The sequence below is a fragment of the Medicago truncatula genome, chromosome 1 (genome assembly GCF_003473485.1).
Source record: "Medicago truncatula cultivar Jemalong A17 chromosome 1, MtrunA17r5.0-ANR, whole genome shotgun sequence".
NCBI classification, from domain to species: domain Eukaryota; kingdom Viridiplantae; phylum Streptophyta; class Magnoliopsida; order Fabales; family Fabaceae; genus Medicago; species Medicago truncatula.
This window is the reverse complement of record NC_053042.1, coordinates 50,755,933-50,871,979: the sequence shown is the minus strand read 5'-3', so window position 1 is coordinate 50,871,979 and position 116,047 is coordinate 50,755,933. Positions and strand designations below refer to the sequence as shown.

General features: G+C 33.2%; 10 protein-coding genes and 1 pseudogene across 11 annotated transcripts; 4 read left to right on the top strand and 7 right to left on the bottom strand.

Moving 5' to 3' along the window:
• Positions 1-6,646: 6,646 nt before the first annotated feature.
• On the bottom strand, positions 6,647-8,958 carry LOC11417334 (sugar transport protein 13). Its single transcript, XM_003592371.4, has 5 exons — positions 8,797-8,958; positions 8,092-8,417; positions 7,838-7,962; positions 7,451-7,742; positions 6,647-7,322 (listed from the first exon to the last, which is right to left on the bottom strand). Exons 1-5 carry the CDS (start codon positions 8,927-8,929, stop codon positions 6,696-6,698), a joined length of 1,503 nt encoding a protein of 500 aa, XP_003592419.3. The 5' UTR covers positions 8,930-8,958; the 3' UTR covers positions 6,647-6,695.
• A 10,168-nt stretch (positions 8,959-19,126) lies between these two features.
• Positions 19,127-21,988, bottom strand: LOC11417333 (sugar transport protein 13). The gene is made up of 5 exons (XM_003592370.4): positions 21,684-21,988; positions 21,128-21,450; positions 20,716-20,840; positions 20,332-20,623; positions 19,127-19,860 (listed from the first exon to the last, which is right to left on the bottom strand). The coding sequence occupies exons 1-5, from the start codon at positions 21,814-21,816 to the stop codon at positions 19,234-19,236; spliced, it is 1,500 nt and encodes a 499-aa protein (XP_003592418.1). The 5' UTR covers positions 21,817-21,988; the 3' UTR covers positions 19,127-19,233.
• An 8,773-nt stretch (positions 21,989-30,761) lies between these two features.
• LOC11415129 (protein TIME FOR COFFEE) lies at positions 30,762-37,364 on the top strand. The gene is made up of 11 exons (XM_003592367.4): positions 30,762-31,144; positions 31,224-31,646; positions 31,739-31,893; positions 31,983-32,289; positions 32,410-32,800; positions 32,934-32,994; positions 33,091-33,436; positions 33,521-33,587; positions 33,690-33,756; positions 33,874-34,254; positions 34,337-37,364. The coding sequence occupies exons 1-11, from the start codon at positions 31,051-31,053 to the stop codon at positions 36,707-36,709; spliced, it is 4,665 nt and encodes a 1,554-aa protein (XP_003592415.1). The 5' UTR covers positions 30,762-31,050; the 3' UTR covers positions 36,710-37,364.
• An 11,765-nt stretch (positions 37,365-49,129) lies between these two features.
• LOC11411674 (vacuole membrane protein KMS1) lies at positions 49,130-55,871 on the bottom strand. The gene is made up of 8 exons (XM_003592363.4): positions 55,491-55,871; positions 53,450-53,661; positions 53,071-53,149; positions 52,470-52,769; positions 51,011-51,159; positions 50,446-50,562; positions 49,726-49,905; positions 49,130-49,568 (listed from the first exon to the last, which is right to left on the bottom strand). Exons 1-8 carry the CDS (start codon positions 55,543-55,545, stop codon positions 49,404-49,406), a joined length of 1,257 nt encoding a protein of 418 aa, XP_003592411.1. The 5' UTR covers positions 55,546-55,871; the 3' UTR covers positions 49,130-49,403.
• A 4,956-nt stretch (positions 55,872-60,827) lies between these two features.
• On the bottom strand, positions 60,828-63,067 carry LOC112418666 (uncharacterized mitochondrial protein AtMg00810-like). Its single transcript, XM_024775130.1, has 3 exons — positions 62,740-63,067; positions 61,130-61,571; positions 60,828-61,023 (listed from the first exon to the last, which is right to left on the bottom strand). Exons 1-3 carry the CDS (start codon positions 63,065-63,067, stop codon positions 60,828-60,830), a joined length of 966 nt encoding a protein of 321 aa, XP_024630898.1.
• A 9,856-nt stretch (positions 63,068-72,923) lies between these two features.
• LOC11420242 (linoleate 9S-lipoxygenase 5) lies at positions 72,924-79,432 on the top strand. The gene is made up of 10 exons (XM_024770386.2): positions 72,924-73,078; positions 73,271-73,470; positions 75,008-75,303; positions 76,208-76,448; positions 76,599-76,937; positions 77,030-77,115; positions 77,303-77,410; positions 77,533-77,837; positions 77,913-78,176; positions 78,320-79,432. The coding sequence occupies exons 2-10, from the start codon at positions 73,308-73,310 to the stop codon at positions 79,086-79,088; spliced, it is 2,571 nt and encodes an 856-aa protein (XP_024626154.1). The 5' UTR covers positions 72,924-73,078; positions 73,271-73,307; the 3' UTR covers positions 79,089-79,432.
• Positions 79,433-80,987: 1,555 nt separating this feature from the next.
• LOC11420241 (photosystem I reaction center subunit II, chloroplastic-like) lies at positions 80,988-81,908 on the top strand (annotated as a pseudogene).
• Positions 81,909-83,840: 1,932 nt separating this feature from the next.
• LOC11422877 (suppressor of disruption of TFIIS) lies at positions 83,841-85,933 on the bottom strand. Its single transcript, XM_003592357.4, has 6 exons — positions 85,772-85,933; positions 85,486-85,687; positions 85,263-85,350; positions 84,957-85,166; positions 84,479-84,544; positions 83,841-84,329 (listed from the first exon to the last, which is right to left on the bottom strand). The coding sequence occupies exons 1-6, from the start codon at positions 85,815-85,817 to the stop codon at positions 84,147-84,149; spliced, it is 795 nt and encodes a 264-aa protein (XP_003592405.1). The 5' UTR covers positions 85,818-85,933; the 3' UTR covers positions 83,841-84,146.
• Positions 85,934-99,480: 13,547 nt separating this feature from the next.
• On the top strand, positions 99,481-102,333 carry LOC11413174 (primary amine oxidase 2). 2 transcript variants are annotated; one of them, XM_039829965.1, is made up of 5 exons: positions 99,481-100,400; positions 100,682-101,066; positions 101,153-101,266; positions 101,357-101,895; positions 102,025-102,333. In XM_039829965.1, the coding sequence occupies exons 1-5, from the start codon at positions 99,616-99,618 to the stop codon at positions 102,221-102,223; spliced, it is 2,022 nt and encodes a 673-aa protein (XP_039685899.1). In that variant the 5' UTR covers positions 99,481-99,615; the 3' UTR covers positions 102,224-102,333. The 2 variants fall into 2 exon arrangements, with proteins under 2 accessions (XP_039685899.1, XP_003592404.1); XM_003592356.4 differs by having other exon boundaries at positions 99,483-100,400; positions 102,019-102,333.
• Positions 102,334-108,088: 5,755 nt separating this feature from the next.
• Positions 108,089-110,414, bottom strand: LOC25485223 (G-type lectin S-receptor-like serine/threonine-protein kinase LECRK4). Its single transcript, XM_039829964.1, has one exon. It carries the CDS (start codon positions 109,731-109,733, stop codon positions 108,264-108,266), a length of 1,470 nt encoding a protein of 489 aa, XP_039685898.1. The 5' UTR covers positions 109,734-110,414; the 3' UTR covers positions 108,089-108,263.
• A 1,577-nt stretch (positions 110,415-111,991) lies between these two features.
• On the bottom strand, positions 111,992-115,414 carry LOC11422876 (primary amine oxidase 1). Its single transcript, XM_003592355.4, has 4 exons — positions 114,240-115,414; positions 113,419-113,532; positions 112,712-113,250; positions 111,992-112,290 (listed from the first exon to the last, which is right to left on the bottom strand). The coding sequence occupies exons 1-4, from the start codon at positions 115,407-115,409 to the stop codon at positions 112,137-112,139; spliced, it is 1,977 nt and encodes a 658-aa protein (XP_003592403.2). The 5' UTR covers positions 115,410-115,414; the 3' UTR covers positions 111,992-112,136.
• Between the last annotated feature and the right edge of the window lie 633 nt (positions 115,415-116,047).

The window sequence follows — 116,047 nt, the reverse complement described above, 5'->3', positions numbered from 1 at the left end:
AAACAAAATGAGACACTGATTTGAGTATGTTAGATTGGGTATCACAATTCTTTGGGCGCCCCTGTCTCTCCCTCTGACAATGCCGATTTTGTCCTTTTTCATTCATTAACTCTTCCATCGATTTTCTGTAAAAAAATAAATTTTATTTTACTATGATGATTTTCACCCAAAAAGAACATTAATGTTACTTTTATTGAATAAACCATCGATTTGATATTTAATTTATCATCTTCTCTCTACTGTTCATTTCTAAATTAAATGAAATTTATCAATTTAGTCGTTAAAGTAAATAAAAATTCATCAATTTAGATTTTAAAATCTTAATTATAAAGACTAGGGTGGCAAATTTTTTATAGTTTATGGACTAGTTAATATATTCACATAGTTTAAGGATTAAATTGGAGTCAAAGTGGTAGTTCAGAGACTAAAATGATGGTTTATTTTACTTTTATATATTGTGAGAAATTGTTATTTAATCTTGAAAACTGACTGAATATATATATATATTAAGAAGATTTTGTAGTATGCATTCATGTTACCATGTGTTTAGGGTTTGGTGGGGCGTCTTACTCATCAGAAAACGGTGAATAGCTAAATAGTAGACATTGGAATCAAATTCGAAAGAAACCATGCATGTATGTATGTATCTCTTAGATGTTTAACCCACACCGATAGCTATTAAAATGAGAAAAATTAATTATTATGACATTTTCTTAATTTTTTATAGATTATTTTTATTGCTGGTAATCTTATTTGAATTGTGTCGATATTTTTTATAAAAAAAAAGGGAAAGGGAGAATTTTAATTCTGCCACTTGAGCTTATACAGACAAGCACTAACCACTGAGCTGAAACCTCTTAGACAAATAGTCACTAAGCTAATTTCTGTTTTCGTGAGCTTAGCTTAGTTGGTAGGGACGTTCGAGGTTCAAACCTCAGCCACCGCAAAAAAAGACTCAATTCTACTGGTAATTGTTATTTTTATCAACCATGATTTTTTTTTTATTGATTATAAAAGGGCCAAAGCCTAGGTTTTCAACCATGATTTAGCATAAAACTAATAATTTTTTTTTTTTTTACAAAACGAATAACTTTTTTTTAGTAAACAAAAACTAATAACTTATTGTTACTTTGCATGAATAATTGCATATTAACTATTAAATTTTTCCCTTGAAAAAGAAACGATTAATGTTTTTATCAGTTGATATTATTTATTTTATTTTCTAAAATGAGTTGTTGATTTTGGAGGAGTCTGATTCATATATCTATCTAGCAACACAATATATACTCCCTCTTGTCTAAAATATAAAAATGTCCATTTGTTTGACTCAGATGAATAAGACACCATTAGTTACTTGTAAAGTTACTAGGGACTAAATTTAGCATGTGACAAGAGCTTATGTCCATTTCTGATTTGCAAGTGGCTAGGTGATCGAGCTTTGCTTTGGAGGATGAAAGTTCCTCCAAAAGTGAAGAACTTCAAATAGTAGAGTGACATGATCATTCCAAAGATTTAAAGTGTTTCATGAATTCATAATTAGTACCTTTATACAAACTTAAATTATTTCTCCTTGCATTTTTCGTTGTAAAATTATAATACTATTTTCATAATCAAGATTTGTTAAATAAACAAGTCTTTGGTAGTCCCGTAAACATAAATTCAATTAATAGAGACATTTATTATATATGGAGGGGTCGAAGTTCAAACATCAGCTTCTCCACTTATTCACCTTTAAATGTGAATTTTTAACCACTAAACTACTTGATAAAAAACAAAGTATTTGATAACAATCAAAGTATAACTATTTATTTGTCGAAAAAAAAAAGTATACTTTTTAATCGATCTTATAACATATAAAATAGTAGATTGTAAAAAATATTCCAATAATTTTAATTTATCTTCTAAAACAATTTATTTAGAAAAATTTATCTCAAGCGATTCGGTACTCCCTGAAATAAATAATATCATTCTATGAGGTTTGCATTTATTTAGAAAATAAATATTTTGAAAGAGCTTTTTTTTTGTGTGCGAAGAATATCTTAAAAGAATTGAATATTATTAATTTAGAAAATATGGGTTGGGACCAAAAGTGCTACAAACATTTTCTTTTTTAAAGGAAAAGTGCTATAAACATTATAATGGAGGAACTAAAAAATTTAATTTTAAAATGATGGAGGACTATTTTCGTAAGTGTAATATAACAGAGAGATAAAAAAAAATATAACTAAGTTTAAACCATAAAAGTGTCTTTAGCAGATTTAAGGTTCAATTATGTGCATTAGAGAAATTTTAAACATAGTTTTTTATTGCAACAAGCATTAAGATAAATTTTCAGCATTTTCAACTCCCAAGTTCGATGATGTATTCTATGTGTTATCATGGTTTTGGGGTGCCAAGCCATTAATTGGACTTGAACCTTTCGACCGTTGATATCTCTCTTTTTTCTTGGGAAGGGTAAAAGGAGAAAAACCCTTAAAAAGTTCTAGATTCGGGGGTCATTTTCGCTACGGGAAGGTGTTAGGCACCCGGAGCGATTATGGTATTCCATAAGAACCGCTCTCCTAAGTTTATTTCTACGCTTTAGTTTTATTGCTTATTTGTAAAAAAAGAAAGTGTGATTAGTTAAGAATGGGGGTGAGAAGAAGTAGAATTTGATTTTATTTCGGCTCGGATGAGTTTTGACTCATTGCCTACGTACCCTTTTAAGGGATCAAAACCGTTCGTAGTTCTTGCTCAAAAAAGTTTTTGTTTTTATTGGTTGATTTTAAGTTTGAAAAGAGATTTTGAAGAATAGAGATGAGAGGCCTCAAGGGCATTAGATTTAGCAAAAAAGTGAGGTTTGATTAGTGATTAAAAAGAAAGTCTAAATGATTAAGATGAATTGAATTTTTCTTAAGAAAAAAGAAAAGAGAAAAAAAATGAAGTATTGATTTCATATTTATTATGAAAATTTTTGAAGTGAAGTTCAATTGTTTTTTTTTTTGAAAAAAAGATGGATTTTCTCTAAGTGTTTAAAACCTAAACGCTTATTTAACCATACAATCCTATGCATACATCTAAGGTGAGTGTGTGCGTGTCGGTGCGTCATAGTGTCCATAGTCCATATTACAAAAATTGCCTAAATACATTCTATGGCCCCTTTGCCAAGCTACAAACCAATGATAACAAATTACATTACCAAATGAATTAAAACTTGCAAAAAAAAAATAAATGCTAGGTTAAAAAAGTGGAGGGAATGCTAAATGAGATGCATGGAACATGGAAATAAACTTGTTAGTGAAATAAAGCATAAAGAGTAGCAAGAAGCGAGAACGCATAAAATGCCATAAAGATAGTAATAAAATGGTAATAAAACCTAAAATTTTGATATGAAACCCAAGGCATTTGTAGCTTCTAATTCTCATGCTATAGCAAGTTTGAAATAGTTTCTTTTATCTCAAGCTATAAACATAGGATCATTAGAAACAAACAAGCTTAGCTTCATACCAATTTTGAGATAGAATTTTATTATTTTTTAGAATATGCATGCATTGCTCATACAATCAAGGTTTCATGAATCAATCTAAAACAGCAAAGTAAACATAGAATTGTAAGCATGAGCACCTCACATTAACATGTCAAATGGCATTTATCACATATTCACAAATCAATGATAGAATTGACAAAATAATCATAAGAAATAATCCAAGAAAAAATTAAAATGCCATGGATTAATCATACAAGAATTTTGCCAATTCCAGCGTGCAAAAACACCGTAAAACATCAAGAAAATGTCAAGGAGTAAGCATGGATTTTCTAGGAAATTTATCAAGATTTTTAATCAAGGCATTGGTTCAAATAGCAAAGAAAAGCAGTGCAAATAGCAAAAAAAGCAAAAAAACGTGAAAGAAAACTGAGCCCAACCCAAAGCCCAAAACTACAAGGTCCGGACGCACAGGAGCCACACGATTGATCCAGGATCATAAAACCCTAGATCAAACGGCCAGGAATCAAAGGGGAATGGACCGGATTGAACCGGTCCGGTTCGCTGGCTTATATAAACAGAAGAGTACCGGTTTATTTCATTTTTGCAAATCCTTTCTCTCTCTAACTCTTCTCTCTTCTCTCATCTCTCTCTAAACCCTCACCGCCGGTGAGGATGAAGCCACGGCGGAGACCTTGAAGGTCCGCCGGAAGCTTCATCTTCTCCGGCGCGCCTAAGCACCTCCGGTGACCTAAATTTCCAGAACTTCAAAACTTCTACATCAAACGATTCGTCTTCTTATTCTAAGTATGATTTTGGCACTGGTTTTTACAAACGAATCTTGAAACGACGTAGATCGGGAAAAAAACTTCGTACGGTTTTGAAACTGATTTTGATCTTTTTTGAAAGAAAACGTTTAGATCTTTACGGATCTACATCGTTTCGTCGTTTATTGCCTCTCTAGTGCTTGTTTTTGCTTTCAAAACTTAGATCCTTATGGATCTAAGTTTTGTGTTTACGGTTACGGTTTTGGCTTTGAATTCTGGAAATTTTTAGATCTGCTGCTTGCGTGATTTTTCTTCTACAGGTTTAAACCGTGATTAATACTTTCTAAGAGACGAAAATGAGTTTTACCTGAAGTTTTGGTTGAAACTTTTAATGGAGGAAAAATCTTTGGAAAAACTTGAATGTTCTTGACGGTTTTGATGATTTTGCTTGCTCTTGGACCGAAAATAAATCGGTTTACCGGTTCATCTTCATCTTCTCTGATTCTTTCTCTGCTTCTCTGTGATTACGTGCTTGAGCTTGCTTCAACGTTTTTTGAATCTGCGTGAAAAATCCCTATGATCAGTGCTTGAGCTTGCTTCAATGTGAGCTCGCACTTTGAATTGTAGGGGAATTCTTCAATCCGGTGATGAAGATTCACACGAATCTCTGAGGATTGATGTGAAAATCAATGAATTTGTGTATGAATTTTGTTCTGGAAATCTTAGGGTTCTTGTGTTCTTGGTGATTTCTCTGTGATTTTTTTGGTTTGATCTAACTGACAAGAAAGAGAAAGTTTGATTCTGTTTTTTGGTGAAGTGGCGTGTGATCATTGCTTCTGATTCTGACTCAATGCTTATATAGTTGACATGTGTACTTGAGATCCAATAAAAAGGTGACACCTGGAATTGTATGAGAGTGGCACGGCTTGGACAAAAAAAGAAATTTGGACCTTTCTGCAAAAAATAAAACTTCAAGGACCAAACTGCAAATAATCCAAAAAAGGACTGAAATGTAAAAAAAAAGAAAATTCTGGACTAAAAATGCAATTTTGGGACCTCAATTGAGGGACCAAAATGCAATTAAAAATGAAATTGAATAAAAAACGTAATTTGACCAAACGTAAAGCGAAACAAAAATAAAATTGACAAAACGGACTAAAACGAACCAATGACCTAAATGAGGTACTTCAAAGTAACCTCTCTACGCCAAAATTTCGTGTGAAATGACCAAAATGCCCCTAGGGCTAAAATTGACCTAAACAGATTCAAATTGACTCGACACTGACTCAGACGCAAGTTTGAAACGAAATTAACAAAGTTTACTGATGAAATGTAAAAAAAACAATTTGAAAAGACTCAGAGACAGTCACAAGGATGAAAAATGGGTCCCACTGCAGGAAATGACCAAAATACCCTTCTGTATGACTTTTTTGCAAATTTTGAAATAAACTGTAGAAAAAGCAATGTAATGATTCAGAGACACTTTTGAATGACTTACAAGACAAGTAAAGACATTTCGAAAGGTTTTATGCAAGAAAAACATAGGTAAAATTGTGATTGAAAATACTGCGAGGCAGAGACAAATTGAACTATGCAGTTGAAATTTGATAATTGACAAGGTTTGAAATGGAATTGGACCTTGTATTTTTAGGTCCAAAAACAGGGTATAACACTATGGCATAAGAAAAGTTTTCAAGTAAATATACCAAGTGCGAAGAGACTCCAAATGTCTAATTTATTCCACTTTATTCATCAATTTTCCTATGTACTTTTCAAAACTAACTAGGTTGAAATTTCTTTTACTTTCATTGCATCTTCATAATTCATATATATGCCAGTTGCATATATGATCATATGCGAGTTAATGAATAATCATAATCAAAATTTTCTATCCATGGCATGGTGACAACTTTATTTTTTCAAGCTATTGGAAATTAAACTCGAGCAATGCAAGGTATAATTGATATCCAGAGAAACAAATCAATATATAGAAGTCGTAGATTTTTGGAAAACTTGAAAGATTTTTAAGTTAAGCACAATCTCAAATTATGTATGACATGATAGCATTTGATCTTCTAAAAAATTGTTGGAGGAAAGTTACAGATGGAAGATTGGAAATGGGTCTGCTATTAACATTTGTCTCACGCATTGGCTTCGTGCTCATAATAATAGGAGTAGCACATGGGAGGAACACTGATTCAAGAAGTTTTTGTAGCTCAATGAAAATACCTCTCCTAAAAGTTACAAAAGTGGATCTCAAATGAAGAATTCCAAATGAAATATTTCATTTATAATAATGGAAGAAGTACAATAACTGAATGTAATGAAAATAATTATGAGCGTAAAAGATAAATGGTTAAGCTAAATGGCAAGGATCTATTATAATCTACTAAAGATCCTTTTCTAATTTAAAAGATTGCAAGTAATACTTCTTCTAACTCACTTATTTCAATGTAACTTTAAATTCAATGCATAAACCTCCTCCAGAACCAATGTTGTTTCCACACTGTCTCAGCCATATCTTCAATAGGTATATTCTTTGTCTCTGGAATCAAAAACACCGTGAAAACTCCCATGACAAAAACCCAAGCAGAGAAAAACAAAAAAATCCCAAACTTAAATAAGCACAACAGGGACAAGAAAGCTTGAGCAATAAGAAAAGTGAACAACATGTTTGTAAACACAGTCACACTTTGTCCAGCTGATCTAGTCTCCAAAGGAAATGTCTCACTAGGAATTAACCAACCAAGTGGACCCCATGACCATGCAAAAGATGCAACAAATGTGCATACCATAACCACCACCAACATTGCATAGCCTTTGCTTAAGCTATCTGAGTGATCTTGGAGTTTAGCCCCAAGCACTATGCCAATTACAACTTGGGACACAAACATTTGCACACATGCTTCCAATAAGAGCACCCTTCTCCCAGCTTTGTCCACAAAATATACAGACACTAAAGTGCATAGGACATTCACACCTCCTGTGATCACTGATGAGTAAAGTGAAGCATCATTGTGAAATCCCAGAGTGCTGAACAATACTGGAGCATAGAACATGATTGCATTGATGCCGGTGCATTGCTGGAAGACCTGTACATAATTAAACATAATAAAAATTTATGTATTTGGTTTAATATTTTAACATTGATTCGACTGCATTATGCATTAAAATGATTCATGATTAATAATTAATGCTATTATAGTTATTGAGTAGTGACCTGCATACAGATGGCAATGATCAATGGAGGACGATTGTGGGACTTAACGAGATCCTTGAAGGGACTCTTAACCTCATTAGCCACTTTACTAGCTCTGAGTATGTCTTCAAACTCGGGCTCAATATTTTCAACACCACGAATCTTTCTAAGAACGGCTTTCCCTTTCTCCTCGAAACCCCTTTCAATGAGACTGTTGGGAGTATCATCCACTATGAGAGACCCCATTGTAAGCATAACTGCTGGAATGATTGCTCCAGCCAATGATACTCTCCACCCATATCCACCTTTGATTCTGTTTTCCAATATAAACAGTTATTACATTATAGTTCAAAATATTTACTTAGTTAAAAATGTTATTACGAATATTATTAATCAAATTTAACTTACTTTGATGTAAACCAGTTGACAAGGTTTGCTATGAAAATTCCTATGGTAATATTCAGCTGAAACATAATGTTAAGTGCTCCACGAATTCTTGTTGGTGCTATTTCAGATAGAAAAACTGGCACAGCCTGTTTTGTCAAAATTGCAGTTGATTTAGAATCAGCAACATTAAACTTTTAATGTGACAATGCATGTCTAATTTTCTGATGAAAATATGGAATATATATATATATATATATTTTTGTATATATAAGGACCTGGTTGGCAAAACCAACTCCGCAACCAAGTAAGATTCTGCCAAAAATGAGGAGGATAAGTTTCCCTGCTGAGGCACTTAAGACAGTGCCAACAATGAACAAAATTCCAGCAAGCAACATAGTTTGTTTGCGTCCTAGCTTTCTGGTTACAGGGGATGCGATCATGGAAGCTACCAAGGCCGCAAGGTAAAGAGATGATGTGAACAATTGAAGCTTCTGATTGTCATATTTGCAGTAGTTGCTTTCAAGTACTGTATGCTCTTGTGTCCTTTTGTATACATCTGGAAAGAACTTTTGCAAGAAACTTGGCATTGATGTCACACCCCCTGCATTCATATTTAAATATCAGCTATGTTATTTCAACATACTATTTGACAACAATACGAGACACCTACACTGTTCGTCATATTTATACTTTTTTTTTTTTTTTTTTGTCATTTATTTTAATAGAAAGGAGGATTTTTGTAACACAAAGTTTGAATTGTGTCGTTAACCACAAAAATGTACATTGTTAACCATATTTTTAACATATATTTCATCAACCACTTTAACTACTTTATTAGCCATAAAAATGTAAAGCATTAACCACTTATCTATGTACTTCTATCATTTTTGTTAAATCATGTAAAATAAGTGGTTAATGACTTACATTTTTGTGGTTATTTGAAACTGTGTTTTCGAAAAAAAAAATGTTATATAATGTACCTGAAATACCAACATCATAACCAAACATAAGACCACCAGTAGCAGCCATGATGCAAGAGATCACAACAGCTGCTGTGATCCTAGCCTCAAAAACGACGTCACTTGAACCCGTTGTAAATCCTCCACCAGCCATGTTTATTGGCTAAGATAAACTACTTTTGATTTTCTTTCTTTCTGTATAAATTAATGTAGCTAGAATATTAGTCTTTAACTATTAAGATTTCATCCGTAATAAAAAAAATAACTATTAAGATTTCAAGCCTTCTGAAGAGAAGGAGATTGAGTGAAATTGGAAGTTAATGTAAGATCACAAAAGACTCTAATAAAGCTTTTTCTTACAACGTAGATATGTCACGTTAATTTAGCTGTATAACATTTATAGAAGGATTGCACTAATGACGGAAGAGATAAGAGAAGGATAAGAGAAACAAAACACATATCCATCCACATATTAATTAGATACTTGAGTGGATGGATAAAAAGAATCACTTGTTATATCTAATTTTAACTAGGAGATGTCTTTCACTAAGTTATATATCTAGTTATTGAGAAATAATATAAGGGGAATGAGAGTAATTGATTAGTTCAGTTGGATTATAACCTCTTAAAACTACTTTATTTTTGTGCTCTCTATTTTTAGTTCTCTTACTCTTATTTTTTTTTTTAGGAAAAATTGGTTATAGCATTTCATTCATAATCAAAGTTTCAATATATGTTGGTACTTCATTCTAAATTTTGAGGCTAACATAAAATGTGGCTACCCTTGCTAATACATGAGTGACCCCGTTGACTTATCTATGATTAAACTCAACATGAAAGTTTTGAAAATAATAAGCTAAATTGTTGGAACAAAATGTGTTTCACAATGAACCTTAATGAGTTTTGATGATAACAAGGTATTAAAAATTGTCAATTGGTTATTGCTAATAATTGTTCAAGTGTACAGGACCAAAAGCAAGTCAAGTAATTTCAATAGGTCTTGGAAGAACAATGGAGAGCAAAGGAATTCGAAGCATCTGAAGAAAACTGCGTCTGAAGCTAAAGTGCTTCTGAAGCTGAAGTGCCTCTGAAGTGATAACGTCATCAGAAGCATAAGCTCATCAGAAGCAGAAGGTCATCAGAAGCAAGGTTTTCATCAGAAGCGAAATCATCACCAGAAGCTACAATTGATCCATAAATTTAAACTGGAGATTCAAAGTAGCTGTTTAACATTTCAACCTTGTCTAAGAAGAACGAAGAATTGAAAGGGAGACATCAACGGTCATTTGGAGAAAACTAAGTACTTGTCCTTCGTTAACAGAGTTGACAAAGTACAAGTGTACAACCACTACCTCCACTACTCTGTTTTTGTCCACGCTACAAGACAAGAAAAACAGTCATGCCTGCAGAAATGTTCCTTCAAGATGGGAATGAATTTGAAGTTAATTCTTCAAAGGACTACACCCAAATCAGGCGAAGGATTACTGGTGGATGATCAAAGGAACTCAACGACTCTTTAGACGTGCTAATCATCTCAACGTCTCTTTCACGCCTCTATATAAAGGAGTGAAGACTTGAAGAATGTAGATAGAGATATACAAGTTAAAAAGCGCCAAAACTCTGTCAATTTGATTCTACAAAGCACACTGAATTTCTGCACTGATTTGATATATCTTAGAAATTCAAAAGTCTAGAGTCTTTATCGTATTGTATTGTGAACACCACTGATTGTATATCAAGTGTTCAAGTCAAACTTATTTCATTGTATTTTTGTTTGATCAGAAGACTCTTGCCTGCGTGCTTGAGCATTAGAAGACTCTTGCTTAGTGCTTGAGCATTGGAAGACTCTTGCCTATGTGCTTGATCATTGGAAGACTCTTGCCTATGTGCTTGAGCATTGGAAGACTCTTGCCTATGTGCTTGAGCATTTTGAGAAGTCTCATACTTAGAGAGTATTGAGCATTTGTAATCTTTGTGATTATAGTGAAATCTCCTTGGAAGTGCAAGGGGGACTGGACTACTTCCGTGTTGTGGAAGGAACCAGGATAACTGCTTGTGTCTTATTCTTCTTTTCTCTGCTTTGATCTTTTCCGCTGCATATCTGATTCTGATTATTACATCAGAAGCATTTCCAAACTGCTTCTGAAGTACTATCAGAAGAAATATTTTTTGAGAGAAAAAGAAAACACAATTCAACCCCCCCCCCCCCTGTGTTTTTCTCACCTTCAAAAACAACATTTACACACTAACAAAAATACCCAAATTCAGTTATGTTGTTTCCTTCCATGTTGAAATAGACCACCACTTTCTTTCAAACAAGATCAAAGTCGACGATTTCTATATGTATATCTCAGATCCATTGAATAGTGTGATAACGACCTAGCACTTACCCCAAATCAACGGTGCAAAACGGTGATAACCACGTAGTCTTAGCAAGAACGAAAAGGCCCTCTTCGTCTCGGATACACATAGGGTGTTGTCAATTCCAAAACTATCCAAATTAAAACTACAAATCAATCCAAAAAAAAAAAGATAATTTTTTTTATGACTATTTTAACTTTGACTTAAATGCACTTTTGAATTAAAAAAGGATAATTTAGTTTTGAATTTAAAAGATAATAACAGACAATCACATCACAAGAGCGCTCAGATCAAATGATTACAAAAGTCAAATTATATAAAAAAAGGCAAAATTACACTATTCACATCTTAATTTAATTTTAGGTAAAAATTTCATCATTTATCTTTTTTTGTTTCGATTTAGTCTTTTATGTTATTAAATGACAATATCTTATCTTTTTTAATGAGATTTTTTCAATGAAATCTAAGTTCTTGGTTTGTATGATGGAGATTTGGGTTTGTATGAGTTTGATGAGTTTTTGATGATTCTTTTTGGAGTTTTTGATTATTTTTTTGATAAAAAAATGATAACTTTGTTGACATTTTATAACGTAAAGGACCAGACCAGGACAAAAAAAAAAGGACGAAAGTGTTACCTAAAATTATGTTAATAGATGAATTGTGTAATTTTACCTAAAAAAATAGCCAAAGCAACAGCTCCACCAAACCAAAATAAAAATTACAATATATTTTCATGTAAAGCCGCTCCTAATCATCTCAGAGGTCGAATGTTCCATTGAAAGTAATCATAAGGAAAAAAAATTAACTTTGGATTTGATCCATGCCTATTCCAAAAGTTTAACCATGTCAATAAGAATATCACTTAAACAATCTTGATAACAAAAAATAACATGGTTGCAATGTTTTCAAATTGAGCACATGCAAGCCAACCAAATCGAATGAAGACAATCCTTCACTTTTTTCCCTTGTGACACCTAACCTTTAAATTGAACCACATGACAAAGTTTTTGTCAAGACACAACTAATTCCTAACCAAGATGATACATCTAACCATAATTTACGAGAAATAGGACATTCAAAAAACAAATAATTGGAGGTTTCATTCATATCACATCTTTCCGCGCATAAAGGTGATGCTAAATTATGTACCCCTCTATGAATCAAATTATGTTTAGTTAGACGTCGATTTTTTAACAATCTCCAATCAAACAACAATAACTTCGATGGAACCAAATTGTTCTAAGTAACTTTAAACAAAGGGGAATATGATATTACTTCAAAATTAGATATCAACATGTAAGATTCTTTGGATGAAAACATACCACCGGGATTAAGATCTCAAATTCAAATGTCATCTGCCATTATCCTTCAAAGAAGTATTAGAAAGTAACACCTTACACTCCTTTACTAACTCTTCCTCCTAAACAGACAAACGTCTTCTTCAACTTCATTCTCCTCCTACCAAACCACTACTAGACATCATATCCTTCACATAAACATTTTTATTTGCCGCTAAATTAAGCAATCAGTGATCCTTTAACCAGTGGCGGAGTCAGACAAAAAAGCTTCGGGTGGCCGCCACAACAAAAATTCACGGAAGAAACCGGAAAAAATACAAAGAGGTGCCGCCTATATACGTAACACCAATACAACGAGAAAACCCAAAACTAACGATGACATCAAACAATAAGGCCGAAGTATACTAGCATAGAGCAAGCATACCCCTGTCTCACTCCTGAACTAGCCAAAAACACAGCCAGACTGCAAACACCCAAGTGCAGCGCACCAACACCAAAGGGCCAAACTAAAGCCCCCCCCCCCCAAGAAAAACAGCTGCAAGCAGCGCTGATCTACTACACCAGCAACACCAAAAAACCAGTTAAAAACAGAAAACGGTAGAATAAACTGGCAGCAAGGCCCGGACAGGTCCAAATACTAAACCATGATCTCTCCTATGGCTCTTGCTCTATCTAGTTGTCAAACTCAAAGTTCTTTTCTAAGGTTTTACTTGATCATAAATAACTATTCTTCTCTTCTCCAGCATTAAGCTACAACCGCATGGCTATCTTCTTGCTCCAATTTATCTAACATTACATAGATTTATTCACAGTTTCAAACAACCATCTAACATCCCTACATTGGTAAAGAATGACATTCAATCAGAAATTTGGAAACAACAATCAAGTATACCTTTAATGTAAACTGATATAAAGATTTTGAACAAAAAATAAATAAACCAAGAGAAATGAAATGGAGGTCAAACAATAGGAGTCTTCTTAGGGTTGATTAAGGCACTAACCCATAATATTCATGAAGCAGTTTTTATAGATTTCTTAATGAAAACAACATTTAAAAAAGGTCAATATTAAAAAATTTATCAAGATGGGTAGTTTTCCACTAAATTTAACCCACTGTGATGACTTGAATGCTGGAAAGAAAGAAAAAAAAAAGTTTCCAAGTAAAAAACAATGAAGTTGTTTTCGAGTTTCAATTGTACTATTTCTTTGGGAGTTGCTGTAACGCCCTCTTTGTTTATTTGATTATTTTTGTGGAGTTTAGAGTCTGTTTAGATGACTTATGTGATTTAAATGATTATGTGATGTGTTGTGATTTATTAAGAGGCCTTATTTTATTATTTAATAGAATAATATTTGAAAATAAAATAAATATTGAGATGAGGGGTTGTTTTGAGAATTTAGAGAGTTTTGTGGGAAAAGATAAAATAGATGGGAAGAGATAAATAGGATAAAATAGGTTTAGAATTATTTTCACGTACAACGAGTTTTGGAGAAAAGGGAGAACAAGAGGAGAGAAGAACCAAGAGAGGTTGCTGATCGATTTTGTTAAGGTAAGGGTGGGACTAACATTCAGTTTTCTTAAGCCTATGATTCTGATGATTAGATTTAACATGTTGTAGGATTAGTTTTGGAGAATTGGAAATCAGGGTTAAGAGTGATAATTGAGGATTAGATGATGGAAACTTGTAGAATTGATGTATAAAGTGTGTACGGACCTTAGATAATCCATAGGGTGATGTTTAGAATCAGTTTTAAGCTTTGAACCATGTGGTTAGGTGGATTTTCGTAAAAATCTACATTCTGCCCGAGCTGAGATTCATCGCTCGCCCTCGCGAGTGATGAACTTCATCGCTCACCTCGCGAGCAATTCCCTTCGCCTCGCGAGTTTCACTTTGTAGCTCGCCATAGCGAGTTGACCAGAGAGAAAACCTGATTTTGTGATTTAACTCCTTTAGTCGAGCTTTAGATGGTTTTGGGTGCATGAATATGTATAAGAATGATTAGACAAGTTTTTAGATTGAAATGGAACATGGGGAAGTTTAAATATGAGATTTTTTGGTGAAAAATGTCAAATTCCTGAGAGCACCCAGTTTCTTGTTCGCCAAGGCGAGCTGCTTACTCGCCAAGGCGAATAGCCATTTCCTGAACTCGCCATAGCGAGCAATGTCCCTCGCCTCGCGAGCTCTTTAGAGACAGACTACCTTGTTTAGAGTTTATGCGATTTTTGTCGCACGTGAGGTTATAAGTTGATCCTTGGGGTAGGAATGGAGGTTGATTATAATACTGTTGATGTTTCAGAGAGTCTGATATAAATGATTTGATGTTGTTAGTAATGTGATATAGTTGTATATGCATTATGTAAATTATATAAGATGTTTAAGTTGATGTTGATTTCCTCTTTGATATTGTTATATCTGGATTGTTATTGTGCTGCCTATGTTGATGTTGTCTATTAATTAAACTACATGAGCCGGTCTAAGATGAAAGATGTTGTTCCAAAGTATTGGAGTCTTAAGTTGTTGATGTTATCTAAGATGTACAAGTTGATTGAGTCCATGCATTATCATTAAAGTTGGGGGCTTGATGACCTGGAGCCTTTGCTAAATTAAGTTGAGAGATTGATGCCCTGGGAGTATATTAATGCTCAAATAAGTTGAGGGCTTGATGCCCTGGATTGGTACCACATGCATGATTAAGAAGATAAGTTGCATAGTCAAGTCGAAGTTGCATTGTCGAGTCAAGTTGTTATGTTTTATGAAGAATTATGATGAATTGGTGATGTTTATGTTGTTAAATATAATTGATGAATTATATGCTTAATATTATTGTTTGTGAAATCTCACCCCTTCTGCTTGGAAATGTTGCCCTTTGTATGGGTAACTTGCAGGTGATCGAGAATAAGTTGTTGTTAGTTGCTGTCGTGAGTGGACTATCTCTCACGTGTGTCTTTAGGTGCTCTGATACGTAACGGGATGAGAACTTTGTTATTGCTTTTCTATTCCTTACGTATTGCTTTATGAATTTTCATGAATAAGTTGTTGATTGAATTTTATGAGATTTTTTATGATGAGGCCTTCGTGCCAAAGACTGTTTTAGATGTTGAATAAATTCCGCTGCGAAGTATTAATTATTATGTTGTTGAATTTGAAGGAAAATTAGTTAATTATTCCGTTTATGATTTTTAAGAAAAGAAGTGTGATATTCTGTTTATGTGAATACTCTGATTATTTATGTGAAATTTTTATGTTGGGAAAACGGGGTGTTACAGTTGCCAAACTTTCATATAATGTCTTCTACATTACATAAACATTTTTAATTATATATATCAAATGTTGTGAACTCCAATTGTCACTTAATGCAAAAGGGTTGATTAGGGTCATTTGGAGATTGAATGTGAAACCAAATCAATAATCAAATTATTACCCGACAATAATAATAAAAGCAACAACAACAACAAACCAACACATGGATTCAGGATTCTAAAATCGAAACGAAAAAGGAAAATCGAATGAGGAGATTGAAAAATAACTTACAATATGGGTTTGTGGCTATGCAACCGTGACGGACGGAGAGAGATTGATACAGAAAGAAGATGAGTAAGTGTGTGGTGAGCTTCGACAAAGAGATAGAGGGCGCCGCCGCGCCGGATTGGTCTAGAGAGAAGAAAGTTGAACTCGCGCAAGGCCAGACAGAAGAGAGAAGAGCGTTGTTTCAGAAAAAAGTGATAGTGTCATGGTTGTATATTTCATATTAACTCAAGGGTATTTTGGTAATTTCCCAAAAATAATGGGTAGGCCATGGCCATCCGTGGCTCCGCCACTGCCTTTAACACATCCCAACCCAACCATGGTTCATGCCAAAACAACATATTAGTACCATTCCTAGTTTTCTTAGATACATTATCAGAAAACCACCTCCCTTCACTCATTTCGTCACCCCTCTCAATAATATAGTAATTCTTCCACCAAATTAAATTTTTTCTACTCTCTAAAATACTATCCCATCTAAGAGGCCAAATTTATAAACTGAAACTTTACACCAAAGTCATCCCTTTCCCCTCGTCATCCTCCAATGTCAAATGAACAGGTCACATCATAAAAAATAAGATGAATGAGTTAAAAAAAAAAAAGTTAAATTAGACAACTAGAAAGTTTAAATTTCAAGAGTGATATTTCTTCTTGAGATTGAATATTTGGATTATAAATCACTGCTTCCGTGGCCAAATATCATAATATGTGTGACCGAAAATATAGATTAAGACTAAAAATACAATAAACGTGTAAATTGATGCACCAAAAAGTTTAATTTTAAAAAAGAAAAATTATGTTCGTGAAATTGGTAAAATGGTGGGACCCAAAATACAATTAAGTATTATTATTGTTGTTGTTTTTTAAGGCTAGTGAGTAGAGCTGTCAAAATGGGCCGGCCGTAAGAGCCGGCCTGAAAGCCCGAATAAAATGTAGGGCTTGGGCAATAATTGGAGCCTGAAATTGAAGAGGACTTTTTAGCCCGGCCCGTAAAAGCCCTTGGCCCGTTAAGGCTAGCCCGTCCGGACTCCGGGCTGCCCGGAAGCCCGCAAAAAATACAACTGTTTTTTTTTTTTTTTTTTTGTGGTCTGTGTTGTGTGTGAGAGACTCAGGCCAAGCAAAAATACTGATAAGGGCCCGGGCTGGCCCGACATATTTATGTATGTTCCGTACTTAAAAGAATGGAAAAGGGAAGAAAAAAATACGGGCCAGGGCTGGCCCGTTAGCCCGGGAACCCGTATAGGGCCGGGCTCGGGCTCATTTTTTGCAGCCCATATTCAAACCGGGCTTTTTAGCCGGGCCGGGCCGGACCGCCCGTTTTGACAGCTCTACTAGTGAGGTGCAAGGTGCAGCCTCACTCAAAAATATATAAAAGAAGATTGCTGTTGTTATTATTATTATTGTTGTTGTTGATTTTTCTTTTGAATTTGTTCTAACGTATATTTTTTTACTTACTTTTTTTTATTATTATTATTTTTTATAATTTAGTTTGATGTATGATTTCACTTTTGTGATGTGCTAATTAAGGTTGTCTCAACAATTAGGTCAGTAAAACTCTTGTTTAGCCCTAATTTTTTTATATTTTTTAACTACTTTATAGTTCTATATTATTAAGGATCTTGTCAACGAGTGTCTCCGGACACTCTTTAAGCATCCCAAATTTAGTAATTATTCATTTAAAAAATCAACTATTATAATTTCCAATGCATTCAATACATAATTTTTCATTAAAAACTTACCATTTTAAGTGTTTAAAGAGTGTCACGGGATACTCGTTAACATTTTCCTATTATTAATAGTGATGATATAGCAACAATATTTTTAACTTTTTCCCTAAAACAAAAAGAGTAATGATATTTGTACAATCACTTTGGGACAACTTTCTGTCTCATGCTTATATTATGTTTTTATTCTCTCTCCATTATTTTTGACCAATAAAAAGTGAAAAAAAAAATTATCACAAAAATTGTTTAAAATGGTTGTCCAAATATCACTGCTCAAACAAAAATATATTTTTAACTTTTGCAGTTTCGAGGAAAGTACTAATTTTCTGATTCTGACTTCTTATATACAAGTAAAAATTGATGCACCAATTTACATACTTAAGTAATAGAGTTGATTCTTTTTCTTGTACCGAAAATAATGGTTCTTACTTAGGAAATAATGTTTTTTTTGAAGAAGCTAAAATGGTATATAAACTCAAAAAGATGAGTCTTTCCTAGCACACAATTCATATAATTGTTTCTTCTGTGGAACATAGCTTTTCAAAATCAAAATTAATAAAAGGTGACAACTACGGTACCCATGAAAGAATGGTGGATAATTTACCATAACCAATACACATTAGCCACATAAGCACATTTTTAAGTGGTATCCATAAACTATCTTGACCCCACCAACAAATTGCTCATTTTCATTGGTTGGTGAGTAAATTACTCATCAATCTTCAAAGGTAATCTAGAAAAAACCTTAATAAAATCATATCTATGAATTATTATCAACGATGTCTCAACAAAGATTAAATTATCTATTGAGAAAAGAAATGATAAATATAATTGATTGTGATAATTTAATAAACATTTTTAAAATTCACTTTATGCCTCAATATTAGTTGACACGGTCATGGTCCTAACAATTATTTAAACTTATTTAGTTTGATGATGGTGTTCGATCTTTGTTTGTTTATTATTATTATTATTTGCTATCTATGACGCCTTAGAAGCCCAAAAAAAAATTACAACGAAATTAAACGAGCGGTAGTTATCCCTATAGTATCCGCAACAAACAAACTCATAATCTGAGTCCGGCATACTCATAAAACATCACAAGAATTGAACCCTCCGAGTTGTTTCTTTTGGTTTCTAAGAAAAATACTCTAGTAATTTGAAATTCGGATGAAGATAGGTAAAATTTGTCTAATAATTATTTTGTCCAAAAACTAAACTCGAATTCTTTCAAATGGATTCGAGTCAAATTACTTAATTTTGATCTTTGATTATTAATGCGTCCTAACAATTATTAAGAATAATAAAGTTTAATTGTACAATTCATTTTTTTATTAGTACTCTACTTTTTGTAGTGTGTAGATAAGAATTTGTCTTTTTAAATTTATGAGTATGCTTAAATAATTTAAATTTGGGTTTATGGCCCCACACGAAACTTTACTTCCAAGTTAAACATTGTTCGATATATATATATATGATCGGTGTAGCAAGTACATGAGATTAAATACTTAGTAAGACACTCACTTTCCCATTTACATGACTTTAAATTCAATGCATAAACCTCTTCCAGAACCAATGTTGTTTCCATACTTTCTCAGCCATATCTTCAATGGGTATATTCTTTGTCTCTGGAATAAAAAATACCGTGAAAACTCCCATGACAAAAACCCAAGCAGAGAAAAACAAGAAAATTCCAAACTTAAGGTGGCACAACATGGACAAGAAAGCTTGAGCAATAAGAAAAGTGAACAACATGTTTGTAAACACAGTCACACTTTGTCCAGCTGATCTAGTCTCCAAAGGAAATGTCTCACTAGGAATTAACCAACCAAGTGGACCCCATGACCATGCAAAAGATGCAACAAATGTGCATACCATAACCACCACCAACATTGCATAGCCTTTGCTTAAGCTATCTGAGTGATCTGTGACTTTCATCCCAAGCACTACGCCGATTACAACTTGCGACACAAACATTTGTACACATGCTTCCAATAGAAGTACCCTTCTCCCAACTTTGTCCACAAAATATACAGACACTAAGGTGCAGAGGACATTCACACCTCCTGTGATCACTGATGAGTAAAGTGAAGCATCATTGTGAAATCCCAAAGTGTTGAACAATACTGGAGCATAGAACATGATTGCATTGATGCCGGTGAATTGTTGGAAGACCTTTACCAAGAGAAAATACAAGTTTTTTCAGAACATCAATCAAACCAAATACTATAGGTGATTAAAATGTACAAATTGCCTATATAGTTTGCGTTTAGATCCTACGCATGCCCTACAATTTAAATCTCAGTCCAAATATTATTTATTGTAAAAATCAGACCGAACCTACCAGTTTGGTTGTTTGAAATTGAAATTGATTAATGTGTAGTATGTTAACGGTTGTATCGTAGTCAAATTGAACCGGTTGAAATTTGGGTTGAATAGTTTCAACCATACAGAGCTCAACATGTTTTTTTTACTTAATTTTTTTTTATTATTTATTTGACCTCTAATTCAATCGTAGTTGAACTAATTGAATAATAATTTGGAGGTTTCATCGGTTCCATTATGATCTCATTTATAAAATATCAATCTCAATGTATTATGCATTTAACTCGTTCATGATCAATAATGAATGATAATAGTAGTTACCTGCATACATATGGCAATTATCAAAGGAGGGAGATTGTGGGACTTAACAAGATCCTTGAAGGGGCTCTTGACCTCATTAGCCACTTTACTAGCTCTGAGTATGTCTTCAAACTCGGGCTCAATATTTTCAACACCACGAATCTTTCTTAGAACGGCTTTCCCTTTCTCCTCGAAACCCCTTTCAATGAGACTGTTGGGAGTATCATCCACTATGAGAGACCCCACTGTAAGCATAACTGCTGGAATGATTGCTCCGGCCAATGATATTCTCCACCCATATCCACCTTCCATTCTGTTTTTCATATAAACAATTATTATAGACTATTCAAAGTTTTCAATTAATTAAAATGTTATTATGAAGATTATTAATCAAATTTAACTTACTTTGATGTAAACCAGTTGACAAGGTTTGCTATGAAAATTCCTATGGTAATGTTCAGCTGAAACATAATGTTAAGTGCTCCACGAATTCTTGTTGGTGCTATTTCAGATAGAAAAACTGGCACAGCCTGTTTTGTCAAAATTGCAATTAGTCAAGAATCAGCAACTTTAAATTATTGTATATTTCTTTGCAATTAATCAAAAATTACAGGTATTAAGAATTCTTTTGTTTTGGGTCTGCTTTGTAGTAGATATTTCATATGTCGATAGCGCGATAGCTAGTGCATATATTGGTGTGGTATCATGCACATCTTATGCATGGTTATCTTATGATTATGATTAATTGATGGTGTAAAAACTCTTTAAACTAATAATATATTTGAATAAGCAAATCATCATTTCAATATATAATGACCTGATTGGCGAAACCAACACCACAACCAAGTATGATTCTGCCAAGAATGATGAGGCTAAGGGTGCCTGCTAAAGCACTTAAGGCAGTGCCAGCAATGAAGAAAATTCCAGCAAGCAACATAGTAAGTTTGCGTCCAAGCTTTCTAGTTACCGGGGATGCAATCATGGAGGCTACCAAGGCAGCGATGTAAAGAGAAGATGTGAACAATTGAAGCATTTGATTATCATATTTGCAGTAGTTACTTTCATTTTTAGGTGCTTGTATCCATTCGTATATTTGTGGAAAAAACTCTTTCAAGAAACTAGGCATTGATGTCACACCCCCTGCATTCGTTCATTCACTCACATTAAATATAATAATGCTTATATTTTTTATCATTACCATTCAGAATCCAAGGTAAATGGTTTTAGGTATTATGGAGTTTTGGTCATAAGATAAATAAAATTTGAACATAGATTGATCTAGTTAGAATTTGATCTCAAGTTACCAATATCATAAGAACGTATAAGTACAAAATCAGAACAAAAACCTTTAGAATAAGGCTATATAAATGTACCTGAAATACCAATATCATAACCAAACATAAGACCACCGAAAGCAGCCATAATGCAAGATACTATGACGGCTGGTGTGATCTTCGCCTCAAAAATTACATCACTTGAACCCGTTGTAAATCCTCCACCAGCCATGCTTATTGGCAAAAATGTTCACGTAAGGAATGTTGTTGCGAGTTTCTTTCTGTATTTGTATTTGTATGAATGAATGAATGTGGCCAGATTGATCTTTAAGTATCGAACAATACCTCAAGGTTGAAGGATAACCTTGCAACCAAGAGATTGAATGAAATTGGAAATAATGAATGTAAGATCAGAGAAAGATTTTGATGAAAGATTTCTGATAACTTCTCACGTTAACTTAGCAGTGTATATATATACATCTAACATCTATATATAGGAACTCCACCAATGACGGAAGAGATAAAAGGTCAAAACCAAATTAGATTTCAAATCCTTGCGTGGATAGATAAAAATAATCACTTGTTAGATCCAATGTTATCTTCTCCTATTTTTTTGGTCTATTCGATGGTATAATTTTATCTATTTAAGATATGTATTTCAACAAAGTTGTATCTAATTATAGAGAATACTACTACTACTAATAGAAGTGGAATGGGAGAACAATGTAGTATTCTTTATCAAATGCCTAAATATAAATAGATTCATCACCGTTTTTTAGTACGAGAGTATTTGTTTGTTCGTGAAACCGATGTTGAGGCTGTATCTTCCAGATTTGTGAAACCAATCCATATATTTTGATTAGTAGGGACAATATTTCATGATATGATTTTTCTTTTTTGTATAAAATTGATGTATGATTTCATAGTTATCGCTAAGAAAAATTACACTATTTTATCAATGCATTCGTGCTAAAATAATTTTATAGTTATCACTAAGAAATTGAAGAGACGTAACTATATATGGATTTTATTTTTTTATGCGTATTCATGTTTCCAAATTGATTTGTCAAAAAAAAAAATCAAAATTGATGTATGATTCTTTTTTAACACCATTAAATATAAGTTTGTATGTGCATGCATGTAAACAAGCAATCATTCAACAATTTATTTCTTGTATTGTATTGTTGTGTATTTGATTCCTCACGAATAATTTTTTTTTTTTTTGTGGGGTAATAACTTAATTTTTAAGTGACAACAATTGCATGAGGGATAGCAACTTCCATTACATTAGTTGTTAGCAAATGACCAAACCGAATTGGACAAGACTCATAACCAACCATATCAGAGCTTAAAGCGACCAAAAATAGTTAAAGCGTCTCCACGTTAATTAACTTCACGGTATGAGTGAGGACATTAGCAAATGACCGCCAAGGATCACCCAAGAGGACTACCTCTATTATTTCTAGTGAGGACCTTAGCAACCACCAATAAGTCAACATGAAATTCTAGGGCTCTAAAACCCAACCCAACCTTCTTGCGTACACTAAACCTTCAAACACACCTCAAAATTCGGCCTTATACGCGCTACACATGCCGGTATTTTTTTGCAAAACCCACTAACCATTCACCATCATTCCCTCGAATCGTACCACCACACATTACACTCCCATTTTCATACAAGAGTCATTAGCATTCTACTTAACCCAACCCTCTGGATGAGGTATCCAACAAAAATATATATGTTCACCTTGTTATCTTTTTAATAATCTTGAATGCGCTTTAAAATATCACAAGTCGGATAAATTGGCCACAAACAATGTTTCTTCGCAATTGTTCTTATTTCTCGAATACCACAAACAATGGCACAACATTGCCCAAAATTTCTTCCATTTTCCCTCCATTAGAAGAGAGGGAAAGAGAGACGAAGAAGAAGAAGAAGAAGAAGAAGAAGAAGAAGAAGAAGGAGGAGGAGGAGGAGGAGGAGGAGGAGGAGGAGGAGGAGGAGGAGGAGGAGGAGGAGGAGGAGGAGGAGGAGGAGACATCATTTTTCAAATAAGACATCTTTCATTTAGTATACTCCGATAAAAGGGAGGGAGGGAGAGGGAGAGGGAGAGGGAGAATAAAGAGGAGAAAAATAGTAACATTACTTATATACAAATTGAATTGAGTCATGTACCAATTAAAAGAGATAATTTGCATAAAAAATGATCCAAAAGAAAGTATACACATGAAAATTTATTTATTTATTGAATTGAGAGTTGAAGCAAAAAAAAAAAAACTAGACAGAAATCAATCTATAGGTGGCAACTCTCAACAAATCAGCCTAATACAAGGATTTAACTTGAGCAAGACAATGTTCATAAAAAATTAAAATAGACTCATGACTACATCTCTTATTAGCTAACAGGTATGCACACACATTAAGTTTACGGTAGAAGTGACAAACTTTGATTTCTCAATTCATAACTAACAGACTCCTTATCTTTTGAATTAATCTTCAACCATACAGACTTCCCACTCCCTCACTCCAAAGAGTGTTAACAATAATTTTAGAATCTAGATTAAGTTCAACTCTAGATTAATCTCTATCTTGAACAATCTTCAAACTTTCATACACATCCTATAGCTCGACGACATAAGCATTACAATGACCCAAATATTTAGAGAAACCACACAACCACGCCTCATGCTCATCTCAGAACAAACTGCCACAACCCACTTTAGCATCTCCTCTACTTGCACCAGAATTCAACAAAATTCATCTTATTGATAGAAATTTCCAAGATATCATAGCTTGGACTTGCACCATACTACTCTGCACCAACGTATTCAACCCACTTTTTTTCGTTACATAAAGCTGTCAAACCAATTGTTAGATGCATTAGCTTGCAAGACAATATTATGTAAAGACTCACAACACTCTCTCAACTGCTTTTCCTCTTATGCGAACAATCTCCGCCTGCACTTTCAAGTCTCACCTTCCACCCGCCCCAACCTAAAGAGTTCATATCAGCCACCATTGTCATTTTACTATCAGTAATCAGCATGATCAAACAGGTGAATAAATCTACTCTTCAAGGTCACTCCATCCAACCACACGCGTTAGGTTATCATCAAACCAACGACCAACCCTCACCCCAGCACCACCTCTAATGCTATTAAGATTATTCCACCATATCGAACCACATTTGCCTCCATTGGCAATACTCCCTCAAACTTCACCATATCCCAGAGTTTAAACTCTATACAACAAGCTCTTAAACTCTACATTTAACCTCAAACACCATTCACAAGTAATGCCAAGTTGAATTTCATTCATCTCCTAACCCCCAACCCTCCATTCTCCAAAATAAACAATTAAAGTTATATTTAATAGAAGAAATGATATATGCATAAATCTTGAAGAAGGAAACCAAATAGATGAGAAGAGAGGACACGAAAAACTTCAGAATAACCAATCAGCCACCCAAGAAAAGGTTTATACTCTTCCATTTTTTTCTTTAAATAAAGGTGGCAACTACATCACCCGTCAACAAAACGCGAGTAACTATATCCATGCTAAGTCGGTAACAATTAAAACAAACAAATTCTACTGTTCCTTTATCTTTCACTATAAATAGTGTAACACAAATAGATAATTTTGATTGCTATCGACTCAACATGGATAAAGTTACACATTTGTTATTGATTTGTAGATTAGTAGTTGCCTTAAATTAACACCATTGTATGTATTATTTTATCGCACATGTTTTAAGAGTTTAACTGTTATGATATGTCAATGTAATGTATACATCTATGTTGTGAATTCGATCAAAAATCACACCAATAACAACTTGATGTGTGGAGCAAGGGATAATTAAGCAATCAAAATCAAAGCGTATGGAATAATTAAATACAAGCCAAAAGTAGAAAACAACGGCGAGAAGAACACAAAGAAGAAGAAGAACACAAAGATATTTGTTGACCCAGTTCGGTCCAATCTGACCTAGTCTGGGGAGAGAGCAGCCCTCCAATCCACTATATGATGAGTTTCGTTACAAAGAGAAATCAATGGGTTACAAGAATAAGTCTCCCGCCTAATTCTACCCAAAGTCCCAATCTCTTCCCGTAACCAAGAGACTCCAATCCTAATAGTGTTTCCCAAGGTGAATCAACCCACAAACCCTAGTGCTTGCTCCTAAGAGACAAACTCTATACAAACCCTAGTTTTGTTGTTGCTTTTCTAAACCCTTGTTTCAGCCCCCTCTATCTCTCTCAAAGTTTGCTTTGATACAAGGTCTATATTTATAGTAAAAGTCCTGCTTAAAATCTGTAACAAATCTACTTAAAATCTGTAACAAATCTGCTCCCAAAAATACGTTTTATTTTTATCCGCAAGCGCACCATCGTGCCACGATGAGACCCCATCGTGCCACGATTTTTTCAGTGCCTTGCCCAAAAAACTAAAACCTCCATCGTGCCACGTTGCCCAGCCGTCGTGCCACGATTCTGCAGAAACCTGATTTTAAGTTAACTCTCACAATTCTCCACCTTGACTTCAAATCAGTGATGATGCCGATCATCAACCTCCTTGCTGCTCAAACCCTTGCTTCCCACTACTCCAAGTAGCTCCACAAGTTTACACCCTCAACTTCTTCAGCCATCGGAATGTCTTCCGCCTTCTCGAAGATGCTTGTAGTCCAACTACGCTAGGAATTTCAGGTAGTTCTACAAGACTATACCATAACCTTTTCAATACGAGATATCTTCCGCTTTCCTTGAAGATCTACTTGTACCCAATCACCCTTGGCTTTTAGAGTAATCCACAAGTATACACCTCAACCACTTCAGCCATCGGAATATCTTCCGCCTTCTCGAAGGTCCTTGCAGTCCAACTACACTAGGAGTTTTAGGTAGTCCCACAAGCTTTCACCATAACATCTTCAACACAGAACATCTCCTGCTTCCTTGAAGATCACCTTGCATCCAATCACCCTTGGCATTCTTTTAGAGTTATCTCGCAAGCCGTGCTATACATTCTCCAACTTCATGAAGAAATCCCTTGCTCACCATAGAGCATAGCACCCAAGGTCCTTCATAGTCGTACCATTACCGGTGTGTTCAACTCCACCTCACGCTGAGCGTACTCTACCTCAACTAGCAAATGCGTACATCCCACTATGTCTTCAACCTTGAAACTCCACCTCAACAGGTAGATCATGAGTATTCTTACCACCGCCTCTCTAGGTTGATGTTGAGTGTTTAACGTCTCTCCAGACGACCACCGCTCCACTAGGCATCAATCCCAAGGTGAGACACATCACCTTCTTCATCCTCCAAACAACACCACACCATCAGAGCACCTGCATCCTCATAACCCTCAGAGATAATTTGTGCGGAGTTACCATTAATCTCCGGACAATCCTTCTTGAAGTGACCCATCTTGTGACAGTTAAAGCATTCAAGCCTTGACTTGTTACCACTCTTTCTCCGGTTACCTCTACCTCCACCATTCCCTCTTGTGACACTTAGGCCCTCACCGTGTTCATGAGTCAAGTCCTTGGACTTGGTCAACTCCTTGGTTCTCAAAGCCGCTTGAACTTCTTCCAATGTAACAGTGCCTTCCTTGCCATAGAGCATGGTATCTTTGAACGATTCAAAAGATTTCGGTAGAGCACACAACAAGAGTATAGCTTTATCCTCGTCCTCAAGTTGCACCTCAATATTCTCCAAGTCATCTAGGATTTTGTTGAACTCCGTAAGTTGCTCCATGATGGCCTTTGACTCTTCCATCCTGAATGAGTAGAGTCGTTGTTTTAGGAATTGCCGATGAGCCAATGACTTTGTCATATACAAAGATTCCAACTTTGCCCACATCGATGCCGCGATTGCTTCCTTTGCTACTTCTCTTAAAACTTTATCCCCGAGGCACAAGACAACGGCACTCCTGGCCTTGTCCACCATCTCGGTCTTCTCCGCTCGTGACATGGTGATCGGTAACGAACCTTCACCCTTCAAAGCTTTCTCACACTTCTGTTGTATTAACACCGCTTCCATCTTTACCTTCCATAACCCGAAATTGTTATCTCCGGTAAACTTCTCAATATCCCACTTTGAACCCATGGTACTTAATTATCCTTTGACCCTTGCCCCACGGTGGGCGGCAATTGTTGTGAATTCGATCAAAAATCACACCAATAACAACTTGATGTGTGGAGCAAGGGATAATTAAGCAACCAAAATCAAAGCGTATGGAATAATTAAATACAAGCCAAAAGTAGAAAACAACGGCGAGAAGAACACAAAGAAGAAGAAGAACACAAAGATATTTGTTGACCCAGTTCGATCCAATCTGACCTAGTCTGGGGAGAGAGCAGCCCTCCAATCCACTATATGATGAGTTTCGTTACAAAGAGAAATCAATGGGTTACAAGAATAAGTCTCCTGCCTAATTCTACCCAAAGTCCCAATCTCTTCCCGTAACCAAGAGACTCCCATCCTAATAGTGTTTCCCAAGGTGAATCAACCCACAAACCCTAGTGCTTGCTCCTAAGAGACAAACTCTATACAAACCCTAGTTTTGTTGTTGCTTTTCTAAACCCTTGTTTCAGCCCCCTCTATCTCTCTCAAAGTTTGCTTTGATACAAGGTCTATATTTATAGTAAAAGTCCTGCTTAAAATCTGTAACAAATCTACTTAAAATCTGTAACAAATCTGCTCCCAAAAATAGGTTTTATTTTTATCCGCCAGCGCACCATCGTGCCACGATGAGACCCCATCGTGCCACGATTTTTCCAGTGTCTTGCCCAAAAACTAAAACCTCCATCGTGCCACGTTGCCCAGTCGTCGTGCCACGATTCTGCAGAAACCTGATTTTAAGTTAACTCTCACAATCTAATGATGTGTTTTCACGTCAATTAATAAATATAACAATCAATGTGTCAAAACATCGTATTAAATATAGGGATAATATAAGACGATTCTAGCAACATAGGTACCATATTTAATTGTCTCTTAATAATAGACATTACATTTTCGGAGTTATGGTTATTGGATAAGAGACTCTTACATTCAGATCTTAAATCACCACATTCATAAAAATAAGGAAAATGTTAACTTGTGCCCTAAGAGCACAAGATAAGGATCTAAAAATAGAATTTAAAAAATAAATATTGCATTGAAAATATGAGTTTTTATACTTTAAAGATTATGAATGCACAATTTTTAAAATTAAATTACTACGTTTAATTTCGTATCTTGTACCCTTAGAACTGAAGTTAACAAAACCTTAAAAATAATTATAAACACTAAATTCTCACTCTAATTTGTCAAATTAAAACCGAGGCTGGAGTAAAAACGGAAGAGAAAAGGGTGACAATGTAAATTGTTCTTTTTTACTTAAAAAAAGCTTACGGTTATAGACCAAGCCACGCAGCCTATCCGACGTGGCAGTTAGTGTGAACACGTGGCATAAGTTAGGATTTCACGACAGCGAGTGAGCAGCACAAGAGAATGAAAGCACCTCACTATACGACAAGTTATCATATGGGGTCCTCATTCACAAAGGGGACCCATTATGACGTGGCACACTTACTTCAAAATTAAATACAATATTTTATCAAAAGTTATGATAACTCCACTCGCCTGTGCCTTATCAAAATTCAACTTTGTTACTTACTACTTCCCTTGTTCAAATAAATGCTTCAAAACAAAACAATTTTCTTTTCTTTTTTAAAAACACCTTCTCCGCATTCCCCGCTGATATTGTATATAATTATTTTTTTTTATTTCATTTAATTTAAGCCGTGAAAAAATATAACATTACCTTTTCGAGTTAACAGCAGGCCCCTTTCCCAGTGACGCTATCTTTTTCACTCACCCTTTAATTAATTATTATATTCACAAAGGATATTTATTTATTTGTCTGATTCAAAAGTGGAGAGAAGAGTAACCAACCAATGGTAAGTTCCGAAGCTGCCAACATGTCATGCTCTTTTTCCGCCACGTCTCACTGACAACGTTGCCACGCTGTACAACCAAGTTAATGCTGCCGGCGCGTGGAGTAATAGTTAGACCGGTTTGGTTTTGTTGCCTCTATCATTAATTAATTGAAGTTTTTTAATTGTTTAATGTTTTTAACTGTGGTGTGAATTTTGACCATAGCTAGTCTAGTAGATACGTTTTTAATTACCGGAAATGTATTAATAGTGGGACCCATGTTCTTATGTCATGAATCTACCACATCTCACGAACGTGACAATTAGGCCAAAGAGAAGAAAATAATTTCTAGATCGGCAGCTATAGCGGGGTCCACACTCCTTGGAAGTTCCGTGACCGTGACTCCGAGTCACTCTTGCTTCGGCGATTATCTTAGCCGTTGAATCAGAAAGCATTGACGGTGAGATTAGGTTTGGATGATGGACGCTCCCCGAAGCTGTTGGTTTAGGTGCCATGTCGGACTCTCTCGTCCATTGGAATCTGTTTGTTTTTTTAATGAATGTCACTGCCACGTCTGACCCATCCAACGATTAATAAAACTTGCATTACCGATAACGCGAGGATCTCATCCGTAGAATTGAAAATGTTTGTTTAGGTTGAGTTTATTTATTCCAGAAATGGGGTCCACTAGTCTAGTCCATTCCATTCTCAAATTAAGAATTAAGAAATAATAAAATATTAAAAAAGATTAAAGAAAGAGAGAAAGGGGCAAACGTGGAACTGAAATTAATTGTATTTGACCGGTGGGAACGATATTTTGTGATGGTGGTGTTTCATGCTTTCACCAAGTTTCATAAGCAACCGGATATAGCCGGTGACCGTTCCATTTAAATTTCCTAGATTAAATAAATAAATGCAAAGTATTCAAAGGATTAACAAATTTGTACGCATTGATTGAATATAAAAATATTTAGATATTAATTAAATAGAAAAGATACTGTACCAAATTGGCAGATGAAGGTGTAAGACAACGAGAAAGGTGGGACACGTGGAAATGACGCGCTGAAAAAGGTTAAAAGGCGTGAGTGGTGGAAGGAACGGTTAAGATATTGCCATGTTGGCAAAAGCCAATGAGATCCATTGGATGTGGAGGAAAAATGAAGGGTGGATATAGTAATAGGTGATGCGGTGGTGAATCGTAACCGTTGAAGAGTAATTGGAGTGGGAGTGAAATAGAGGAAAGGTGATGAGATTGGAGCACAAAAAGAGGGCGAGAAGAAAGGGGAAGAGAGAGAGAGAGAGAGAGAGAGAGAGAGAGAGAACATAAGAGAGAGAAGTGGTGTAGCAGCATCAGCGTGAGAAGAGAAAATATTAAGAAGATAAGCATAGCAGCATCCCCTAAGATCTCTCTGATAATAATTCTTTGAAATACAGAATCAATTTTTGTTTGTTTGTGTTTTGTGGTGGTGAATGATTCTGTTTCCTTTGATTATGGTTCACGAAAGATAAAATAATTGAATCGGTTGAAAAAATCTTGGGTGTGTGTGGAATGGATAGAATCAGAGAAGCTAGAAGAAGTACCATGGCAGCGAATGGTTTAACAAGAAGAAGACATAGAACTAACAGTCTCAGAGACTCACCAGGTTTTTTTCTCTTCTCTTTCAGATCTTGTAAACTCTTTCACAAACTCTGATTCTTACGTTTTTTCATTTCTTATTGCAGATGATGATGGAGGTATGGAGATGCAAGAGCCAACGAGGCTAAGAGATCGAGGGAGTGGGAAGAAGGAACGAGATCGTGAAAGGGAAAGAGAAAGAGAAAGAGATCGATTGGGAAGAAATAAAAGGAGGAGAAATGATAGGTTGATGCACGGTGTAAGAGAAGATGGTGGAGAAGATACTTCAGAAGAGAGTATTAACGATGAAGAAGATGATGATGATGAAGACGGAGGTGGTGGTGGTGGTGGTGGTTCAGTTAGAATGCTTCCGTTGAATCCTTCAACACTTTCTTCTTCTTCATCTCTAACAAATCATCATCATCGAAAAAGTTTCCCTCCGGCGAAAGTTTTTAGACCAACACCGCCGACGACGTGGAAAGCCGCTGATGAAATGATCGGAGTTTCCGTTCCTAGAAAAGCACGTTCAGGTTAAAATAATTAAAATAACCGAATCCACAATTTACGGAACATTATTTAACTCGTTTTTATTGTTTCTAACGTTTTTTTCTTGTGTTGTCAGCTTCAACGAAAAGGTCGCATGAATGTTGGGCTTCAAGTGGTGGTGGAATTGTACCGGAGCAAAATCACCACCGTCAGCCTTCATCTTCACCGGTGAGAGCTTCAGCAGCTCCACCTTCACCTTCATCTTCAAACGCTTCAATCAGAAAAAAGATAGTGAGTTTCGTTATTGGTGTCACATCACTGTGTCAGTGTTGTTGTTGATGGGTTATTGTAACAATGATTGACTTGTTTTGGTGGTGCAGAAAGCGAATGGAGGTGGTGGAGGAGGAGGACCAAAGTTTCGGCCACCGAAATCATCATCGGTGACGACGAAAGCATCTTCATCAGTTCAAGATGAGATCGAGATAGAGATTGCTGAAGTATTATACGGAATGATGAGACAGCCACAAAGTCAAGTTGCACCTTCAAAGCAAGAAATGAACGATTCAATTAAGATGGATTCCCGAGAAATTAATAATAATAAATCTTCTGCTAGTGATTCAAAGTCAAGAATTTCTTCACCGCCTCAAAATTCAAGTTCTTCTGCAACTCCAGTTTCAGCTGTTGTTGGTTTGTTCTTAATCTTTATCTAAATTCTTTATTTAATCCATTTATCAATATCTTAATAACCACTTTTTCTCACTAATTATTGAATTTGATTTGGGTGTTTTTATCTTTATGATTTAACAGCACCAAAGAGGAAAAGACCGAGACCAGTGAAGCATGAGGATGAAAATCCAGCTATATTCGGTGTTCGTAGCAGTCCTGTTTCGTCGATTTCAAAGGCTGAGAGTGATCACCCTTCAAAAATGGAAGCTTGTTCATCAAATTCAGATAAGAATAATCAAGGATCTGTACCTGAAATTCCAGCTAATTTGGCTCCGGTGCAGCCATCGCCGCCGGAGCCAGTAAAACCAGAGAGCAACACTTCATCAGATGCTAAGGTTTTGACGGAGGAATCAGAGAAGCAAAAAGATGTTGGATTGAGTAAAGAGGTGGTACCTCCTGTGTCACCAAAGAAAGAATCTTCTGTGTTACAAGCAGTTGATGATGTTCGTGAAGATGTGAAAGCGACTAAAGCGTGAGTAGCATCAACTTTTTCTACTGTTTCTTTTTCTTTCCTTTTTTAATTTATCGTTTAGCTTTTTGGTGAGTTCTGCTGTAATTAATCAAATCTGAATCTTGATCTAACTTTTAATGATTTTTAATTTCAGGAATCTAACAATATCTGAGAGTGAAAACCAGCTGAAAGAGAAGTTTCAGATAGATCTGATGGTGATTATTGTTTTCTTCATCTATGACACTTTGATCATGTGTTATGTTTTTTTTTTTTTACTTAAAAAAATGTTTTTTTGTGTGTTGGATTTTCAGGCGCCACCTCCATCTTTGAGATCTTCACCTGAAAGAGTTGTTGAGAATAATTCGGTGGTTGAGGTTGAAAAGGTGAAGCATGTTATGAAGGAGGATCAGAAATCACATAAAATGGATGAGGTGATGGTTGTGGAAATAGAGAAAGTGAAAGCAAAAGCTGAAGAAAATGAATTCCAAAGAGCTCCTATTGTGCAAAAAGAAAGAGGCATTGACTTGCAGCTTGAGTTAGAGAAAACGGATAGAGTGGATTCTAACGGCAATGGAAATCATCTTAACAAGAAGCAACATCAAAATGTTCAGAGACATCACCATCAATTGCAGCAGCAAACAAATTTAGAGAAAAATGGTAAGTTCAATTTTTGAAGTTATGAATACTTGTTATTTTTCTACTATTTTGGTGTCTGATGAGGTTTTTCTCTTCTCCTTTCAGTTCAATCCAATTCTTTGCCTATTCCAATGAATGTTCCAAGCTGGCCTGGTGGCCTTCCTTCCATGGGGTAAGGCCATAGTAATTACTGTTTTCATCCTTGTTTTGTTTATTTGTAGTAATTTAGTGAAATGTGTTGATGTTGACTCTCTTCTCACTTTCTCATTATCAGATATATGACACCTCTACAAGGAGTTGTATCAATGGATGGGACTACTATGCCTTCTGCAGCTATACCGGTATATATTCACGTCTCACTGATTTTTTTTTAATTTTTTTTTTTATGGTTTTAAAACAATTTTAACTATTGACTTTCTTGTTAATTAATTAGATTTTTTATTAATTAATTTTTGCAGCCGCCTCATCTTCTTTTCAATCAACCCCGTCCCAAAAGGTGTGCAACCCATTGCCACATTGCTCAAAAGATATTGTATAACCAGCAAATTGCCAGGATGAATCCATTCTGGCCAGCAGCAGCAGGTTCTGCATCTTTGTATGGTGCTAAGCCCGGCAGCAATCTTAGTGTTGTACCCGTACCCTCTACAGAATTGCATAGTGGTAATATTCATGGCAGGGCAACAAACTCTACTCAAGACAAAGGGCCTAGCCTTGCCATGTTTCCTGGTCATATTGGGAAGGACAAGAGTTCTCAGCCTTCCAATGTGGATAATTCCTCAAGGAAACCAATTTTGCTTCAGCAAACTTTACCCTCAGGAGCAGCACCTAGTAATATATTGGTATGTTTTAATTTTGATTTTTCTTTCTCAATAACACTTTTGTACTTTATCTTTTGAAACTAATGATCTGTTAAAATTTCAGCATGGACCGACTTTCATCTTCCCCTTGAATCAGCAGCAAGCAGCTGCAGCTGCTGCGGCGGCATCTGTTCGACCTGGGTCTGTGAAGTCTTTGCCAGTTACAAGCAATGGACCACCATCCTCTACAACCAATTCAGCTCCACCAAATACGTCGGGTGCTGGGGCTGCTGCTCCTGCTCCCCCAACCATGAGTTTCACCTATCCAAATATGTCTGGCAATGAAACTCAATACATGGCCATCTTGCAGAATAATGCTTACCCATTTCCAATACCAGCGCATGTTGGTGGTCCACCTGGATATCGTGGAAATCCTGCTCAAGCTTTTCCCTTCTTCAATGGTTCTTTTTATCCTTCTCAAATGATACATCCTTCACAGATTCAATCACAGCAACCTCCTGCTCAGTCACAGCAGAGCCAACAGGGTCATCCAAATACCACTATCTCCACTGGATCCTCTTCTTCCCAAAAGCATGCTCAAAATCAGCAACAAAAGGCTAATAATGCTAGTGGATCCAATGGTGGTGGTAGTGGAAGCCTACAAGGTTTTCCTGTCACAAAAAACCCGCAATCGCAGATTCTACAGTTGCAACAACAACAGCACAGGCAGCAGTTGCACAATCACCACACTTCAAACGCAGCCCGTCAAGTTGAGTCTGAGATGGGATGTGAAGATAGTCCATCTACTGCTGACAGTCGTCATAATCGTGCCACAATGAATATTTATGGCCAGAATTTTGCAATGCCAATGCAGACACCAAACTTTGCCTTGATGACAACTGCAATGAGTGGTGCAGGTTCTAATGGTAATCACAGTGAAAAGAAGCAACAGCAACAGCACCCTGGTTCAAAGGCTGGAGGTGAAACTTCTCCGGCATTTGCCATGCCATTTCCATCTATCACTGGAGCAACTGCACTTGACCTCTCATCAATTGCACAGAATCATTCAATTATGCAGAGCAGTCATAACTTTCAGCTAATGGCAACTGCACAAGCTGCGAGTGCTCAGCTTAAGAAGAGTTACCATGCAGCTGAAGAAGGAAAACATGTAGTTAATTCATCTAATCTTGAAGAAGACAGAAAAGCCATATCCGGAAAAATTCCAACAACAGGGGGACAAAACATTGCTTTTGCCAGGTCAGATGTGGCTGATCCCTCAATGACGTCAATTGCTTGCAACAATGTCATTGATAGCTCAGGTCGAAGTCTCAACCTTGGTTCTGCTTCTTCCCGGGCTTCTGCTTCTGGTATGCCTTCCGCCATCAACTCCAATGCAGCTGGTTCTCAGCAACAGATGCAGCGAAATCAGCAAATTCTACAACTTCAAAAGCAGAATCAATTTGCAGCTGCAGCTGTGGCCGCGGCTCGAAATAAGACACCATCGACAAGTAATGGCAGTATCTACTCTGATAATCTTCCTTCTACATCTTCAATATCCACCAAGTTTCCCAATGCTGTATCTGCATTTCCTCAAAGCCTAGTACAGAGCAGCAACACAGTTGTTACTCAGTCATCTCAGTGGAAGAATTCAGCAAGGGTAACCAACACTTCTCTGTCACCTCAGACTATGGCTTCACCACCGTCATCGTCAGTTAAAAATCCCCCACAGCAGCAAGCTCGTTCCCAACAGGGCCACACACAAATATCTTTTGCAGCAAATCCAAAATCATCCACACCACAAGTGCAGACCGCAAGCTCCACCCAGTCACCATCTCCTCCAGTTATGGTTGGCTCACCAACAAATTCATCCATGTCCAAAAACACTGGCAGCCCAAGGACAACAAATTCAACATCAACAAATAACAAAACTAGCCAAACTAGTTCCCTCTCCTCTCAGCAACCCAAAAACTCTCCTACTATGCCAACCCGTAAATCCTCACCTGTTGGTGGGAGGAATGTGCCTTCAATCCTCAGTGGCCCTCAGATAACTTCTTCCAACACTGGGAGTAAATCTCAATTGTCACAACAGCAACAAAAACAACAGCAGCAACAACATCAACAAATATCAAAGCAGAACTTACAACAGGCCCAAATGTTCTTCTCAAATCCTTACATGCACTCCCAAGTCACACAATCCAATAGCCCCACCTCCACCACCTCAGCTACAACTGGACCGTATTATCTTCAACGGCGTGGCCCTGAGCAGCAAATGCAACGGCAGGGCTCTGGTGGCACATCCTCAAATGGTGCAGCTGCAAACAATTCAAAAGGCAGCACCTTGAACACACAGGGTCTTCTGCATCCTTCCCAGTTCGGTGCGATGCCTCCTTCTGGGAACCACCATCAATTTGTTCAAGCTGGCTTCTATAATGTTCAACCAGTGCCTACAGCAGTTCAAGTGAAGCCAGCAGAGCAGAAACAACCAGCGGGTGAGTAGAACAATATCATCCCTTGGCTGCACCCCATGTGCTTGTGGTGAGCAAAGAAGAAAAGTGACTGAATGAGCTATACATTTTGAAGTTGGTAAAGAAAAGATGGTATCTTCTGTAGTGGGGCCGAGATGTTGATGCCGCTTTTTGGCTTGCTTCCCTGCGGCTTGAGAAGAAGATATGGAAGAAGCGAGCAAGCTCGAGTTGACCGTGGCCAACACAAGATGATTTGGATTCCACAATTTTGGATGGGAAATCGACCAGAACTTTGATGTGCATGAGTTGTGTTTAGTAATTCATTTGTACACTTTTGTTTATAATCTGACAAGGTTGATCATTAAGTCTAATCAAAATTCGATTGGTTTTTTAGATGTGGTTAAGGGTCCCCCCTAACTTTTTAAATTTTAAATAAACTTAATAGAATGCATGAGGTACCAGCAGGAGCCAGGAGGTATGGTTGAAGTTCAAAATCTTCCACCTATAAAACTGTTACTATATTCTCTCTTTTGATATATTGTGGACCTGTGTGTTGAGTATTATTGCTCAAAATGCAATGTACCTGTCACTTTTGCTATTATTTGCAATTATTTTCTTTGTTGTATTGTAATTGATGGCAATTTGCTTTCGTAGTAGATAAATAATTTCATGAGGCATTGTGCGGAAGAGCAAGAATTGTTTAAGTGCCTTTTACTTCCACCTTTGAAGTTTTCCTCCACTTCCCTGATGTTATAGGTGGGAAGGAAGGGAGGGATAGAACAACATTTTCCTCTTTTGGGGATGAAGTGGAGTTTACCTTTTATGTTCTTTATCCTCTTTTTCTTTTGTCATTTTTTTTTTGTCTTCTAGTCTGCAAGAGCAGTAAGCATCTTTTTGACAATTTCATGTGGAGAAGGTTGAATATGTACGTGTCTGGTTGATATACTACTACATAGATTAGTGATATCCTCAAATATATTTTGAAGATAAAATATGATTTCCTTCATGCTTTGCTGGCGTGGGGGATATTTCCATTGATTTTCTTTTCTCCAAGTTACAGTGACGTGTGGGATGCAAATTGCAATATGTGAATCAATTAAAATAAGTTATGGTAATTCCAATGAAGATGAAGATGCTTTTTTGAGAGATGTGGACGTGGCTAGTTGTTTATTTTGACTTGAGTGAATAAAACTAGAGAAGCTACATACATAATAAATACATAATTGGAAGCTCAAGTGTACTCAAAATGTTCCAAGGGTGGTTTTGTCTTTTGATTATTTTGTCGTAAAATTTTAAAAAAATGCATTTCTAAAGCACCATCACGTTATACTATTTCTTTTTCTGTGAAGTGTGCTTATCTCTACTGTCAGCATCCCACGTTTGGCTTATGTGTGTACTATGACTATTTTCTGAATGATCGATCATATTGATTATTATTACTAAGATGTAATAAGTATATATACTATACATGAATGAGGTTAAATTATGTCTATGTTGGTGCTTGGTAATTGGTATGGTAGTTTCTTTCCTTTTCCATCTATAAAATCTAATAGGAGAAATTTGGTTTCCGTGTTTGTCCTTGATGGAAGGTCCCCACCTTGAGACAGGACAATGGCCCACATAAGTAATCACACCGTTTATGCCTTTCAGAACCAAACTTAAAGCAGCAACACATTGCGGGTCCTGACATCACACCTGTGATGATGTGAAAAGGTTCACTCTTGTTAATACATTACACGTGTGACTAATGTCTTTTAGATTTCTCAAAGTATTAAGATGCTCCAATTCTTCTCTTTGCTTTGGAATAGAGCTCGAAATACTCTATCTATCTAACATAACATTTCCTTTGTTTTATTCAGCCAATTCAATTTAAAGACTTGCATTAGAAGCTACTGTTTTGATTTGTAGATTTTCTTTTTCACTTTATGGGAGGGAATTGCCTTTATCAAAAGCTTTTCGGTTCTTTTATGTTTTTTGAAAAACAAAATGAATTATGCAATATAATTTTAACTTTGGTACGTTGAACCAGTTCAATTGCAAAAGATGAAAAGATGAGCAATGAAGATGACACAGATTTTCATTTTTTAACTATCACTTTTTCCATCAGCATAAAGTGAATATTGGATCTACTTCCTTGCTGTACAGAAATTGCAGGATAGTTTAAAAAAAGAAGAAGGGGAATATGAGATTGCAAGCTTTTATTCAGTTTCATACATTCACTTATCTATTTCTTTTATGAGGGTCCAAAGATAAAGCATAGAGATCTTCACTTGGTTCCCTATTGATAAACCGAAAAAGACAATATTGTGTCCTTTTTCTTATTGGGAGGGACCCCCAAATTAATGGAATAAGCAAAGTCACCACACCCCCCATTACCAACTTGTGAATGGTGAAAGATAAGACTAAGACTCAAGGTCGCCACACCTTAATCCAAAAAAAAAAGAAAGTTCACCATACCTAAAATCAACTATGACTTCTAGCACCTCACTAACCCCACCACCCCATATCTCCTAAAAGTATGTTTTATTTATTAGTGTCAAAAAAATTAATATTTTTAGTTGGGAAGCATAAGCAGTGTAGCTTACCCTTTGATCAGTGATAGCAAATAGTCAAGCTACTTGGACTTTTTTTCCTTCTTTTCTGAACACATTTTGAAAACTCACAACTTATTTGTATTGCCTTTTTTTTTGGTCTCACACTGTTAGATAATCTATATTAGTAATACTGTTTTTTTTTTTTTAAGAGTGTAGCAGCAAAATTGATTAACAATAAGGCTCTGTTTGAAAGTTTAGAGGTGAGGGGTAAGGATGACTTGAAAATAAAAGAAGAAAGAATGAATAGTTTTGAGAGAGGCAGGCTTTCATAATACAAAATCCCCTCAATTTAGAAGAATTAAAAAAATGAATTAGAAGAAAGTTTTGGGGAGTTTGAGAAAAAATTCAAATCAAACATATATTGCAAGTTTAAATTCGCGCTTCAACATATTAGTGTCTTTGATTTTTTTTTTACCATCCAAGTTGTAGTTGTGAGAAACTGAAAATGTAATTATTTGGAAAAACTGAGATAACTTCATGAAGAAGAATTTATTCAACCCAATTGCGTGGCAGAATTTAGAATAGGTTCAGTTTAAACAATAAACAAGATTAATATTCAATTTTTGGATGAAGAGATGGAAAAGGGAGGAAAGTATCAATGACGCTATTGTTGTTTGGTTCTCAAAGTATTTTTAAGGAATTTTAATGAAGCAAAAAATGTTAGTTTGCATTTTTTTTGAGGAGGTTAGTTTACATTTTGTTACGTATTACATACTACATATAATAATTAAACCAAAAATTATCACACTATTTAAAAATTAAGCTTAATAGTTGTTTATAAATAAATACCCATATTGTTGTTTTTGCTGATGTACATGTACACATTTTTGTTTTTGCTTGACCAAAAAAAAAAGACAAAACAATTATGATCTACTCAAGACTCAAAGCTAACAATACCTCAAGAGTATGGTGGATCGGATTTGAGGTCAACATATTAACGCTATTTGTGGAAATTACGAGTGGTTGACATACCTTTAGAGTGTGTTTGGATGGAGAAATGTTTTGAGGAAATGTAATGTTTTGAGGGAATTCAAATACTTTAAGGTGAATTCCATTGTTTGGATATGGGGATGTAATGTAATATTAAGGAAATATAATGTTATGAAGGAATTCAAATACTTTGAGGTAAATTACCTAAAATTTTAAATTCTTTAAAATTTTCAAATTACCTCATCCAAACACACTGTTAGTCCTTTAGCCTTGAAATATAGGCTATTGTTGTGGTACACTGATAAATCCTACTGATACAAGTTGAACGTAACTCCAAATCAAAACTATGGCACAATGGGGTGGATCGTCCAATCAAATATAAGCCCTGACAGTTCATTATTTATAGGGTGAATTCTTCCTGTTCATGAATTTGATATCAATTAACATTGATTGAAACTAACTCCACCTCAAAAACCATGACTCAAAAGGGAAGGATTGTCCTATCCTATGTAATCCCCTCACGACATCCTAAAGTTGAAATCATGAAGCACTATTAGCGCATGGAAACTGGTAACAAATCTTACCTTTTTTTAATAGGGTTCACTCTCCTCATTCAGTCTTGACACTCAGTGATCAAACCAAACTAACCTAACTCCACTATAAAACTATATGACTCAATGGGAAGGATTCTTTAATCATATGGAAGACCTTATTACACCAGGTTCTTGACGTCTGATGTGAGACTCTAAGTTGGATTCATGAAACCCTCCTTGCACGGTAAAATACGAAGTAAATTGCTCAGTGATTAGAATTATGTTATTTCAAATCTACTTTTGAGAAAGAGTTCACTAGACCAGCGGACCACTCTACTTAGGTTATCTAAATGTAATCATGATCGCACCCAACATCGACCTCATCATATTCGATGATGCATCTGCGAGGTTGAATACCTAAGAATGTTAGTTTTTTTTTTTTTGACTTTGCCTTCTATTGTACCAAAAAAATTGTTTATAATGTTATGCGGAAGGAAGTAAAACTTTATAAATCATAGTTAATGACTTTACTATGTATGGCAAGTCATAATTTGGTTGGTCAAGAACCATATTTTCAGGTATTGTTCTTATCTTTCTTTCTTGTAAAAATAGTAGTGCTCCATAAAAACACAAAAACTATACGAAACAGCCAGATAGCACATGTGAAACGATTAAGAATGATCGTGCATGTATGTGGGTAACACCTCACGGCAGTAATGAGGCCTAATGGGTGTAGGGCCATGCATTTACAAACTGCAAGGTAAACCGTAAATCCACGTAGCAGCCATTGTTTCCATAAGACACTAGTGTAGCTTCAAAAGTTATTTATTTATTTAATTATTATTATTATTAATTAAAAGGATAAGTTATATAAAAAATAATGGACTAAAAGCTTTGCCAACTATGTTTGAAAAGGAAAAGATTTTTTGAAAAGATTTGAAAGGGAGATGAATTCATATACGTTATACCGATAAATAAATATACAATAGTATTTGTTTTTTGATTACTTGAGAAAGTGGAACAAGCAGGCTCTTTAGTCACTATGTGAGTGAGACACAGAAAAATCTATCTCACCCATGAAGGAAATAAAAAAAGTATCTCAATTACTAATCATGTGAGTTGGACTTTTGATATTCATTGTATAACAAATTGAGGAAAGAAAAAGGAATGGGTAGAAAATGGTGGTGGGCTCTTCCCTTAATAAATCAATTAATATTTGGGACCATATTGGCTTTTATTAATAGAAAGATAATAATGACTGTAACTGAGAACAATATCTAGCAACCTCTCTCGTTAAGATTTCATATAGTAGTGCAATAAATTGTTTTGAATTTAATAATGTCTAAATTGTGGTTGACCACAAGGAAAGGGAGAGAGAGCCATAGAGTAAAAAATAAAAATGAACGATCTTTTATTCAATTCAAGCAACTAGAGATTATTATTATAGTATTAGTTTGTTTCATCATAAATTATTTTGATAGTTTCTTGACTCAAACTAATAATAAAAAATATATAGTATATAACCTTACAAATTTAAAAAATAACATAAAAATGATATTTAATAAAATAAGAATAAAAAAACAAATGTGATGTAAATTATTTTCTTTTTTCTACTTTGTTTTCAAGTCATTTTCGATATTGTTCGTTCTCTCTCTCAAATCATAGTAACATACAACTTTGCGTGTTATAAAAAAAGAAAGACAGTACACTCCCTTTAGAGAAAAAAAGTGAGAGTACACTGAGTTGGGCCAAACAATCAAAGAAGAACGGTAATCAACTCATCACAAAAGAAGACTAGTACTAAAGAATTGAGGGCCCCTTCCCTTATTGGAAGAACCAGTGGTTAATTTTCAATTTTGAAATTGAAAAATTCAACCAATGAACTATGGACAACTTGGATGAAATTTTCTGCACTGCCAAAAAAAAAAAAAAAAGGTGAAAATTTATTGTAGTTTTTCTTTCTTCAATTTCTTTTTCCCCTACCTCCGATGAATCCTCAATGTAACCAAAAAGAAAACAAAAGAGACTTAAACTTGAATTTGAGCTTAAAATAGGCATAAAAGGAAAGGGGAACGAAAACAGTTTTTCTTGAAGAGTCATGGGAGAAGAACAAAAGACATAGAGATATCTGAAAGTTGAGATCACAAATCAATTATAGTAATATTACTTACTATTCTGGGAGTAAAACCTTTAGATGAAATGAAACTAGTACTCTCCTAAGTTTGGTTTCTGTAACAAATCGTACCAAGAAACTGGTCTTGTCTGGTTGGAAACATAATAACTTGAATAAACTGTTTGAAATCTAGAGTCTCCCTTCATTCATCATCATGTTCCCAATTTGAAGTGTTTGCCAGTGGTTACTGGTTACTCTCTCATTTAGCACCAAAAATACAGAAACCATTAAATAGGTAGAAATTACTGAGATAATACTGTAGTTTATATCTGTAGTACTGTGCATCAGCAGAAGAAGAAGCAGGAAACACGGTGTTTCCACTGCACTGCATTACAATCACAGGTAGAGGAGAAAAATATAGCAGATTTGTTTCTTTCTTTCTCATCATCACTTCACTTCCATCAAAGCTCACTTGTACATTATCATTTTTATGCAACATCTCTCTCTCTCTCTCTCTCTCCTATTTATATTTATGTGGAGGGGGTAAAAGAAAAAAATAAACTATCATTACAATAACACAGTAGATTTAATAAGAATTATGTTATTTTTACTTATCATTATTTTAATATATTTATTTTAACTTTTCAATTAATCGTAGTATTTCATTAATATACTAAGTAAAGAATATTTTAACTCGTATCCATTGAAAGTGATTTGTGAATCTTATTCTCAATCTCAAATGGCCTTGTTGATGGTGAAAGATGGTATTCTTCACACTCAACTTTATAATGTTCCAATAATTGATCACATTTGAGTTATCTGTAACCGCATTTGGGACCTAGTCTTAATAATTCTACATTGGTGAATTAATTTGTAAAGTCCATGAATTGGTGAGAGTCCATTAATTGAACGTGTTAATGTTTTGAGTCAAAATGTGACGTGTTCACTTAAGTGATTGTTCAAAGTCCAATGCGATGATTCTCTATGATCCAACTTTGGTATCAGATCCCTATGGAGGGAAAGCACATTCGTAAGAATGAATGAACTCACGTTGGGGGAGAAGATTATTAATATTAATACTTATCAATAATGTTAATAATCTCATATATCAAATAAAAAATTGATGTTGAACATTATATGTTAAGAGTCTATCATTTGATGAGAGATGACCGAGATATATGTTTGTAAAATTTGCTAAGAATATATCCAATATAAAACTTAATATTGTATATCAGAGCAAAATGATAATTTCACCAGTTTTTCTTGCAAATTCTTTTCCGTTTTCTTGTATTCCTCAGTGATAAATTCGAGACATCTACTATAGCATGAGTAGACTTTATCTTTATAATGCAAAAAATATGAGTGATTTGCAAGAGTGGTTCCTTCGTAACAATGGCCCTTAATTATTTTTATTATGCAAGGACTTCATGAAATGCACTCAAGGATCTCTCTCTCTCTGTTAGTTCTTATTACGTACTCAAGATCAAGGGAATTTGGAAGGAATTGGCCATGTTCTGTTTGATTAATCATCGTGAATGTGATGAAGTTAATACTCTATAGTTGATCATATTAATCGAGAGCATAAACTTACTTATTTAGCTCGGCCTAAATGAGGATTTTAGTCAAATTTGTAGCCAGATACTACTACTTATGGATTACTTTCCTTCCATTAGCCACATTTTTCTTTTGTGATCCAAGAATAAAAACAACGAGCCATCGAAATCGATATTGTTACTGTTGCATGTCAAGAATTTGCTAGTTCCAATCCAAAAGCTAGAAAGAAAGATAGTCCTCTTTGCACTCAATGTGGTATTTTTGGATACATCAAGGACAAATGCTTGAAGTTTCATGGATATCTTTTTGGTTCAAGAAGGGAAAATCAGGTCCACCGAGTTATGTGAATGTTGTATATACTCAACTATCTTTTCCTTATATGTCTCAATAAAAATTTGTGGTTAAGAGAAAACATCAACATCTCCTGATTAATGTACCAATTCAAGTGCTTTGCTTTTTCACTCCAAAATTCCCTTACAATTTTCGGTTGACCTCTTGTTTTCTTGTTTCTCTTGAGGGGTTTTGGTTTTTGATGGAAACTTTTACAAAGAAATACTACAAATGATAAATAAAGAGGTTATTGGGCGCCAAATGGGAAAAATAATTAACTTTTCTACACACTACACTTATAATACAAAAAAATAAAATAAAAATGGGCTTACTTTTGATTTTTTTTTTTATTCTGTTTTTTAAAATATCATTTGAAGGTGCAATAAAATTGATTCAATTTTATCCTTAAAAGCTTTCTTATGTAGAGTTTACTAGGCTTGACAAACAACTTAAAAATCATATCATTGATGTTCATTCTAGTGATCAGTTTTCTAAAGAATGTCCATGGTTGAAATGAAGTTTATAGACCTATGAATTTGTGAATAATCAACAACGCAACCATATGAAAGGTGAATATTTAATTATGATTGTCTCGTCACATACATAAAAAGTGATATACTTGATGGTGTTCAATATAAATATATCTTACAACTTCAATACAAAGACACATGAAGAATCAAATTAGAGTTCATAGATTTTATTTTTTTTTGAAGGGGTATTTCATAGATGTTAAGGTGTCTACAATTTTTTTTTTTGGATAAACAATTCAATAAATTTATATTCTTCAAATTATTTTGCTTAATTATGACAATGTCGTCGTTTTATCATTAATGATTCATGTATGTTTTTGCATAAATATTTATGATAAATAGCCTGGACCCCATAAGCTAAAATTTCTAGATTGTCACTCTTGTGTCGATATTTTGTTTCCACTGTAAAACAGAAAAATAAATACAATGTTTGGTGAACTACACGAGCCTAGGTTATGTCCATTAATATTTTGTAATGGTTTCATCCTATGAGTGCATGTTAGGGACACCCTACGTCGATGCTAATTAACTACTAGTTGCAAAATTTTAAGCCTTAACCCCACTTGGCTAATTATCGGGCTAATATAGTATAGTAACCACATATATTAAGATAAAACCTACACGGTATAGTAGTAGTATAATATTTGCCTTTAATTAAACAAACATTAACATTCTGCATAGGTCCTGCGGATAGACAATAGATCTTGGATCTTGCCACTAATAACTCCACTTATTCATAATGATGTTACTTACAATAGTGTTTGTGTTGCACGTGGAAACTTGGCACCCACAAACCCTCTCTTATTTTCAAAAGTTTGGAATTGCATTAGTGATATATTAGTGGTTGGAAATCAAATGTGAGTGATTATGTCCTACATCAGTTAAAAATGGTGGAAACGTTGGATATATAAGAAAGTAGATCTATAAACTCGATTTTGGGTAAGAGTGTGGTGTCTCTCTTAACAGATCCTAAACATTTAGCTCATTGCCGCTCACAACGATTCTCAGACTTCCCAACAAATTGGTATCAGAGTCCTGGTTAGGCTCGATGAGAGAGTGTGAGTGGGATCCTAGTGTGGATCATCCTAGTGATGTGGATGAGTCACACTTAAAAGGAAGATTGTTGGAAATTAATCGTAAGTGATTATATCTCACATCGACTGGAAATTGAAGAAACGTTTGATACATAAAAGAGGAGAATATTGGAAATGTATGGGTAAGAATGTGACGCCTCTCTTTTAATAAATCCTAAACACTTAGCTTGTTACCGCTCGGAGCGCTCCCGACACTCCTCAACACCAGTACTAGTATTTTGCTCTAGTAAAAAGCCTCCTTAGAATTGCAAAATATATTCCAACCGACTCAAATCAATAAATCAAAAGCAAAATTGGTGGTGCCATGTGTATTTTTAAGTAACAGGGGGTAGTTGTGATTTAATTAATGGAAAGCGTTAAGTTTGTTGCTTTAATAATTGGACATCGTCCCAATTGAACACGAACACAGTCATGAAGAAGTACGTGATGTTTCAAAATCTTTCAACTGACTCAAGATAATATTTTTATTTTGCCTCTAAAAGAAGCTAGTAGTATAATATTTTTCCGGGTTCTTGTTATCTCCACCAGCTTATTTTAAAAAATTCTATAAGGACCCCAGCATTACATGTAAAAACAAAGTTTAGGACATTAATTAAAATACGGTTTCTAAGATTTTGTATTTTTTGCATAAAAAAAAAAATAGATTTTTTTATGGTTTCTAGTATTATATGTAGTTCTAATCAGACTATTATCCGAATCACATGGGCAAGGGTTTGGTATGCTTAGCTGACTTGGACTACATCCAATTATTTAATTTTATATAAAGAGTACTCCGATTATTTAATTGTGGAGATCAATAATTATATTATGAAATATTTAATTTATACTTTTTCTTTAGAGGATTTAAATTATACCTATAAGGCAGTTGTGTTTGCAATGTTATGACTATTATAATAATGGAACATTATTATAATGTTTGTCGGTAAAATATTATACAAAAAAAATGCTTTTTCGGTAAAGTGGAGCCAATGTTCTGATAGTCTAACAATAGTATTAAAGGGATGACTTTGGACTTCATAATCCCTTCATCATACAATATTACTCTTTTTTTTTCTTCGATATTACTCTTGTTATGAACAAATAAATATCCCAAAATTCATGGGAGACACAACGCCGGAGGAAAGTTGAAAAACTTATATGATATGCACAGGAAATCTTGTGAGCTGCCTAACATTTACACTATAGAAAAAGAAATTTCAAACTATGTAGTATAAGTCAAAGAAGACATGTACAGCTATTAAAAATGAAAAAGATAGAAAATAAAATTCTAATCAAACTTAGGATTTAAGTAACATATGATGTTGTCATTGTAAAAATATGTTGTTGTCTTATTATTGAACACGATTATAAAATATGAGTTAGAATCAATTCAAATTAAATACCAAACTTTAATTTAACATCAGATCGCAGTCATATATTAAAAATACTCGATGAGCCTTCCTTCATGCATCCCTAATGAAGGGAACTCATTGTTTTTCTCCTCAATTTATGTTAGTGGCATCTTCGAAAATGAAGATAAACAAAGAGAATTTTCTGCCATGAACTTAAAAATTTATACATTAGACATGGTTTTTTATTTGTCCAAAGTAAGGGTAGTTGTTTACCTCATACTCTCTTCAATTAGCTCCCGCTTTTGACTTAGAATGCAAATTGATATTGAAAGGGGGGAAAGAGACGATCATAGTTCCTATAAGATTTTGTTGGGATAGAAGTTAAATTTGATCGGCCGCCAAAGAGGGACGTAAACCGACGTAATCACTAGCGATGATAAAAGAAAACCTACAAGGGAAAATCTACTCAAGTTATTGTGTATATGAATGTTATCCGCTTGATTAAAAATTTAGATGTATATGATTTGTGTTAATGGATCTAACTTAAATATTGTACGCTAACCATTTGTAGAAATTAAATTCCCAAACTAAATCTATAAGGTTATGAAATAAGAAGGACTAGAACTTTCAGAAAGTGTTCCGAAAAGTTGGTAAAATTATTTTGTAATTGATTTAATATTTGAGATCAGTTCTTGCAAAAAAGAGATAATATTATGTCTTCAATCATTTTTCATTTGGTTTAATTGTACTTTTGACCCTCAAAAGTTAAAATGAGCAATTTTGATCCATCAACTTTGCCCTTTTTTGCATTTATTAATCCCCATGTATGTTTGGTTATCTCACATGAGAATAAGAGGTTTAACCGAAAAATAAAACCACATGTGCGACCATTTACAAAAGCATTTGAGTAAAGATGAGTGTGAAAATGAGAAAAAAGATGAGTGTGAAAATGAGAAAGAATGAAGGTTTGATGTATGATAGAAGGAGGAAGAAGGTTTGGGTGAGTGGTAAAGCGATTTCCTCTTCTTTCTTTTTAAATATGTTAATTTTCACGTTGGCAAACACATGAAAATGACATTACAATTAGCCACGTCATCTTTTTTTTGGCCAAATGTGCATGGAAGACTAGTAAATGCTAAAATGGAGTAAAGTAGAGGGATCACAATAGCCCATTTTAAATATAGGGGCCAAAATCACAATGACAATTATGAAAAAGTAAAAACCGAAATATAAAAAGTTACACTTTTCTTCAAAAAAAAAAAAAGTTACACTTGTACATTATCTAAGGCTAAAATAGTGAAAATGAATCGCATGATTCTCTCAGATTTTGCTAGAAAAATACTAAGTTCATTGAAATTGAAAATTACATTATTGGATACTGTGATTAACATAAAAACTATAATTTTCAATAAATTCTTGATGTATTAAATATTAACCATAGTATTTGCTATTCCAAAAAGAATAGTAGCGAATAAATGGTTAAAATCTGAAAGCCATCCCAAACAATAGTTACTTAAAATGAATGTCACAACTTATGCTACCTATTGTGTTTGTATATTAATGCCTATAGAAGCTTTTATGAGACCTCTGATTCTACTTACCAATTTGAAAGGGACCTTCAGAAATATTTATAACAATACCAATAAATATTTCTGCTTGCAAGAGCAGCTAAAAAAGAGAGCAATACAAGCAGAACATGAACATTTTATTGGGACATCTAATCAGTTGAGGTAGAAATGTTTGATGCAGCTAGTTCTATCTCCTGTTGTTTCTTCAAATAACTCTGAGCAGTTGAATTCACTATCTTCACAAAGAAATTCATAAGCATAAGCCACACCACAGTGTTCCAGATTGAAGCAATTGAGAAATCCCATCTTGTCCCCTGATAATGGATGATAGATGAAATGAAATAATTTTAGGAGAAATGTGCTAAATATTAGAATAAGACTATGAGGGCCATACTCAATTATACAAGCAATTCAACATTCAAATTAGATTAGAAACATTGATAAACATGTTATGTTGTAGTTGATGGTTACCTTTATTTTTGGGGAAACTTGATGAGGTGCTTTCAGATACTTATCTTTAACTGCATGGAGATTAGCAATCACACTAGGCAAAATAGAAGCAAAAGCAGGTATATGACCAAGAACCCAGATAAATTCATTCTCTATCCAATTAAGAAGCTGATTATTGCAAACTGAGATGATAAATACCGTCTGCACCAAGAATATTACATTCAGGGTTAATCAAAAGACAAAAGCATATTTCATATATCGATTATAAACATGCTGAGTTGAACATTTTTTTGGTCCCAAGACTACGAGATACTTTTTTAAAAAAAGTAGTAACTATACCTATTTAAATATTACTCTACTCAGTATACCTATTTAAAAAAAGTGGTCTTATATTTAACAAAAATGGTATTTTTTAAGTCCTCGCCAGTTACAAAGGGCTATAAACACATATTTTACAGACATTTTGTATACTATTACGCTTTTCAAATCTTCATCTAAATTTCCTACTTGACACATTATTTATAGAAATATTAACAGGAGATCCATTTCAGAGTTTGTTCCCTTTATTGCTCCCTCTTCTTTCCACGAGATAATGTAAAGATGACAATGAGTAATACAACATTTTATTGTTGTTGTAATCATTTAGCAACCTCAGCATTACAAAGCAAATCAAAGCAAGTGATCCAGAAAACTAAATTAGTTGGTAGGGGAGGAATAAGATGAGTTTAAACTTATACAAACCTGTATGTGAGTTTTAATAAGAGCCTTCCCAATGAAAGTCGCAAGAAAGAACTTCCAAAATGGAACGCCAAATTGTCCACACATGATACCAGCAAGGTCAAACAGAGGATTTGGTACCTGAAGTGCAAATTTCAGTTAATGGCAGTTTGAATGTTCATGAAGCATATAAAAATGCAGTGGTTTTGGTTAACAATAAAAGCTGTTTTAGTAAATTCAAGTAAAGATGTGCCTTGAACAAAGGAATCACCACTTTGTTTTCTTAATCACAAATTTTATACTGTATAGAGAATAGTATTGAGTCCGGTCACATTAATAAGCAAAAAACAACTTTTTAGGTTCATTTAATAAATAATGTATCTGGCCTATATATAGACTGGATACAGTGGTTATTCAATGAATCATAAAAGTTATTTTTTCTTATAAATTTGCCAGGAGGGAGTACAAGCTTAAATTTAAATGGCACTGTAGTAATATTTCAAGAAATTTTGGCTACAAAAGAAACTGTTATCTATGAATTCAATGAAGAAAAGTTATCATATTACTAAAGAAGAAAGGTACTACTAACCGAAGCAAGCGCCAAAATGGTAAGGAAATTCAAATGATGACAATGTGATAAGAACCAACGCTTGATGCGATTTAAGTAGGTTGTGATGATTCCTTCATTTTCAGTATCCAACTCTTCCATTGCATCCAATTTGCTCCCAGACAAGCGTGCTACACAAATGATTTTATTAGAATCATGTATGAACCAGATCCTAAAGTAATTAACCAAATTATTGAAAAATAAATTATCTAATCACCCGGTACACCGGACGAAATGGACCTCAAAAAAAATAAAAAAGAAGTAGAATGATAAACTTCACAAAGCACATCATCAAAGAAATTTGCCCGTCTTAAGTGATAAGTGCCATTCAGAGGAAAGAATGCAGGTTTTAACAGTTGATTTAAAAACTAGCGGTTGAGATTTTAACACATCGATAGAATGTGATACGTGTGAATGTACTTAATTAGGACCTCAACCATTGATGTTTCGACTAACGGCTATAACCCTACATTTTACCGTGCAGCCCTTGTTTTAGAAGAGACAAACCCTTTATCAAAAGGGAAGTATTGAAATTTGAAAACTAAAAATAAGTGCATAAAATTTGACCATGACTTAACTTGCAGCCAAACATTTTGGTTGCAAAGAAGGTGAACAAGAACATATTCGGTCGAAATATTTATATGCCATAATAATCAGACACGGTTAGCCAAGAAGGATACAAAGATGGATTTCAAATGCAAGATGAATCACATATAGCATATATGCATACTAAAGGAGATATCATTGTAGTTGTGTAAGCCACTGTTTGGAACCATGGCGGGTGGGTGATGGTTGAGAACATGTTGGTTCTGAAACTCCAAACTGTAGCTTCCAGCAAAACCATGGTGACTAGGTATACAGCAACTTTCAAACATTAGGATGCAATTATAATATCATTCCACCTAGTTCTTCACATTTAACATAGGTCAATCATTTACCAATAAAGCTTAAATACTTAAAAATTTCATATCAAAGTCTCAAGACCAGCGGTTTGATTCATTTAAAAGTAATATACAACATGATGCATTAATTTGAGATGACATAAAAATAAGTAAAATGGCACAGGCTTCGAAAAATAAGATGAAAACTTTAAGTTTACATCAAATATTTACTTGGATTAGGCATATATTATAAGCTGGGTTGAGCTTTGGTAAAATTTCAATAGCGGCTATTCTATAATCCTGAAATTTCTTTGTTGCCTAAAACACTAGAGACCTTTCTTTTCTGCCTAAAAAGCATTCAACAAAATGACACAAGTTACGATGCTTCAACACAATCTTAGTAACATGAAATGGAAGTATAAAAACCAGCTAGAACAAATAGAAAATTCACACGGTAAGCATATTTTTCTCAATCGTAATAAAGCCAGATTTTTATATCAATTTGACAACGACTTGGTTAAATTTAGATAAATACATGTCATGCAATATGCTCATTATACCTGCCCTGGATATAAAGTAAGGAGGAAGCTCCCCAATAGCTGTCCCCATACCCCATAAAACAGCTTCCAACTGAACTTGAATCAAAATGATGCTTAGTGGAATCTGTGAACCATGATCTGACTGAAACATCGGTGGCCCGAATTGCGAGCAATCCATATCAAGCCAAGTGGGACCTCTATCTAACTGTATTGTATCATACGGAGCACTCTTCAAATCAACTCGGCCACACTGCATGGCTTTTATCGTAAAGAATGCTATGTGGGGACCCAGGTATAGAACAAAAGTATGCAAACCAGACCCTAAGCCAAAGAAAAAGGAAAAATTTAACAAAAAGAAAACGGAAAAAGATAATAGATAAAAGCACAAAATCAGAACTCATTCAGCTATATAATAAAGATGTTGGAGGGTATAATAAGTATAGTTAATTGGTTACTGCTCATAAGCATGAAAGCGCTGTACTGTAAGCAAGTTTTTTTCTGTAAATCCAAATGACACAAGCAGCCTAAAGACCAACTGTTTTACTAAGTACTGACAAACAAGGAATAACACAATCAAGACAGGAACCCTAAGTCATTTCCGTACATGTCTATTTTTACTTACCAAGACCGATTGAAGATGCAATCCCAAGGGTTATCCACCATAGTCCAAAACGGAAATATTTAAGTAGCTCCTCAAAATGCTGCAGAAAGAACACATATTTTGAGTGTCCTGGTAGTATCTAATCAAAACAAACAAAAGCACTACCTGAAACCCAATATATGAAGATAGTAACTTAAAAGCACAATCATAGGAGTGCTTGTGGGGCTTAAGCTTGTGACAAGTTTTCTACAGTCAATTTCAAATTTGACTAGGTCACATTTGACATTTTTTAGGGTACTCGTGTATGATAGCCAAAAGGAGCCGGAAGTAAATTGTTTACTATGGAACTCTGTGATTCAGGACTATCATACTAAGTTGCTGGTAGAATAAATAAGAATACCTTTTCATGAGGACCTTCAACCGTAATCAGCATTATGCCAAGGGCCCCTACCACAACACTGAGAAGCATAAGCAATCCACCTTTGGCCAACAAATATGTTGCTGTTTTCTTCAAGTATTGAATAATAGCTAATGTGAAGAATTTTAGTGTTTTGAAGGGTTGTGTGGTTAGTGTCAAATTGTCTAGCTCCAATTGGTGCTTTTCAATAAGCCCTGCAAAACAGAGAACTTCTAATCAGCATATATGGGATGCAATAAAAGCTTAATGTAAGTTTTTCCAATCATTAGTCAAAAGGGCACACAGGTCTCTTTTCCCCTTTTTCAAAGGTGAAAGGCTTTAAGAGCCTCGCTTTTATTTAAAACATTCTCTTGAACACTCTTCTCTGATTATCATGGTTCATAAATTTTCGGAAACCGGATTTGATTAGCCAGAACCACTTTTTCTACCCTCTGAATCCCACCCAAATCTAATCTAAAAGAATTCTCTTGTATACCATCATGAAGTCAATTAATATATTCCTGTGATCGTTTCATTTGCCAGGACCATATCAACCATGAACTCCTGCGAGCTCCCTCTCCTGTGTTTTCTATTGTGACCATGGACCACCTACACACTTAGCAGGACAAATATAAACCCCAAGGTTTACCCAAGCAGCAAGCTTAATAATGAGGTTGTGCCATTTCCTAGCAGCAATTTCGCAGATGTTTGGATGCTTAGTTTTGCAATTACCAACAGTTTAAGCAATAAAAAATTGAAAACCTTACCTAGGTTATAAGGCCTTAACATTTTCTACCAAAAACAGAGTCTTAGGAACCAAAATTTCCCTAGAAAGACATCTATCATCCCAACCCAACCACCTCAACTTTGTGACAAAACAGATCAAAAAAATTGATAACACTAATTGTAGAAATCATTCATGAAGGAGGTGATTATGGTGGAGGCTCTAGCAATAGTGGATCTTCATCTACCTCGCAATTACCAACAATTTAAGCAATAAAAGAATAAAATCTAACCTAGTCTATAAGTAATTTCGACCAAAATCATGCAGTCTTCGGACACCAAAAGCTCCCTAGAAAGAATAACCCCTCATCCTAACCCAACCACCTCAACTTTTTGTGACAAAACAGATTAACAATTTTGTTAACCCTAGTTGTCGAATGCATTCGTAAAAGAGATAATTATGGTGAAGGCTCTAGCAATATTGGATCTTCTATTATTTAGGGGGAAACACACAGACCATTTATTTTGCTTTGAATCAATGCAATCATCAATAGGGGCTAAACTCCAGTCTTCCTCCAAGAAAATTTTAAAATTTAATCTCAAAAAATTAAAAAAAAACTTCTCATCAAACATTAGTAAAACATTATATGGCCATTTGTAACCTATAGATTTCTAAATTCATTTTAACTCAAAAATTCTTGTTCTTCAAATGCTCAAATACGAGTACCGGTGAACATGGATGCCTATATGCCAGACAAAAAACCCTCCCCCATTTCAAACCCAAGAGGAAAGAACAGAGTAAGCTGATACATATATGACTTTATGGTTCAAAACAGCGAGTTGTCAAGATTAACTACCCTTCTTCAATTGACACTCCCCAATTTCAAAACAACGACACTTTAAAAATCATTTTCCACAACAGGACAAATACCCTCATATTACACAAACCATGATCACATACTTGCCCCAACAGTACCCTCCAAAACAAAACCATGCTTTCAAATCACTCCAGAAAACTGGAATATGGAAAACCCTCTTCAAGGAAACGGTAAAAACACATAATTTCACAAATTCTAAAAAACAAGTCCATATATTTTCATCAAAATACACAAACCTAGATAATATTCTAACATGAAAATCCATCCCCCAACAGACAACAACTCATATTAACCAAAACATAACATTGTAATACGACATCATGCGACAGAAAGAAAAACTAGATTCAAAGTAGAAAATCAAAATCTATATGAAAATAAAATTAATATTAAAAATATAATCAAAAAATGAACTGAAATGAATCAAATCAAAGAAAATAACATACCTGAGCTAGAAACGTTAGTGTTTCCAGATGAAGAAGCTATTTCTCCAGAACCCATTGTTGTTAATGCACTAAAAATTGAATCTTTACTATTGGATAAGCAATATCTTCGATTTTTCGCTCACTAATTCATCTGGGTTGTTGTTGATTCTACCATTTTTGAAATTCGGCTACAACGCAAGTGAGTCAAAAATGGGGGTGGATAATTTCACCTCAAATTTAACTGACCAATAATAAATTAAAAATGGAGTTTCGTATTGAATTTTTTTTTTTTTTTTTTTGAGATAAGTTTCGTATTGAATTGAATTTAGAGATGAAATGAAACAGAGCTAAATCGGAAAATTTGTTAAGCTATCTCCGACGAGTATATAAACTTTTATTAATATACGTAGATTTAAAAGAAGAAAAAGAAAAGAAAAAGGTGATATTTTGAAAAGATTATTATAGATAAATATTCATTTGATATCAGTCAAAGAAAAATATTGGTATTATTATTAAATGATAGGAAATATTTTAAAGATTTTTTTTTAAGAATTTTAAAGACTTATAGATAACTAGAATAAATAGGCATTTGTTAAAAAAAAAACTAAAATAAATAGAAATACTTGGTCAAAAAAATAAATAGAAAATATAAGAAATAATAAATAGCACTAAATTTTCAACTAATAAAGAATAAATTTTAGATTAAATTCAAATAAAATAAAATAATTTAATACATAACTTAGAGTATACATTTTGCATAAGAAAATAAATAAAAAAGAGGAAAATGGGCCCTAGCTAAGGAGAATACAATAGTAAAAAATTCTTGAAACTTGTATAGTAAAACCTTTAAGAATACTATTTTTAATGCAAAGTTTATATTTTTGTTTTCCTTAATCAGTGATACGGGATAATTGTTAACGTGACCTAAAAAAATATGTGTAATATAATAATATAGAATAAACCGTCAGTTTAGTTTACAAAATATCATTCTTCCACCAATTTGGTTCTTAAACTATTCAAAACAATTGAAAGGTCTCTAAATAATATTATCTTCTATCACTTTGGTTTCCACTAAGGGACTAAATTGATGATAGAAGTATAGTTTAAGGATCTTTTATGATTTTAATAGTTTAAGAACAAAATTAATAAGAGAGTGGTAATTTAGAGACTACATCCAATGTTTATTCAAATAATATATATGAATAAAGTTTATAGTTATTTTGGAGTAAAAGATCAATCACCCTTGAAAATGTAACTTCATGCAATTATCCCTCTAAAATCTATAAAACCTTAAAAAAAAACATGTTTTTATTAAATGTCTATCAAATCGGTCCCTCGATTCATTTTCGTCGTTTGACCTTGTGGCGTGGGCGTTGACTGCATACATGTCACCTCCGCGTGGATTGAAGGTTATGTCACGTCACACAGTGTAAATGATTGACTAATATCTGAAGAAAAAAAAAATGCAAGTTCAACATGAAAGTTGTAGCTTTGTCTTTTATTCATGTGTAACCGATCATTGATTTATATGGAAGTTGTGGTTCTACCTTTAGTTTTCCAAGGCATGTTCGTACGCTTCAATCCGATAAGCTTGTCTCATGTTATGGTATGTAGATTTGGATTCTCTCCATTAAAATTTCTCTCAAGTTTTCTCCGTTCTTAATTTCTACCATTAAAATATATCAGCCACTTTTCTTTATAATTTAATTTTCATTTTATCTCTCATGTTTGATGGTTGAGATGCGCTTTAGAAAAATTGATAGGAATTTAATTGGAGAGAATTTTAATTCATGGTATTCACAATGAGCAACGGTTAATATTCCAATATTTTTAACTTCTTCAAAAAAATAATATTCCAATAATTTTAAAGTATAATCAAAGAAATACATAATAACTCAATTATAACCCAAAATTTTAAGAACATGCTAATAAAATTAAGACCTTTGATCTACAAGCTCTTTGTGTTTGCTCAAAAGCCCCTCAATATAATGGAATGTTTCCAATGACACAAATCTATCGAAATGTATCTTCCTATCAATTTTTTTACTAAAAAATCATCAAAAAATACCTTCCAACCGACCTTTATTGAGGATTGAGCAGCTGGGAGGTCTACAAAGCAACCTTCAAAATCTGGACTTTTTGACCCGGTTGATAATATAAAGACTATAACTCAGGTAGGAAAAGTTTAATTTGTACCCACACATTTGTATTTTCACCCCAAATTACTAAAAATGCTAGTTTTGCCATTTTTGCTATTTAACTTTTTTTACACCTTCAATTTGAATCCTCACTTTCAACCTTTCCGAATTCAACATGTGTTCATCCCAATTGACATTGTTGATATGCAAAAAAAAAAAAAAAAAAAATCTAATTTGTCAAATTTCCTGAAAAACTATAACTAACATTTCCAGAATGCGAATTATCTTCGGAAAAGAATATGAATCCTTCTCGGGGAGGAGATCCTCTCCTGTGACATTCTCATCCACTCCTTTTTTTTTTCCCACAAGGAGTTTCAATTATTTTTTTTAAATAATGAAAGGTGGAGATGTGCACTGGACACCCTCATGTTAAAATCTCAAAGGAGATGATCCTTTCGCATCCTTCATGGTTTGTCTATGCATTTTTCGAACAAATCGTCATTAGATATTTTTTAAATAAAACCGAAAAACATGTGTTATGCGAAAAAACCATTGTAGTTTTTTTTTGAAAGAAAAAAAAAACCATTGTAGTTAAGCTACTTATTTAGTAAAATCTTTTAATTCAATTTCATCTCGGATGAACAATGAAATCAAAGATGTAATCATAGATGCGTGCTGAACCACTAAGATCAGACCAGAACAATGGTAGAAAAACTCCAACAATTCACCTGTGAACCTACGAGAAAAAAAAAATAAGGCATGAGTTTTCCGATGTCTTTTAATAATCGAAAACTTTTCATGATTTTTCTTTAAAGAGTTTTGTGTAAAACATTCAATAGAGGAAATATTATATGACTTTTTAAAAAAAATAAAATTGAATTAGAGCTGTTTGTTTGAGATTTCCGGTTTTCAAAGTCACACCAAAAAAGTTTGATAGTGGATTCCAGTACAAATTTGCATACCGAAAACCTTCAAAAAAAATTGAGAGACAAATGGAAAAAAAATGATGTGTTTAAGTTCATATACAAGGATCCTCCTCCCAAAAAATTATGTGAGGATCCTCTCAACAAGAAAAAAAGTTTATATACAAGAAAAAAATAGGTAATTATTTGGAAATGGGGTGAGAGTATGAATATAAAAGTGTATCCGTAAAGTATAATTTCCATGAGGTAGACTACAGTCCAGACACAAAAAAAAAAATAGAGACTTTCTAAAAGAACACTTATAAACCATACAAATTTTTAAGGATGTATTTCAAATTGGTAATGTTGGAAATTATCTTTTATCGTTTAGTTTTTTTTTTTTTTTTGAGAAAATTGTTATTCTTTAGTTGATTTGCTATTAAATATTTTTAACGAACAAATACACGTTTAATTTTTTTGAGATAAATATACGTTTAATATAAGCTGGTCAGACCTAAATAAAACTCTTAGTAATTTCTTATCCTCCAACACCTCTCCACCGTTTGTGAGGAAAAATGATTGTTCGTTCATTGAAGGTTAATAGGTCTTTACCCCCTTGTAATATAGGTCACTTTTGGTTTTGCTCCCTGTAAAAAAAAATATTAGGATTCCGTCCTTGTAAAACCCCCTAGACCAGCTGACTGTGCATTTTTGCTGATGTGACATGTTGCGTCATCTTTTTCGGATGATGTGGCGCGCTGACTGTATAATTATTTTTACTTTTTATGGGGTACACGTGGCATTTATGATTTTTTTTTTTAAATTTAAAAATTTAAAAAAAAGAAAAAATATTATAAAAAATAAAATAAATTCTGGAAAAATAAAAATATTAATAAAAAAACGAAAATAATTATGGAAAAATAAATAAAAATGAAAAAAATTAATATATATCGAAATTTTCAAAAAAAATTATTAAAAAAAACTGAATTAAATTAAAATTATAAAAAAAATCGAAATTCTATAAAAAAAATTAATATATATCGAAATTCTATTCTTCATGATCTAATGTTATATTTTTTTAATTATGAATATACTTTCCAATATTTTAATTTTCTGTATAAAAAATAAAAAAAAACAAACTTTTTAAATTCGAAAGAAAAAAAAAATTGTAACCAAAAAAAATTCGAAAGAAAAATCTGAACTTTCATTTTTAATTCTATTCTTATTAGATTCATAAATTTTGAAATATTTTAAGTTGCTGAATTTTTTATTTTTTTATAAAATAAAACTTCTTAATTTCGAAAAAAAAAATATGAATTTTTTTTGTTTTTCCAGAATTTTCAATTTTTCCTCTATTGAAAATAATATGGAAATATGAATTTTTTGAAATATATTAATTTTTCCAGATTTTATTTTATAAAATTTTCTTTATTTTTTTCATTTTACCAGAATTTTTTTTACTAAATTTTTTCATTATTTTTCATTTACCAGATTTTTATTAATTTTTTCATAATTATTTTTCGTTTTTTTAATCATTTTTATTAATGTTTTTATTTTTCTAGAATTTATTTCATTTTTTATAATATTTTTTCGTTTTTTTTTAAATTTTTTAAGAATTTTTTTAATTTTTTTTTTAAAAATCATTAATGCCATGTGTACCCAATAAAAAATATATATATATACAGTCAACGTGCCACGTCATCCAAAAAAGGTGACGCAACATGCCACATCAGCAAAAATGCACAGTCAGCTGGTCTAGCGGGGTTTTCCAAAACAAAAAAAAATTTAAAAGGACCGAAACCAAAAAAAATAAAATTACAGGGGTGCAAAATCAAAAGTGACCTATATTACAGGGGGGTAAAGGTCTATTAACCCTTCATTGAATTGTGAAATACAAAGAATGATACTTATTTATAGTAAAGTATATAAGTAATTAGAGCTGTCTTGCATTGCAAGTAGCCTCTACTAAGCAAGCCCTAATTACACTAAAACATTATTGAAACTTAAGCATAAAGTATAAACCTTCTAACATTCCCTCCCCTAAACTGAACATTCTCATAAATCAGTTTACAAGCAATCTATCTTGAATCAAATGAGTCTTCCACTATACCAAGCTCAGTTCTTAACTTGCATAAAGCTTCAAGTTTCAGTGGCTTTGTCATAATGTCAGCCAATTGATCTTGTGAGTTGCAGTGCTTCAGTTCCATAATTCCATCTTTAACTAAGTCTCTTAAGAAATGAAACCTCACATCTATATGCTTGCATCTCCCATGCATAACTGGATTCTTAGATAGCTTTATTGATGAGCTATTGTCACACTAGATGATCGTTGCTCTCTTCTGTTCTTCATTAAGATGATGCAAGATTCTTCTAATCCAGATTCCTTGACATGAGCATGAAGCTGCTGCTAAATACTCTGCTTCAGTAGTAGAAAGAGTAACTATAGGCTGCTTTTTAGATGACCAGGCTATTGCTCCATCACCAACCATAAACACATAACTTGATGTGTTTTTCCTATCATCAACATCTCATGCATAATCTGAATCTGACCATCCAGTCAACATTACTTCCTCTCATTTCTTATACAATATTCCATAGCTTGCAGTTCCTTTCAAGGTACCTTAGGATTCTTTTAATAGCAGACAAATGCATTTCAGTGGGTCTTTCCATGTATCTAGCAACTAGACACACTGAATATGCAAGATCTGGTTTGGTGGCAAGCAAGTACATTAAGCATCCAACTATTTGTTTATACTTGCTGGCATCTGTTGCTTTAGCATTCTCATCTTTTACCAGTTTGCTTCTAGTCACTATGGGATTGCACACCATGTTGCATTTTTCCATGCCAAATCTCTCTAAAATTTCAGTAGAGTATTTATGTTGATTGATGAAGATCCCTTCATTACATTGTTTAACTTCTACTCCAAGAAAGTATCTCCTTTTTCCTAAATCAGTCATGGCAAAGTTTCTTTGCATTGAGTGTTTAAATGAATTAAACATCTCAGAATCATCTCCAGTGTAGATAAGTTCATCAACATATAAACTAACTATAAGCATTGTACCTTCAGTTATTCTTCACAAATAGAGTGTGTTCATGAGAGCATTTCTCAAAGTTTTCCTGAACAAAGTAAGCTTATATCCTGCTATACCATGCTCTAGGTGCCTGTCTTAATCCATACAGAGCCTTCTTGAGTTTATACACCTTGCTTGCATCCCTTTTCTGATAGCCTAGTGGTTGTTCAACATATACATCTTCAATCAATTCTCTATGTAGAAATGCACTTTTTACATCCAGTTATAATTATGCCTAATATCATATATCAATATTGGAGGATGCCATGACATCTAGGGATCTCTACATAGATCCGCCCCTGTGCACCAACATGATATGATAAATTTAACTTATTACTAATCATATTTTATAATTCTAATCGTTAGTTTTTGATGGCTTAGCAACCTGATAATATAAAGCATCACAAGGGACTGATTTTTATTTCTCAAAGGAAGCTCTTCTACTCCCACCCTCAGCACTTTTGAAACGATTTTATTCCAATTTTTTTTTGAAGGATTTTTTATTCCAAATATTATTATGTTTGAAACAATTCTCTTTGGAACAGATCTATTCCACATATACGATATACTTTTTCGGCATTTCTTGTGCTTCTTCAATTTTTCAAACCATTCAATTTCTTTGTTTTTATTTTTTTTTTATTTTTTTATGAATCAGAGAATTTCTTTGTTTTTTTATGAACGAGAATTTCTTTCTATTCTTTCTATAATTTTTGTGTTTCGATTATGTTCTTAATCTCTACTTACAATCCTAATTTTTCTGCTTTGATTTTCCTAATTTTACAAGGCTTTTCCTAATTTCTTTTTTGAAGGACCTAATTTCTTCGATTTCTTCGATTTTAATATATGTATTTGTTTATATGATAATTTTGTCATTTACAATATAATATATATTTTATCATGATACTCTCAGAGAATTTACCAAACATATGATAAGATAAAATAATGATATCATGATTTTTATCATGTGTGCACCAAATATATGATAGAATAAGTGACTAAGTGGCTATCATGTTAACATTATTCTATACTTATCCAATAATTTATCATATCATATCTCCATCATATCTGGTCTATCAACCGACCCTAATTAATTATCAATTACTTTTTTTTAAGAGGAATAAACTTATAACATTTCATTAATCAAAATGTGTTCAATACATTCTGGTATATTAACCAGAATCTGGAAACTAGCTGATGATGAGGCCGACTTAGCTAATTCATGGGCAACCTTATTCGTTTGTCTTCGAATAAACTCCACACTAGAGTTTTCATAAAATAAATTGAAAAGAGTTTTACATCTGTGTATAATGCTACCAAACTCTGTAGCATCATGTTGTGCAGATAAGAAGCTGTCAACAACTCTTTTCGCATCAAGCTCAAAATCAATAGGTCCAAGTTGAAGAAGACGAACCCATTCTAAAGCAGATAGTAAACCAAGAGCTTCTCCCACATGAACATCACAAAAAGGACTAATCCATTCCGACATTGGTAGGATTTGTACATTGGGGCAAGGGTGACCCATTTGTGGTCCCCCCGCTTTTCCACTCTACGCCAAATAGACATTGGTGTTACATATCAAGTGGCCAAATTTATAGATTTGATATCTATATTATTGCATATTTGATTCCCTAAAAAAAAAATTATTGCATATTTGATATTATCAATACAAAATTTGGAGTTAACATTTTTCGTAATTTTATTTTTAGGAGAATATTTTTTGTTCCTATAAATATATCAATTTTTGTTTTAATTCTTCTAAAAAAAATCGCTTTTGATTTAAAAAAAAAAAATTCCATCACCATTTTCTCAATTTTTTTTAAAAAACCTTAGAATATAATAATATCCTCTCCAAACAAATTAGATTGATTTTAATAAACCATAAATTAAATATGAATTTGTAATGCCAAAAAATAGAAAATTTATTCTAAACATTTCATAAAAAAAAAAAAAAAAATCATTAAAAAACATGCCAACAATTCACGGTGACGGCATCCAAAGACTTTTTATTCAAATTTGCACATATAGAAGAAAACCTTAATAAGTCTCTGTAAGCATAACTCAGTTGACAGGGACATGCATTGTTATATGCAGGGGTCGGAGTTCGAACCCCGGATAACCACTTAGGATCCGTTTGTATTGGATTTTTTAAAAAAGAATCTATTTTTTTCCTTAAAAAAATCAATTTTTTCAATTTTTAAGTGTTTCTTTAAGATTTTTAGAGAAATCATTTTATCAAAAAAAATCTATTTTGACCATAAAATGAAAAGTCATTAGAATTAGTTTTTCTCAAAATCTATTTTTTTAAAACTACAATAAACACATTCTTATTCACTTTAAAAAAAGGTGAATTCTATCATCGGATATGTTAAATAATTCCATGTGCACCGCATGGTCAAGCATCGTTGGCATTGGCCATGAATGTCAATAATGATTGAGGTGTTTTTAAACTCTGCATCTTACGTATTGTTGTTACTTAAGTTTCTACTTTGTACTTGTCTTTTTGAAGGGTTCAACCTTGCATTGTCATAAAAGTTAGGACGGGCGATTAAAAACAGCATTTTATTCTTGCTTTCAATTTTATTTTATTTTTCCTGACATAATGTTTAGATTATGTTAAAATATACATTTCCCCCCTCTTATTTAAAATATATTAGAAAATATTTCACTCCACTTTCTTGAGAGAAACTTGAATTACATTCCTAAGTAGGGATGACAAAAAAATCCGCGGATAAAATCCGCCACGGACACGGAGCGGATACCTTAATGGATATCCATGGATAAAATAAGCGGATTTTTTTACTACCCGTTAATTAATGGATAGGAATACATATTTAATGGTATCAGCACCCGCGGATATCCATACCCGCTATTAAATCGAGTAAATTAAATAAATAATCTTAATACCATTCAACTTCCTAAGAAAAAACCCTCGTATTGTGAGTGTTATTAGTTATTACGCTCTTTTAATAGGAAGTGAAAATAGTTGGGATTGTTGACCCAAGAACTTTGTTTTTGTTGAATATGATGGAGTTTTACTTATGCTTTTGTTAAATCAAAGAACTTTATTTTTATTAAATGTAAGAGACTTTATTTATGTTTTTGTTGAGTCAATGATTTTTGTTGTTGTTGTAATGTATGTATATTATGTTTTGCTAAAATGAAAAGAAAATGCATGTGAAGAACCTTTGTTTCTAAATTTTAGCTAAAAAAAAATTTAAAAAAATTATTTTATTTTTATAAATGTTATCCATGGATATCTGTACAAACCCGCGGATACCTCAAAATCCGCGGATTACCCGCTAAACGAATATCCGCGCGGATATAGATAAGATATGGATTTCATATTTATCCAACGGAGCGGACACGAATATCACACTATCCGCATCCATGGATATCTATTTACATCCTTAATTTCCAACCTCTCTTATGTTAAAATCTACGCTTTAGTCCCTCAATATTTTTTATTTATTTCTAATAATCTAACAAAAAATAATCTAACACACTTTAAAGAAAAATAGTGTTGCTGGTTCATTTTAATATAATCAAATTTTAAATACATATCTTTCTTTATTTTTTATTCACAATTTCATTAAATTATAGTTTTAAACTCACACACACGCGCGCACACATATATACATTGATGCATAAAAAACATATTCATGTTTCCTGAAGTGAGGATGTGACATTAGCATTCAAAGAAACAATAACTCGTTATAAACACGAATTGAGAAGACATGAACGTCGATTACGTCAACGTGTTGATCTCATTCTCGCTTTGCTCTCTCTTTCACACACACATTCTCGCTATCAGAGAGTGGAAACACACTCTCTCATAGGTTCTCTCGCACAAACAAGAAGAATTGAGAGTCACACACACATGATCAGTCGTTGAGTTAGAAAATATGACACGAGGTTAGAATTTTCTAGTTGATCCATTTATTTAAACATGTCGGCTCAAAACTATTTTTAAACAATTTTTTTTAAAATATTATTAATAGTCGGGCCTAAGTCCAGTGGGTCAAGCCGACACATGTAAAATACAAGCTAAGTGGAATAGTCCAAACAATATGATCACTTTGTGTCGTTTTTAGAGTCTAGTTTATGATAAAACATAGGCACAATGAGCTGACCCACTTTAATAGCTATGCTCGTAGATTTCATGCAATGAAGCTAGTTTTATAGATGTGTCAACAAACACATCTATTTGAGACGTATCAGACACTAAATATGAGTATTTGTCTATGTTGGCGGCGTTTAGGGTAGGAGATGTGAATAAGTCTCCTACTGTAGGAGACTTAACTTCTTTTTTTTTTTTTTTTTTTTGCAAAATTGATGTCAACCATTGGATGTACTTGAAATTTTTTGAAGACCATGGTATTATCATACTCTTTCAACACTACATTCTTTTTACATTCCATCATCATTCTCTCTCCCCCTCCATGTTTCTTTTTGATTACCCGCCCACCAGGGCCACCAACAGCAGCCTTTCATGGTTTTTTAATTCATCCTTTCTCTGTCAAACACGCTGATCTTCAACAGATTTCTCTGTCAACTGTTGACACCGATCTTCTTCTTCCATGTATTTGGACCCAAAATGAAAAAAAAAATAACAATCAATTGTTAGATCTGTTTTCTGCAAAGCATTCACATTCTTCTCTTTCTCTGTCATTATAATTGCTGAAAGCTTAAAATCGTTGAGAGGAACAAAGGGGTGAACTGAACAATATTTGGATATAATAATAATAATAATAATCAATATTCATTCTAAGATCTAAAGAACTATGAGTTCCTTCATCACCTTATGACCATACTGTTCTTCCTTCTCAAATTCACCCTCTTGAATTGTAGGAAGATATCCCATTAGAGTATAAGCATGTGTTTGTTTTTGTTGTCTTTAGAAATTATTTTGAGTAATAAGCATCCAAATCTAGTGATGTTTGTTACTGTGATGAAACACTGTTACAATGCGGTGGTACCACGGTAGAGAGAGATAAAGAAAACGCAGAGAGAGAAAAACAAAGGGGTGAACTGAACAACAAATTTAAAAAAATATGGTGTAAAACATCCATGATAGTTAAGATGAACCTTCATAATCTAATGGTTGCCATTCATTTTACAAAAAAAAATAAAAAAAAAAATCAAGTCTCCTACCGTAGCCTTTGCCCTATGTTAGAATTAGAACATTGATTTGTCATGTTGCGATAGTTTAATCCATTAGAGAGAAATATGTGAATGAGATAATAAAACATTATAAAAAGTTATAGGAAAAAGACAAATTATTCTATTAAAAATAACAAATTTATATATTTTATTGATATTTAATTGCCAATAATCTTAAAGCAACATAAAAAGAAATAGAGTAGCGTTTTCTTTTGTTAGTTAAATAGATTAATGATTGGAACTCACACATTTTAATATAAAGAAGTGGAAAATTTAAAGTTTGAACCCCGTATAATATTGTCATTGTAGTTTTTACAAACTGAAATGCACATATTTTCCATCAAAGATATATTTATGACTTTAGTCAGATTATATATATAGACTGTATATTTTTTTTTTTGGAAAGAATATAGACTGTATATTTAGAGAGACTAATCCCTCAAAAAAAATAATTTAGAGAGACTAATCGATGACTGATTTTTTTTTCTTTGGTACAAAGAGGATTTTTGAGAAAATGGTACAAAGAGGATTGATGACCGATTTATTAGCTGAATATGGTTTGATTCTTGAGCCTAATTCCATTTTTTTTAGTTCGTCCTTCCCTTTTTTTTTTGAGGGAAGTTTGTCCTTCCTTTTGTTTCTACTACTTTGTTGATAGAATCTACATATATTTTTATATATTTTCATGAGAAATATTTTTATACAACTATTTTATTATAACTTTTGAACAACTTTTTATCTCATATTCACATTATATTTTTTATTCTTTCTTTTTCTCTATTGTTTTTGACGAATAAAAAAGAGATAAATAAAATTATATAAAAAATTATCACAAAATAGTTTTACACATATCATCCTCTATTTCCATATACTTCTTTTTGTTCATAACTAGTTACAAACCCGTGCTTCGCACGGGTTGAATAACGTAACTTTTTAAAAATTTCGCTTCGAAGGAGAAATATTATAAATTACGGAAAAATGTTGTCCTTTATAAATGTAAAAATCAAAGCTGCATAAACCAAAATTTTGCAACACAGAGCCTAAAGCACTACATAAAAAATAACATAATAACTATTGTAATCTCTTATTCCTTAAAGTTAACCCGAACGCAAAATTTTGCCCTAGATTTAACCTAACTTCTTTGCCTAATTTTACTGTATTAACCCTATTTAATTTAATCAAAATGTTAACGTTAATTGTTAGGGAAATCAAAATAAACAAATAGCTCCTAATTTTTCTCCTTAATTTTACTAAAAAAATTATATTAACCCTAGATTTAATTTATGCAAAATGTCATCTCTTATTTATAAACGTTAACCCGTGACGCAATATTAACCCTAGATTTAACCTAATTTTTTTGTGTGACTTTACTATATTAACCCTAGATTTAATTTATGCAAAATGTCATCTCTTATTTTTAAATGTTAACCCGTGACGCAATATTAACCCTAGATTTAACCTAATTTTTTCGTGTGACTTTACTATATTAACCCTAGATTTAATTTATGCAAAATGTCATCTCTTATTTCTAAATGTTAATCTGTGACGCAATATTAACCCTAGAGTTAACCTATTTTTTCGTGTGACTTTACTATATTAACCCTAGATTTAATTTATGCAAAATGTCATCTCTAATTTTAAACTGATTTTTCCCTCCACACTTTTGCATTTAATGTTTATCTAAAGTAAAATAAAATGATGTTCCCAATTATGTGCTGTTTTTTTGAAAGGAATAACCGTTAACCTGTCTCGCTATACTTAATATAATCTCTTACTTATAAATGTTAACCCGTCTTACTATACTTAACCTATTTTATTTCTTAAAGTTAACCCGAACGCAAAATTTTGCCCTAGATTTAACATAACTTCTTTGCTTAATTTTACTGTATTAACCCTATTTAATTTAATCAAAATGTTAACGTTAATTGTTAGGGAAATCAATATAAACAAATCGCTCCTAATTTTTCTCTTTAATTTTAGGCTTAATACATCATTTGATCCATTAACTTATTTTTGGTTTTCAATTAGGTCCCCTAACTATAAAGTGTCTCAATTTGGTGTCATAAATCTTATGCCGTTTACTATTTTGGTCCTCTCCGTTAGTATTTTGAAAAATCTGTTAACTTCTTTCCATGTGTCACTTAAGATTGATGATGAACGGTTGGATTTATAAAGCACACATGGCATACCGTGGACTCACAACATATGATAACTTTTATTGTCATCTTCTTCCCTCTTAATCTTCATATAACCTTAAAAAAAAAATCCAATTTTTTTCCTTTACAAAATTCATCATTAACAATCCCGACGCATAATCCAATTTTCTTATCGTATTTAATTTTTTCTCTCTTCATTTTTCATTATTCAAAGTTTGCGATTTTTTTTCATTGGATCTGAAAATTCCGATCACTGGTAACTCGATCTGCCACCACGAAAAACGGATTTTGTTGTAACATTATCGAAAATTAAAAATTTGTAACCTTAACTTATTAATTTATTAACCTAATTTTTTTGTTCAATTTTGAATCCAAAACCTATTTTTTTTTTTTGTAAAATAATAACCTTAGATAATCACGGCATAAAAAAAATTATTCGAAAGAAAAGATGTTAAAACGACGGAACATTGTGATTCATCATAAAATATGTATGGGCTGATTTAGAGATCATATAATCAGTTTATGAGATTAGGAATTGACATAATATTTAGGATGAAAACAATTGGAACCAAAAAGGAACCAATGATGTGTGAATTATGATTACATATTATCCAAAATTATAAAAAAGAGTGTTGTTGTTGTAGAGTTACCAAATTTTTATTTGGGAACGACTTGAACGTGCATATTTTTAGGTGGCTTCTCTAGATAAAAAATTAGCTTATCACCTACCTCTAACATATGTTCTCGGCAAAAGTTGAACCATTGACCGCCTAAGTATTTTTCGTAACTTGCTATCTTTGCCGTTATCAAGCGACACTTATACCTTTTTTGAGTTTGTTTGTCGATGAGTTTGATTTTTTTCCCTATTCCTTTTAGAAATGTCCTTGATATCTCATTTGGGAAGTGCTAGGTACAAAACAAATTGTTGTGTTAATTAGATGTTATATATATATATAAGTACATTTCTAAAACATTTACCAAAACATTATAAAGATTTGTTGTAGGAAAAGAACATGTTCTATTTTGTTCAAGAGATTAGGAAAACAATAATTAACTTGATACTAATTGGAATCAATGAAGGAACCAACAATGTGTAGATTAACGTTACATAATAGTTAGGTTTATAAAAAAGACTGCAAGTGTCATAGACTAACCTAAACATGATTTTTGCCAATATTTACATCAGACAAAATGAAAAGAATAAATGGCATCCCAAAGTCAAGATAGTTTACGATTACGGTCCAAAGCGATGCGTCAAAATAGTACAAGTGATAAAAAGATAATACAATTTCTTAAAAACAAAGATAATACAATTTCTTTAAAAAAAAGATAAAATTAAATGGAACCTCCTTAAAAAATTAAATGGAACGGTTGAAAAAAATAAAGTTAAATGGAAGAAAAAAACATATTGAAATATAATATTAAATAATAAAGAAAAGGTTCCCAGCGTGAGTTGAAAAGAGGTGTTTGTGAAATAAATTTTCGAGAAGTAGTTTTTTAAAGTAATATTCAACAGCTTCTGGTCAAAGCTCATTCAATTCAATTTTATGCGTTCAAAAAATGTTTTTTTTTAGTAAGTACTTAATCGATATTGTGTTTGACCTAACTTCTCCTTAAAAATGTAGAGAAGTTTGAAAAAAATCGGGTCAAACGATACCATAATCTCCCACAACGGAAATGTAGAAGCAACTGAATTTGGGAGAAAAAATTGAAAAATAGTTAAAAATATAAAAATTGGAAAATAATTAAAAGTTATTAAAAATAAAAAAATTAGAAAATAATTAAAAAAATTAGTTAGGGGCAAAAATGGAAATTCATAGGTCAACCTTAAAAAAAAACCTCAACCAATTAGTAATTTACCAAATTGCCCCTTATAGGGGCAAAATGGTAAATTCAATGGACATTACCTTTTATATAAGTATATAGATAGATAAAGGGTCTGTTTGGTTAACCCAAAAAAGAGCTTTTAGCTTTTACCTTATAGCTTATAAGCTCGTTTGACAAAAAAAGCTCTGTTTGGTAACACTTTTTCACCATGAGCTTATAGCTTATTTCATGAGCTTATAAGCTATTTTTCAGAAGCTATTCTAAGTAGCGTTTGAGCTTATAGCTTATCACTTTTTCTTCTAATTTTACCCTTATTATTTCATTTAAATTGTATTTTTATCCATTATAATTTTTATAATAAGCTACGTAATAAAGACTACTATCTCTTTATTCCAATTTTTGTATATATATCAGCTGGCCTTTTTTTTTTTTTTTTTTTTATTTTTTTAAATATATACCTTCGTTTTTTTTACGAAACAAAATACTATTATTCTATTAGTGTTATTTTTTTTTTGAGGTAAATGTTATTTTCTTTATTCTCTGTTATTAGTGCTACCTTTTTTTTTTTTTTTTTTTTTTATAAAGTGGAAACACTTAAATGATAATAAATATAAGATAAAATTTTAGTGAATAAAATTTAATTTAATTTATAATACATAGGATATATTAAATTAATAAATTTAAAGTATTTTTTTAAAGAAAAATTAGTTTACAAAATTACAAATACTTAAATTAATGATATAATTTTTATTATGAATTAAGAATATCCTTTATGTCATTTTACATTTATCAGTTAGTTGAACCGCTATTTTTACCAAACACTTCAGTTAGTGTATCAGCTAAAAGCTATCAGTTAGCTTATCAGCTATAAGCTATCAGCTAGCTTATCAGCTATCCGCTGTTTTTACCAAGTAGAGTCAAAAATGGGGCAAAGATGTGGGCAACGTGTTACATGTGTGTTTCACCAAAATAAAAATAAGAATGTTACAGGTGTATTTAATTTAAATAAATTTGTTAATATAAAACAATGTAAATAATTCTGCAATTTGCAATCTAACAACTGCTGTCATGTGATAAATGGGCCATGTTGGAATCAGATTCTTTGATTGTTCAAAAGATAAAGATATCATTGTCATCTACGTGAGTCTCGCCTCCCATGTCCCAAGTATATTTTTATTTTTCTATTAAAAAAACGTATATTTTTAATTTCTCTTTCAAAGAAGAAAAAAATATTTCCTGTTCCTCTCACCGCATTTTTCACATTTCTTAAAAAAAAATTGTTAATGTAATTAATGTGTTTATTTTGTGTGTTAATATTATTAAATTGTCATTTGTTTGTTCATATTACAAGACAAATTAGTAATATGAGTATGTTTAATAAATGCATCTAGTAATTTAAAAAGATATTTATATTTAGATAAATTTTTAGTCAAATATGTGCTTATATTATGCATTGTCCTTAGCAACTGAGCTAATCATACGGGAACAAATATGTGCTTGCATACAAGATCGGAGAAAATATGTTTTTAGTTTCAGAAACGCTAGCAACACTTTTTTTAATAATAATTTTTACTCTCTTATTAATTTAAATCTTTTTTGACAAAAACAAAACGATATTCATTCATTCAAATTGATAGAATACATCAGAATCAACATCGCTAAAAACGTAAAGGATAAATCTGCGAACAAACTCACAACATCCAAGTTAATAGCATATAACGGCAAAATGCCTACAAAAAATATGATGAAATCTAAATCACCAGAATACTCATGCTTCCGGATCTGCAATGTTGACGTCCAAATCATCGATTGAATCTGTGATTGACTGAAGCTGATCTTTCAATATGAAGCAAACGAACACCGCAACAAGACGCGAAATTAAACAACGCCGCACAAAACGACGAACAACACAACGCCCCACTCAGACGACGAAATCACGAAAAAGCACAAAAGAAAACACTTGATATATGTAGAAATCACTTATTTAGATTGAAAGAAAAGGGAAAAAGGATGCAGAGGGAAAAATGACCTAAAATCACCCCTCCTCAACGAGTGAAAGAAAACGAAAACTTAAAAGAAGTTGGAGTTTCTCTCACTAAAAAACTAGGGTCCGCTTAACTTAAATTAAGGTGAATCACATTCTTTAAAAATAAATCGCATTTAAAATGGTCGAATTTATTATCCGATAAAAGAGAGTCTGCACATTTCTCTTTTTATTTTTCCACTTTTGTCCTTGTTCCCAAACCTAACCACCAATAAAAAGAAACCATGTGTAGCTTATATAATAACCGGACTTCTTTAGCATGTATGTATAGGCAAATGACCCTCCACTGCAGAGTTCAATTGTAAATAAGGTTTGTCTCTCCAAATTTTCCAATTGCTATTAGTAGTACGTACATGTAACTGATTTTTTCAATATCGTTTTTTTTTTGGTAAAAATAAACCTTTGATATCTCTTATTCTTACTTTATAAATTTATTTTTTAGATTAGTAAATATTTGAGAATCTCACTTCCTATTTGTACTGATGCACTTGTTTTGAAGTAGTGTTTGGGTATTGGCTTGGTACGTTACAAGAAGAATCATGGAGATGAATTACAAAAATAGTGTTAAAGGGAAAGTGGTTTTAATGAAGAAAAGCTTGTTGGATTTCCATGACATCAAATCAAACGTTCTTGATAGAATTCATGAGTTTTTGGGCAAGGGTGTTTCACTTCAGCTCATTAGTGCTACTGCTCCTGATCCAGGTTTTTCCACTCTCATAACTTAATTTCACCATAAGCTAGTACTACTATAAGATATAAAATGCTTGTACATAATAATTTTAACTTGTTGATCATAAGAAGAAGAAGAGTGAAGAAGAAGCAAAGGATCTGAAAATATTGAATAATGACGTCACTTCCTGTTGCAAGCTGTAAATCTGCAATGAACAGGAGTCAAGTCAACTCCATTATGATCTTTTTTATAGTCTTCTGTGTGTAATAAAAATCTGATTGAGAGAGAAATATTTGCATTATAGTACTTCTTTTGTTGTAAAGAAAAATGATACTAATAAATAAAAAAATAATTTTCATAAATTAAACTTAAGGTTAAATATGTTTTTGGTTCTACAAATATATCAAATTTTTATTTTAATCCTTTAAAATTTTCCTTAGATATTTAGTTCTATAAAATTTTTAATCACCACTTTTCGATTATATTTTTAAGTCAACTGATGTATTTTTTTTTAATAAAATTGTGCAGAAATATATTGTAAAAATCTCTAAATTTTTTAACAATAAATGAATTAAATACAAATTTTTAACCACTGAAAATATAAAAATTCTTGTTTTGTTAAAACATTCTTTTTTTTGAGAGATTCTTATAACATTGTAATTTTCAGCAAAAAAATTCAAAAATATGAATTATACATATGAGTTTATTTAAAAGGAAAAACCAAAAAGTGAAAATGGAAAACTTTTGGAGAACTAATAGTCGAAGAAATTTTTTAAAGGGAATAAAACGAAAAGTTGATATATTTATAAAGACTAAAAACATATTTAACCTTAAACTTATTAAGTATTTGAGTATATCATAAATGTTTTTTGGCACTGATAAGTATTTGACACTGATATATTATCAATTACTAGATGTTATATATATATATATAGGATTTGTTAGAACACACCCACTAGTTTTTATGTGGGAGTGTTTTAGCAAGTTATAACTAAAAAGTTAATAAATACACCTTAAGGTGTATGTTGCTATAACACACCTTCTAAAAAAATAAGTGGGTGTGTTCTAGCAAATCCTATAGGCATTTGCTAGAATACACCCACTTATTTTTTTAGAAGGAGTATTTTAGCAAATCAATAACTAAAAAGTGGTTAAATACACCCTAAGGTGTAGCTTTGCTAGTGTTTTAGCAAAGCTACACCTTAGGGTGTATTTAACTACTTTTTAGTTATAACCTGCTAAAACGCACATTTTAAAAAATAAGTGGGTGTATCCTAGCAAATGCCCATAGTTGCCAACTTTATATATATATATATATATATATATATATATATATATATATATAACCACTAATATTACGTTTAAAGTAACTCTCAAGTCTCAATTGAGGCTGATTTTTCTTCTTCAAATATGACACTCTTAGTAGAATAGATAAAATATATCCAATAATTAGTTGTCATCCTATCTCATACTACTTTTTAAGATTTTGTTTGTGATATGAAGTATTTTTGTTGTGAATTATGTTAGCTTACGAGAAGCGATAATAATTAAACTTTTTGGGTATATTAGCAAAGGGACTGAAAGGGAAACATGGAAAAGTGGCATGCTTGGAGAGGTGGATGTCAAGCATATCATCATTGACAACAGCTACAGACACAGAATTCTCAGTTACATTTGATTGGGACCATGAGAAGATGGGAGTTCCTGGAGCTTTCTTAATCAGAAATAATCACCATAGCCAATTTTACCTCAAGACAGTTACCCTAGATGACATTCCAGGACATGGTCCTATAACTTTTGTTTGCAACTCTTGGGTTTACCCTACTCATCGTTACACACATGATCGTGTTTTCTTTGCAAACAAGGTAATTTTTTAATTTCTGATGGAATAAAGGTGTCAAATTATTATTTATTGTTTTTTTACTCATAAATCTTCACTTTGCTAAAGTAAAGCCTGTTGTGACAACTAAGCTTGGTTTACTTACTCTACTTGGAATGTATAGAAAAGGTGGTATATGGCTAATAAAGTAATAGCAGAGAATTACTTACATAGAGTAAATTAATAGTAAATAATACGAACAAAATAAATATAAATATAGGAGGATGTCTGTCTGTGTCAAATGTCAAGTTGAATTCAATGGCTTTGGAGGATTGTTAGACTTCATTCAAGATGTATGGTTGGACTCCAATAAATAAATAGAACATTTACTTTTGACAGAGAAATAAATACAGATATATTTGGTCGTTGGTTGCACTTGTTTATCAATTCAACTTTAAATTTATACTCAACATAATTTATTATGAACAAGGATGAGTTTGAACTTGAAAGTAAACGTAAATTCTTCTGTTCGTAAATATTTATTGAATCATAATGTTTTCCTTTTTTTTTTTTAATATTAATCATAATAATATTTTCCTTGATTGTAGTATCCCCACAAGAAAAAAAACTTTGATTGTACTGTCTTTTATTTCAAAACTCGTAGATAGATCAATATAAAAAACAAGATATATGACAAAAAAAAAAAAAAAAATTTCATTCGTTTCTGAAATGCGGAACAACTTTTTATTTGGACCACACTTATTTTCAAACAAAATTAACTAAAAACGAATCTAATAATTTCATTTCATTTTTGATATATGATAAGTGCAAAATAAGAAAATAACATAATTTCTTTATTACAAAATGAAATTCCAAAAAAATAGGAAACATTTTGACTTGTTTTGTAAATGAAGTTTTTGATTTGAAGAAGTATATGTTTTGTGATACAGGCTTATCTTCCATGTGATACACCGGAGGCACTGCGGAAGTTGAGAGAAGAAGAACTTGGTACCCTCCGTGGTAAAGGGATTGGGAAACTTAATGAGTGGGATAGAGTGTATGACTATGCATGCTACAATGACTTGGGAACTCCAGATAATGGTCCAGATTATGCACGTCCTGTTATTGGTGGATCACAAAAGTTTCCTTATCCACGTAGAGGAAGAACTAGTCGTCCACATACCAAAACAGGTACACACATTAGAGATTGAACTAGCAATTGTGTTTGTGGATAACCCTAGATGGAATTATGGATAAAAAACTTCGACCAATGAATATCATGTTGAAAATATTTTTGATAATGAAAATGGGTTAACCTGATAAATTGTTTCATTGTTGCAGATCCTAAAACTGAGTCAAGATTGCATCTCCTGAATCTTAACATTTATGTTCCAAGAGATGAACAGTTTGGTCATGTAAAGTTTTCAGACTTTCTAGCTTATTCACTCAAATCCGTCACTCAGGTTTTGCTTCCAGAGCTTAGATCTCTGTGTGACAAAACTATTAATGAGTTTGATACTTTTCAAGATGTACTTGATATTTATGAAGGAAGTTTTAACCTCCCAAGTGGACCTTTGCATAGTAAAATTAGAGACCTTATTCCTTATGAGATTTTTAGAGAACTTGTTAGGAATGATGGTGAGAAATTCCTCAGATTCCCTGTGCCTGACGTGATCAAAGGTATATATAGCATTTTAACCTTCCTTTAATAAAATGGAATCATTGATATGATTTTTGTTTCATTAATTAATTAGTATTGGAAATAATTGTAGCTAGTAAGACTGCATGGAGGACTGATGAGGAGTTTGGAAGAGAAATGCTTGCTGGGGTTAACCCTGTTATCATTCGCCGTCTCCAAGTACCACTACATAATACTCCCTCTGGACTTAAATATACGTAAAAAAGTTTATATGTACTTGTCCGAATTTCGACCAAGTACATCTACATTTTCTGCTTATATTTTAGTTCAGAGTTTACAATTTTAATTAAAAAACTTATCCTTGTTATAAAAAAATAATATGTTTCAATGTTTCTTGTACATGTAGGAATTTCCTCCTGCCAGCAAGCTGGACCCAAGTGTTTATGGAGACCAAAACAGTTCCATCCAAGCAAAGCACATAGAAAATAGTTTAGATGGGCTTACAATAGATGAGGTACTAATAGAGATCAAAATTCACTTATTCATTGACTAAAAGTTGTATGAAAATGAAGTCAAATTCATGTTGAATGTTATAATCAATATCGCTAACAAGAATCAAACTTCTTTATGTTGCAGGCTCTTGAAAGTGATAAGCTCTATATATTAGATCATCATGATGCTTTGATGCCATACCTAAGTAGAATAAACTCTACCAACACCAAGACTTATGCCACCAGAACACTCCTATTTCTACAAGATGATGGCACATTGAAGCCACTGGCTATTGAATTAAGCTTACCTCATCCACAAGGTGAACAACATGGAGCTGTCAGTAAAGTTTTCACTCCATCACATGAAGGAGTAGCAGCCACTGTATGGCAGTTGGCTAAAGCATATGCTGCTGTGAATGATTCAGGATATCATCAACTAGTTAGCCATTGGTATGTCATTCAAAAAATCACAAAGCTCAATAATACCAGTGTTTGAAACTTTAATAAACTATGATTCCTGTGCAGGCTGTTTACTCATGCAGTGATTGAACCATTTATAATAGCTACAAACAGACAACTGAGTCTTCTTCATCCAATTCATAAGCTCTTGAAGCCACATTTCAAGGATACAATGCATATAAATGCCTTAGCTAGGCATACACTTATCAACGCTGGAGGGGTACTAGAGAAAACAGTTTTCCCTGGTAAATTTGCATTGGAAATGTCAGCTGTTGTATATAAAAATTGGGTATTCACTGAACAAGCACTACCTGCTAATCTGCTCAAGAGGTAAGTTCAAAATCCGAAACTTCTAACAGTGCGAATAGGATTTCCTCATGTAGGGGGAAACCATGAAAAAAAAAAAACGCTCTTATTGATTTAGTCCAATTTATCTAAACAAATGGTAATTATATTTCATTTGAAACTTTCAGAGGCATAGCAGTTCCTGATTCAAATAGCCCTCATGGACTAAAACTTCTGATAGAAGACTACCCTTTTGCTGTTGATGGATTGGAAATATGGGATGCAATTGAAACCTGGGTGAGTGAATATTGTAGTTTCTACTACACATCTGATGACATGATTGAGAATGACTATGAACTCCAATTCTGGTGGAAAGAAGTCCGCACTGAGGGTCATGGCGACTTAAAGGATAGGTCATGGTGGCCAGTAATGAAGACAAGAATCGATCTCATACAATCTTGCACCATTATTATATGGGTGGCTTCTGCTTTTCATGCAGCTGTGAACTTTGGACAATACCCTTATGCAGGTTACCTACCAAATCGTCCAACGGTTAGTCGTAGGTTTATGCCTGAGCAAGGTACACCAGAGTATGAAGAGCTTGAGTCAGATCCTGAATTAGCATTCTTAAAAACAATCACAGCTCAGTTCCAAACTCTTCTTGGTGTGTCATTGATAGAAGTTCTGTCTAGGCATTCGACTGAAGAGGTTTATCTTGGACAGACAGTAGACCCTGATTGGACTGCAGACGCTGAACCATTGGCAGCATTTAGGCGATTTTCACAGAAGCTACTGGAGATTGAGAATAATATCATGAAAAGGAACAAGGACCCAAGTTTGAAGAACAGAAATGGGCCAGTGAAATTGCCTTATACCCTTCTGTTTCCCAATACCTCTGATTATTCTAGGGAGGGTGGACTCACTGGTAAGGGAATTCCCAACAGCATATCCATCTGAAACCATTCTCTTTGAATTTTTGCTATTTATCTAACCAAAGACTTAGCTTTGGTGTCGAATAAACTATGTATCACCGACACTTTAGATTGAAGGTGTGTTTGGTGTTCGACACGATCCAAACATATGTGGGTACATTCAATTATTTCATTTTCTTAAATTATTATTGGTGTCATCATGTAAGTGTCGTGTCAAGTGTCTGTGTCCGTGCTTCATAGTGAATAAATTATGTGTATGCCTACCATATTCTTGTATTTTTATCTTCTTGTTATGCCAAGACTAGAGTGTACGAATGAAATATGTAATATCATTAGTCTTCAAATTATCATATGTTGGTGCTCCTTTAATTAGTCCAAGCTCATTCGTAATACTTTCCGAACTGGTTTTTGTGCTACTGTGTGAATGAAAGAGCAAAGGATGAAATGACACAACACTAGAAAATCCTTAGAATATGCAAAGGTAATACAAGAAAAAAGGAAAAGATGATAAAAGGTCATCCATTTCTTGCAAATTAGACATTGAATCCTCATTCCCTCTAAACTCGGACAATTGAAACTTTATTTCAATGGAAATCAGATTCAGAACTTGAGTTACACTCAAGATATATATATACCAATAATAGTTACATTATTTTTTTAAACTTATACAAGTCCAATTTTATAAATTGTTATGATAAAATGTGCTCCATAGTTAGGAGCAAAACAGGTAAAGAATGAGAGATGGTGGGACACATTTTCCTGGTCCCCATAAGGACAACATTGAGTATGAAGCATGCTCTTGTTACACGGCAAAGGCTATGGTAGGCGACCTCTTTGGGTCTTCTACCGTAGGATACTTGACTTTTTTTTTTTGTCAAAATAGATGTTAACCATTGGATAATGAAGTTTCATGATTCTTAACTTACACCATCAACACTGAATATTTTTTTCGTCTTATTTTCACTTTCCCATTCTCTCTCCTCTCTATCAGAATCATTCTTTCTCTTACCCAACAACAGCGCAGCAACCACAAGAACACCCAAATCTTCATCTCCTTCCCCGTCACAATATAAATCCAATTGCTCCTTTTGTGCTTGCATGTTGCTTGCTCCTCATGATTATATTTCACTTAAATAACTTGAGATTGCTTCTCAAACTTCATGAACACAGATCTGCTGCTATATTTAATTTCAATTTGCAGGAAAAATGCTTCAATTTCAACTTCGGATGTCCCCAAAGGGAATTATTGAACGATCAAAACAAAACAAAGCCAAATCGGTATTATTGAAAGATGAATTTGAATTCCAATTTGATTAGCATTTTAAAAGGAATTGTCAAAAAATTGATTAAATATGCAGTTTTTTATTTTTTTTTATTTTTATCTTTGATGAATATGAAAGTTTTAACATTTTATTTATTGGGCTTGTTTGAAATATTAAGAGTAGAACAATGAAGGAAAATTGATTAGCATTTGAGTACCATTCTTTTCCAAATTTATTCCATATCTGAGTATTACTTTTTTGAACAATTAAGAGTAGAACAATGAAGGAAAAAAATGGATATTTAGATGGTTGGAAAATCTAGATCAAACTCGGTGTTCGTATTATAAGGAACAAAGAAATAGTGTAATTGGCAAAGAGAAAATAAACAGAGAGGGATATTAGAGAAAGGTAAAAGCTCATGAGAGTTGAGAGGGAAGAAGACAAATGAAAAGATAATCAGGTGTATTTGATCTATGGTGTGTTCAACCAATCTAACGGTTAGGAAAGGTCTGAAGATCAAAAAAAAAAAAAAAGAGGTCATGCACAGTAGAAGATCTATAAAGGTCTCCCACCCTAAACGCCGCCCTTGTTACACACCCTTATCATGGTAAAGGACTCTTTTCATTTTTTTTTTAAGCAAAGGACTCTTTTCATGAATCCAATCTTTTTGTAAGACATCGAATCAAAATCACACAATCTAATTGGTCCAAGTCATCATATAATCTCATCCACATCAACAACACTCTTCCAAAATCATTAACTTACAAACTAGTACTAGTGTGATATTGATCTTTCACAAGCCCAACACACTTTCCTCGCAATACTACAAGCAACATTTGTATCCAACTCACAATGGCCATGGCAACTCAAACCACCCTCTTCACCCCACCTTTCTTTAGTGCCAAACCCAATGAACATGTCTCAGTACCATGGAAACAATCACCCACATTGTCCTTCACCAATCCAAACCTTTTCAAGCTTACAATTTCAAGTAACATCAAAACAGCAGCTGTTACTGAGGAAGCAACAGAAGCACCAGTTGGCTTCACCCCACCTGAGTTAGACCCAAACACTCCCTCCCCAATTTTCAGTGGTAACACTGGACTGGAGGCCTTTTACGCAAGGCCCAAGTTGAAGAATTTCATGTGATCACATGGGATTCACCAAAAGAACAAATTTTTGAAATAGCAAATGGTGGTGCAGCCATCATGAGGGAAGGTCCCAATCTTCTCAAATTAGCAAGGAAAGAACAATGTTTGGCTCTTGGAACTAGGTTGAGGTCAAAGTACAAGATCAAGTACCAATTCTATAGAGTGTTTCCCAATGGGGAAGTTCAATACTTGCATCCCAAGGATGGTGTGTACCCAGAGAAAGTGAACCTGGGTCGCCAAGGGGTTGGTCAGAACTTTGGGTCTATTGGTAAGAATGTTAGTCCTATAGAGGTTAAGTTCAGTGGCAAGCAAGTGTATGAATTGTGAATGTGAGCTCAACATTCTCATATAATTCTGATTTGATGTACTAATTTATGATCAAATTTAAGTGAGACATGTTGAAATTGTAGTTTTTAAACCTTTGTTTTAATAGTTTTTTTTATTCTTGATTTTATGACTATCGTATCAACAACATGTTTTGAAATGCTAATTTGTTTTAGTGTGTGTTTGGTATGGCGGTGGCAAAAATTGATTTTGATAGAATTGAGTTTGAGAGAATTGATTTTGATTAAAAGTGAGTTAGATGTGAATTGATTTTTGTTTGGATACACTTCGTTAAAAGTGATTCTTATAAGTTGGTGTTGTTTGGATACATTAAATCAAAATTGCTTTTAGATGTATAATTATCAAAATGGGTTTTTCAATTTTGTTAATATTCTTTTTTGTTTCAAATAATTAATTAGAATACATCGATAACAATATTTTTTTTTTAGAGGATCCATGATAATAACTTCTTTTTTTAAGGACCATATAATAACTTTTCCTTTGTTTTGTTGAAGAACCGTAATAAATATTAATAATAACTTAAAAACTATTTTTTTCCTAAAAAAAAGTAAAAACTAATAAAAACATATAGTAATTAATTAATGATTATAATATATAACAAAGCGAAGGAATAAAACGCATCCCAAAACAAACAGAAAAGAAAATATACAAATTTTCTGGAAGCTGCTTGATGTGAAGAAAACAAAAAACAGAGATCCTGGAAGTTGCTTGATGCAAAGAAAACAAGAAAAAAAATGTTTAACAAATTCAGAAATGTTGAGACAGAGAATAGAAACTGAAATGGGTTGTTCAAGAGGGAGAGAAGGAAGAAAACGATATAGATCTGAGGGCAAAGAAGGAAGGAAATGAGTTTTTTAACTGCCAATGTACAGTAAACAAAAATTGATTTTGGGATTCACCGCAGAAGCTAGGAATGTGAGCTTCAGCGGAACTGGCGTTTTGGGCATAAAATCACGTTTCCTAGAATCGCTTCTTCTTTATCCAAACAAGATAAAAATTGGGGAAACGGAGTCTGGCAAAAGAAAAGCACTTTTGGCTTGTGGAAAAGTGATGCCAAACACACACTTAGCTTGGTCAAGCCTATAATTTGGATCCGTGTTCGAGGTGTTGTTCGGTTTTGAAGTGTATGACTCGATAAAATAATTCAATAGGATTTAATTTAATTTAAATTGGATTTTAGATCTTTTCACTGAATTTGTCACCTTATTTTAAAAGACATAATGTTTTGAATTTGAGTCATGCTATTGTCTTTAATTTGTTTTGGTATAATAATAATAAATTAAATCCTTAAAAAAATTAATGCAGGATGATGCTTCCATCTAAGACACGAAAAATTTCTTATCGCCAAAAAAGTGGATCACCTTAATGATGGGTGGAACTTTTTTTAAAGGAGATGGGTGGAACTTATGGTCTCCCGTCAAATATACATAATTTTTTTTTTTGACATAAACTTGATTACTTAAAAGCAGTAGAATATATATAAAATTGATGAAAAAAAGTCACTTTCTTTTTCTAGACGCAAAAACGTCACATTTTGGTTAGTAAGCAATAAGTCATCTAACATCTCTTTTCACATTAGCAAGATAACGATCGATGACTTTTTTTTATCTTTAAAAAACGACTGATGATTTTAAATTTGCCATCTTACTCCCCCGAAAACATAAAATACATTTTCGTAGCTATCATAAATTCATAGTGCATTTGATGTGGAAAGGTTATTTGGTATATTATTATATAAAGCTAATAAAATTAGTAAAAATTGTAATAAAAAATAGTAATAATTTGACTTTATGTGTTATCAAGCGTTCACAATTTTATCCGCACAAGATATTTGGATATCATGTTTAGACATGTATTTTGTCAGAAAAAGAAGTTTAGACACGTATATTGCAAATTGTAAAAGTAAGACGTAGATTTGCATAAAAAAAAGTTTAGATGTCTATGATACACTCATTAGCCTAAGTTTTCTTTCTCATTCTCACGAATAACCAATATTAGCTTGGAGAAAAACATTATATCTTCAAAGCCGAGAGATTCATGATCGGACATTTCTCATATGGATTTTTTTACAGTAAACATGAATAACTCGAATTTTTATTAATTTAGAAGTTTTACAAGTTTGAAAGTCAATTCGAACACAGAGGAGGTTAGTAATATCTACCATACAATTTATTTATTTATTTATTTCTCTTGAGACACTTGTTAAGTTGTTAACACTATTCACATGAGATTCCCCACATTATTTGTTCATTGTCTTTTTGTGCTTATTGGTGGAGTGTTATTGGGTAGTTGGGTTTGTACAAACACATCCAACAAGGTCAGTTTTCAAGCTCCAACAGCAGTATATGCGCTTAGCAAAGCATCCAATTCGCTGTTTGTGCGCGATAGCTTTTGATCATAATCATCCACTCTACTTCCCCATATTTCAGGAATCACTTCTGCAAGTGTAACACTATTCACACATTCCACTACATAGTCCCCTACATTGTTTTTCACTGTCTCCCCAACCTAAATAATAAATAAACAAATCTCAGTTAAATAAATTAGTTCTGTTTGGTATGTATAATTACAATTTGTTTGTTAGAATCATGGTCTACAAAATCACATGTGATTCTGACAACTTGCAAGTAAATATTAACTTTGGTTAGTAAAATTACCAAAACGGTGTGGAGACCCATTTCTTTACCCGCAATGATGTTTCGAACACTGTCATCCAGAAACAACTGCAAAACAAGAGATACATTTTCATCGATGAGATTTAATTGTCATATATGGAACAACCTCTCATTCATAAAGATTGTGACTATAACTTCGTAAAAGGTATTGTAGTACTAGTAGGAAACATTAATTTTTTTAATAATATTTAATGCAACTCCAAAGTTAACTAAGCATTAACTATTTTTTAGAACAAATTTATCCTCAACAACTCAATTCTTTTTCAAACTCAAATCCAAATCAACACCATAATTATAAAGAATTTGACAACGAATTATTTATTTTAGTTAAACTTTTTTAATTACAAATCTTTTCATTCAAAATCTAAACATTTAAATTGAATAAATATATACAATAAAAAAGAACGTTAGTGTCCGTCATTCGACAAGTTGTTACAACTACTATAATTAGTTGACTCACCGTATGACGAGGATCGACGTTGGCAGCTTGGATCGCAATCTTGAAGGCATCCGGTGAAGGTTTCAATAGGACAGGAAATTCATCGGGGCGGGTTGAATTAGGTAGATTCGGGTTTAAAGTCTCAAAACATATAATCTGTTCAAAACAGTCTGTTATCCCAAGCCTGTCCAACGCTCTAAGTGCATGAATCCTGTCCGAATTCGTAAATATCTAACAATAACAGAAATAATCCCAAAAATTAAAAATATATACCAAAAATAATAATAATTTCAAGTTAACTAAATTAAGATTAGAAAATGGACATACAATCTTCCTTTGGTTGATGGAACGTAAGAGGTTCCGTAACTGAATGTCTGGTTTGATTAATTCGTAAGGTAGCCTTCCGTGCACGAAACTAAGAAGAACGAAAACTTAATTAGCATCATGCTACTTTGGAGTAAAATACAAAGTAGTTATGTTATGTTTAAATTAAATTAAGTGTATGTCAAAATCACAATGATCCACTGTGATTATGCATAAGCTAAGTTACCCGTGGTATTCTTCGGCGGTGATATCATAGCCTAGTGCGCGTAAACCGGCGAGGGTGCTACCGTGGGATTTAAAGAGTTCAACCCTCAGGGTGGAGGCTTTGGATTGTGAGAAACCACATTTTTCCATTAGAAAGAGATCGATATTTTTCTTAACGGCAGCTCCGATTCCGGTGTTGGATGGGTACAAGGTATCATCCAAATCTGTTTGATAAACAATTGAATTAGAGAAAATGATATTGAATGAGTTTGTAAATTGGAGAAAGTAAGAGAAGATGATGTACTTACCGAAGATAATGCAGTCGAAGGGAGAAGGTTTGTTACGAAAAGCCATTGTTTCAAATCTGTTTTGTTGATGAATGAAATGAGAGCGAGTGAAAGAAAGTTTCAATTGAAGGAATATATAGAGAGAAATGAAATGAAGGTAACATGGACAAATGAGATTGGATAGACACAACTATCGCTGAGTCAGCTTTTCACATTGTTGTAATAAGCCGAGTTTGAGGTGGGGTCCACAAAATGGGCGCGTTTCCTAACTACCGTACCCGCGGAAATTATCTGCATGGACGATTATGTCCTTGTGAAGTCATCGTTCGTTGGTACATACAGGTCAATTCACGACAAAGGTTATCTCATCAGCATATTCCTTCCTATGTCATGATTTTTTAAACGTGTTATTTTATATAAATGAGTTGTTTACTTTTTTGTAAAAATCGATTAATTTTTAAAATATATATAAGAAAAACATAATTTGATATTCATTCGCTGTGAAAATTTTAAGCTATCAAATAGGGGAACTTCTGTTAATGCATCATCAATATTAGTAGTAGTTCCTTCTATTAATGCATTGATATTAAAACTTAGGAAACAGATGTAAGAAGGGGACAAAATAGGGTATTGGCTTTCTGTTACCAATCATGTCATAGCTTTGTGTTACAACTCAGATATGCATATAATTTGTTTATTATCTGGCAATTATTCAATGAAAACAAAACTAAGCTGGCAATTAGTAAATGATATTTATAATTGTTGACAGTTACTTAGTAACTATATAGTTTGTTAGCAAGCTATTTTTGAGTTATCCAAACCAATGGTGTTATTTATAGTCAACAAATTTTCTATAGATTGAAAAACTTGAATCAAGGAGGATGTTGAACTTTAATTCAAGTTAGTTAATATAGTTTCACTAAAAAAAAAAAGTTAGTATAGTTAGAATTAGTTGTTGATAGATAGTTAGTACCTACAGTTTGTTAATGCTTTGTTAGCAAGCTATCCAATGTGGGACCATAAGTACTCTCTAACGGACCTTAAAATGAATTAGGATCCTTAAACAGTTTTATTGAATTGATGAAATAAAATAAGTTTCATAACTTGAATGATTACAATAAAGAAGGAAGAATTAGAGAGAAGAGAGTTCAGATAAAAAAGAAGATTTTGACATCACAATTTCTATGCCTTTTTCTCTTGTCCTTTCCTTATTTATACAAATCTACATGCCTATTTCCTATATTATTCCTTTTAACTCTTTGACTCATTACATACTCGTAACTCGTGACTCATTACACATGATTCAATTCTTCCCTAACTCTTTGTTAAAAAAAAAAAAGAAATTCTTCTCTAACTCTGCTTCCACATATTTTTAAACAATGTACTATTATTCAAAGCTGCACTACATAATTTTGTTGAAACAATACATTGTTAACATAATTCAAAAGACATTGGTGACTAAAAAAATTAGTGACCGTTATGATTAAGATTAAGTTCTGTCCTGATCACAAACAACAATTTAGGAAGCATTTATTTTGTTAAGAAAAGCAACTACTTAATAAAAAAAATTCAGGAACTCGTTTACAAAGTCTAGGATACATTCCTTGCTAGGTAACATGTTTCATATCCTTCTTCTAAATAAGAAAATAATTCTGTATTCCGCGTATTCTCATTCGATTTCTTTTTCACCAAATAAAGATATTTTCATGTTACTGGTCAAGAAACCTAACCCGTATAACAAAGGACCACCACACATTCTTTTAATAAGAGAAGTTATAGTTAATATAATTAATGACATGTGAAAAGTGTGACTTGGATGGACATACATTATACATTAGCGGACCCACTTTCCATCCTGCTTCATAACGAAAAAGAGAGATATTTATCAATATTTTTTATAATTATTATGACAACTTCTCTTTTCTCTTTTTCTATTGGTCAAAAACAATGGAGAGTGAAAAAGGAAGAGAGAGAATAAAAACATAATGTGGATATGAAAGATAGAGTCGTCACAAAATGATTGTACAAATATCATTTTTCTAACTCAAATTATCAAACACCAACCATATTTCAAGCTTTAAAATAGACTTATATTTAAAGTTGTAGGCTAAGAACAACTGATCGATTCTCGGTTATGCAGTGCCAATTCGTCTCTGGACATGTTTATGTGTGATGAATAAATAAATAAATTAAAATCCAACACTTGGCTCTTAGGGTGTGTTTGGTTCCAAAGAAAGTTTGAGGATTGATTGTGGTAGGAAAGAAAGCTCACAAATCAAGATCCCTTCCATAGTTTGGTTATCTCAAAAATTGGAAGGACGAATTACTTTTTGTTGGGTCCCACAGAAAAAAACTTTCCTCACCAGATTGAGAAGAAAGTTTGAGGAAAGCATCAAAACTGTTTGAAAGTACAAATGTACCATTGTCTTAATTTGAAAATCTCAATTTAACCTATCTTAAAAGCCTATGCTACTTTGTTGTGCTATATATACTATTCATCTTTCAGCTATTATTGCTATCATCAACGCACAAGTAATGAAATGCAACCCAGCTTTTATTTTTATTTATTTACACGATTTATTTTATAGATTAAATTATAGTGTCTATTTTTTTCTATTCTTTTTATCACATTAAATTTGTGTATAAGGATATTTTTGTCCTTTTAAAAACACACATTTCTATTATTATTCATTTTTTTATGAACTTTTATCTTTCTTTCCTTCTACTATCTCTCATACCAAACCATTAAAACAATCCTCTCACTTTCCACTCTCAATCTTTCTTTTTACAATCTTTCCTCTTACATTCTTTCCTTAAACTTTCTTTGACCAGTCAAACAAAGCCTTAGTGTCAATTTATGTCAGGAATTTTACTTTAGCTATCAAAACAAGCTGTACAATCAAGAATATCATTATTTAAATATACTTTTTCATCATCTTGTCGAATTGAAGGGGCATTTAGTTGATAACTCTTCACTCTACAGGATAGGATCGAAATGTTCACAATGGGCAGCCAATCTTATCTATACAGCAAAGAAGACAGCACATTCCAATATTCAAGCTAATCTCAACTATGGATCGAGCACTTCACATTTTCCTGTTATCTGAACTTCAACTTCTTTTACAAAAAAAACTTCAACTTTTTTTAACTAAACATGTACTAGTGAGTGTTGGCATCAAATTCTATCCAATCCTTATAACAAATAAACTCGATCATGAAACTAAGATTCAAAATAAAGACATTTAATGGGGTTTTAGTTGACATATTACAAGTTTTAATAATCCAATTGGATTGTCCTGCTGATGTAAATTATATTTGATTATTTTCGATATCAATTTTGATTAACTAGTTTGCTTTCTTAATTTTTTTTTACCTATTTTAGTTTATAGTGCAAGAAACGTGTAATGGTGAATAAACAAGAAAAATAATATAAAAAGGCAAGAATAAAATGTGAATGAAAATGATAGTATAGAAAATAAAGTTGAGTTATATGCATTGTTCGATCAACATATAAAAATGTTCTATTCTATGTAGATAAATGTGTAATCTAGTAGGCTAATTTAGAGAATGCAAATAAACTCATTTGCATAAAGTTTGATTATGCTGTTTATAGAGAAAGAAATAAATTAACTTTTAAGTTTGGTTTGCTTTGGCATATGTTTACTTATTTGACAGGTGGTGTTAATTCTAGACGTTCTTTTATGCAATTTATATGACTTTTTTGTGCCTGAGTTGTGTGGAATGAACAAAATAATCGTCTGTTTAATAATGTAATAACTCTCATTCCCTGTTTGTCAGACAAGGTAAAGATGTTGTCCTTAGAATGGTTGAAAGCTAAAAAAGCTATTTTTGCTTTTGGTACCCAGCAGTGGTGGTCATGCCCTCTTGTGTGTTTGGGTATAGGCTAATGTAGCTTTGTTGGGTTGGTTGTATTTGTTGTAACTCTTGGTTTCTGTTGTAGTCTCTAAGACACACCTTGTGCTCTAAGAACTTCATTATTATATAATTTCATTTTAGCTTTTTAAAAAAAAAAAAAAAAAAAATACATGGATGTCAAGTGTCTATAACAAAAAAAATGGATGTTAAGTTTCTTCTACCTTCTCTCTCTGTTATGTGTGTGTGGAGGGAGAGAGAGGATCAATTGGCTTGTGTAATGAATTATCCTAAATCATGGTCCTTCTTTTTAATAGTGATTAATGGATGTCATGTGAATAAATGATAATTATTGTGAATTCATTCTCAAATTTCAAAACTCACATCAATAAAATTTAGATTCGTGGAGCAAGTATCAATGACAATCAACAATCAAATGTAAATAATCACAAGCAATAACAACAATCTAGATCTAATCTAGAAAACAAGTGCATAACAAAACCACAATCTAACAAAAGGATAAACAAGATAAAAAGAGCAGAGAAAAGATAACAACATCAAGAAATGTTCACCCAGTTCGGTCCAACAATGACCTACTCTGGAGCAGAGATTGATCTCTCCAATCCACTATCAATGGGTTTTTACAAAGAGATACAAAATGGGTTACAAGAAATTAGCTTAAACAAGCTCACAAAGAACAACCCTAATTTCTACCAATTTTCCCAATCTCACCAATGAACAAGACACTCATGATTTTCACTCTCCCAAGATGTTTACAATTGTTTCCCAACTCTAGAATCTAACCCCCAAAAGAGAACCAACCCTTAGCCTTTGATTTCATTAAGGATCTTCTCTTTTGGTTTCACAAGACTCACCCAAGTTGCTCACAAAAGACTCTCCATTCATGTGTTTCCCAACCCCATGAATCTTCCCAAAAGGTACCAACCCTGTTCCCAAGAGCCCCCTCTTTTGGTTCTCCAAGATTCACAGCTTGAAGCTTTGAACCTCACCCAAAGACCCTCAATCTTTAATATCTAAAGCCTTAAAAGTTCCCTCCTTTGGTTTCCATGAGATTCACCAAACTTTTTAACAAATGGATCATAGAGTGCTTAAATAGTGTGACAGATCTGTCAAAATCGCGCCGCGCTAGCCAAAATCGCGCCACGGTTCATTGTGTACGACCCAAGGTACAACAGCCTTATCCAAAAATCGTGTCACGCTGCACAAAATCGCGCCATGATTTGCTTCAGCAGAAACCATCCATTCTACCAGCAAAATCGCACCACGCCTCTGAAAATCGCGCCACGATTTTCAGCTTTCACAACATCACAATTTTTGAGTCATTTCTCAATAATAATAATTGCTATGTTGATGGTTTTGTATTCTTTCTCACTCTCTTTCAACCTTCGACAACCTTCATTCTTCAATTTTAATCTTTCATTTTTATTTTTTTTAAAGATTGAGTGTTGTTTCACAATTCTCAATTCACAAGATAATCATCCTCTTGTTGCTTTCAAGTAATTGGAAACAATATGTGGGTTACCTCGTTTTTCATTTCAGTTTTCATATTCTTTTTATTATCTTACCTTTATTTTCAATTGATTAATGCAAGCAACCTTGTTAATGGCGGATAACACAATATACAAGTACGAAAACAAATTTGTGTGTATCGCTGTTGATAAAATGATGGAGATATATATATAACAAAAAAAACTCTATTCCATAATAATTGTCACACTTGTAAAGATTATATATCACAAAATAATTAGAATTTTTAAAGCAACATTAGATATATATAATTTCTTTTCAACTATGAACTCTGTAATATAATAATTTATTTTTAAATGCCAAATATTAGTAGTTAAATATTAGATTTTTTTTCCCTCTCATTCGTTTGAATTTAAATTCAAAATCTTCAACTTCTTATTTTTTAACTCAAATAATTTGAACTACCAAACCTTATGTGCATCACTCTCTATATATTATTTTTAGTGGTAATTCATTAATCCACCATTCCTCCAATCAATCCGTTAATTCATCCACTCAATACAAATTAACTCATGAATTGGATTGAATCCACCTATTTCAACATAAATATGGATCACGAGCCATCCATTTAATTTTTTGAAGAGCAATGATATATGAACAACCATTGTTGACAACTTTTAAGACAACTTTATTTTTCTCTATTTCTATTAGTTAAAAGGCTTAATTGCACTTTTGGACCCCTATCTTTTCAAAATTTGCGGTTATGGACCCCTAACTAATTTAAATACAAAACAGCCCCCTATGTTTTGATTCTTTGGCAGTTTTGGACCCCCAAGGCAAAAAAAAAAAAAAAATTGACACGTGGCACCTCACTTAGGGTGCCACGTCAGCGTTGACCGAGTCAACAATGGACTGGGGGTCCAAAACTGCCAAAGAATCAAAACATAGGGGGCTGTTTTGTATTTAAATTAGTTAGGGGTCCATAACCGCAACTTTTGGAAAGATAGGGGTCCAAAAGTGCAATTAAGTCTAGTTAAAAATAATAGAAAGAGAAAAAGAAAGAGAGAATAAAAACATAATGTGAGTATGAGAGAGAAAGTTGTCCAAAAATTATTGCAAAATGATTGTACAAATATCATTTATCTTTTTTTGAATATAATGGATCATATCAAATGATAACACAATTTAATTGAATAATATTTAAATATTATAATCAAGGATAAAACAACTTATTTTTTTTTAAAAGGCTTAATTGCTCTTTTCGTCCCTTAAGTTATTATTTGGTATCGCTTTGATCCCTTAAGTAAAAAAAAGATTATTTTGGTACTTTATCTTTATCTCCGTTACATGTTTTGGTCCCTTCCGTTAATTTTAATAAAAAAAACGTTAACTGCTATCCACGTGTCATTTTGACATTGGCTGAAAAACTTAATTTATTTTCTTCATCTTCTCCACTTAAATTCTTCATCTTCTTCCAAGAACACCAACAACAACGCTTTCATGAAAAAGAAAAAGAAAAAAGAACAACACCAACAACAAGAACAAACAATAACAACAACCCAATAAGCAGCAACAACAACAAAGAAAAAGAAAGACAAATCTCTAAACAAAATCAAATCATCTTCAACACCTTCTTTCATATTCAAACCTAAAATATAAAACATTTAAAAACTCAAATTCATCATCTCAAAAACACCAACAACACTCAATCTACCTCAGAATAATTGGAAATTGGTGTCGTTCTTCAATCTTGAATTCAATTGGGTGTTGTGCTAGTTATCCCAATTGGATTTAGCACCAAAGTCACTTTTTTTGATAATTAATTTTTGGATTTTTATTGCTGGATTTTTTCAACTGTTAATTGTAGTTGTTGTGGATGTTTTGAAGATTTTGGTTGATTTTCCCATTGTTATTGAATCTGGAAAAAAATAAATTAGGAAATAGATATGAATATTTTGGTTGATTTGCTTCAGGGAGATTGAGAAATTGTGTTGTTTAGATTGAAAGAGATGTTTATGAATGAAAAAATTGGTTATTGATTAAGTTATGAAATTGATTATGTTTATATATTTGTTGAAGATGATGAAGAGGAAAAAAAATCTAGGTTGGTGTGTTGTTGATGATGAAAATCTTGAAGAAGATGATGAAAAAAGAAGGAAGAAGATGAATAATACAAACCCTAACATTTTTTTGAATTTTTTTAACGGAAGAGACCAAAACAGGTAACGGAGATGAAGATAAATACAAACAATCTTTTTTTTAGTTAAGGAACCAAAGTGATATCAAATAAATAGTTAAGGGATCAAAAACACATTTAAGCCTTTTTAAAATGTTAAAACTAAAAAACAAATGTTAGAACGCTGCAGGGAATTCATCATACCAATTAAATTACCATCGTAGGGGATCGTTGGACTGCCGTCGAGTGTCTCTCAGCGATGTAAGAATCAAATCCATGACCCAATTAATATAAAAATCCAAGCCAATTAAATTGTTTTTTCCTCCATGTTTGGGTTCAAACTAAACTAAACCAACCAAACTCAATCTCCATTGGTTTGGATATCGGAGTTGCAGAGCCATTGAAGTTCGAGAAAGGTTTAAACACATAAAAATAAATAAACTTTTCAAATGAACAATAGGAATGTAAAATATATTTAGAAAGTCTTTTTCTTTTTCTTTTAAAAAGTCTTTTTCTTACAAATTAACATATGAAATTTGAACAAAACCTGTATAATTTATTCTTATTATTATTATTTTATTTCACACTATATTAATGGTGTTATCTTTAAAAATATATTCTATTCATGTATTTTAAATTATTATGTATTACTTTTTCTCATTTTTGCTTATGTATCCTTTTTTTTTTTGTCTTACAATCAACTGCGAGGTCCTGGGTTCAAACCCAGGTCACGACGTCCGACCTTGCAATTTCGGCATTTGTCAGTTGAGCTATTTGAATAGTATAAATAAATAAATATACTATTTGAGGAAAAAAAATCAAAATATTGTAAAATAAAATCTTTAATTTTAAAAAAAAATGTTATCGCGTCATTTTTCGGAGATCAAGGCTATTTGATTAGCTTTTGACTCACTAATTATTTCACGACTGAACATTTAATTTTATTAAGAAAAGGGGAAAAAAGTTCAAACTACCCCATTTGAAATTTTTTTGGGTTCGGGGGTTAGTTACATAAAGGGAAGATATTAACACCCTTTATGTCCGTAGTACTCTACGGGAACCTCTTGATTTTATTTAATTAATGTGCTATAACTTGCTTGCTTATTTTGAAAAGAAGGAATTAAAGTGGAAAAATAAATACCTAATTATATCTACATTTTTTTATTGATTTGGAAGGAAGATTGTCCTCTGCCTACGTAACCGTGAGGGATCAAAACCTCGTAGTTCGGGGTAGAAATTGACGTTTGATTGGTTTGATGTTTTTTATTTGTTTTGAAAAAGGTTTTAAATTGAAAAAGCCAAGTGGCAAATAAGATTAGGTTTGTATTTTTAAAAGAAAATGGATTCAAGGTATGATTAAATTGATTGAAAGTTTGATTAAGAAAAATAAAATAAAAAAAGGATCACTTGATTTTGGAATCAAGGTTTATTATGAAAATATTTTTGTGATTTTTGATTATTTGCATGTTTTTGGAATATTAAATGAAAATTAAACTAACGGAGCAATAAAAATAAAAGCGCGTGTATTTTTGTAGTGACGCTGGATCACCACAAAATCCCTAATCTATTTTTTTTTTTGCATTTTTGGATATATATAAGGCGGTAAAGAAATAAAAGGACACACACACCCACACACTTTTCTCATTTATATTTACATTGGACCTAAATACATTCTAATTGCTGAAAAATAAATAACGATAATTAAAATGCTAAATAGAAATAAAATAAAATGCAAAAATGCTAAAAAGAAATAAAATGCAAGAAAATAAAAGAAATGGACAATCGAAGGGACAAAAATTACCGAAGCGACAAAATTCCGAAGGGACTTTTTCGAAGGGACTTTTTCCGAAGGGACAGAAAAAAGGGGGAGAAGAAAAGAATAGCTCGTTACTAAAGATGGGTTAAGGGTTACTAAAGGTCCTTAGCTTCGATGAAAACTTAAGAGTAATAAAGTCCAAACGTGAAAACACACGCCGACATATATCACTTCAAGCTCCTCCGCTAAGTGTGGTTATCTCACATGTGTCAAGACACGAGTATACCCTCGGTATGCCACTATGAGTTTACCACTCCTATCTTATATTTCCCTCAAGCTCGGGTATAAAGCTTATCTCACCACTCACGTTTAAGAAAGAAGAGAGAAGAAAAGGGAATATATATACACATATTTCCATCTTTTATTTATTGATTTTAAGCAAGTTATAGCACAAAAGTTAAATAAAGCCAAGTTAGGCTTAACCCTCTTAGGGGGTCCCCAGTGAAGTCGCCATTTCTGTCGCATCATTTTTCGGAGATCAAGGCTATTTGATTAGCTTTTGACTCACTAATTATTTCACGACTGAACATTTTATTTTATTAAGAAAAGGGGAAAAAAGTTCAAACTACCCATTTGAAAAAAAATTGGGTTCCGGGGTTAGTTACATAAAGGGAAGGTATTATCACCCTTTATGTCCGTAGTACTCTACGGAAACCTCTTGATTTTATTTAATTAATGTGCTATAACTTGCTTGCTTATTTTGAAAAGAAGGAATTAAAGTGGAAAAATAAATACCTAATTATCTGCATTTTTTTTATTGATTTGGAAGGACGATTGTCCTCTGCCTACGTACATGTGAGGGATCAAAACCTCGTAGTTCGGGGTAGAAATTGACGTTTGATTGGTTTGGTGTTTTTTATTTGTTTTGAAAAAGGTTTTAAATTGAAAAAGCCAAGTGACAAATAAGATTAGGTTTGTATTTTTAAAAGAAAATGGACTCAAGGTATGATTAAATTGATTGAAAGTTTGATTAAGAAAAATAAAATAAAAAAAGGATCACTTGATTTTGGAATCAAGGTTTATTATGAAAATATTTTTGTGATTTTTGATTATTTGCATGTTTTTGTTGTTTTTGGAATATTAAATGAAAATCAAACTAACGGAGCAATAAAAATAAAAGCGCGTGGATTTTTGTAGTGATGTTGGATCACCACAAAATTCCTAATCTAATTTTTTTTTTTTGCATTTTTGGATATATATAAGGCGGTAAAGAAATAAAAGGACACACACACCCACACACTTTTCTCATTTGTATTTACATTGGACCTAAATACATTCTAATTGCTGAAAAATAAATAACAATAATTAAAATGCTAAATAGAAATAAAATAAAATGCAAAAATGCTAAAAATAAATAAAATGCAAGAAAATAAAAGAAATGGACAATCGAAGGGACAAAAATTACCCAAGCGACAAAATTCTGAAGGGACAGAAAAAAGGGTGAGAAGAAAAGAATAGCTCGTTAACACAAGCTAAAGAGGGAGAAGAGAGAAAAGTTCTTTGACAACTCAAGAGAACTTTTGGTGTGTGAAATTGTGTGGAATGAGGGCTCTATTTATAGGTGAGGAGTTTGATGAAAAAAGGAAAATTGGTTTAATGGAAATCATGGAGAATTATGGTGAATTTTGAAAAAGAAATGTTAAAGTTGACACTTGACTTGAAATTTTTTTTAGACCTTGTACATTTTATTTTTGGACCTATTGACACTTTGTTTTTTTGGACACTAATTAATTAAAAAGAAATAAAATAAAAATAAAATAAATCTAATACGAAATAAAATAAAAACAAATTAAACTAAATTATGTAAAGAAAAATAAAATTAAAAGATGAAAAATAAAAAATATTAAATATAAAAATAGTAACTAATCTTAAAATTAAAATTATTAAAAGATGGAAAGAAAATAAAAAGAGAAAAGAGGGCCCGACTCGGAATAAAAAATGAGGTATTTTAAAATACCTTCCTGCGGAATTTTTTACTGAAAAATCAGAGATCGATCAGAGTCAAGTGACATGTGTAAGTGGGACCTTAGGTTAAAAATTAGGATATGACAAATGTCAACCCGATAAATTGAATCTAATCAATTTGATTTTCATGGGTTTGATTTGGTTCAAACTTCAGAATAAGATGTTACAAAAATTGAACCAAACTAATTATTTTTTATTGGTTTGGATTTTTTCTTCTTAAATCCAAGTCTTATTCTGCCTGCCAATTTTATTTACTTTATTCAGAAATTTTAAAAAATAAATAAAAAAGATTCTTGGGCCTGAAAAGGAAAAGATTAAATCTTTGGCCACTAAAAGTGATTTCTCAACCCATAAAATTAAGAACAAAAATAGTATAAGCTTTGTTTTATTTTAAAATAATTCATAAAATATTATTATTTTAAATATATTTTCTATTAGTAAGAATCATTAAAACAATTTTGTCAATTTTTTTAATTAGTTACTATACTTTTTATAGATGTTGTCATTTTTTTTTTTTTTTTTTATAAATAAATTACTATACTTTTATAGATGGATTTGATGGATATTTATCCATTAAAAATATTATAATGGATGGATTGAATGGTTTTTATGTTCAGTAAAATGAATTAGATTAGATTTATTTTAAAGAACTTCTAATGTATTGTTAATAGATTAATTAATTGTTTTAGTTTATCCATCACCATATGAGAGAATGAGTTAGAGCATTTTATCAACAAATAACAAATGTGAGCGACTAGCTAGAGATGGATGTGGAGGATAAGATTGTTATAGAAAGAGATAATGAGAGAATATATAGAGGAGCTTGTGAAGAGTGGTGAGATTTTCTTTTTACAATCAATTAGTGACTAAAATTTCACTTTTTAAGGTGAATAAATGAAAAATTAGGGGTTCGAATTCTAACAATGTTTCTACCAACTGAACTATGCATATTTTGTGTTAAAAATATCCAAATATTTGAATAAATGTATTTTTTTTTTTTTACTTTTTTATCTCAATATTCATGGCTCTATAGGTTAAACAACGATAAGTTTACGAGGAAGAATCAAAGTTTGATCTCTACATTACAAGTTGTTAAAATGGGTTAAAAAACTTTTTTTTTTGAACAATCAAAAATGAAATATATATTAACTACCAAAAGCAACTCCTCTAGTACAAGGTGTGCCAAAAGAACTACTCTACAAACAATCAAAACAAACCATTAAGCGATGCCCAAGCATTGAAAGGGACGTGAGCACCACATATCTGTACCAAATCTAAAAACAACCTTTTTGGCTTTCAGCCAGGCTAAAGACATATATTTAATTTTATCAAACAACCTGGGAATAGAAGATACCACATTATTGAACAGCCTGTCATTGCGTTCGTTCCATAAAACCCAAACACACAAGAGCCAAATAAGCTGAAGAAAATCTCTAGTAGTTTTACCACCACCTGTCAAGTTCACAAACTGAAGAAAATGATCGAGAAGAACATTGGTATCAACGCCTATAATACCCAACCATTGACGCACCAGAGCCCATAAAGGTGAAAATGCATCACAAGATAAAATCAAATGTTGCGCCGTTTCACTCATGCCACAATTTGAAACACACAAAGAAGCTTCTATGTCGATCACCCTTCTTCGGACCAAATTATCTTTAGTAGGCAATCTATCACGAAGCAACCTCCAAGCAAAAAGAGAGACCTTCAACGGCACCTGGTGGTGCCAAATCAACGAAGCTGCGGGATCCCTAAGTGGAACGTCCTTTGTAGTCAGCAAGTGATATGAACCGCGAACAGTAACCCCTCAACAGGGTCTGGCAACCACACCCACCTGTCGGAAACAAAATCTTGCAAAGAAACATCAGTCAATAAAGCCCTACACTCCTCTAACTCCTCCTCCTCCCAAGCCCATAACCTCCTCCTCCACTTCCATGCCTCCCCCCTGCTCAACACCAAGAGAGAACAAACCTGCCACCGTAATGAATTTATTCTCAGAAAGATCAAACAACCTAGGAAACCTCTTACGAAACGAAACTGATCCTAACCACTTATCATACCAAAACAAAGTATCGGAACCATCCCCCAACTTCTTAAACACACACTCCCCAAACTGGGTTAAAGAGCTTTAAACTATTATCTAAACATCGGAGTAGAGATTAACCTTATATCAGTTTAAAATAATAAAAACTTTTGAAGATAAGATGGATACATTATTTTTATGAAGTTTAAGATGTCTACTTTCATCAATAAAAAAATAGATCAGCTTCACATGATTTGTCCTGTCTAAATTGAGTAAATATTTTCTATAACATAGCGTTTTCAAATAGCGATGGCAGGAGAAATTGTATCCATTGCTTTCCTCGTGTTTTTTTTATATTGTGGCCATCCCATTCAAAATCAAAAACAGTATTGATTACGTAACAACTAGGGTCCTCGTGATGTTAAGAAATACAATTGACTTTATAATAGGAGGAATAAAGATAGCATTGGTTCATTATTAGTCTGTATTTACATTTTTCGACCAAAAATCATACAACAAGAGTAATGAAGATGAAGTTGAAGTTGATATTCTCCTTTCTCCTCATGCTCTTGTGTAGCTCCATAGAATGCAGTCATATTCCTCACCCACTTGACCCTCTAACACCTTCAGAAATCAACCTTGTCCGTAACATAATCCTCAAATCATACCAAACCAAACACTACAACCTCACTTTTCACTACGTAGGATTGCAAGAACCCGACAAACCTCTCATTCAATCATGGCTATCCTCCAACACTAAAACCAAAACTCTTCTTCCACCACCTCGTCAAGCCTTTGTCATAGTAAGGTTCCAAAAACAATCCCTCGAAATCATCGTAGACTTTTCAACTCGTTCCATAATCTCAACAAAACTCTACAAAGGACAAGGCTACCCTATCCTTACCTTTGGTGAACAAACCATTGCATCACAGTTACCATTCACCTACGAACCGTTTAAACATTCTTTGAACAAAAGAAATATTAACATTTCTAATGTTTTATGTGCTGCTTTTACGGTAGGTTGGTTTGGAGAGGAAAAGAGTAAACGAACAGTGAAAGTGAAGTGTTATTACAAGAATGGTTCTGCTAATTTGTATGCAAGACCATTGGAGGGTGTGGCAGCTGTGGTTGATCTTGATGAAATGAAGATTGTTGGTTACTCTGATAGACATGTGATTCCAGTGCCAAAAGCTGAAGGAACTGAGTATCGAGCTTCAAAGATGAAACCACCGTTTGGTCCAATGCTTAAAGGGATAGCTGTAAGTCAACATGATGGACCTGGTTTCACCATCCAAGGTCACTCCGTGAGGTAATAATAATCTTGGTCCAAGTCACACTTTTCTAACGTGTTATTTCCTCTTCAATTCTTAATTAATATATATATATATATATATATATATATATATATATTTTTTTTTTTTATCAATAATAACTAGTAATATTAAATTTAAAAACTACAATGATTCTGATGGTTGAAAAGTCTTTCTATCAAATTCCAATGTTAACATATCTAACATGAATGAAGAAAAGTTACGATCTAGATAATTTGAAAAAAGAAAATTGATGACAGTGACAATTTTCTTTGATCAGTTGGGCCAATTGGGTTTTCCATATAGGATTCGACATTCAAGTTGGTCCAATAATTTCTTTGGCATCAATTTATGATCTAGAAAATCAGAAATACCGTGAAGTACTATACAAAGGATTGATATCAGAAGTGTTTGTGCCATACCAAGACCCAAGTGAAGAATGGTATTACACAACCTACTTTGATTGCGGTGAATATGGCTTTGGACAGACTATGTCTTCATTACAACCTTTCACAGATTGTCCTGCAAATGCTGTCTTCCTAGACGCATACTATTCTGCTTCAGATGGTACTCCTGTTAAGATATCTAATGCTTTTTGCATTTTTGAGAAGTATGCTGGTGATATCATGTGGCGTCACACAGAAATTGCAATCCCAAATGAAGTGGTGATATTTTTTTTTTTTTCCACGTTATTTTAATCATTGTTTCATTTTTTTTTAGTTGATCTATAACTATTGATTGTGTGTGGCAGATAACTGAGGTCAGGTCAGATGTAAGCCTAGTAGTGAGATCGGTTTCAACTGTTGGAAACTATGATTATGTTATAGATTGGGAGTTTAAGCCAAGTGGTAGCATCAAACTTGGGGTATGGATTTATATACCAAATGTTTTATGCCATAAAATTGTAATTAGTTGTTGTTATATGAAGCTAATTGCATGCTATATTTTAAAATAGGTTGGGCTTACTGGTATATTAGGGATTAAGGCAGGGACATATACCAATACAGATCAAATCAAAGAAGACATACATGGCACATTGCTAGCTGATAACACAATTGGTATCTACCATGACCATTTCTTTACCTATTATCTTGACCTTGACATTGATGGTGAAGCCAATTCCTTTGTCAAGACAAATTTGGAGACTGTAAGAGTGAAAGATCAAACAATACCTAGGAAAAGTTATTGGACTGTTGTAAAGGAAACAGCTAGAACAGAAGCTGATGCAAGAGTCAACATTGGTATTAAGCCTTCTGAGTTACTAGTGGTAAATCCTAGTAAAAAAACAAAACAAGGAAATCAAATTGGGTACCGTTTGCTTCCAGGCCCAATTGTGCATCCACTTTTGCTAACCGATGATTATCCACAAATTAGAGGTGCTTTCACTAATTATAATGTGTGGGTCACACCATACAACAAAACTGAGAAATGGGCAGGAGGATTATATGTTGATCATAGTAGAGGTGATGATACTCTAGCAGTTTGGAGTCTAAGGCGAGTCCATTAAATTTTGGCTTGATCATTCTCATTTACGTACTCTTTGTAAGTTGTAATATTGTGCATAGAAAACAAGTGTGAGAAATTGTTAATGTTTGGTATCATGAATTTAATGTGCAGGGATAGGAAGATCGAGAACAAGGATATAGTATTATGGCACACAATGGGATTTCATCATGTTCCTTCTCAGGAAGATTTTCCAGTAATGCCTACGCTGAGTGGTGGATTTGAGCTCAGACCAACCAATTTCTTTGAGAGCAATCCTGTTCTTAAAACAAAATCTCCAAAGGCTGTGCATTGGCCCAACTGCACTTTTCAACATTAGCTATCTGTTCTCATTAAAAATTATATGGATTCACATTTTCTCAATTTATGTAATTTTCTCAAGGGAAACACTCTTTATCATTTAATGAAATCCCATATTTCATCTGATCAGTAATATTCCTACGTGACTAGTCTTTGTTGTTTATGTCACTTTTAACTACGTGGGGCATTATGTTGTGAACTCGGACAAATATCACACCAATGAATAATAAAGACGTGTGGAGCAAATGAAGTGGTAATCAATAGATAAAGTGTCTCAAAGCAACAACAACAAAACAGACCTAAATCTAAGTGTAGAGCAACACCACAAGTATAATCAAAGCAATAAAGATAAGCAATCAAAGAAAGGAACAAACACACCAAAATTGTTGACCCAGTTCGGTCCAATATGACCTAATCTAGGGGAGAGAGCAGCCATCCAATCCACTAAGATGAAAATGTTACAATGAGTTACAAGAAATTAACTTATAAGCATACAAAAGAACAAGTCCTAATTTCTATACCCATTTTTCATATCACTCACACTCTCAATGAATCCTAAGAAAAAACACAAAAGAAAGCTTTTTGATCCTTCCAATGATGAAATCTCACTACCCAAGGTGTTTACAATGTTTCCCAACCCAAGAGAACCTCACTACAAAGACACTCAACCCTAAAGTTACCTCCTTTGTAATCCAAGTTTCTCTCTCTAAAAGCTCTCATTCAAAATCTGCAAAGAAACACTTATATAGTACACACTGACAGACGAAATCGGGTCGCGCCTGTCAGAATCGTGCCACGATTTTAAACGTACGACCCAAGGTACAACGACCTTATCCACAAATCGCGCCACGCCAGTACTAAATCGCATCGCGATTTACCTTCAGCAAAAACATCCATTATGCCAAGAGAAATCGCGTCACGGCTCCCAAAATCGTGCCACGATTTTGGCCTTTACAGAATCAGAAATTTGAAGTCAATTTCAACATTTCTCCACCTTGACTTCTAATTGGTGATGATGTCAATTTAACCATCAACCACCATGTTGCTCTCTCCAAAAGGGAATTACTCTTCAACAAACTTGATCAAGTCCAAGCAATGCTTGAACCTTGATCTAGGCAATGACTTGGTAAACACATCCGCCGGATTCTCTTCCGATGCCACTTTTTCCACCACAATCTCTTTTGATTCAATCATGTCTCTAACAAAGTGTAAGCGAATGTCAATGTGCTTTGTCCTCTCATGATACACTTGATGATTCACCAAGTGAATGACACTTTGACTATCAAAATGTATCTTCACGCATTCTTGAGTAATTCCTCACTCACCAATCATTCCTTCAACAAGTGCAATGTACTCCGCTTGAGTGGTAGATAATGCCACCACAGATTGTTGATTAGCCTTCCAACTAATAGCCGTGTCATAGAGAGTAAACACAAACCCCAATAGAGATTTTCTTGTGTCCACATTGCCCGCATAGTCCGCATCAACATACCCCTCCAAAACATCTTCATCTTGAGCTGCTCTTGTGTACTTCAAACCGCCCTTCAAAGACGCATTCAAGTACCTCAACACCCATTTCAAAGCTTTTCAATGTACAATACCCGGATTCGCCATAAACCGACTCACAATGCTAACCGCATAAGCTAAGTTCGGTCTACTACAAACCATTCCATACATGATGCTTCCAACCCCACTTGCATAGGGAGTACCTTCCCTCAATTGCTTCTTATCCTCGGATTGAGGACATTGTTTTGTGGACAACTTTGTGTGGTGCCCCAAGGGAGTGCTCACGGCTTTAGAGTTTGACATTCTAAAATGCTCCACCACCTTCTTCAAATAACTAAGTTGAGATAAGAAAAGTTCGTCTTTGTCACGATTCCTCAAGATATCAATTCCAAGAACTCTCTTTGCCGGACCAAGATCTTTCATCTCAAATTCACCATTTAACTTTTCTTTGAGCTTCACAATCTCATCCTTGCTAGAGCTTGCCATCAACATATCATCCACATATAAAAGAAGTTAGAGAATGACTTTCTCACCCCTTTTCAACATGTATACACAAGAATCATATCCGCTTCTCACAAATCCGATCTTCAAAAGAAATTCATCAAACCGACGATACCATTGTCTATGGCTTTGCTTCAACCTATACAAAGATTTCTTCAAAAGACATACCTTAGACTTGTCCTCCACAAAACCTTCCAGTTGCTCCATGTAGATTGTCTCTTCAAGGTCACCATGTAAGAAAGCGGTCTTCACATCCATTTGTTCCAACTCAAGATTCAATTGATTCACAATAGCCATAGGTAACCCAACTATTGATCAAATAAACAGTAGTTGTCACTGCTTCACCCTAGAAAATCTTAGGTAACCCAGCTCCTAGAAGCATACACCTCACACGCTCCAAAAAGGGTCATATTCATGCGTTCAGCAAGACCATTTTATTGCGGTGTTCTCGGTACGGTCCTATGCCTCTTGATTCCTTTTAACCTGCAAAACTCATTAAATTGCTCTGAAACAAACTCCAGGCCATTGTCAGTTCTTAACCCTTTTAGTTTAGTTCCCATTTGATTTTCTATGAGAGTGTGCCATTCCTTAAACTTCTCAAAGGTGTTACTTTTGTTTTTCAAAACAAAGACCCACACTCTCCTAGAATAATCATCAATGATGGAAAGAAAATAGGAACCCCCTCCATGAGTAAGTGTCTTGGAAGGACCGCAAAGGTCCGAATGTACATACTCAAAAGGCCTACTAGAATGATGCATACCACTACCAAACTTTACTCTATGTTGCTTGCCTAATATGCAATGTTCACAAAATTCTAGCTTGTCCAATTTATCTTTTCCTAGCAAACCTTGTTTAGCTAGTTCAACTAAACCTCTTTCACTAACATGCCCCAATCTCAAATGCCACAATTTAGAATTATTATGAGGTACAACACTAGCTACCGATGCATTACCAATTACTATGGAACCATCTAAAATGTATAAACCATTCATTTTAGACCCTTTAATCGTAATCAATACACCATGCGAAATTTTACAAACCCCATGCTCAATTCTAGTGCAATAACCTAGACTATCAAACATGCTTAGGGAAATTAAATTTCGCTTAAGTTCGGGAACAAACCTCACATCCTTTAATAGGAATTCACGGTCATCAAACATCTTTAGACGAACAGTGCCCATGCCTTGGACTTTGCACGCTTTGTTATTTTCGAGTCAAACAACTCCTCCTTCTTTTAGAGCCAAAGTCTCAAAATATTTCTTCCTATGACACATGTGATAAGAGCATCCAAGGTCCAAAACTCAACTCTTCTCCGGTTCCCAACTTGTAACCACTAGTGCACCCGCACTCTCATAACCATCTTCATTGGAAGCCTCCACAACTTGAACGGAAGGACTACCATTGCCCCCTTTATCCGGGTAATCCTTCTTGAAGTGACCTTGCTTATGACAAAGAAAGCATTTATACTTTGATTTGTCAAACCCCTTGGACCTAGACTTGGACCTCGACTTCCCCTCGCCTTTTCCTCTATGCTCACTCCTCCCTCTTGCAACATTCAAGCCTTCACCACCTTCTTCAACCTTCAAGTCCTTGAACTTGGTTAATTCCTTGGTTCTCAAAGTCGCTTGGACCTCCTCCAGAGTAGTGGTTCCCTCCTTACCATAAATGATGGTATCCTTGAAATGCTCAAAAGACTTTGGTAATGAATAAAGTAACAACAAAGCCTTATCCTCATCTTCCATATTAACTTCAATGTTGGCCAAATCATCAAGAATTTTGTTAAATTCCACCAATTGCTTCGAGATTGATTTAGACTCCACCATCTTGAATGAATAGAGTTGTTGTTTCACGAGTTGCCTATGAGCCAACGATTTCGTCATGTAAAATGACTCCAACTTAGCCCACATCGATGCCGCGGTAGCTTCCCTCGTGACATCCCTTAAAACCTTATCTCCGAGACATAAAACAATGGCACTCTTAGCATTGTTTATCATCTCACGCTTCTCCGTTTGTGTCAAGTTTGCTGGCATCGCCGCTTCACCCTTCAATGCTTCTACACTTTTTTTGGTGTCAAAACCGCTTGCATCTTAACCTTCCACAACCCGAAATCATTACTTCCGGTGAACTTCTCAATGTCCCACTTTGAACCCATGATACCAACTATACCAATAACGCTTTTTCCTCACGGTGGGCGCCAATTGTTGTGAATTCTGACAAAATATCACACCAATGAATAACAAAGATGTGTGGAGCAAAGGAAGTGGTAATCAATAGATAAAGTGTCTCCAAGTAACAACAACAAAACAGACCTAAATCTAAGTGTAGAGCAACACCACAAGTATAATCAAAGCAATAAAGATAAGCAATCAAAGAAAGGAACAAACACACCAAGATTGTTGACCCAGTTCGGTCCAATATGACCGAATCTGGGGGAGAGAGCAGCCCTCCAATCCACTAAGATGAAAGTGTTACAATGAGTTACAAGAAATTAGCTTATAAGCTTACAAAAGAACAAGTCCTAATTTCTACCCATTTTCACATCACCCACACTCTCAATGAAACCTAAGAAAAAACACAAAAGGAAGCTTTTTGATCCTTCCAATGGTGAAATCTCACTACCCAAGGTGTTTACAATGTTTCCCAACCCAAGAGAACCTCGCTACAAAGACACTCAACCCTAAAGTTACCTCCTTTGTAATCCAAGTTTCTCTCTCTAAAAGCTCTCATTCAAAATCTGCAAAGAAACACTTATATAGTACACAGTGACAGACGAAATCGCGCCGCGCCTGTCAGAATCGCGCCACGATTTTAAACGTACGACCCAAGGTACAACGACCTTATCCATAAATTGCGCCACGCCAGTACTGAATCGCGCCGCGATTTACCTTCAGCAAAAACATCCATTCTACCAAGAGAAATCGCGTCACGGCTCCCAAAATCGCGCCACGATTTGGCCTTTACAAAATCAGAAATTTCAAGTCAATTTCAACACATTAGATTAGTCATGCTTATAAGGAAGCGATGCAACACAAACCATTAGATAAGGTATCACAAGTGGTTAGACCAATGTTAAAAACAACAAGTATATAAGATAAACTTTTGACTATTGATCTAGGGGTCTATTTAGTTTTTTTATTGGGTTGTGATAGCAAAATCTTCCTTACCAAATATCTTAAAATATGGGCTGTGTATAAATGAATCGTTACAAAATTGGTTTGAAAGGTGGAAGATGCATCCCACTTGATCTGGGGTATATCCGATTGTAATGTATTCAATCAACGTAATAGTACAAAAGGTTCTACAATGCGGCGGAGCTGTACTAATTTACGGTAGAGGTAGTTCTCCGATTTATGGTGGAGGTAGTTCTCCGATGAGTGTACAATTATATTACAAAGGGAAAATCTAAAGAGAGCATCGTAGAAGAGTCGATGAAAGTGGTGAAAAAAGAATCACCCCTTGCAATGGCCCACAACTTGTCCTTATATAGAGGTGTCCAACCATAACCGTTTTCGTGAAACCCAACAAGAATACCGTATTTTGTTAGTAATCACATTAATGATCCTAATCGATAAAGTCCTGCTCTTGTGCGACAAGGCACATGGGAGATCTCATACTATAATATTATTAGAAATAGGGAGTAAGCAATTACTTTGATTCCTAAATATATGATGCATTGTCGTTATATTATAGTTTTTAACAAAATTACAAAAAACATCATTAAGTGTATATTTTGGTGGTAACTCTATGAATCAAATTGACCATTAAAAGAACACACTCGAGAATTAAACTAATTAATGAAAGATGCATTTCATGACCAAACTGACAAACGAAAGATGCATTTGTATATACTTATATAATTTTGATACATTCAGATACTATTGCAACAACCTCTCACATATTTAAGGACCACAATGACTGTTTACTGTATTATTAGAGAAGCTTTAGCTACAATTAACTCAGAGGAGAAAGAGAAAAAGGCTTTTAGCCATGAACAACTCAAACATTAGTCTTGTATTAAACACAAAAATAAGAGCAAAAATTAGTTACAAAATTTACCCATCAAACAATGGTGGAACACTAACTTCAGAATCTCCTTCCAACATCTGCAACACCTTTGCAATAGATGGCCTAATAGTTGGATTAGGACACAAGCACCACAGTCCAACCATAGTCATTCTCTCAAACCTATTGAAATCATTAACAACTTCAACATCATTACTAACAATGTCTCTTAGTTTCCCTTCTTTTGCCCAATATTGAACCCAATCTATAAGTATCATGTCATCACCACCCTCTGTTCCATCTTCAATTTGATTCAACTCAATGTGCCTTTTGCAAAATAAGATTTCAAGCAACATGACACCAAGGCTGTAGATATCCACTTTTGCAGTGATAGGCGCATTTTTGAGCCATTCTGGTGCCAAATATCCCATTGTCCCTCTAACATTTGTGCTTGTTCTACTTCTGTCATTCATTAATAGCTTTGCCATTCCAAAATCTGAAATTTTTGCCGTATAATTTGAGTCAAGAAGAACATTTTGCGGCTTTATGTCGCAGTGGATTATCTGAGGGTCACACTCTTCATGCAGGTACATCAAGCCTCTAGCAATTTCAACAACAATTTTAGCTCTATGTTCCCAACTTGGTTTATCTTTATCCTCCTCCCTAAAAATGAAACTTGATAATGTTCCATTTCTCATCATTTCATAAACCAGAAGACGATGATTCTGCTCGTTGCAGAAACCTAACAACCTCACAAGATTCTTGTGATGTGTCATGCCAAAATAGACTGTACCAAAACCTCCACGATCGAGTTCGTTTCTGAATCCGTTTGTCGCTTCTCTCAATTCTTGGAATGAAAATGCCTTTAAGTTGATGTCCACAGGCTTTGGCTTCGGCGGCGTCTCTTTCTTGATAAGATAGCCAAATGTGGGATGATAATAGATAGCAATAGTTGCAAACACAATAGCAAGCATAGAACATGTTGATGCGGCTACGATCAAAACGACTCGAGAAGGTGAATCATTTTGATCCTCTTGAAGAATTTGAGGAACTTTAATCAGTGTCACTCTATTGCTAGTTTCAGGTATACTTATTCTTGCATTTAAAAGAGGTGTCCTTTTCTTATAACAAACTGAGTCAATCAAAACAGCAGCCATGCAGAAACAATCATTCATCACTTCCTTACTGCAACTGTCCAAATCAGATGAGTCTATTCTTTGTAGATCAAAAAATATGCTGTTTGGTATATCAGCATTTTGAATTTTCACCACTGTAATGTTTGATGCAGAGGAATTTGCATTTTTAGCACATAAATCTAAGGCAACATTAGGATAACACCCTTTGGATGGAAAATTTGGATCAAAAGGCGTGTATCCAGGTAAACAACTACAATTAACTGTGCTGTTATCAGGTGAATTGCAAAAACCATACACACCACAAATAGCATTCACTGTGCATGGCTGAGTTATAGCCTGCCATATAACTGTCCAATCTTTTCCACTCTCTTTAAGATAAATCATCTGTTAAAAATTTCCACGGTCGTTGATCGTTGCTCGATGATAATAGTTTTGAACTGGATTAGGCACTTCTGTGGCCATGTTAAATATGTTGTGTGTGCCAATGACAGTATAAATAAAAGCTGTTATATGTTGTTGAAGATATATAAGTCTTACACTTGTGTTGGAAGTAGTTGAAGTATACCAGTAACCGGGATCCGAATACGGAAATGCTGATATAACAATGTTGCCATCGGATTTTTGAACCTCTAATTTGTATTGACCAGTCGAGTAATCTTCTGTCCCATTGGCATTAGAAAAAAGCATATGACCCATGTTCAAAATTTGGCCTGGTAAAATAGTATCTGTTGGTGAATCAAAACTCTGCCAGATGATTTTTGAAAGAGAGTTTAACAATAAAAAATTCCCATTATCTTGCATCATAGCAGAAGTTGCATTAGTACCATTGTAGATTATAACTAAAGTTTTGTTTGCATGTTGCAGTAAAATTTGGCCTTTTACTGTGAAATTGACGGTTGAACCGATTCGAGCTGGATCGTCACGGTTTGCCGACCAAACCAATGTTTTCTGTGGAATCTTATCAAACCAAATTCCAACAAGATAGTGAGAACTAACAAACAAGAGGGTAGAATCCAAAGGCAAAATCTCCAGAGGGTGATTTCCATGATGAATTAGTGCCAGCAACAATTCTGGAGCCTAATTCAATGGTATTATTATGATTATTGGTCCTTTGACCTCTAGAAAAGATGAATAGCTAAGAATATGCAATGAAAGAAGCAAGGAATTTAGTGGTAACATTAATAATTTTGGAAGAAAAGAGAGAATTGTGGGAAAGACTAATGAGTTGGAAGATGAAGCTGAAGTTGTAACTATAACCGTTTTATATGCATTTTAATTGGAGAAGAGTCTTTTCTTTGGATTAGGACAGTGCATGGAAGAAAAAAGTTTAGATAAGTCTAGAATTCATGATTTTCAAAAGAAAAATGCCAATCAAAGTTGACTAGTAGTAGTGGAGTAGTATACCATTAGAAGACAAGACGTATAGAATGTAAATTGTAATAATCTTGTAAAGAGCTTACTAGATAACTTTAATTAGTGAGTAAAAAATAGATAATTTTGATTAGTAAAAGTTCAAATATGCATCTTGAGTCTAAACTCAATTACGTATACAAAATGCTAAGGTGATTTGATATTGAATTTATACATTTTTTTCAAATAAGTTGCTAGTGCTTAGACTTTTTTGTCGCATAGAAAATTCAACAAACATTACAGTGCCTTCATGCTTAGGAAACCAAACCAAACCCCAGTTCTAGTTTAACAATTTTACTAGAACTAGAACCAATAACCTCATCTCATGGCTATCACGAACAAATGTTAACCTTCACATTGATCATATTTTTATAAATTAAAATTTTAGATTAAAAAAGACACATGCAGGAAAAGAGTTGATAATTTTAACAAATATTTAAAATAAAATTTATGTATAGTTTATAAGCAAAAGGACAATGACTTGGTACCCTTGGTGGCTCGTCAATCCTACATGTATCTTGGTACCATGTTGTATACTAGCACTGCTTTCATATGGAAGCAGATTCAAATCTCTTTTTCTTTTTGAGAATTTTTTTTTTTTTTTTTTTTTTTTTTTTTTTTTTTTTTTTTTTACAAATAATAATTGTGCTGAGGTGTAAGATGTCATGTTACCATTTTCTTCATGCAGGTTAAATTTTAATTTTTTAAACCCCAAATTCATTAAAAAAAAAAATAGGGATCATATAAGTATCGTATAAACATTTGGGACATTACCAACGTAAGGAGTCTAGTAGAAGGAAGGGTTAACAACATGAGAAACTATGTTTTGTACCTCGATCGGAAGACATATTCATATTTATTGTCCGACGCACATTGAAAAAGATTATCTCCAAACGAAAAGAAATGTACGGAAAATTAAGAAAAAGAAGAAGAGAACAAACATTTGAAAAATATAATGATTGGACTTAAGTGTCAATGAACTTTAGTTGAAACCGAATATATGGTAGGCAAGAGTCAAAGTTCGAATCCTAACTCAATATTATTAGACGGATTTTACTTATCTATCAACCGAACTCTAAATTATTAAAACTTTTTTTAAATAAACTAAAATGAAATATATTACCGATGTCAAACAAGTTTATCCCTCAGAAGGTTTGTCTGAATAAACTTAAGAAGAGTTTATAAAGTTACGCTACACACAGATAAACACCAATGAAACATAATAAACAAGATATATATCTACACTTTATAACATTAAAGAACAATATAAATAATAAATTTTATCATCTTGTGTATATTTGAACATATATATATATGCTTGCATTAAGCTGTACTTTTTGTTTTTTTGGTACAGAAGCATTAAGCTGTACTTTATACTCAAAGCAATGGATTGCTTTCGAAAAAGTTAGCTGGCCTGAGTTCAAAACCACCCTGAACTGTTGGCATTACTGGAAAATCTTCTTGATAAGGAACATGATGGATCCCAACTGTGTGCCACAGCACTATGTCTGTATTCTCAATTTCTCTGTTCCTGTTTGTCCAATTCAAAGTTCAGCAATAGATAGAATTTGATTAATAAGCTGAATTTTTCTTATTTCATTAAAAAAATTAATCCTTATTTCAACACAAGAATCGATTTTAATATGAATAAATTTTGTAACACATGTGCGTTTGATGTACTAAACATAATAGCATAAGACAGAACAACACATGACAAATTTTTATAATATTGAATAATTTTTTGCCTTATACGATTTTTTGTGAACAAAAAATTATTTTTGTATTTTAAATAACTTATATGTAGGACAAAATATTGGGATGTAGTTTAGGGTGTCTCTTACCTCGAGTTTATCATGTTTAAGAAACAGTTTTATAAATCAAACACCTTAAAACTAAATTTTCATGTCTTGTCCTTATTTTTTTAACGGATCATGTAAGGTAAAGAAAGTTACCTCTGGCTCCAAACGGCTAAGCCATCATCTCCACGGCTCCTATCAGCATAGAACCCTCCGGCCCATCTTTCTGACTTATTATAGGGAGTAACCCACACTTGATACTTTGTATAAGAAGCTCTTCTTTGTGGATAATCATCATCGTCCAACAAAGAACTGACCGGTTGTCCACTAATCAACCGGTAACCCACTTGATTACCTAACTTTGTCATTTTATTAGGGTTAACTATTAACAGCTCATTTGGCTCTAAGCCGAGCGTAATTCTAGCCTCAGCTTCCCTTTTGACAGCTTCTTTATTAACCGTCCAGTAACTTTTTCTTGGTGTTCCAAATCCACTTGCTTTGACCTTTTGCAACTTTGCATTGATGAAAGAGTTTGCATTATCATCAATGTCAAGGTCAAGATAATATGTTACAAGGTGATCATGATAATTGGCTATGGTGTTTTCTGCCACTAAGGTTCCAAATACTCTTTCTTTTATTTGATTTTTATGTGTGTATGGGACTGCTTTCATTTCTAATACACCTGTTAGAGCCACCTATGCATATGACAATACAAAACTATTTAGGAAATTAGGATAAGTGCAGTTTGTTTGACTTAAAACTAAATGTATGTTACATTAATTTATCATTTTGCTATTGTAATATAAATTGTAAGGTCTTTAAAAAAAAAATCTAAAGGTAAAATTGTGGTACAAGAATTTTACCCCAACTTTTATGCTGCCACTTTTCAGGAATTCCCAATCAAGAATATAATCATAGTTACCCACAGTAGCAATCATTCTGACCACCAAAGTTATATCAGCCTCTCCATCTCTTATCTGCAGAAAAACACATCAAATGTGTCCAATGAAAAACAGCTTAAGACCCTTTTTGGATAAATAATTAAATCAAGCACTTATAGCACAAATGTTTATGGTATAAATGTTTATGTATAAACTATTTTCTTAACAAAAAATAAAGTCAAACTGCTTTAACATTTTTTATTTTTTTTAAAATTCGATATCCGATCCAAGAATTTACTAAATCGAATGGACCAATCCCACCCCCCACTTGCGGGGGCTCCGTTTAGCCCACGGAGCAAACTCCAAGATCTCAAGCCAACCACTAGGCCAACCCCAAATGGGTTGTTAACAAAAATAAATTGAAAACAACTTATAAACATTTTATAAAGTAATTCCATAAACTCTCCTAAAGTCTCATAATATTCCTATGCTAGTAGATACGTTTAAATATATCAATCCAAACAGATCATATATTTCAACTAGCTTCAACACCAATTGAAAATGAAAATTTACTACCTCCTTCATCCCTAAATACAAGACCATTTATAGGTTTTTCTTGATCCTTTTCATAGGACATTTTTTTTTTCTTTTGAAAAGTTCAACTAGATTAATTATTATTTTTCCAACAAACTCCTAAAATGAAAATGTAATAAATATTATCATGAAAACATGAATTAATTTTCCCTCCTAAATAGAAAACCTGATGAAATAACAAAATTATAATATAATATATGACACCTTACCAATTTTGTGGGATTGTTGATTTCCATGTGTCTCCAAGCCACATTACCAGAATTCCTCTCAAACATGCAAATAGCCCTTGGTACTTGTTGCACCTCTCCATTAGGACCCACCATAAAACCATCCATATACACTGCATTTCCCGGGCAATCAACCTTGGGTTGCAAGCTATCAGCTGAACGTCCAAAACCAAATTCCCCAACATCCATGAAAGTCCTAAAATACCATTCTAATGTAGGATCCATGTAAGGAACAAATGTCTCAGACACATGACCCCTATACATCACTCTCCTATACTTTTGTTTTTTATCATCAAATATAGAAGCAGTTGATATAATCATTCCTGCTCTAGCATTAAACCCAACATGAAAAATCCAATTACCCCATTTCACTTCATTGCCTTTTATGGTAAATCCAATATTTGATATGTTACATGTAGCAAATATTTTAGACTCTTTACTTGAAGATTGAAAATTTGTACCTTCAGCTTTAGGCATAGGTACCCTATATCTATCATTATACATAATAATCTTTATTAAATCAACATCAACTAGTAATGTGATTCCTTCAACAGGCCTTGCCCAAATATTTACTGATTCATCCCTATAGAAGCATGACACTTTAAGGGCTCTCCTTGTGATTTTTTCTCCATACCAACCAATTGTGAATGGTACACAAGAAATTTCAGACAAATTTAAGCCCCTTTTGGCAATTGACTCTTTGAATTTAGGATATGTAAGAGGCAATTTACTAGCTTTGAAAAGCTCAATGAATGTAAAAGGAGGGTATCCATGACCCTTGTAGATTTTATCTGATACAATTAAACCTTTTGTTAAGTCTACCACTAGCTCATGGGTTTCACCTTTGGCTCTAACAACTACCTTGGCTTGTCTAGGAATACTAGGCTTTTGTTTTGTTGTAGATGATGACAACCACTTTAGGACATTGTTTTTGTTTGGTTCTTCAACATCAACAAAATGATAGGTAATATTAGGAATAGCACCAAGGTAAGATTGTTGAACTATCTGTCTTGTTTTGTTTATTTCAGTTGGAGATAGAGGGTCTAAAGGGTGAGAATAACTATTAATGAAGCTGAATTTAAGAAAAAATGCTAGAACTAGACATTGTGCAATCATGGTTGTTGCTTTACCAAACCTTGATGATATGATCATTTCTATTTTTTTGCATAAAATTTATGAGATATATGTTATGGCCTCCATGTTCTATTTTATATATAGTACCAAATTTTGTGACACATGAAAATTAAGCTGAATTTTGAAATGTATATTACTTTATTCCCGGCGGGTTCTACTGATTTAATGACCAAGTTAAATGATTTTGTAAACTTCCTTGAACATTGAATTGAGATAAAAAGTTTGCAGAATTTAAAACTATATACAGTAAATATAAACAGTTTTACTTCAATCATATTTTAATATCTCATGAACGTTACAAGTACTTATTAATATTTTGTTTATATAAATCAACAATGGATGGATTAGTTCAAGTGATAACAGACTTGAACCCCTTAAAATTGTGGTCTGAGATTCGATTCTTGACTCATACATATTAAAACTATGATTGAAAAAGAGAATCTATTTTATGTGCCTCATAAGCTCTCCAACATAATTAGCCCCATAAATTTGAAATACATTGTGATGCGATGATGAAATGAATATTATTATTATTATTACTATTATTAAACCGCCAAAATTAATTGTTAATAATTAATTGTTAGAATGTTTATGGGTGTATGCACCTTATCTCAACTCCCAAGTCCCTTACCCAATATCAACAATGAAATATTTTT

What these genes read in the sequence shown, in the direction of transcription:
- LOC11417334 (XM_003592371.4), bottom strand. Translation starts at nt 8,929, where the DNA reads ATGGCTGGTGGAGGATTTACAACGGGTTCAAGTGACGTCGTTTTTGAG. An exon ending in TTATGATGTTGGTATTTCAG is followed by an intron (nt 8,418 to 8,796) that starts GTACATTATATA and finishes ATATGAATGCAG; the next exon opens with GGGGTGTGACATCAATGCCA. An exon ending in TCATTGCCATCTGTATGCAG is followed by an intron (nt 7,323 to 7,450) that starts GTCACTACTCAA and finishes AATTATGTACAG; the next exon opens with GTCTTCCAGCAATGCACCGG.
- LOC11417333 (XM_003592370.4), bottom strand. Translation starts at nt 21,816, where the DNA reads ATGGCTGGTGGAGGATTTACAACGGGTTCAAGTGATGTAATTTTTGAG. An exon ending in TTATGATATTGGTATTTCAG is followed by an intron (nt 21,451 to 21,683) that starts GTACATTTATAT and finishes GAACGAATGCAG; the next exon opens with GGGGTGTGACATCAATGCCT. An exon ending in TAATTGCCATATGTATGCAG is followed by an intron (nt 19,861 to 20,331) that starts GTAACTACTATT and finishes CTCTTGGTAAAG; the next exon opens with GTCTTCCAACAATTCACCGG.
- LOC11415129 (XM_003592367.4), top strand. Translation starts at nt 31,051, where the DNA reads ATGGATAGAATCAGAGAAGCTAGAAGAAGTACCATGGCAGCGAATGGT. An exon ending in AACAAATTTAGAGAAAAATG is followed by an intron (nt 33,437 to 33,520) that starts GTAAGTTCAATT and finishes TTCTCCTTTCAG; the next exon opens with TTCAATCCAATTCTTTGCCT. An exon ending in CAGCACCTAGTAATATATTG is followed by an intron (nt 34,255 to 34,336) that starts GTATGTTTTAAT and finishes TTAAAATTTCAG; the next exon opens with CATGGACCGACTTTCATCTT.
- LOC11411674 (XM_003592363.4), bottom strand. Translation starts at nt 55,545, where the DNA reads ATGGGTTCTGGAGAAATAGCTTCTTCATCTGGAAACACTAACGTTTCT. An exon ending in TTGAAGGTCCTCATGAAAAG is followed by an intron (nt 53,150 to 53,449) that starts GTATTCTTATTT and finishes TTCTTTCTGCAG; the next exon opens with CATTTTGAGGAGCTACTTAA. An exon ending in TTATTAAAACTCACATACAG is followed by an intron (nt 49,906 to 50,445) that starts GTTTGTATAAGT and finishes TTCTTGGTGCAG; the next exon opens with ACGGTATTTATCATCTCAGT.
- LOC112418666 (XM_024775130.1), bottom strand. Translation starts at nt 63,067, where the DNA reads ATGTCGGAATGGATTAGTCCTTTTTGTGATGTTCATGTGGGAGAAGCT. An exon ending in TCTGGTTAATATACCAGAAT is followed by an intron (nt 61,572 to 62,739) that starts GTATTGAACACA and finishes GAATAACTGAAG; the next exon opens with GTACAATGCTTATAGTTAGT. An exon ending in GCTATTAAAAGAATCCTAAG is followed by an intron (nt 61,024 to 61,129) that starts GTACCTTGAAAG and finishes TGTTGATGATAG; the next exon opens with GAAAAACACATCAAGTTATG.
- LOC11420242 (XM_024770386.2), top strand. Translation starts at nt 73,308, where the DNA reads ATGGAGATGAATTACAAAAATAGTGTTAAAGGGAAAGTGGTTTTAATG. An exon ending in TGCTACTGCTCCTGATCCAG is followed by an intron (nt 73,471 to 75,007) that starts GTTTTTCCACTC and finishes TGGGTATATTAG; the next exon opens with CAAAGGGACTGAAAGGGAAA. An exon ending in TGTGCCTGACGTGATCAAAG is followed by an intron (nt 76,938 to 77,029) that starts GTATATATAGCA and finishes AAATAATTGTAG; the next exon opens with CTAGTAAGACTGCATGGAGG.
- LOC11422877 (XM_003592357.4), bottom strand. Translation starts at nt 85,817, where the DNA reads ATGGCTTTTCGTAACAAACCTTCTCCCTTCGACTGCATTATCTTCG. An exon ending in CCATCAACCAAAGGAAGATT is followed by an intron (nt 85,167 to 85,262) that starts GTATGTCCATTT and finishes TGTTATTGTTAG; the next exon opens with ATATTTACGAATTCGGACAG. An exon ending in ACGTCGATCCTCGTCATACG is followed by an intron (nt 84,545 to 84,956) that starts GTGAGTCAACTA and finishes CTTGTTTTGCAG; the next exon opens with TTGTTTCTGGATGACAGTGT.
- LOC11413174 (XM_003592356.4), top strand. Translation starts at nt 99,616, where the DNA reads ATGAAGATGAAGTTGAAGTTGATATTCTCCTTTCTCCTCATGCTCTTG. An exon ending in GTGGTAGCATCAAACTTGGG is followed by an intron (nt 101,267 to 101,356) that starts GTATGGATTTAT and finishes ATTTTAAAATAG; the next exon opens with GTTGGGCTTACTGGTATATT. An exon ending in CTAGCAGTTTGGAGTCTAAG is followed by an intron (nt 101,896 to 102,018) that starts GCGAGTCCATTA and finishes TTTAATGTGCAG; the next exon opens with GGATAGGAAGATCGAGAACA.
- LOC25485223 (XM_039829964.1), bottom strand. Translation starts at nt 109,733, where the DNA reads ATGATTTATCTTAAAGAGAGTGGAAAAGATTGGACAGTTATATGGCAG.
- LOC11422876 (XM_003592355.4), bottom strand. Translation starts at nt 115,409, where the DNA reads ATGATCATATCATCAAGGTTTGGTAAAGCAACAACCATGATTGCACAA. An exon ending in TCAACAATCCCACAAAATTG is followed by an intron (nt 113,533 to 114,239) that starts GTAAGGTGTCAT and finishes GTTTTTCTGCAG; the next exon opens with ATAAGAGATGGAGAGGCTGA. An exon ending in GTGGCAGCATAAAAGTTGGG is followed by an intron (nt 113,251 to 113,418) that starts GTAAAATTCTTG and finishes TCATATGCATAG; the next exon opens with GTGGCTCTAACAGGTGTATT.